At 33.8% G+C, this 144,179-nt stretch overlaps 2 protein-coding genes and 1 long non-coding RNA gene across 6 annotated transcripts; 2 read left to right on the forward strand and 1 right to left on the reverse strand.

Moving 5' to 3' along the window:
* The first annotated feature begins 43,730 nt into the window (after positions 1–43,730).
* On the forward strand, positions 43,731–47,835 carry LOC139845326 (uncharacterized). The gene is made up of 5 exons (XM_071835582.1): positions 43,731–43,833; positions 44,318–44,519; positions 44,598–44,670; positions 46,279–46,441; positions 47,580–47,835. Exons 2-5 carry the CDS (start codon positions 44,366–44,368, stop codon positions 47,682–47,684), a joined length of 495 nt encoding a protein of 164 aa, XP_071691683.1. The 5' UTR covers positions 43,731–43,833; positions 44,318–44,365; the 3' UTR covers positions 47,685–47,835.
* Positions 47,836–49,155: 1,320 nt separating this feature from the next.
* Positions 49,156–87,440, reverse strand: LOC139843037 (uncharacterized). Of its 3 annotated transcripts, none has more exons than XR_011757459.1 (6): positions 87,386–87,440; positions 51,543–51,600; positions 51,247–51,350; positions 50,769–50,918; positions 50,277–50,538; positions 49,156–49,857 (listed from the first exon to the last, which is right to left on the reverse strand). It is a non-coding gene; the product is annotated as an uncharacterized lncRNA (long non-coding RNA). The 3 variants fall into 3 exon arrangements; XR_011757458.1 differs by having other exon boundaries at positions 50,277–50,394; positions 50,769–50,922; XR_011757457.1 differs by having other exon boundaries at positions 50,769–50,922.
* Positions 87,441–92,630: 5,190 nt separating this feature from the next.
* Positions 92,631–95,749, forward strand: LOC139840111 (cold-responsive protein kinase 1). 2 transcript variants are annotated; one of them, XM_071830337.1, is made up of 7 exons: positions 92,631–92,769; positions 92,906–93,071; positions 93,166–93,278; positions 94,077–94,287; positions 94,706–94,943; positions 95,036–95,186; positions 95,302–95,749. In XM_071830337.1, the coding sequence occupies exons 2-7, from the start codon at positions 93,002–93,004 to the stop codon at positions 95,665–95,667; spliced, it is 1,149 nt and encodes a 382-aa protein (XP_071686438.1). In that variant the 5' UTR covers positions 92,631–92,769; positions 92,906–93,001; the 3' UTR covers positions 95,668–95,749. The 2 variants fall into 2 exon arrangements, with proteins under 2 accessions (XP_071686438.1, XP_071686439.1); XM_071830338.1 differs by lacking the exon at positions 93,166–93,278.
* Positions 95,750–144,179: the final 48,430 nt, after the last annotated feature.

A 144,179-nucleotide genomic window follows, 5' to 3' on the forward strand; every position in this document is an offset into this window, starting at 1 on the left:
AGTAATGATAGTAAATTTTAATAATAATAGTATAGATAATGATAATTATAATATCTATAATAATAATACTTTTACTAAGAATGATGTTGCTAATAATAATACTTTTAATAATAATATTAGTAATAATATCTTATTTAGATCATGACTTAATTTTAGTTTTACCCATTTCCATATTTGTATTAATAATTAATATATATCATATAATTATAATCCTTACAATAATTTTATCATAATATTAATAATAATAATACTTAGTAATGATGATAACATAACTTATAATGATCATCATGATATTATTAATAATGAATAACAATACAATAATAATAATAATATTAATAATAATAATAATGATAATAATAATGATAACAGTGATAATAATAGTAATAAATATGATAATAACGCTAATATTAATGATGATAATAATAGATTGTATTATGTTCTTAATATTGATAATAATAATCTTAATCAGAATACAATTAATAATACTTATTGATAATACTTATTAATAACAAAAATGATAATAATATTAATTAAACTACTAATCTTATTACTAATATTGTTAGTAATATTAATTACCTAATAACAATAATAATAAATAATAATAATAATAACAATAATAATAATAAGGAAATAATAATAATAATAATAATAATAAGATTATACCTCACAAAATAGGATAATAAAAATATAGTGCCCTTGCCAAGGCTCGAACCCCCAACCTCTCGCTAACCCGAACAACATCTAACCACTCGACTGTTTTCATTTTTTTCTGGAATAATACCCTTTCCAAATTTATTAAACCCGTACTTGTGTTCTTCATCTTCTTCATTATTTTTAGTCGACCAGAAAAACGTATCCTAATCCAAACACTAGTAACCAGCTTTGATTAAGCTTTGTGAAGAAACAGAAAACGATTCATTGGATTGATTTTCATTAACAGAAGCAAAAAAAAAAAAAAAAAAAATTAAACTGACCAGCTACCGTCGCTATTATTTTTTAAAAACAAAATATTGAACTTGAATTCGAGCACGTTTTAGTTCACGATTCCTAAATGAAATATGTTTTAAAACTTTCCTAGAATCATTCTCAAATCTCAATTTAACTTCATTTGTAACCTATAACTCGAATTCGATCAAAGAATAAAGTTTGACTTTTTTATCTAAGAACTTTGACTCGAAAATTTGGAATCATTACGAGGAATTAGAAGTTTAGATTTTTACATGAAGTTTAAGTGGAGGATTTCTAACAAAACTACATTAAAGGATTTTGAAATTTGATTTGAAATCGAAATATGGCCAAAATTTGTAGAACAGAGAATGAACGGGTTTTTATTTATATTTTATTTTCTGTTTTTAACTCTTGAATTGCAGAAAGAGACTTATATGATTGAAGACTCGGTGTAGCAGTTATAATTGATCATAATTGTTTGTATTTGGTGATTGAAACAGACCCGTAACGGATTTGTCGACAAAAATATTCCATACAATTGGAGAAGACAGAAACGTAATTAAAATAAAAATAAAGAGGAGTCAGATAGCGATTTTCAACTGATACGTACTAATATCCTGTTATTGATTTTCAATCAGATTGTTTCCATCTGAATTTTTAACTAATAATTATAATTATTTAATAAAAATACTAATAATAATAAGGGAATTAATTATAATATAATATACATAATATTAATATCAAAAAAAAATGTTATAGAAAATACTGATATAATAATTATTTTTGTTGTTGTTGTAATGATAATACTGATTCTTAATGATAATACTAGTAATATCAAGTTACATGTTTCAATTTTTATATCTATATATAATATTATTAATAATAAAAATAATAATATTAATATTAGTAATAATAATGAGAGTAATGCTAGTAATATTGATATAACAATTTGTGCTTATCAAATTTCATTTATATACTATATATTAAATTAATAATATTAATAATACTGATGTCACTATTAATAATGGAAGTAACATAATAACTATATTTTATCTTGTATTTAAATTTAATATAATAATGTTGCATATTATTAATTATTTAATACTAATATTATATGATAACATATTTAAATATTTAAATATATTATGTATATTACAACATACATATAACTTTAATTGTGTACAAAATTCATACATATATATATATATATATATTTATATATTTATATTAATAACATCTTAATTATTCTTATTTATTATTTTACATTTTTAATTCCTAATGTTTAAAGTATACTTTATTAATTCAAAATATTATATATATACATATATTTATATTTATATAAATATATTTACATTTATATTTATACACAATTATTCGTGAACCGTCGGGAATAGTCGAAGGTTAAATGAATTCATGTAAACAGTTCCAAAAATTTTGAGACTCAACTCTACAGACTTTGCTTATCGTGTCGAGATCATATATAGATTTAAGTTTAAATTTGGTCGGAAATTTCCGGGTCGTCACAGTACCTACCCGTTAAAGAAATTTCGTCCCCGAAATTTGATCGCGGTCGTCATAGCTAATAATAAGAATGTTTTAATGACAAATATGAGTTGATAGATAGAGTTTTATTACTATAGAGTAATATGGATAAAACAATTCATTTACCCGAAGCGTATGGTTGAAGCTATCACAAAAGAGTGAAATGAGATAATAGGAATTCGTCTTAACCGGTGACGTAGTCATGGTTGATTTCCAGAATTCCAGGGATTTAGAGAAAATCTTCGTAATCTAAAAGATTTGGTTCTTCGGCTAATAAGGAAATTAAGATATCTATGATTAAATACGGTAATCTGCCTCGATTACTCTGTCTGATCTTTCCATTATAAATTAAGCTCTTCTATTCCATTATTCTCACCATTCATATACTTTCTTTCTTAGTTCATACATCCAGAAGATTGTGAAAATGCTTAATCCCGTTCTAATCCTTGATATATTCCTAATTATCATTTCTGTCATTCTTCTTTTCAATCTTCCACCAGAAAAATCTATTTACTTCTACTATTGCCTTGAGGTGCTACTATTCTTAATTATACCGTGTATTTATATTGCTATTTGTATTAATATCCACGGTTTGTAACCTCCGTGTTGTTATTGGGCTTTATATTTTCTCTTATATTTTGGAGCTCTTTGCCTTTTTATTCTCTTCTCGACCTCTAGTAAAGCGAGTAATGATCCAGAATTCGTAAGTATGGAGTTTCGAATGAACTTAATGTTTTAAACAAGAAAGAATGTAATAGCACGATTTGATTTGTCAAATTATCGGAATCACTGAGAATAGAACTATCAAGAATATATTTTCTTGATATGTTTAGAAGTTAATCAGAATGAAAGAGTTATGTAACATGACGCATGATGACGTTATGATCTGTGAATCATCATGTCCCATTAGAAACTCTGCATGACTTACTGTAATATAATCACGTTGATCAAGTGTCATTATATTATACTAATTCATGCATAAATTTCTTTACATTTCTCCAGGATTCATTCATAAATTAAACTTAGATTTTACAGAAGTTTCCAATATAATGAAACACAGGAAGCACAAAGAGGTATATAATTTTGAACGAGAATATTTATGAAAATATCCTCAGAAATATCGAAGATATTTATGATGATATTTTGGAATTTCCAAGTTCGAAGGTTGATGAAGAAAAATCTTCCGCAAGATTTTAATATGACTTCGGAGCAAGATATTCTCTAAAGAATTCAACGGACCCAGAATTACCTGGATTCTTTGAATATAGGATATGGTCCTTGTATTTGTCCTTGATCTCCTACGTGGTTAGCTCAATCCGTTTTCCAGTTCCAACTTTTCTGAGCTTTTCCAACATACTATTCTTTATCATCAAATCTTCTGACGATTAAGGTCGTATACGGTTGTTTACAGTTTCTGCTGCTTCATTTAGCTTTTTCAAAGTTCAATGTGTTGGTTCGTAGGCTGGGTGCTTTTCAAAATTTCAGAATGGAAGGTCATAAATTCTAAGAGATAAAGGTTATACATATATCTGTTGATGTAGATATGCTGTGAGTTTTCAAAGTACTGATTGCTGATTCCCGATAATTGGTATGGCAGTTCTTGTTACAAGATGCGGATGAGTATATGTTAGGGTTTTAATGAATAATTATCATGGTTTTTCGAAGAGATTTAAATCAAAGAGCAATGAAGTTGATGGTAAGTGTACTGCTATTGTGGTGGAATATAAACGGTTCCCCGGTAACGATGACGAAAGGCAACCTTATATATCAAAGTTATAGTAAGGTTTATTCAAACAAAAAGTCGAAGTTGACTTGTTGGAGCTGTGACAAAATTGGCTAATTTGAAAAGGAATTGCAAAGTTATTGTTGAGTCCCCAAAATAATTAAGGATTTAATTATGACAAAACTGTAATTTATTTGCACTAAAGTGTTATGTGCAGTCAGCATAAGTTTGTTCATGTATAGACAGCAGATATTGCTGTGTCGAGTGTTTAGTTTGCTGCTCAGTCTACCACCACAAGGTAGACAGTGTTCTTCAATCAGCACATGATGTGTACTCAGCAAATCAAGAACATGTAGTGGCTCAGCAATGAAGAACCAGCACAGCTGAAATGCAGCTCACTACACAAGACAGCTATGCTCCATTATAAGCATAGTCATTTCCCGAGTGGTCTACATCAATGGTACTATTCAACATAAGTCAAAGACAAAGTTGAACAGAAAAGGACACGCGTCGGCGGCTGACAAGTGACCTTACAAGACCACGTGGGAATGCAGAAGGTTAACGAATGTGCATACATGAGTTATACTTTGTCATCACCTAGGGAACACAACATTCTATTTGTTTAATCAAATAGTGGTGCTGAAAGGACCCGTTCATATACATTATAAACGATTCTCAATAGTTGATTACATCGCGAGGTATTTGACCTCTATATGATACATTTTACAAACATTGCATTCATTTTTAAAAGACAAACTTTCTTTACAACGAAAGTTGACGGCATGCACACCATTTCATAATACATCCAACTATAATTGGCTTAATAATAATCTTGATGAACTCAATGACTCGAATGCAACGTCTTTCAAAATATGCCATGAATGACTCCAAGTAATATCCTTAAAATGAGCTAATGCACAACGGAAGATTTCTTTAATACCTGAGAATAAACATGCTTTAAAGTGTCAACCAAAAGGTTGGTGAGTTCATAGGTTTATCATAACAATCATTTCAATATATTAATAGACCACAAGATTTCCGTTTATAAATATATGTACACTCGCAAGTGTATAAAAGTATTCTATAAGCTGTAGGCACCCGGTAACAAGCCTTAACGTTCATGTTTTACCCTCTGAAGTACACCAGATCAGGTGTGTTTAAAATAACCTCGAAGTACTAAAGCATCCCATAGTCAGGATGGGGTTTGTCAGGCCCAATAGATCTATCTTTAGGATTCACGCCTACTGTACATAGACAAGTAGTTTAATGTTACTAAGCTAAGGGTATATTTCTGGTTTATACCCACATAGAATTAGTTTTAGTACTTGTGCCTATTTCGTAAAACATTTATAAATCAGCGCATGTATTCTCATCCCAAAAAATATATATTGCAAAAGCAATTAAAAAGGGAGCAAATGAAACTCACGATACTGTATTTCGTAGTAAAAATACATATAACGTCATTTAACAAGTGCAAGGTTGGCCTCGGATTCACGAACGTATCAATATTGAGATTCAATATTGTAGGAAAGTACGTAGATGCAACGGAGATGATAAATACTAGATTGACCTCACAAGCATACCCATGAACCATACCCATCACCTCCATAGCTATAACCCATAATTTCCTTAGCTTCGACTCATTCAAAAAAAACTATTTTGAAATCACTCGGACAGCACTCCGTCGTAATATTTTATGTATACTAATAATATCTTGAAATAATACAGAGCAAATATATATATATATAAAAATCGATTGAGAGAGTTTAGAGAAATATATTTTCAAGTTTCTATGAAATAATGAAACCTATTGAATTCTATTTATAATAGATTTTTGAATTATTAAAGTGAATTATTAAAGTATGAATTATTAAAGTGAATTATTAAAGTGAATTATTAAAGTATGAATTATTAAAGTGAATTATTAAAGTATGAATTATTAAAGTGAATTATTAAAGTATGAATTATTAAAGTGAATTATTAAAGTATGAATTATTAAAGTGAATTATTAAAGTGAATTATTAAAGTGAATCATTAAAGTATGAATTATTAAAGTGAATTATTAAAGTATGAATTATTAAAGTGAATTATTAAAGTTAAAGTAAAGTAAAAGTAAAGTAAAGGTAAAGTTAAAGTATAGTAAAAGTATAAAAACTATGTATGTATAATACGCGTATAAATATATATAATATTAATTTAAATCGTTATATATATTTAATGAAATAAAATATAAATATCGTTATATTTATTATACTGGTTAAGTAATGAGTTGTCAAAAGTGATTCTAGATATTTATAAAAGTTATATACGTTTTAATAATAAAGTTCTTTTTAAACTGAAAACGTCTTTGTACGTTTGAAAATAGATTAATAGAATATTATGGAAACCAATTCTCCACTAACTTTTGTCTAACTTTCATAAATGACACTTTTTGTTTTTATTTATAAATAGCTTTACAAATTATTCTGAATATCGTTAAGAGGAATAGATTTTCTCAAATCATAGTGAACCTTTCAACAGAGACTTGTAATCATAATTCAATATTTCTGATAATTCAATCATTTAATATATATATTTTTTTAATTTCGTCGAAAATCATATTGAAACAAATACGTTCGTGTAAAGTATTATACGTTTAATACTTTATTAATATTCTCAAGTTATAATATATATATACATATACATATCTATTTATATATAACGGTTCGTGAATCGTCGGAATTTGGTCGAGGTTATAATGAATGTATGAACACAGTTTAAAATTCTTGAGATTTAACTTAACAAACTTTGCTTATCGTGTCGGAATAATATAAAGATTAAAGTTTAAATTTGGTCGGAAATTTCCGGGTCGTCACAGTACCTACCCGTTAAAGAAATTTCGTCCCTGAAATTTGATAGAGGTCGTCATGACTAACAATGAGAATGTTATTATAACAATTATAGAGTTTTATCATGTTCAAGAAGCATGGATAAAATAATTCGATTACTCGAAGCGTGTGAGTGAAGTTATCTTAAATGAATGAAATAAGATAATAGTGATTCGTCGTATCTTTTGACGTCATCACGATTGATCTCCGAAAAGAAAATCTTTGTAATCTATATTGGATTTGATTATTCGGCGATTAAGGAAATTATGATCCTCTTCGAATTAATGCGATAATCCATTTTGATTTCTCTATCGTATATTTCACTATAAATCCACCTCCTTTGTTTTCTTACAACTCACACCTTCTCAACTCATATTTTAAAGTATTTGTCAATATGCTTCATTCAGTGCTGATTCTTGATATACTCCTCACTTTCATATATGTCGCTCTTCTTTTTCATCTGCCTCCGGAAGAATCTATTTACTTCTACTATACTCTTGGTTTTATAGTGTTTTTAGTTCTCCCGTGTCTTTATATTGCTATATGCATTGATATATACGGTTTGTGATTTCTGGGTTGTTGTTTGGTTTTATATCTTCCCTTATATTTCAAAGTCCTTGCTTCTTCTATAATCATTATCATCCACAGTTAATGCTCTCTTCTATTTGCTATGATTTATACTCCCATTTCTAGTTCGGAGCTTTGTCCTTTTGTTTCTTCTTCTTGCGATTAAGCACCGCTTGTAATGGTCCAGAATTCGCAGATATAAATTTCGGAATGAACATTGTTAATGTTCTAGGAAGGAAATTGTAATGGCACGATCTTGACTTGTTAAATTACCAGAATACCTCGGAAAAGGCCGAATCATCATGAAATATTTTCTTGATATTTAGAGATCAAAGAGAATACAAGAGTCGTGTAACATAGCACATGATGACGTTATGATCTGTGAATCATCATGTTCCATTTAGAAACTCAGCATGAATTACTGTAATATAATCACGTTGATCAAGTGTCATTATATTATACTAACTCATGCTTCAGCTCCCAACACTTTTTCAAGAATATTCCTATTTTAAACTCGAATGTTTCAGAATTTAGAAACTAAAATAGTTTTATTTTATGATATAATACAGATAGCGCGAAGAGGTAAATGATTTCATATAAGAATAATTATAAAAATATCTTCAGAAGTATGGATGATATTTATAATGAAAGATACGATGATATCTTAGAATGTCTAATATCAGAGGATGATGAAGGATATTGTCCGCAGGGGTTTAGAGTCAGGAGCAAGGTATTCGTTAATGACTTCAGCAAGTACTGAATCATTTGGATTCTTTGAAGGCAGGTTCAGCCTTTGTGATTTGTCCACAGCCTCCTTCATACTTTGCTCAATCCGTTTTCCAGTTCCAAAGCTTCTCTTTTTCTGAGCTTTGCCAATATACTATCCTTTATCATCCAACTTTTTACTGTTAAGGTCGTTTACAGTTTTTGCTGCTTCATCAGCATTTTTCAAAATTTCGAGAACTGGTTCGCAGTTTAGGGTGTTTTTCAGAAATTTCTCATTCAAAGAATGTAAGTCTTGGAGGTAGACGTTGTGTGTATATGTAATTGTTGATGTAGACATGCTGCGAGGTTTCAAAATACTGATTGCTGATTCTCAATAATTGATATGACAATTCTTGTTATAAGGTACGAATGAGTATATGATAGGGTTTCGATAATTATAATGATTTTTTTTTTGGAAAGTCAAAGATCAGTGAAGTTGTTGGTAAGTTTATTGCTAATGTGGTGAATATAAACGATTCCCCGGTATCGTTAGCGAAAGGGCAACGTATCTATCGAGGTTATAATAAGACTGTTTTGATTGAGAATTCGGAGTTGACTTGCTGGAGCTGCGACAAAACTGTCTATTTTGAAACGGAATTGAAAAGTTATTTTAGCTAGTAAATGCCAAAGGGTCTAACACGGATACGTGTCAAACTATGACTTGGGTTTTGAGAGTTTTTCAGGTGTATAACTGTGGGTAACATGTGGTTGGATCATCATCTCAATTGTTCCTTAGTTGAAGTGTCTTCAGGAATTTTAAAAAGGGTTTGAGCACATATTGTAATCATTAATACATATGATGTTCTAACACAGTTTTGAAGTCAAAGTATAGCTTTGAAAGATATAGGAATCTAAGAGTGATGATACTGGTTATATTTCGAATTGAATTATGCGATTTCAAAATCAGAATATGTAATTGAATTTGAATGAGTATGATTGTTTTGATTTATATGAAAGAATGGATATTGTTGTGAAAGTAGGGAGTATAGTTGATGATTGCTGAATCAGTTTCGAAAAATGTAATATATTAATTGTGAATTTATATATCTCTCGGGTATTACCTACCCGTTAAAAAAAATTTCACAATTAATATTTTGTACAAAAGAAGTTTATTACAGTCTTTATGAAAATATATGTGTATATTTTCTTTAGATGTAATATAGATTTAATGAGTTAATATTAAATTAAACTCATTTGTTTTATGGTTGGAACTAGAATTGAGTAATCCCTAAAACTTTATAAATTGCATAAGTATTTCTTCAATAATATTGAAATTATGAATCATTACTTTGTTATTTGTTGGTTTTCGTGAAATTCTTGTGAACTTCGCAAGGTACGAATGATGTTATTTGAAAAGTTTCGAGTACATCGATGATGAAAGTGTAAAATCAAACATATATTCGAATAATACACTTGATTTATTATGAATTGGATTTTTATTGAATTGAGACAAAGATTGTAATTAACGATGGTTAAGTTGCGGACGAAGGACGTACATCATTGCATATTTGTAATATGAATTAACTGAGTAGTTAAGATTCACACATAATATCTTAGTACGGGAAGATTTATTATGGTTTAAAAATTTATACATATAAATCTTTCGATTGGAAATGAGTTAATACTTCATAACTCGTTGATACAATATATTTGTTGTTGATTCGTAATGATGTCCACAATGATTCTTGAACTGACAGAGTTTGCGATGTTACAGGTGCTGTTGATTCTGACGATACTGACGGCACTGACTGTGTTGATGATGCTACGGTCCGGTTGATGCTGTTGGTAAAACAATTCTAGCTTGTAAATCGTACACCATTTTCGATCAAAGTTTCTACTCTACCATCTCCGTTCACTCATCCGATTTACGGTCAGAATTAAATAATCTCTAAGATTTTGGAGATTACATAACTGCCGCAGAGATATCTCTTCAATGAAGTTTATGAATTAATACTTCATCTTTTGTTGTTGTTGATATTCCTAGATATTTACAGGGCGTATGACGTTGATGTTTGAGATACAGATTGTGATGTTGCGGTATGGGATGTGGATGTTGTTGTTGGTGGTGGTGATGGTACTGTTGGTGTTGCTGATGGTGGTACTGTTTATGCTGCTGGTGCTGCTGCTGGTGTTTGTAACCTTTGCACCATATTCTCTAAAGCCACTACCCGAGCGCGAAGCTCGTTGACTTCTTCTATTACACCGGGGTGATTGTCGGTTCGGACGAGCGGATAAATAAAATCTAGAATTTGGTGTAGTATGTAAGCATGACGAGATACTCTAGAAATAAGAGAGAAAATGGTGTTTCGGATAGGTTCGCCGGTAAGTGCTTCAGGTTCTTCGCCAAGAGGGCAATGTGGTAGATGGAAGGGATCACCTTCTTCTTGTCTCCAATGATTAAGGAGGCTACGAACCCATCCCCAATTCATCCAGAATAGATGATTACTAATTGGTTGTTCCATTCCAGTCACACTGCTTTCGAAACTTGAGTGGGATTCCATTTCGAAATCCGAGGGACTTGAACTAATGACGAATTCCATTTTGTACGATTGAATAAAGAATTTTTCGATATGAAATGATTTTTCAGCTATCGGTTGGTATTCTAATTATATAGAGCAAAAGGTTTCGTAGATTACGGAGGAATTTACGGAATATGTCAGGCAAAGTTTACAGTAACAGATACGCTAAGATATGAATTAGCAGATACGCTAAGATATGAATTTTGTCTATACACTATTCATGCAATCAATGCAATAAGATGTGTCTAGACTAAGAATGATAAGCAGGTAATTTCCGACAAAAATGATGAGCAAAACTTTTGACATGCAGACACGGTCGAAGTCCAGACTCACTAATGCATCCTAACGACTATCGGTTAGACACACTAATGCAGACCTGGTTGGCTAAGACCACCGCTCTGATACCAACTGAAAGGACCCGTTCATATACATTATAAACGATTCTCAATAGTTGATTACATCGCGAGGTATTTGACCTCTATATGATACATTTTACAAACATTGCATTCATTTTTAAAAGACAAACTTTCTTTACAACGAAAGTTGACGGCATGCACACCATTTCATAATACATCCAACTATAATTGGCTTAATAATAATCTTGATGAACTCAATGACTCGAATGCAACGTCTTTCAAAATATGCCATGAATGACTCCAAGTAATATCCTTAAAATGAGCTAATGCACAGCGGAAGATTTCTTTAATACCTGAGAATAAACATACTTTAAAGTGTCAACCAAAAGGTTGGTGAGTTCATAGGTTTATCATAACAATCATTTCAATATATTAATAGACCACAAGATTTCCGTTTATAAATATATGTACACTCGCAAGTGTATAAAAGTATTCTATAAGCTGTAGGCACCCGGTAACAAGCCTTAACGTTCATGTTTTACCCTCTGAAGTACACCAGATCAGGTGTGTTTAAAATAACCTCGAAGTACTAAAGCATCCCATAGTCAGGATGGGGTTTGTCAGGCCCAATAGATCTATCTTTAGGATTCGCGCCTACTGTACATAGACAAGTAGTTTAATGTTACCAAGCTAAGGGTATATTTCTGGTTTAAACCCACATAGAATTAGTTTTAGTACTTGTGCCTATTTCGTAAAACATTTATAAATCAGCGCATGTATTCTCAGCCCAAAAATATATATTGCAAAAGCAATTAAAAAGGGAGCAAATGAAACTCACAATACTGTATTTCGTAGTAAAAATACATATAACATCATTTAACAAGTGCAAGGTTGGCCTCGGATTCACGAACGTATCAATATTGAGATTCAATATTGCAGGAAAGTACGTAGACGCAACGGAGATGATAAATACTAGATTGACCTCACAAGCATACCCATGAACCATACCCATCACCTCCATAGCTATAACCCATAATTTCCTTAGCTTCGACTCATTCAAAAAAAACTATTTTGAAATCACTCGGACAGCACTCCGTCGTAATATTTTATGTATTCTAATAATATCTTGAAATAATACAGAGCAAATATATATATATATATATATATATATATATATATATATATATATATATATAAATCGATTGAGAGAGTTTAGAGAAATATATTTTCAAGTTTCTATGAAATAATGAAACCTATTGAATTCTATTTATAATAGATTTTTGAATTATTAAAGTGAATTATTAAAGTATGAATTATTAAAGTGAATTATTAAAGTGAATTATTAAAGTATGAATTATTAAAGTGAATTATTAAAGTATGAATTATTAAAGTGAATTATTAAAGTATGAATTATTAAAGTGAATTATTAAAGTATGAATTATTAAAGTGAATTATTAAAGTATGAATTATTAAAGTGAATTATTAAAGTATGAATTATTAAAGTGAATCATTAAAGTATGAATTATTAAAGTGAATTATTAAAGTTAAAGTAAAGTAAAAGTAAAGTAAAGGTAAAGTTAAAGTATAGTAAAAGTATAAAAACTATGTATGTATAATACGCGTATAAATATATATAATATTAATTTAAATCGTTATATATATTTAATGAAATAAAATATAAATATCGTTATATTTATTATACTGGTTAAGTAATGAGTTGTCAAAAGTGATTCTAGATATTTATAAAAGTTATATACGTTTTAATAATAAAGTTCTTTTTAAACTGAAAACGTCTTTGTACGTTTGAAAATAGATTAATAGAATATTATGGAAACCAATTCTCCACTAACTTTTGTCTAACTTTCATAAATGACACTTTTTGTTTTTATTTATAAATAGCTTTACAAATTATTCTGAATATCGTTAAGAGGAATAGATTTTCTCAAATCATAGTGAACCTTTCAACAGAGACTTGTAATCATAATTCAATGTTTCTGATAATTCAATCATTTAATATATATATTTTTTTAATTTCGTCGAAAATCATATTGAAACAAATACGTTCGTGTAAAGTATTATACGTTTAATACTTTATTAATATTCTCAAGTTATAATATATATATACATATACATATCTATTTATATATAACGGTTCGTGAATCGTCGGAATTTGGTCGAGGTTATAATGAATGTATGAACACAGTTTAAAATTCTTGAGATTTAACTTAACAAACTTTGCTTATCGTGTCGGAATAATATAAAGATTAAAGTTTAAATTTGGTCGGAAATTTTCGGGTCGTCACAGGTGCCAAACCGAATTGGGGGTGTTCCTGCAAATAGCTACCAAAGAGGAAAGAAGAGAGCATGCTCTCTGATATAGTTGTCTCCACAAGTACAGACATCCTATGTACCAGTGGACAATAGAACCATTACACGGTTAATAGGACTACTATAAATTGTTGTATCCACTATTGTTACAACTAGTGGTGTGGGTTTATTTTATAGAGTCAAAACGTGTAATAGCTGTTAGTTTACCTCTTAGCTATAATCTAGGTAATCTGTATCAACCAACTATCATTCCGCCAAGGATAGTTGTGATTCTTTGTGATTCAATCAATAAAGAATAACTGTTGAAAATTACCTGTGACTCTATTTATTTGCATGCTTGAATACTAATCGAGTTTAACTGTTTAGTTGATTGAAAAGAAATTGTATTCACCCCCCCCCCCTCTACAATACTCCTGTTGTTATCAAGGGACCAACAACCGGTATCAGAGCTTCAGTCTTGATAATTAATATCTTGTATCTGAATTCTCTCATGGCTGCATATTCTAATACAGCTTACCTTGAAAATGGCTCATCCAATAGACCACCCAAATTTGATGAAGATGAGTATGAAACTTGGAAGGCAAGATTCATGCTTCACCTTGAGTCTATTGACCCACTCATGCCTGGTATCGCCACAGATGGTCCATTTGTGCCTACTGAGACTATTGGTAGTGCACCAGCTACAGCTGACACTCCTGCTGTTCCTGGCAGAGAGGTTATTCTCACTCCTTCTAGATGGGATGCTGAGGATAAACATCGTGTTGGACTTAACCCTAAGATCAGAACCTTGTTAGCTATAACTTTGCCTAACCCACTGTTCAAACTGATTAAGGGAAAAGAAAATGCCAAGCTTATGTTGGACTATCTAGATGTTACCTATGAGGGTATGGGAGAAGTTAGGCAGAACAGAATGATTGCTTTAAAATGAGAATATGAAATGTTCTTTGCCTACAAGAACGAAACCCTTAAGCAAACCTTCATTAGGTTTAACTCCTTGATTGCTGACCTGATCACTCTGAATGTCACCTATACCGAGTTTGAACAAGTTAACAAATTCATAGATTCACTGCCCACTAAATGGAAATCTGTTACTGACCCCTTAAGAACCACTCAGACCCTAAAGAACTTTAACATGTCTTCTCTCTACAGTTCACTTTGGAACCATGAGAAGGCAGAGGCTAAATTTGAAATTAACTTGAAAGAAAACTTTAGGTCTGCCCCCACCACTTCAAAATCTTCTAAGACAGATGATACTGCTCTTATTGCTGCTAAAAAGAAAGCTCAAAAGACTTTACTGGTTCAAAAGTTGCTGGCAGAAGAAGAGTCAGCTGGGAGTGATGTGGATAGTGGTACTGGGTCTGAAGAAAGCAGTGATGATGAAAGTGATGCAGAAGGGTTTGCTGAAGGTATGGCTTTGTTGGCTAGGCAGTTCAAAAGGTTCAATCGTAATAGAACCAGCAAGTCATACAAAGGGAGTAAGAAACCGAGTGCTAGGTATAGCAGCAAGTCAGTCAAGGGTCCTAAATCTGAGTGTTATAATTGTGGAAAGGTTGGACATTTTACTGCTGAATGCATGTCCAGGAAACCTTCAACTTCACATGCTAACTCCTTCTCAAAAGCTGACAAGTACAAAAACAAGTACAAAGCTATGAAAGCTCAGATGAAGGAAAGTGCTAAGACTGATAAGAAGGGTAAAAAGCCAGAAAAGGTTCTAGTTGTTGAGCATCATGATTGGGATGAAACCAGCTCATCGTCTTCCTCTGATAGTGATACTGATGATGATGGTGCTGGTTATGCTCCAGAAAAGAAGCTGTGTTTAATGGCCAAGGAGGTCAAGGAGTCTGATGGGGATGATAGTGGTAGCAAGTTTTTGGCTGATATTGAAATGCCCCGTCCTAATCCATCTCGACGAAGTCCATATCGATTATAAACGATTCACAATAGTTGATTTCATCGCGAGGTACTTGACCTCTAAATGATACATTTTACAAACATTGCATTCGTTTTTAAAAGACAAACTTTCATTTCATCGAAAGTTAACAGGTATGCATACCATTTCATAATATCCAAACTATAAATGACCTAATCTGTCATTTACTTAATAATAATCTCTAATGAACTTCAACGACTCGAATGCAACGTCTTTTGAAATATGTCATGAATGACTCCAAGTAATATCCTTAAAATGAACTAATGCACAGCGGAAGATTTCTTTCAAACCTGAGAATAAACATGCTTTCAAGTGTCAACCAAAAGGTTGGTGAGTTCATTAGTTTATAGTAATCATTTCATTTTCATCATTTTAATAGACCACAAGATTTTAAATATTATAAAACGTGCAGAAGTCCCATTCCAACTGCACAAAAAAATATCTTTCATATGAAGAACACCTGGTGAGGATTCATAATATAATAGTAACCATCTGTGCCGGTCTTTCACCCCACGGCTGAATACATGTGTCTTCAAAATATAGAACCTCTGTGCCGGTCTTTACACCCCACGGCTGAACACATGTTTATAAAATATAGGACAACCGGTGCCAAAATGTCATAAATAATAAACCATCCACCCGGGAGCTCATACGCTCTAACGGAAATCGGGGACTAATGCGTGTCATAATAATCAACCCCAATCCCAGATAATTCTATCATAGAATGCAGTTAAGGTACTTGTGTCTATTTCGTAAAACAGTTAATAAAACATTTGCATGTATTCTCAGCCCAAAAAATATAAAGAGTAAAAGGGAATCAAATGAAACTCACCTAATGTATTTTGTAGTAAAAATACATATGACGACATTAAACAACTGAACAAAGCAGGGTTGGCCCCGGATTCACGAACCTATATTATTCATGTATTTATTAAAACATAATATCGTAATCGAATAAGTTTATATATTTTATTAGTAATAATATACTTGTTATTTTAGTAAACAATTTTATGTTATATTAATTAAATATATTTATTATATGTTTTAATTAAATTAAAAATTTAATAATATCAATTTGTTAAATACTTATTAATATATTATATAGTTCTAGTATATTTATACAAAATATTATATTATGATTATTTGATGATCATAATAGCATAGTTTTATCCAAAAATTTTGTATCTTATATATAAATATGTTTATTCATATTTAAATATATTTATACATGTAAACATTAGTTATATTTATAACTCTCATCTTATAAATATATTTACCATTTTACTACTGTTTCATTAATCTATGTTAAGCTATATATATATTTATACATAATCCTTATTTATAATCGCAATATATTTTGTACCTTAATATATACCTAATTTATATGTAACTAACAGTTACACTTTAAGATTATAATAATCGTTCTATATTAAAAGTAGTTTCATATTAATACTTATATTAAAGTTTAACCTTCTGAGTTTTCTATACATATATATATATATATATATATATATATATATATATATATATATATATATATATATATATATATATATATATATATATATATATATATATATATATATATATATATGCATATGTTACCTATAATTATATATTTTTAATCATCGCAAATCCTAATCTGCAAGTTATCCTATCATATGTACATATATATATTCATCCCAATTCTTTATACTTATCTTTTTATTTACGATCATATTCCTATTATATATTTATTTTCATATTTATCATAAGTTATCATTAATATTTACAATAATAATAATTATTATTATTATAATACAAATGATAAATAAAGATATAAACTACCTTCTAAGCTCCTTTAAAAAGAAATGCACCAAGACGGGCTCGAACCCGCGACCTCTCGAAAAACACCAACACCCTAGACCATTTCTCTGCTCATTGTTTTTCTGTCTTATACCCGCATTAAGATTATATAACCCACGTTTTTCTGTTTCTTATTTCTTGTTCTCCTTTCATTATCATCGTTATCATTATCATACATCATATCATTATCGTGTATTTTTACAGAACCATTATCATACCATCATGATCATAACACCGTTATCATTTTTATTGTATTTTATTATCATCATCATCTTAACTTCTTGCCTTCGATTTAGGTTAAAAGAAACAGAAGGTATCGTGACAGAGGAAAAAAAAAATATAGGACGCCACTTTCTAACAACCCAGTTTGATAGCCCAACAGATCAATAACCGTGGCCCAACATTGAGGAATGAAATCACAGCTCAAAAGATTACGCTGGTATAATCCTGAATTCTAAACACTCTTGGTCCCATAACTTGTCAAGTGAGATAGTTTAGCATGCGAAGAAGAAAAAAAATATATAGTTTTCAATTGATAAAGTCGGCCATCAAATTGAATTTGGTTTTCTTTACATCCACTAGCCGAATAAAGTGGTGAGTGGGGTACTTCCAACTTGATAGTGTCGGCCAAAAATAGAAGAGGAGCAAGCCAAAGCAATTTAAAATCATTATGTCCACTTATCAATTGGTTTATGTAATCAATTCTCTTTGAGCTGTGTTCGGTAATGAAAAGAAAAAAAATAAAAATAAAAACGTTTAAAGGGTTGTGAGTAGTTTATGAAGAAGAAGGAAAGTGAAAGTATTTGTCTGGTTTCGATCAATGAGAAACAGAAATATTAATAGTCGATGGTTGCAAGTTGAACACGATGAGTAGCAGAAAAAAATTAAACATTAGGACAAGAACGAGGTGGTGGGTTATGGTGTTATTCATATAAGAAGAGGAGAGAGAGATGTAGTGAGAGAGAGAAAAAGAGAAGGGTGTTTGTGGTGTTCGTATCTCCAACAGAAACGAGATCAGGTGTAGTAGCAACTCGGTTGCATTGGTCTCAATCATCAAACAGAAAATATAAAGTGGTTTTGGTTCACGGTTGTTTCACAGCTGCATAATCAGAGAATTAATAGTAGTAGCAGCAAGGTTCGAAACAGAAAGAGTGAGTAGCAGACTGTAGCAGCTGTCTTCGTTTTGTCTTGGTAGTTTAGGCTTCGTAAACAGCAATAACAGATCGAACCAGGGACTGCAACAACTAGGCTTGTTCTTGGATTGGGTTTGAGTGATAGCAATTAAGGAAATAACAGAAGTTGAGCAGTAGTAGTAAAAAGAGTGCAGGTGATGGTCTAGACGGTGATGGATAAATGACTGAAGTTCTCCATAATATTGTGTAACTGGTTTGGTTTAAAGCCAATTGAGTAGTCGACAGATTCTTATTCACCAGGACAGAAAAAATTAATAAAAATTAAAAAGTGAAAACGATTTCAAACAGATTTTGTTGTATCTGTGATAGAATTTCTTGATTGGTACGATCTTGAAGCCAGAAGAATCAATTTATCACAGGTGACAACGATGTGTAACAGACTACAATATTTTCTATATTTCTTTTATATGAATTCTACCGTATTTACATGTATCTATATGTATATCTTGTATGAATATTAGTATATATTTATTTATAACTGTAATTGATATGTATTTGTATATATAAATACGTATTCGTACAGCTGTGTAACTTCAATACCTATATCTGTATATTTTCAATATCTATGTCTGTATATTAAGTAGGTATCATAATGTTAGTTATACATCATTAATATTTAATATTAATTTTAATATATCTGTAGTTATATTTAAATTAAATCCAATTAATAATTATTAATGTATTAATGATAATAATATTATTAACATTTATATTAATAAGAATACTAATACTAATATTAATAATAATAAATGATAATAATAATAATAATAATATCAATACTAAATATACTAGATTATGTAAAAATAAAACTAAAATCTATAATTCTAATAGTAATCATATATACGTATGTAAATAATAATATCATAAATTATTTACATACTTATTTTCAAACTATTATATATGCAATTATGTTATATATAACAATTTCATTACTGAGCTATATATATATATATATTAATTATATATATTTATACAAATAAACTCAAAATATAACGTTATACATTTAATGCTTTGCTAACGTTGATAAATTATATTCTAAATCATTTACCTTCGATATACTCTATATATTTAAAGTAACAAATTTTAGTTATATTAAGTCATAATAATTAAATCACATAATAGTTCCTTATTATATTTAATTTATTATATATAAAATTATTTACATAGATAATCAGCTATATATATATATATATATATATATATATATATATATATATATATATATATATATATATATATATATATATATATATTTATGTTTACAATTAAAAGTTCGTGAATCGTCGGGATTAGTCAAAGGTCAAATGTATACATGAACACAGTTCAAAGTTTTCGAGACTCAACATTATAGATTCTGCTTATCGAGTTGAAATTCATATAAAGATTAAGTTTAAATTTGGTCGGAAATTCCCGGGTCATCACAGATATGAGGGAAGCTGATCAGAAAAGAGATTCTCCTCAATGGAAAACTGAATTGATGTATAAGGTTGATAATTTTTGAACTTATACTGATGATGAAAAGGCCGAAATGTTTGACTACCTAAGAGTTGACTTATGTAGAGGCAGCAAACGTGAAGAAGTTTTGATATGAGACAACAAATCTTTAAATGAGAAACTTAAATGCAAAAATGATGAAGTTAAAATCTTAAAAGATGATATTTCAAAACTCGAAAAACAAAATTTTGCTTTAAGGTCTCTTCACGTTGAGGCAGGAGAAGTCAAGAACCAGCTGGATAATCTTAAAAAGGTTGTCGCTTCATGGTGTACATCTGCTCAACGCACAACAAAGTGTGTTAACGAGCAGGTGCCTGCCCAAGTTGAAGCATTCTTTACTGGTGAATATGCTGTTGCTGTTGCTATTGCAGAGGTTACTTTCATGGACCCAATTCTTGAAACAGATCCTGAAGCTGTCTTGCCAAATACTTTTGCCAAGATAGTTAAAGGTAAAAAGGTCTTGACAAATAAATTTGTTAGACCTGCTACTGTGTCCCCACCACCTGCCATGAAAGAAATTTTAGAGGATGAGGTTAGAGCAAGAGAATCCAGTACCTCAATTGATGAGACTACTGACCTCTCAAGCATCTACTACATGACTCCAAAAGAAAGACGTATCAAAAGGGAAATTACTGAAAATAATCTTAGAAAAGTTAAATCTGTAGTGACCCGAACTTTTCCATGTTTATATATATATTAATTGAGATTGATATTTACATGATTAAATGTTTCCAACATGTTAAGCAATCAAACTTGTTAAGACTTGATTAATTGAAATATGTTTCATATAAACAATTGACCACCCAAGTTGACCGGTGATTCACGAACGTTAAAACTTGTAAAAACTATATGATGACATATATATGGATATATATATATATATATAGTTAACATGATATTATGATAAGTAAACATATCATTAAGTATATTAACAATGAACTACATATGTAAAAACAAGACTACTAACTTAATGATTTTTAAACGAGACATGTATGTAACGATTATCGTTGTAAAGACATTTAATGTATATATATCATATTAAGAGATATTCATACATGATAATATCATGATAATATAATAATTTAAAATCTCATTTGATATTATAAACATTGGGTTAACAACATTTAACAAGATCGTTAACCTAAAGGTTTCAAAACAACACTTACATGTAACGACTAAACGATGACTTAACGACTCAGTTAAAATGTATATACATGTAGTGTTTTAATATGTATTTATACACTTTTGAAAGACTTCAATACACTTATCAAAATACTTCTACTTAACAAAAATGCTTACAATTACATCCTCGTTCAGTTTCATCAACAATTCTACTCGTATGCACCCGTATTCGTACTCGTACAATACACAGCTTTTAGATGTATGTACTATTGGTATATACACTCCAATGATCAGCTCTTAGTAGCCCATGTGAGTCACCTAACACATGTGGGAACCATCATTTGGCAACTAGCATGAAATATCTCATAAAATTACAAAAATATGAGTAATCATCCATGACTTATTTACATGAAAACAAAATTACATATCCTTTATATCTAATCCATACACCAACGACCAAAAATACCTACAAACACTTTCATTCTTCAATTTTCTTCATCTAATTGATCTCTCTCAAGTTCTATCTTCAAGTTCTAAGTGTTCTTCATAAATTCTACAAGTTCTAGTTACATAAAATCAAGAATACTTTCAAGTTTGCTAGCTCACTTCTAATCTTGTAAGGTGATCATCCAACCTCAAGAAATCTTTGTTTCTTACAGTAGGTTATCATTCTAATACAAGGTAATAATCATATTCAAACTTTGGTTCAATTTCTATAACTATAACAATCTTATTTCAAGTGATGATCTTACTTGAACTTGTTTTCGTGTCATGATTCTGCTTCAAGAACTTCGAGCCATCCAAGGATCCGTTGAAGCTAGATCCATTTTTCTCTTTTCCAGTAGGTTTATCCAAGGAACTTAAGTTAGTAATGATGTTCATAACATCATTCGATTCATACATATAAAGCTATCTTATTCTAAGGTTTAAACTTGTAATCACTAGAACATAGTTTAGTTAATTCTAAACTTGTTCGCAAACAAAAGTTAATCCTTCTAACTTGACTTTTAAAATAAACTAAACACATGTTCTATATCTATATGATATGCTAACTTAATGATTTAAAACCTGGAAACACGAAAAACACTGTAAAACCAGATTTACGCCGTCGTAGTAACACCGCGGGCTGTTTTGGGTTAGTTAATTAAAAACTATGATAAACTTTGATTTAAAAGTTGTTATTCTGGGAAAATGATTTTTATTATGAACATGAAACTATATCCAAAAATTATGGTTAAACTCAAAGTGGAAGTATGTTTTCTAAAATGGTCATCTAAACGTCGTTCTTTCGACTGAAATGACTACCTTTACAAAAACGACTTGTAACTTATTTTTCAGACTATAAACCTATAATTTTTCTTTTTGATTCATAAAATAGAGTTCAATATGAAACCATAGCAATTTGATTCACTCAAAACGGATTTAAAATGAAGAAGTTATGGGTAAAACAAGATTGGATAATTTTTCTCATTTTAGCTACGTGAAAATTGGTAACAAATCTATTCTAACCATAACTTAATCAACTTATATTGTATATTATGTAATCTTGAGATACCATAGACACGTATACAATGTTTCGACCTATCATGTCGACACATCTATATATATTTCGGAACAACCATAGACACTCTATATGTGAATGTTGGAGTTAGCTATACAGGGTTGAGGTTGATTCCAAAATATATATAGTTTGAGTTGAGATCAATATTGAGATACGTATACACTGGGTCGTGGATTGATTCAAGATAATATTTATCGATTTATTTCTGTACATCTAACTGTGGACAACTAGTTGTAGGTTACTAACGAGGACAGCTGACTTAATAAACTTAAAACATCAAAATATATTAAAAGTGTTGTAAATATATTTTGAACATACTTTGATATATATGTATATATTGTTATAGGTTCGTAAATCAACCAGTGGCCAAGTCTTACTTCCCGACGAAGTAAAAATCTGTGAAAGTGAGTTATAGTCCCACTTTTAAAATCTAATATTTTTGGGATGAGAATACATGCAGGTTTTATAAATGATTTACAAAATAGACACAAGTACGTGAAACTACATTCTATGGTTGAATTATCGAAATCGAATATGCCCCTTTTTATTAAGTCTGGTAATCTAAGAATTAGGGAACAGACACCCTAATTGACGCGAATCCTAAAGATAGATCTATCGGGCCCAACAAGCCCCATCTAAAGTACCGGATGCTTTAGTACTTCGAAATTTATATCATGTCCGAAGGAGGATCCCGGAATGATGGGGATATTCATATATGCTTCTTGTTAATGTCGGTTACCAGGTGTTCACCATATGAATGATTTTTATCTCTATGTATGGGATGTGTATTGAAATATGAAATCTTGTGGTCTTTGTTACAATTTGATATATATAGGTTAAACCTATAACTCACCAACATTTTTGTTGACGTTTAAAGCATGTTTATTCTCAGGTGAATACTAAGAGCTTCCGCTGTTGCATACTAAAATAAGGACAAGATTTGGAGTCCATGTTTGTATGATATTGTGTAAAAACTGCATTCAAGAAACTGATTTCGATGTAACATATTTGTATTGTAAACCATTATGTAATGGTCGTGTGTAAACAGGATATTTTAGATTATCATTATTTGATAATCTACGTAAAGCTTTTTAAACATTTATTTATGAAATAAAGGTTATGGTTTGTTTTAAAAATGAATGCAGTCTTTGAAAAACGTCTCATATAGAGGTCAAAACCTCGCAACGAAATCAATTAATATGGAACGTTTTTAATCAATAAGAACGGGACATTTCAAAATCTACTGATTCCCCTTCGTGTTCGAGTTCCAATTGTGCTGAGCCAGCTGATGACAAACTTACTGGTCAACCAGTAGGTGCAGACAAGCCAGTCAAACGTAATACTGGCAAGTCCAAGGCAGCAGGAAAAACTTCTTCTAGTTCATCAGCTTCAGTAGACAAGCCAGTAACTTCCCACGCTGGCTCTTCAAATGATAAAGGCAAAGCAATACGTCATGACTATGGTACTGGTTCCAAGAAGAGCTGTCTATCACTGAGATTATGACAGTCAAGCTTGACCAGCTTATTGAGGCAGTAACCAAACATCGCCCCGATCCCCTTTACAATGTGTATGACCCATCACCGATACCAAATGTGAGAAAATGCTACAAATGTGGCAGAAAGTTTCACTTAGCCAACCGGTGTCCTTTTACCCCAACCCCGTCTGCTGCTGCTTCTTCAAGCAAACCAGCAGACAGGAAGAGATCATCAAAGATGACCCTTCCAGAACCCATCCTTGGATGGGTTCCCAAAAAGAACTAATCTCTTAGCTACTGTGCAGGGCATTCAAAACAAGCAAATCTGGTATTTCGATAGTGGATGTTCGAGACATATGACCGGATGTAAGTCCCTGCTAATGGACTATCAAGAAAAAGATGGTCCAGTTATTTCGTTTGGAGATAATTCGTTGGGTTACACAAAGGGTTTTGGTACTTTGACTAATGGGAATGTCACATTCTCAAATGTTGCATATGTAGTTAGGCTTAAACATAATTTACTCAGCATAAGCCAACTAACAAGCAAGAACAAGATAGTCCAATTTAGAAAGAAAATTGGCACTATTTTTTATAAGACAGGGAAGCCACTGCTGACTGTAAAACGTCATGAAAACATGTATCAAATTGACATGAACACAGCAGTCACAACAACTGATACTTGCTTCTATTCGAAGGCAGCAGACAACCTGAAATGGTTATGGCACAAGAGACTCTCACATCTCAACTTCAAAGATATTCACAAATTATCCAGTAGAAGTTTGGTGTCTGGGCTACCCACCATGTCTTATGTAAAGGACAGACTGTGTCCTGGTTGTGAAAAAGGAAAACATCACCATGCCTCATTCAAATCAAATCAAATCTCATCTGTTGAGAAACCATTTCATTTACTTCATATGGATCTTTTTGGTCCTGTTAATGTGGCCAGCTGTAGTGGGAAGAAGTATACACTGGTTATTGTTGATGAATATTCCAGATACACCTGGGTATTCTTTTTGAAGCAAAAGAGTGAAGCTGCTGATGAAATTATCAATTTTATCAAAAGGATGGAGCTTTTAAATGGGCAACTGGTGAAACAGCTAAGAAGTGATCATGGTACAGAATTCAGAAATGCTACATTAGAAGAATTTTGTGCTGATAAAGGTATTTCACAGAACTTCTCTACTGTGAGAACACCTCAACAAAATGGTGTTGCAGAAAGAAGAAACAGAACTCTCATTGAAGCAGCAAGATCTATGTTAGCTGAGTCTGGGCTGAAAAATTCATATTGGGCAGAAGCTGTGAACACGGCATGTTTTACCCAGAATAGATCTCTAATTGTGAAAAGACATCAGAAAACTGCTTATGAAGTTCTCAAAGGAAGAAAACCCTCAATCTCATTTCTTCATGTATTTGGCACTCCCTGTTTCATTCTAAACAATAGGGATCAGTTGGGAAAGTTTGATGCTAAGGTTGATGAAGGTATATTATTGGGATATTCCAACATGTCAAAGGCATATAGGGTTTTCAATAAAAGAAGGGGTTGTTTTGAAGAATCATTTAATGTTACATTTGATGAAACTGCCCCAGCTTCATCTTCCAGTCAAGAAGATGAAGAGTTATTGTTTGAAGAGCCTACTCAGCAAGGTCTCGATGATGAAGAGGAACCAGCTGCAAATCCCTCACCAATCCATGTTGCTGGGTTCTCTGATGATGAGATGGAACACTCTGTTCTATCTGTGTGTAAACCAAGTGGACCTACTGGCTCTACTGAAGTCCTACAACTTGAGCATAGGTCTACAGGTTCTGAAGGATCACAAGCTGGTACTGGTTACACTAATACTGAACAGCTGTCTCCAATTGCTGCTCATACCTTTGAACCAGCTGATGATCAAGATGCTGTGTGTTCCACGACAAGCTCAACTGTTCATAACACTAGATGGACAAAAGAGCATCCAATTGAGCAAGTCATTGGTAATCTGGCTAGTGGTGTTAAAACAAGAAGGCATGCAACCAGCAATTTCTGTATGCATGTAAATTTTGTGTCTACCATTGAACCTAAATGTCCTGATGAAGCAATCAAAGATCCAAGCTGGGCAGGAGCTATGCAAGAAGAGATCTCCCAGTTTGATAGGAATAAGGTTTGGACATTGGTACCTAAACCTGATGATGAAACTAAGAAAATCATTGGTACCAAGTGGGTTTTCAAGAACAAGATGGATGAAGATGGGATTGCGATCAGAAACAAAGCTAGATTGGTAGCTCAAGGTTTCAAACAGGAAGAAGGATTGGATTATGGAGAGACTTATGCTTCAGTGGCTAGGATAGAAGCTATCAGACTGTTCTTGGTGTATGCTGCTAAGATGAACTTTAGGGTATTCCAGATGGATGTTAAATATGTATTTCTAAATGGGAAGCTGCAAGAAGAAGTTTATCTCAAACAGCCTCATGGTTTTGTAAGCAGTAAATATCCAGACCATGTCTACAAGCTAAACAAAGCTCTTTATGGCCTTAAACAGGCTCCAAGAGCATGGTATGAGACACTTCATGTGTATCTCACTGGTATAGGTTTTAAAGTTGGAACAATTGACACCACTCTGTTCTCAAAAGAGACAGATGGTGATCTCTTGCTGGTACAGATATATGTGGATGGTATTATTTATGGATCTAAAAATGAGAAACATTGTCAAGATTTTTCAAAACTTATGTCAAAGACATATGAAATGAGCTTACAAAGAGACTTGCAATACTTTTTGGGATTGCAAATTATACAACTTGATGATGGAATTTTTATAAGTCAGGATAAATATATCAAAGATATGCTAAAGAAATTTGGTCTGACCTGTTTAAAAGATATAGGGACTCCAATGGCAGCAACTATTAAAATAGATGTTGATCCCAATGGTGAACCAGTCAATATCACTGAATATAGAGGTATGATTGGATCCCTACTTTATCTCACAGCCTGCAGACCAGATATTATGTTTGCCACATGTCTCTGTGCCAGATATCAAGCTGATCCTAAAGAGTCACACTTACTAGCAGTAAAAAGGATATTTAGGTATCTGAAAGCTACTACTAAACATGGTCTTTGGTATCCCAAAGACCAGGATTTTGAGCTAATTGGGTATTCAGATGCTGATTTTGCAGGGTGTAAAATAGACAGGAAAAGTACTACTGGTGGTTGCCAGTTACTAGGTGGTAGGCTAGTCAGCTAGATGAGCAAAAAGCAAAATACTGTGTCCACATCTACTGCTGAGGCAGAATACGTTTCTGCTGGTAGTTGTAATGCTTAAGTACTGTGAATGCAAAGCCAGCTGAAAGACTATGGTGTTCATGTTACAAAGACTCCAATCTACTGTGACAACACAAATGCAATAGCTATCACCAACAATCCTGTGATGCATTCAAGAACAAAGCACATTGACGTTCGATATCACTTCATAAGGGATCATGTTCAAAAAGGAGATGTGGAGCTACATTTTATTTCAACAGACCAGAAGTTAGCAGATCTATTCACAAAGCCCTTAGATGAGAAACGTTTTAACTATCTCATCTCTGAGTTGGGTATGCTTGAACTTTAAATAAAAGACAATTTTTGTTGGTGTGCTGGCTCAACAACATGTAGGGCAAACCAGTAAGCCATTTTTGTTAACTTACTGCCTACATGTAAAACACTCAGCACAACAAGGTCTTTTATATTTTAGTTACTCAAAATGTTTTTAATTGAAATAATAAATAGCTCACAAAATTAAATGATTCCTTAAATCTGAAACTCATTTACTTCCAATGATTTAAATTAAATTCATGACATATTAAATGTAACTAAGTATTTTGTATTTAATACAAAACTTATCTTGTGGTTTTTAAATTTTTTTTGAAAATTAAAACCTGCTGCATTTAATGTTGAATGGGAGGTATGAGTGTTCAAGCAGTATATACGTCAAATCATCAGTCTGTGTCCCCTCGAGTGTGCCATTCTGTCACATCTGCCCACGCGCCTGCTAATGGCAGTTGTCATTTTCTCTCTCCTGCCTTTTTCACCCAATCACAACGGTTAAAAGAGTGTTTTATCTTCCATAATAACCTTCGATTATTCAGTTTTCAAATTCACACTCTTCTCTCTAAAAATCCCCAAATTTTCAAATCAATTCATACATCCATCTTCTACAAAATCATCAATGGCAGAACAACAACAACATCAATCACCACCTGCTGCAAACCAGCCAGAGGAACAACAACCACAGCAACAACAACCGGTAGCACCACAACAACCGGAACAACAACCACCACCGGTCATCGAAGAATAAGTGGTGCAGGTCCCTCTATTCAACCTGCTCCCAAGCCTTGTTAGGGCTGCAAATGCACCAGAACACTCTTCCATTCGCCTATCAAGAGGCAATGCTGCTCATGCCCTTTCAATTCCCAAATCCAAAGCCAACATGGGTTATGATGCGCTTATCGATTACATAATACAATCACCACTGGCTCGAGCTATTGCCAGCGTACCTTCTCGTCTTTATTCGACTTGTTTGGCCAGATTCTGGTATACTGCCACCACGGCCACCACTCAACAGAACGTTCCATGTATTCGTGGCATAGTGACTGAAACCCTAGCCTGCTCTATCACTGTTGATGCCATCCGACGTGCTCTCTAATTACCCATTGGTCCGTTCGTTAATTCACCAACCAGTGATGAGTTTAGAAGAGAGGTACTGGAGATTATAGGGTTTGATGGACCATTGGCTCATACGCCCTTAAGGAGGCAGATGCCACCTCTGTGGAACTATTTCTTTGGCTTTCTGACTCATTGCATCAGTCAGAAGTCCGGGAGCTTTGATCAGTGCTCAGATTTTGAGCTGAAGATTGGTCATGGGATGTTGTTCAATTGAAATATTGATTATGCCGGTGAAATTTACTTTAGGCTAAGGGAAATGGTGCTTGCACCTAAACGAACACACTTAATCCCCTTTCCAAGGTTTTTGAGCCTTGTTTTTGAAAATGAGCTGGGTGAAGCTTACCAGCAGATTGCTGATGAATCATTCGACCTGCCTCTAAAACAAGGGGGAATGCCAAAAGATACTCCTGCTGCTCCATATAATGTCCTGACACCAGGCATGCTTGAGTATCTTGCTGCTCGAGGTGGAGTGAACCAACCGGCTGCCTCTGGTGCTGCACCAGCTGAGGGGGAGGGACCTCAGCGAAAGCCAGCTGTAAAAAGGAAGAAGCCAGCTACCTCAACTAGTACAGCCACCGTCTCACATACTGGTATAGCAGTAGTTGTATTAGAATCTAGTGCTCTCTGATCATAAAGAACAGCCCTAGTCTTATATACTGACTATCCACTTCTAGTATTGGAATCCGTTACTTAACTATTTCTTGGTAACAGGCAAATCCAAACGAGCAAAAGCTGGCTCCAGGCTCACCACAGGGGAGATTGCACCAGTCTCAACTGCTGCTCCTGCAAAGGATGTGGCTATGGAACCTGGTGCGTTTCTAGACCAAACAGCAGAAAATTCTAACATCATTAAAAATCTTTTATCTGCTGACTTGAAAAATGAATGTGGAGTTCAAGGTATAACCCTGCTCCCAAGCTGACTGGTTTTAAAACTAGTGTTAAGAAGAGTAGCAACCCATACTTTTCTAGCCAGACACTTCCACATTTTTCAAAATTGAACTTAATGCTATATCCTCTGCTGCCAGTACAATCAGCAGAGCACATACCTGACCCTCAAAGCAAACTTAAGTTGGACCCTCATTGTGTTGAACCAGCTCAGGATTCTGCACAGCCATTATGTTACTCGGATCATGATAAGAGTCTCACTCCTACATCATTACCAGCCAGAACTCTTACACTATCTGGGTCAACATGTGTCGCCAATGAGTCAGCAGAGTCATAGCTGTACTTACAGACACCTTATTCTGTCTCATTCGAAGGGCTGACCAAATCATCAGTCTGTCCTCAGAGACTAACAACAGATGCAATTGTTGAGTCAAATTTATTTGGTTCTACGGTTGTTAACATAAAATGTTCTATTGTTTCAGTTCTTAGCAGGGTAGATAAACAGGCAGAGGGGGAGCAAGTTAAAGATGATATTATTCCTACTGAGCAGATTGCTGCCTCTGCTACTGGTATTGGTGCTACTGTTTCTCCTACTGGTGGTGCTGATGTTAGTACTGTTGCTTCTACAGCTGCTGGTGATACTGCTCTCAGTATTGCTGCTTCCACTACTACACCTGAAGTGGAAGATGAAATCATAGTGGATCCTCCCGTTCTTAAAAAGGTAATTGATAATATTGTCAAGGATGTTCTACTTGATGAACCTGTCACTGAACCAAAGGATGACATTGCGTCTGCTGCTGCTGCTATTTTACCGATGCACAAAATGTTATTATGGATGCTAGTACTTGTGCTACTTTTCCATCTGATGTTATCATGGAAGCTGGTACAAGTGCTACTTTTCCATCTGATGTTATCATGGATGCTGATAAAAGTGCTACTTTTCCATCAGATTCTGGTTCACAGGGTAATACTGTTCTGGAGGGTCTTGATTTTGTTAATGCTGGCTATGTTGGCTATGTTCCTACAGAGCTAACGGTGGATACTGATGCTACTACTGGAGATGCTGCTTCTTCACCTACTGCACAGTTACCTACCGCTGCTACTGGTTCTACGGAACCCGTTATGGATTCTGGTATCTCTGTTTCTGCCACTACTGACTCTTCTCAGGCTAGTGTTTCTGCTGAGAAGAAACCTTATGTGTGCCAGGTGCCAGATTCTGATGAAGTTTTCCCTAACTTCATCTATCGGGGAGCGTCTATTACTCCCAGAGTTGCTCTGCTGGTGGATCAGCTAACTATTGATCCTCAAACTGCCATAGTCTCAGCCAGCAAATTGCCTCGCGAAGAGCTGACTGAACTATTGTCTCAGCTTGATCGACCAGCTAGAGAAGAAGTTTATGAGAGGTTGGCTACTTTAGAACAGATCAACGAGCAGCCATATTATCATTTTTTTGGCATGGCTCCAGCTGCTTCTCCATGGCTTGGTACATGGAGCCCTCTCAGGTTCATCAGAGATCCCTCTACTGGTAAATATGTTATGCAGAATATTCCTGATTCACCAGTACCTTCTGATTCATCAGCTTCTTCCTCATCATCTTCTTCTTCTGATGGTGATGCTGATAAAGGTACTAGTAAGGATGAACCAGTCACTCATGATAATGTGACTGGTATCAAAGATAAACTAGTGGATCTCACTGATGATGCTGTTCATGATGCTGCCAAGAATACCAGTGGTTCTAAACCTTCGGGTGAAGGTAAAAATGATGGTGATCATGGTGACGAGTCAGATTCTGACCTTCCACCTCCACCACCCCACGGAGGTAGTGCTGTATTAGCTGCTTCTGACCACCCCTCAACCAGCTATGTTAAATTTAATGCTGATGAGGTGGCTGACATCTCCACCCTGGCTGTCTATAAGACACTCGCCGAGGTTACACCTGATCTACAGGCCACCATTCGCACTGCTATTATTGATAGTGTGACTGAAGCCATCCGTAATGCTGGGCAGGTTACCACTTCCAATATTAAAGCCCAGCTCAAACAAGTATGTGCCTTTGCAGATCTTGCGGTGGCTGCCATTGTCAAACAACATGAAGAGGAGGAGGATTTAAAGAAACGAATCATCTCTCACAATGAGTATACTGAGGATATTGCCCGTCTTCAAGCTGATTTAGATGCTGCTAATCGCAGAATTCTTTTTCTTAATGAAGAAAATACGGTGCTACATGAGAGATTGGATTCACAGGAACAGCAAATGGCTAACATGATTCCTGCTTCTGCCTATGTTCAAATGGTTGAAAATATGCATCTACTGGCTACCCTACAGGGTGATGTTAGGGTCATGGTTGAGCAGATGGCGATGGGTGTTGCAAGGAATGAAGTTAGGTCTTCCAACCTCCTTCTTCGACAATTTGGCATGGATCCTGGTGCCCATCTTACTCCTGAAGTTGCTGACTGGAACAATTTTGCATTCTCTGTTCCAGATTCAGATAGTGACCTTGATGCACAGATCTCCCCTGTTCACCTTTCTGCCCCTGCTGATGACAAAAAGGGGGAGAAGAAATCTAAAAAGAAACTCAAAAAGAGAAAACAATCAGAGGGGGAGCATGAGCATGAGCATGAAAAGGCTCCAAAACAACCAAGGAGAGATGGTGATGGTGGTGATGGTTCTACTGGTCAAGACTCTGGCACTAAGCCCAGCAACGCTCATACTGAAGCTGGTGTACAGGCAGCTGGTGAATCTCAACCCAGTGTGTCTGCCACATCAGTGGATGATATTGATTCTGGCAGTAAGCCCAGTGATGTTTCTGCACTGGCTGTTGCTGAAGCTTTTGTTGTCTCTCAAACTATTGAAAGAAGAATGAAAAGAAAATTGGAGAGACATAAGAAGAGACAGCAAGAATTAAATGATGCCTTCAATGTCAAATGGGATGCCTATATTGCTCTTAAATGCCACAGAATTGAGCATAGGAGATGGCTGACCCTGAAAAAGAGGGACATTGATGATGACCTGATTGGCATTGATAAATTCAAAAAGGATGCACGAAAAAGAAATGCCAAATTCATGGTCAAATACGACAAAAAGAGGGCAAAACTGTATGCTGAGTGAGCAGATAGGATCAAACGGATGACTCCAGAAGAAATGAAAGATTATCTTGCATCTACTGAGTCAGGGGGAGGAGTTAGAGCTGACATTTTTATGAAGCGGTTAAATGCTATGTTAGAAACCAGCTCATCTTCCCGCCCAACATCTTCTGCACAGCCAGCTACACAACATAAGCCAGCAGAAACAATCAATCTTGATGATGATGATATTCAGGGGGAGCATCTTGCTATCGTTCCCTACCTGCCTCCACTTGAGCCAGTATCAACACAAGAACCATCAGCTGAACCCATGCCCATAGATAAACAAAGGGTGAAATCTGCTCCTAGGGACAATCAGCCCCTAAGGAAAGGACCCTTATTTGAGGCAGCTCATGAAGATACTGAGGTGGTTGTACCAGCTGATACTAATCAGTCAGCTGGTATTGAAGACACAGCAAGGAGTGCTGTGAATGAAGACCCAGCCAGAAGTGTGCTGCTGGGTGTTACAAGTGTTGAAGACCCAGCCAAGGTGGTTGAGCTGGGTGTTATTCAAGATGATGATACGGTTATTCCTGCTGACTTTACAGTCTGGGGTAGTGGAGATCATTTATTTGTTCAATCACCTATCTCTCCCCAGACCCTCACCTATTTTAACAGAACAAAGGATAATCGTGTCAATCAGTTTCCAGTGAGTTCATCTGGCATAGGTGAATCAATCATGTATCCTCCATCTTCCCCAAAACGTCATGGTAAACACAGAACTTGGGAAGATGATTCAGTTACCCGTGGTGAGCCAGACTTATTTAAAATGAATCCAGATGAGAGAGATGCTTACCGGCTGGAGATCACTGTACAGGAATTGCTTGAGCAAAGACAAGCTGCTATCAATGAAAGGATACGCCAAGTTAGATTGCTGCATCATCCCCTTGATCAGCCACTCTACATCACTGCCTTGACTTATGGCATTGAAATTGGTGTATACTTAAACAACAGTGGTCAAAGGCTCTCTACTGATGAGGAGAAAGCTTAATTTCAAGAGGCTCACCAGCTGGGTATGGATCTAAGGAAGTATCGTGCTGCCCTTAGAACTGAAGAGGGTAGAAAGATGATTGAAACAGTAAAATCCCTGAAAATCACTGCCGACGAGTATTTGTTGGGTCTACAAGCTGAAATTCAAAGAAGGGAGGCTGCTGATGCTGAACTCGTTGAGAGGGTAAGGCTCCATGATATAGAAGACAAATTAGCTGCTGATAGAAAGAAAGAGGTTGAGTCTCTAGAATTAGCCAAAGCCATTGTCAAAGAACAGGATAAGGCATTTGATAAGATTGAAGCTGCTGAGAAAGCACCTGCTACTGCTCCTATAGAATCTGTTCGTACCAGTGAATTTCCTGATCATTATTATAGGAGTAGGTATGGTGATGTGATGAATAGAAGATCCAATCCCAGCAGGATCATCAAAGTAAACAGAGGGTCAAAAAGAGCGTTCAATATTGTAAGGGAGAATAAAGTTCAAGAAAGAATAAACTATGATGAGTTAAGATCCCTTGGATTTAGTGAATGGATGGAGATCTTGGAGCATTTCATTGGTAAAGGTGAAAGTGCTATCAAAAATGCACTTAAATCTGAACTCCAACAGCTCTTCAAGAAAGCAACAAGGTTTGGGAATGCACCAGTGGTAAATGTAGATGAAGTCCTCTCTCAAAAATCTAAAGGAAAGCAATCCACTGGTGAAGGACCAACCAGAAAAGGCCCCATCATTCTACCTCCTCATATCCCTGTGTTTGACCCTGCTGATGTACCTTATCTATTCCCTGAAGCCTGCAGAATCAAACAAGAGGAGCTATCTGAAGAAGAACGAGAAAAAGATAAAGATAGATAGTCTCCTATGTGCTCAAATTGTAGCTTTTGTTTAATTCACTTTTCATTCTGCTGTTGTTGTAATTACTGTACATATTGTGCTGCAATGAAAGTGAAATGATTTTATCTTCAAAATCATATCAAATTATAAGATATGGATAACTCAGCAAAAGATCCCAAAACAAACTTAAAAAGGGACAAATTTACTGCCTATTTTTTTTAGGTCCCTCCGTGCTGACTTTAGTGTTTTCTCTACATGTCATAGGTTTTGTCATCATCAAATAGGGGGAGATTGTTGAGTCCCCCAAATAATTAAGGATTTAATTATGACAAAACTGCAATTTATTTGCGCTAAAGTGTTATGTGCAGTCAGCACAAGTTTGTTCATGTATAGACAGCATATATTGCTGTGTCGAGTGTTTAGTTTGCTGCTCAGTCTACCAGCACAAGGTAGACAGTGTTCTTTAATCAGCACAGGATGTGTACTCAGCAAATCAAGAACATGAAGTGGCTCAGCAATGAAGAACCAGCACAGCTGGAATGCAGCTCACTACACAAGACAGCTATGCTCCATTATAAGCATAGTCATTTCCCGAGTAGTCTACATCAATGGTACTATTTAACAGAAGTCAAAGACGAAGTTGAACAGAAAAGGACACGTGTCGGCGGATGACAAGTGACCTTACAAGACCACGTGGAAATGCAGAAGGTTAACGCATGTGCAGACATGGGTTATACTTTTTCATCACCTAGGGAACACAACATTCTATTTGTTTAATCAAATAGGGGTGCCAAACCAAATTGGGGTGTTCCTGCAAATAGCTACCAAAGAGGAAAGAAGAGAGCATGCTCTCTGATATAGTTGTCTCCACAAGTACAGACATCCTATGTACCAGTGGACAATAGAACCATTAAACGGTTAATAGGACTACTATAAATTGTTGTATCCACTATTGTTACAACTAGTGGTGTGGGTTTATTTTATAGAGTCAAAATGTGTAATAGCTGTTAGTTTACCTCTTAGCTATAATCTAGGTAATCTGTATCAACCAACTATCATTCCGCCAAGGATAGTTGTGATTCTTTGTGATTCAATCAATAAAGAATAACTGTTAAAAATTACCTGTGACTCTATTTATTTGCATGCTTGAATACTAATAGAGTTTAACTGTTTAGTTAATTGAAAAGAAATTGTATTCACCCCCCTCTACAATACTCCTGTTGTTATCAAGGGACCAACAGTTATTTTTTGGTAATAACAACGCCAAAGGAGCTAGCACAGATACGTGTTAAACGTTTACTCAGGTTCTGAGTGTTTTCAGGTACATAACTATATGCATCAATTTTTTCTCCCGTAGATGAAGCGCGGTTGGTTCATCCTCTCGATTGAGGTGTTTTCAAGAATTATGAAAGGTTTGAACTCAGATTGTAATCGTCAAGATACAGATGAGGTTTAAGATGAAATCAAGTGGCAAACTTCAAGAATTGTTTAGTTTCATATGTTATAATCAATATTTTAATTCATTTTAATTGTCCAATATTGATGGTCCACAGTTAGCAATTCAATAATTCATATATAGTTTAATATATAATATTCGAATTAAATACGTATCGTGACCCGTGTACATGTCTCAGACTCGATCACAACTCAAACTATATATATTATTGTAGAATCAACCTCAACCCTGTATAGCGAACTCTAGCATTACAGCATATAGAGTGTCTATGGTGATTCCAAATAATATATATAGATGAGTCGATATGATATGTCAAAACCTTATATACGTGTCCCGATATTTAAAGTGTGTAAATAAATAACAGAAATTAAATGACGATAAATAAAATTGCGAGAATATAAATTGCGATAAAATAAATTACGATAATTAAATTGCGATAAATAAATTGCGATAAATAAAATGTAATCAGTTAGCTAGGAACAGTTAGCGTGGATTCTTAACAAAATTTTTCTCATAGTTAATTTGTTTGTTTCTAACAAATTTTATTTTGTCCAATTTTTTCTTCATTATGCCACTTGTTGGATTCTGATAGGTAAAAATTCAAATATGAAATTGAATGAAAATAGTTATTCTGCGATGAACGGATACGTATATCTGTGGATGTAAGTAGGATAATAAATAACTGTTGAATCAGATTGGAAGAATGTACCGTGTAACTGATTAATGTGAAATCTAAATATTCCTCGGGTATTACCTACCCGTTAAAATATTTTCACCATTAACAGTTTGTACAAAAGAATTCTTAATTACAATCTTGATAAAAATATACTTGCATATATATTTTCTTCAGATGTAATCATGGATTTAATGAGTTAATATGATATTAATATCATTTGCATTTCGGTTTGAGCTAGAATAAATAATCTCTAAGACTTTAGAGATTACATAATCGCCATGAAGAACGAAGGTAATTGATGTAGATCGATACGTAGAACGGTGATTATACTCGAGGTACAGAATGAGATGTTGAGGCATGGATTGTTGATGGTACTGGTGCTGTTATTGATGGTACTGTTGGTGCCGGTGATGTTGCTGAAGCTGGTAAATTTTGCACCATATTCTCCAAATTGATTACTCGAGTGCGAAGATCGTTGACTTCTTCTATTATTCCGGGATGATTGTCGGTCGGAACGAGCGGATGAATGAGGTTTAGAATTTTAGATAGAATATAATTGTGGCGAGATATTCGGGCTATGAGGGTGAAAATGGTGTTTCGGACTGGTTCGCCGGTAAGTGCTTCAGGTTCATTGCCAAGAGGTAAAATTCGGTTGGTGGGTGGAAAGGATCACCTTCCTCTCGTCTCCATCGGTTAAGTTGACTACGAACCCATCAGATGAATTGGGGATGGTTGATTGGTTGATTCATTCTGGTGACGCTGCCTCCGGAGCTTAGGTGAACATCCATGTCGGAATAGTTGTCAGAATAACTATCGGAATAGCTATCGAAATCTGAGAGACTCGAACTGGTTGAGGGATTCATCTCGTACGACCAGATGAAGAATTTTTGATAAGAAACAGATTATAGGATGTAGATTAGTACCCTGCAATACATAATTTACATATGTATATATAATACTAAAATCCCATAAGTTACGAAGGAATCTACGGAAGTTGTCAAGCAAAGTCTACAGTAACAGATACGCTAAGGTATGAAATTTGTCTATATACTATTCATGCAATCAATGCAGTAAGATGTGTCTAGACTAAGAATGATAAGCAGGTAATTTCCTAAGGATGATAAGCAGATGATTTCCGACAAAAATGATAAGCAAAACTTTTGACATGCAGACACGGTCGAAGTCCAGACTCACTAATGCATCTAAACAACTATCAGTTTGACATACTAATGCAAGACCTGGTTCACTAAGACCACCACTCTGATACCAACTGTGATGCCCCGTCCTAATCCATCTGGACGAATACATTACAATTGATTACATCGCGAGGTACTTGACCTCTATATGATACTTTTTACAAACATTGCATTCGTTTTTAAAAGATAAACTTTCTTTACATCGAAAGTTGACAGCATGCATACCATTTCATAATATATTCAACTATAATTGACTTAATAATAATCTTGATGAACTCAACGACTCGAATGCAACGTCTTTTGAAATATGTCATGAATGACTCCAAGTAATATCTCTAACATGAGCAAATGCACAGCGGAAGATTTCTTTAATACCTGAGAATAAACATGCTTTAAAGTGTCAACCAAAAGGTTGGTGAGTTCATTATTTATCATAATCAATCATTTCCATCATTTTAATAGACCACAAGATTTCATTTATTCAATAATCATACACTCGCAAGTGTTTAAAAATCATTCATATGGATTGAATACCTGGTAACCGACATTAACAAGATGCATATAGAATATCCCCATCATTCCGGGACACTCATCGGACATGATAAAATCGAAGTACTAAAGCATTCCAAATTCCAGAATGGGGCTTGTTGGGCCAGATAGATCTATCTTTAGGATTCGCGTCAATTAGTAAACTGGTTTACTAATTCTTAGGTTACCAAGTAAAAGGGGCATATTCGGCTTCGATCATTCAACCATATAATGTAGCTTCGATTACTTGTGTCTATTGCGTAAAACATTTATAAAAATAGCGCATGTATTCTCAGTCCCAAAAATATATATTGCAAAAGTATTTAAAAAGGGAGTAATGAAACTCACAATATTGTATTTTGTAGTAAAAATACATATGACGACATTGAACAAGTGTAGGGTTGGCCTCGGATTCACGAACCTATATCATTTGTGTGTGTGTATATATATATATATATATATATATATATATATATATATATATATATATATATATATATATATATATATATATATATATATATATATATTTTATAATCCTTACAATAATTTTATCATAATATTAATAATAATAATAATACTTAGTAATGATGATAACATAACTTATAATGATCATCATGATATTATTAATAATGAATAACAATACAATAATAATATTAATAATAATGATAATAATAATGATAACAGTGATAATAATAGTAATAAATATGATAATAACACTAATATTAATGATGATAATAATAGATTGTATTATGTTCTTAATATTGATAATAATAATCTTAATCATAATACAATTAATAATACTTATTGATAATACTTATTAATAACAAAAATGATAATAATATTAATTAAACTACTAATCTTATTACTAATATTGTTAGTAATATTAATTACCTAACAACAATAATAATAAATAATAATAATAATAACAATAATAATAATAATAATAAGGAAATAATAATAATAATAAGATTATACCTCACAAAATAGGATAATAAAAATATAGTGCCCTTGCCAAGGCTCGAACCCCGAACCTCTCGCTAACCCGAACAACATCTAACCACTCGACTGTTTTCATTTTTTCTGGAATATTACCCTTTCCAAATTTATTAAACCCGTACTTGTGTTCTTCATCTTCTTCATTATTTTTAGTCGACCAGAAAAACGTATCCTAATCCAAACACTAGTAACCAGCTTTTATTAAGCTTTGTGAAGAAACAAAAAACGATTCATTGGATTGATTTTCATTAACAGAAGCAAAAAATAAAAATAAAAAAAAAATAAACTGACCTGCTGCCGTCGCTATTATTTTTTAAAAACAAAATATTGAACTTGAATTCGAGCACGTTTTAGTTCACGATTCCTAAATGAAATATGTTTTAAAACTTTCCTAGAATCGTTCTCAAATCTCAATTTAACTTCATTTGTAACCTATAACTCGAATTCGATCAAAGAATAAAGTTTGACTTTTTTATCTAAGAACTTTGACTCGAAAATTTGGAATCGTTACGAGGAATTAGAAATTTAGATTTTTACAGGAAGTTTAAATGGAGGATTTCTAACAAAACTACATTAAAGGGTTTTGAAATTTGGTTGGAAATCGAAATATGGCCAAAATTTGTAGAACAGAGAATGAACGGGTTTTTATTTATATTTTATTTTCCGTTTTTAACTCTTGAATTGCAGAAAGAGACTTATATGATTGAAGACTCGGTGTAGCAGTTATAATTGATCACAATTGTTTGTATTTGGTGATTGAAACAGACCCGTAACAGATTTGTCGACAAAAATATTCCATACAATTGGAGAAGACAGAAAGGTAATTAAAATAAAAATAAAGAGGAGTCAGATAGCGATTTTCAACTTATACGTACTAATATCATGTTATTGATTTTCAATTAGATTGTTTCCATCTGAATTTTTAACTAATAATTATAATTATTTAATAAAAATACTAATAATAATAAGGGAATTAATTATAATTATAATATACATAATATTAATATCAAAAAAATAAAATGTTATAGAAAATACTGATATAATAATTATTTTTGTTGTTGCTGTAATGATAATACTGATTCTTAATGATAATACTAGTAATATCAAGTTACATGTTTCAATTTTTATATCTATATATAATATTATTAATAATAAAAATAATAATATTAATATTAGTAATAATAATGAGAGTAATGCTAGTAATATTGATATAACAATTTGTGCTTATCAAATTTCATTTATATACTATATATTAAATTAATAATATTAATAATACTGATGTCACTATTAATAATGGAAGTAACATAATAACTATATTTTATCTTGTATTTAAATTTAATATAATAATGTTGCATATTATTAATTATTTAATTTAATACTAATATTATATGATAACATATTTAAATATTTAAATATATTATGTATATTACAACATACATATAACTTTAATTGTGTACAAAATTCATATATATATATATATATATATATATATATATATATATATATATATATATATATATATATATATATATATATATATATATATATATTTATATTAATAACATCTTAATTATTCTTATTTATTATTTTACATTTTTAATTCCTAATGTTTAAAGTATACTTTATTAATTCAAAATATTTTATATATATATATATATATATATATATATATATATATATATATTTTTACATTTATATTTATACACAATTGTTCGTGAACCGTCGGGAATAGTCGAAGGTTAAATGAATTCATGTAAACAGTTCCAAAAATTCTGAGACTCAACTCTACAGACTTTGCTTATCGTGTCGAGATCATATATAGATTTAAGTTTAAATTTGGTCAGAAATTTCCGGGTCGTCACAGTTTTTGTGAATATGTTTGAGCACTCGTGTTGTGAAAATTTTAGGGATATATTATAGAGTAATTTTTAGAATACAATCAGGTTTCGTATGTGTAGTTTTGTCAATAAATGGTTAATGAAAAAGTTGCAGTTATGGTAATGTCTTCGTGAAAAGTAACAATGGTGGTTGTTAAAATTAGGGTTCTATTTTTTTTAGTTATGAAGATGAAGATGTGAATGGAGAAGATTGAAGAAGAATGTTAGGACTAACCGCGTCAAAAATAAACATTGGTGACAAACATGCAATATTGGGTAAACATGAAGGACCAATCGCGTAATTGTTTCTACACATTAACATGTTACCTGATGAACAAGTTACTTAATGCGTACAATAGTACAACTTAGAAAGTTGAACGCGTACAATAGGATATCTGAAAGTTGAATGCATACAATAGGAATTTGGTGAAAGTTCGATGCAGTTTCAAACAATTTTCCCATTATTTTATGGTGGGAATCGATATAAAAGAGGTGATGTAATAGAATTAGAAATTAAAGCTAGTGCGTGTCGTTGATAACGGTTAATGGTGGTTTGTAGTGTCAACCAATTAGCGATCAATGGTCTAGTGGCTTGTGGGTGAAATTTGAAAGCCTTTAATACACTGTCACTAATGTACTAAAGACATTGCAAAGATAAATTTTTATGGAACTCATTTGTATGTTGTGATTGTATTGTGTAACTTTAGCGGTGCTATGGTGCCATAGTGGTACGTTGTTTGAGAATCTTCAAAGGAGATTCAGATTCGATTCTCACTAGCTAAACTTTGAAGCTTTGCTTTTAAAAAATATACAATTAAATATAAAATAAAAATGTTGCGATTGTGTTGTGAGTCCAGAATAAAAATTGAGATTTTATACAAAGGTCTGAGACATGTATTGATTGTAAGTTGTTTATGAATTTTTTTATAAACATCTTATTATTATTTATACAATAATAAAATTGTTTATTTTAGAAAAAAAAAACATGATATTAAATTAAAAAGATCGGAAGAATCTAAAAGTTACACCAAATACATACCACACAATATGACTGACTAGACCTTACCGTCTATTTTACATCATATATGAACTAGATGTACAACACCACATTCCTAATGTAACAGATAATGACACATATTAAGCTAACCGACTAGAAAATTCTCCACATGAAACTAAACAAACAAAGAGAATGACACCTCATACTTAAAACCCATAACCACCACCACCACCACCACCACCATATGAGATTAGCAACCACGAGAAGAAATCTAGGAGGAGAGTAGTGTTCAGCCGGAAAGGCAATAGCACCAGAGCAAACCGCCAAAATAAGAAGACGATGTGGAAAAGTAACGAACGAAAGGGAGAACAACGGGGACCAAAATAACACTATGGATAGCATAGAGACAAGGGCGGACCTAGTTAGTAATGAGTGGTAGCAACGGCTACCATCGAAATACGCGATGCACTGAATTTTTTTGGACTTATTATAACTAGTAATACCATTAGATATTGTAAATTTTTTTGAATGACACCCCATTAGATAATGTAAATTTTTTTTTTTTTTTTTTTGAAATTTAATTAGTAACACCAATAACTACAATTTACCTACCGCCTAGAGAGGACACCGGTAACCATCAACACTCACAGTGTGAAGTGTCTAGAGATGACAAAGAAACAAACTTTAACTTATAGTCTTCAGCTCATCTTTCTTATGAAAAGAAAACAAACCAAGTTCTGCCTTATATATGTTAATGGACCGGGCTAACTCTATTCTTTTATCCTATATTGGGCCATACTGAAAAGGGCCCTTTTTTTTTTTTTTTTTACTTTTATACATTTTCTTTTCCCCTACCCAAAGTAAAGCCGATTTTCTTTGCCTTATGTAAGTTTGTAGAAGTCTTCATTCTTTAGAGACTTAATTTCATTCCTCGTCTTTGAATTTTACATCAAATTTGACTCCTCATTTTTTTTCTTTTTTTTGTGCATCCTTCGTCCCTAATGTATCACAATTCTACATCCTTCGTTCTTTTTAGGGACAATGGATGTAGAATTGATAGAAAGAAAAAGGACGAGGAGTCAAGAAAAAGGACGAGGGATGTTGAATTGTGATACATTAGGGACGAGGGATGCAAAAAAAAAAAGGACGAAGAGTCAAATTTGATGTAAAGTTTAGGAACTAGGAATGAAATTTTGTATGAATGGCTTCTTATTTATATTAATATTGTTTTTCGCCTGGAAAAAAAAAAAAAAAAAAAAAAAAGTAAAGCTACTCATTTAAAACTGGATCTTTCTCGACCGGCGACAATCTCCGGGATCTCATCTCACGGTTTTCAGTTGAATACAAATACAAATTACAGCAGCAGAAGGTGAGCATATACCGTTTCCCAAACTACTATACGACGTTTGATTAATTCACTCTATCCAAATTTATATTTCGTAGTTTACTTCTTCTTCATGATTAATTGCTTATTTGTTTTTTTTTTTTCTGTGATTATTCATCCGAGATATATTCCCCTTATCTGGATGTCACGGAGTTTAAACTTGTTTGTTGATGGCCAATATCACTGGACTATTAAAAAAATATACTAATAAACATCTTTCGGTTGATTTTTTAAATTGTTGATTCTTATTTAGGTTTAAAATTGTTTTATGTTAGACGAATAAAATGTGAACTTTTGATTGAGATTGAGCGTGCAGTAACCATTTTGATCATATCTACAAACAGTGGCGGAACTTGAACCCAGATACGGATACAGATGGGACGGGTGTAAAAATTTAATAATTTTTTCACTGTTAGTAGGGGTAAACAACAAAATATAGTGCTTGAAGTTATTGTTTTCTCTTGTGCAGATATCATTTAACTGAAAAATTTTGTTTATTTTAGACGGTATAACTGATATGGGAACACGTACTATCATTTGGAATTTTTTTAAGAAGGCTGTACCAGCTGCCCTTGTTGGAATAACTGTAACTGACCGTTACGGCGGAGTTTGCCGTATTCGAGGATCATCTATGTCTCCAACATTGAATCCTTCTTTGGGATCATTTACTGGTAGTTTTTGTAAGATCTAGATAGTGTTCTTGATACTGCCTGCATGTTGCTTCTTAATCACTAATTTAGCTGCTGCAGATGATTTTGCTTTCTTGGAGAAATTTTGCCTTGACAAATACAAATTCGCACACGGTGATGTAGTTGTTTTCAGGTATGTGTGTATTAGCGTTTTCTGCTTACAATATCTTCATATGTATGTGAACTATCTTATTATTCGTGCGATGCACGGATGTACTAAAAAGTTATCTACTTCGTATATATTTGTGAAGTATAAGTTAGTAACAGGTCTAAGTAATAACATAAATCGATATGGAATAGCACATGTACATAAATTTAAATTTTAAAAATATATATTTTGAAGTTGCAAGGAAGAACATACTTTGAACCTTGTCCAAAGCAACTTTACAAATAGGGTATAAATTAAACCACATACATTCAGCATTGAAAGATAGTATTGGTCCTTATGAAGTCGTTGTTAATCCGCATATTAGTTTCTTTTAGTGAAACAAAAATTTAATCGTCACTTTTGGTTTCTTACATGACTATCAGTGGACCTATGAATTGAAACACATTATTTGTCACACAGCGCCACAAGAATTTAATGGTCCTAAAATTTGTTATTGAATAAAGATATGCTATATAAGTAATGTATCTGCTATTCAATAAACGTAAATAAGATATTGGATAATAATACGTTAAAAAGATTGATGAAAAATATGACACACGCATGAAATGGTGGGTAAACCAGGGCTTTTTTGTGTGAATATCAGTCTTACCTTTATACGTATCTACAAATTAAAGAACATAGTTGCGTAGGGTAAAAATTACTTACATTTTGTGTTATACGTGTTTTAATTGAATCGTATTGTAATTTGAAATAAACAAATAAGCCTTCCAAGGATGATTTCTGTTAGTCATTTCTTCAAACGCGCAAATCTACATGTTATGTTTATCTGGATAAACAATATGTTGAAATTAAAGTAAACTTAATTTTTGATGATAAACATGTTTAATATACTTATTAATCTATTTATCAATTGTTAATAGAATCTGTTGAACTTTTTTGGATTCCGAAAAATTGATTTCTATCCAGCCAGTCTAAGGCGCAACATTGTGTATCCTTAAAGAAGTTTATCAATGTAAACCTTACTGGAATTATCAGAATTGGAATATGAATATTCTGAGTTAAATGGGTAATGAAATGAAATGAAATGGATAATAAAGAAACAGTTAAAAGGGAACTGTTTTAGTTGCTCAATGAAGAGAGGAGTTAAACGAACTTCAGTATTAGAAATTTAAAATAAGGATTATTCCAAAGGTAGTCTTTAGGGTCTGTCGTTAACACACATAAAAATACTGTAAAGTTAAAAAACCGTCACTCTGTTATTAATAAGTAAGTGAAGTGATATGCTGTTCAAAAAAAAGTAACCTCTATGTACAACACTTAGATTTAGAAGAATCCTAGAAATAATTTTTTTTATTGTTATATGAAATATTAGATCTCTATAGGTTTTTTTAGCGGGAAAAGGTGTATGTCGCAGACTAAATTTTTTGACAGGTGTTGGTCTAATATCTATTTACTGTTGTTGGGATAGATTTGGTACAAACAAATGCCTTTAGCATCATCTTGAACTTTAATAAGAAACAAGGATCAATGATCAAATTGTAAAATTATTCTTTTAAACAATGGATGGAATTAAAATGTAAGAGTTGGTCAATAGAAACCTCAATGCATTGGGTTCACTCTTGGTTTTTGCAGTGATCCAACTGATTTCAAAAAGAGAGGTGTAAAAAGAATAGTGGCCATGGAAGGCGAGTACATCAGCAACATGAATGGTAGTGCTATAAAGGTCCCCGATGGACATTGTTGGGTCGAGGGGGACAATTCAGCTTTTAGCGTTGATTCAAGATCATATGGACCGGTATGATACCTTTATACTAAAATTCTGATATTAACGTCATATTAAATCCTATTGCTACATTTGCGGTGGAAAAAAAACATATTTAACAACAAATACAATCTTTTTCAAAAGATAAATTTGAGGTAAATGGTGTACCCTTTTGTTTAACAAAGATAAGTACTCATTTTCACAGATTCATGAAGCCTATCATTTGTTATGAGCCATTTTAAATTGATGGGAGAGGTTTATATGGTCAATCATGTCAACTAACTTATTTTCCTGTGTGTCCTTTTGGCAAATAAGTTATATACATTAGAGCTGTATTTCTTGTTATGATATTTGAGCATTATAATTTAATATAAATTCTTAATGAGACTTGAAGATATGCATAAATGGGTGGGTCAACTCCAACTGGTTTTGTCCTGTTACCTACCCTTCCCATTTTACACTTCCTCAACATTCGGACTGCTAATCAGTTATTTAAAGGAGTAACAGTTTAAATTTTAAATCATTATATAAAAAAGATAATAAAGAAATAATGACACCCTCAGCTTGCAGAAAATAATGAATATATCACTCCTTTTGTCACATGAATTATCCTTAGAATATTACTCATTATTGCTTTTAAAGGTTGAACCAGAGGTAGTAGCCTATATTATAAGAGGAAAACGAAAGTTCATAACTAAGAAAACGAAAGCACAAAGGAGCGTAAAGGCTCAAAATTCTAACTTTGTGTGCACTATTAAAGTGGTGTTGAGTTGTAACAACCCGTCCCACATCGGATTGAGAAAGGAGCTGTGGGTTCCTTATAAGCTTAAAGTGGTGGCTAATCAATATCTGCCACTATGGTTTTTAGTTGAAACATGAAGATTTCCATTTAGTCCATTTGTTTAGTTTTAGGGGGCGTTACATATGATATCAGAGATTAGGGGATTGATGAATTCTCGAAATGGTCTATGCGAGATATTACCTGCTTGCTATCTGCATCTTTTTTGCCATGTCTTCTTCTTTATCTTTGCAGATGATAGATGGTTTCTCATAAAGTATATGTTGAACATTTGAGTAGTTGTCAACCAAATGTTTGGCAGAGGATTTTATATAAATTATTTTTTTTTATAGTAATTAAGAAGGATAATGATTTAAATATATTTTGTTTCAGATTCCATTGGGTTTGATTCTGGGAAGGGCCACTCATATCGTGTGGCCGCCACATAGAATGAGTAAAATTGATAGAAGAATCCCTCATGAAGGACTTGCGTTATAATCATTATTCATGCATGCATAATACTGCATTATTATGGTATTTCTGTGTGCAACATTTGTATCATTGTTTCTTGTTCTAAATAGTGATGAATTAATTAAAAGTGAATTCAAAGAGTTGTCTGCTTCTTCGATCGGTTTAATTGTTGTGTTTTAAATGGTTAAACATGTGAATAATGGTAATTGTAGTTATTAAATGAAGACTAGTTGTAGCAAATTTTGTTTTGATTGCAATTCAAGTTGTTTTGATCAAGTAGACAAGATTAAGTGGAAAAGGTAGGTGATGAAATAAAGGTCAATGGTTTTTGCGTTCTAGAAATGTGGTGTCGTAATCGATCTCAAGTCAATCATCATTTATTTATTTATTGGCCCGGTTATTTAGACCATGGTTGTCTTTCAAATACAGTAATAAAATATTTACGAGTAATAAGCATAGTTATTGTTATCGTATTTTTATTTAACGATTCCAAATGTACTTGCTATAATTAATTAACTTGAAAAACTTGTTAAGTTTGATTGTGTTTGATGAAATATAATGATTATAAGTGATGAATAATTCGAACTTTAAATGATTTATAAGTTCTAACTTAAATTAATTATAAATAATAATAACTTGTTTGATAAATTTTTTTAATGAACTTTATTAATAATGTAAGATTAATGTATGTATTAAATATTTAAATGAATAAATAAAAGATTAAGGATGTTAGATAAATATTTTATATATAATCTTAGAAGGATAATTTTATTTATTTTTTTTTTTTTTGAAAGGCAACTTGCATTAAACAACACTAGAGTTACAAACTAAGGGTTCAATACCCACCCAAAACATACAGGAACGAAAATAAAAACAACACTCGGTTGCGAAGAGAGCAACCAGCTAAAACATCATAGGAACACGAAAAAAACACGAGCTATCCTAGTACAATATCCACTAGCCGTTCAAATAAATATATGGAGTTGAGATCCACGATAACTACTCGAACTTTTGCTTTCTTAATGTGTTGAATGGTTAATCGGGTATTTTAACTCTGAAATGTTTATCACTTAAGTTTAAAATTATTAAATTAGAAAAAATTAAACACACCATTTCTTTGAAATAAGAAGAATGAAGGAAAGAAAGGTAGGCCACTTGGTGCACTTTTGGTGAATTAGCGAGCAGTTAATGATATCGTTGAAAATAAACTTGATGTATTCTCGTGTGAAAATTTGATGATAATAATAAAGGCCATCACAAGTCAAAAGGAAGACATGATGAAGGGAAAGTAAGAGGTCCCTTTCATCCTACTATATAACTTCTTGTTGCTCGTCCGCCAATTTAATTCTAACTAGTTTATAACCCGCGCATTCGCGGGTATTTTATCATACAAAATTCTTAAAATATATTGTTAATAAGTTATTTATGTTAATGAGATAAGTAATAGTAGTGCAATATATTTGCATAATAAATCAACAAATATCAAATGGACGTTAAAAATGAGTTGATATAAATCAAGTTTTTTGAATTTGAAAAAATATACAAATTTACCTAACATATTTAGATACTTACTAATCTTCAACGTGTTTACATAACTTAGAAAAACCTTACAAACATGAGGTGTTTGAGGTAATTGAGTTGTTTAGTACCTTTTTGGCATCCGTCTCTTGACAGTATCTCTCCAAAATAGAGATAAAAGAAAGTATGACATTACGATCAATTCTGAGGCGAGAGCTAAGCCATGGAAATAAAGTCTTGGGGCAAGGATCAACACGAATGGCAGCATGGACCTTTTTGTAAACCTCTTCAAGGCTATCTGGTTCAAACCGAGACTTGATTTAGTTAGAAGACTGTTTCTGGTATTTCTCTGGTTCATTTTCGATCAACATATGTTCATTCAAGAAAAGATAAATTAAGGACAAACTGATACACGAGAACATATATAAGTGAACGAACGTGACTAACAATAAATAGGTATTTTATAAAACAAACATGACTAACAGTTAAAAAGGTTATGTATATACATAAAAAAAAATGATGTACACATATATAAGTGAAAGGAACAAAAAACCATGAGAAGTGCTCACGTTCAAGTAGGCGGCAATGTGGCCACCATAGATGTACTTGCGGTGACCTTCAGAATCAAGGCTTTTACCATCCTTGCTTTAACCATCTAACCTCTTCTCACCGTAAGGCATTTCTAGTCCACCATCCAAAACATACCAAAACATGTTATTAATGAGCCTAATATATGACTAAGACCCAAAACATTAAACGACATAACCGGTTTTTCCTTTGTTAGTAATACTTTTCTCATAATTGTCACGTGATAAGATCTTCTTAATATAATTATCATGTCCGATTCTTAGCCAATATAATTCTAATTTTTACATCTATTTATGGGTAACAACTTTAATGCCCTCAGCGAAGAACGGGTAATTGATACGTTTTAACTAAATTTGTCCCATACAGCCCGACCCGACCATTTTGTTACCACTAAAAACCAAAGATTAAAATAGTTTTGCGGGAAAAAATGTTTTGTCAAAAAGATATTATATGGGATAAGAATTTCACCAGCTACAATTGTAAAACGATTTCTACCATCTTAAGAATACTTACCAGCTTTATTAATGAAAGCAAAGACGATAGGTCACGCGTGCTGGCTGCAATTCCTACAACCGCTATCATGATGAGTCTAATGAAGCTCAATGACAGTTCCCCACAAACTTAAGGCAGCCTGTACAGTTAGTGATGAAACATTGTTAATGGTACATCAATAAACTTTCAAAGTCACAACTTCATAAAATACGCCCTCATCTTCATTGCTTTCTGATTAATATCTTACAGGAACAAATTCATTATCTACATCTATCCTGATTCCCTATCAAAAAAATAAAATAAAATAAATAAATAAACTAAAACCTACTTCAATGAAAATTATACACAAAATTGATATAAAAAAAACCCAATTAGTTCATCTGTATAAGGACATATAAAAGACAAAATGAAAACAACATCTCATGCATACATATATGTTTATAATGACATGTGGATCTTAAGCTTAATTACCAAACAACTTTAAGCATACACAATTATTATCATAGTTGGTACCTGGATAAGAGCGTTATAATATCATTAGAAATAGCTTTTGTATCTTGGAATATAACAAAGAAACCCTTTGAAGTCCTCATCAACATTTAAAAAATTACTTTATAAAAGTCATCCACCAGCTGTTAAATGGTTGAAGCATCAGTAGGCCATCTACCTTGCAGCCAGAAACATGAAGAATATAAAGAATGACATCACATTTAGCCACAAAAATATATATAAAGCTTTCAAAAATATATATAAAGTTTTCAAAAAAATTAAGTTTATCAACGTATCACATCGCAATAAAGTCATATAATTAGCATAACTAAATTATTAATAAAAATCAACAATAGAACCATCACTAAGAGCCTAGTGGTTCAGGCCCATAGTTAACAAAATATTGTAAAATGGAATCTTATACAATCAAATGTAACAAAAAATTATTGTGACTTAAAGTAAATGAACAATATCTTATTTAAGAAAAAGCAGTTTTTATCACCTGAAAGAGCAAGCTCGTCCATAACTAAGGTGTTCGTCCATAGGGTGAGTACCATATCCTTCTTCTTATGCTATATAATATAGAGTATGACTATTTCCATTCAACTGCAATATAAAATAAAGCAATTACAAACATATGTTGATGGAATCATAAAACAAAATGTTTCCAAGTGGTAACCCAGGTACTGAAAATAGATTCAACTTGCATTAATCGATTTCAAGTCATGGGTTTGAATATTTCAGCTACGGTTATTGGTGGCGCGCTCACAATAAAAGAAATCAAATCTTGAAATTTACCAGCAAAAGTTGCAACATATTGTATGTCGATTCGTAATCCTTCTAAACGACATATCAGCTGCACAAAAGAGATTTTTATGTAAGCATGTAGAATGTCTTACATCAGATGATTTATAACAGTTAAATAACAGAAACCAACCACTAACAAAACTTAATAAGCTCAACTTTATAGAAACCCTAACCCTATTTGAAACCATAAATTGATACAAAAGATGATTACGTTGAAATGTCCCGTTCATATTGATTATAAACGTTCCATATTAATTGATTTCGTCGCGAGGTTTTGACCTCTAGATGAGACGTTTTTCAAAGACTGCATTCATTTTTAAAACAACCATAACCTTTATTTTATCGATAAAGGTTTAAAAAAAGCATTACGTAGATTATCAAATAATGATAATCTAAAATATACCGTTTCAACGATCATCACATAATGGTTTACAATAAGAATATATTACATCAAAAATAAGTTTCTTGAATGCAGTTTTTACATAATATCATACAAGCATGGACTCCAAATCTTGTCCTTATTGTAGTATGCAACAGCGGAAGCTCTTAATAATCACCTGAGAATAAACATGCTTAAAACGTCAACAAAAATATTGGTGAATTATAGGTTTAACCTATATATTATCAAATCATAATAATAGACCACACGATTTCATATTTCAATATACATCCCATACATAGAGATAAAATTCATTCATATGGTGAACACCTGGTAACCGACATTAACAAGATGCATATAAGAATATTCCCTATCATTCCGGGAAATCCTTCGGACATGATAAAAACGAATTCGAAGTACTAAAGCATCCGGTACTTTGGATGGGGTTCGTTAGGCCCAATAGATCTATCTTTAGGATTCGCGTTAATTAGTAGATCGGTTTACTAATTCTTAGGCTACCAAGCAAAAGGGGCATATTCGGCTTCGATCATTCACCCATATAATGTAGTTTCATTTACTTGTGTCTATTTCGTAAAACATTTATAAAACTGCATGTATTCTCATCCCAAAATATTAGATTTTAAAAGTGGGACTATAACTCACTTTCACAGATTTTTACTTCGTCGGGAAGTAAGACTTGGCCACTGGTCGATTCACGAACCTATAACAAATATGTACATATATATCAAAGTATGTTCAAAATATAATTACAACATTTTTAATACGTTTTACTGTTTTAAATTTATTAAGTCAGCTGTCCTCGTTAGTAACCTATAACTAGTTGTCCACAATTAGATGTACAGAAATAAATCGATATATATTATCTTGAATCAATCCACGACCCAGTGTATACACGTCTCAGGCTAGATCACAACTCAAAGTATATATATTTTTGAAATCAACCTCAACCCTGTATAGCTAACTCCCACATTACTGCATATAGAGTGTCTATGGTTGTTCCAAATAATATATATACATGGGTCGATATGATATGTCAAAACATTTGCATACGTGTCTATGGTATCCCAAGATTACATAATATATTAGAATACATGTATAATACAATATAAGTTAGCTAGGATATGATTAATATAGATTTGTTACCAATTTTCACGTAGCTACAACAAGAAAAATTATCCAATCTTGTTTTACCCATAACTTCTTCCTTTTAAATCCGTTTTGAGTGAATCAAATTGCTATGGTTTCATATTGAAATCTATTTTATGAATCTAAATAGAAAAGTATAGGTTTATAGTCAGAAATATAAGTTACAAGTCGTTTTTGTAAAGGTAGTCATTTCAGTCGAAAGAACGACGTCTAGATGACCATTTTAAAAAACATACTTTCACTTTGAGTTTAACCATGATTTTTGGATATAGTTTCATGTTCATAAGAAAGATCATTTTCCCAGAAGAACAACTTTTAAATCAAAGTTTAACATAGTTTTTAATTAACTAACCCAAAACAGCCCGCGGTGTTACTACGACGGCGTATATCCGGTTTACGGTGTTTTTCGTGTTTTACGGTTTTAAATCATTAAGTTAGCATATCATATAGATATAGAACATGTGTTTAGTTGATTTTAAAAGTCAAGTTAGAAGGATTAACTTTTGTTTGCGAACAAGTTTAGAATTAACTAAACTATGTTCTAGTGATTACAAGTTTAAACCTTCGAATAAGATAGCTTTATATGTATGAATCGAATGATGTTATGAACATCATTACTACCTCAAGTTTTCTGGATAAAGCTACTGGAAATGAGAAAAATGGATCTAGCTTCAAAGGATCCTTGGATGGCTTGAAAGTTCTTGAAGCAGAATCATGACACGAAAACAGTTCAAGTAAGATTTTCACTCGAAATAAGATTGTTATAGTTGTAGAAATTGAATCAAAGTTTGAATATGAATATTACCTTGAATTAGAAAGATAAACTACTGTAAATAATAAAGGTTCCTTGATCTTAGATGATTACTTGGAATGGATTAGAAAGCTTGGAAGTAGACTTGCAAACTTGGAAGTATTCTTGATTTTTATGAAACTATACTTATGGAATTTATGAAGAACACTTAGAACTTGAAGATGGAACTTGAGAGAGATCAATTAGATGAAGAAAATTGAAGAATGAAAGTGTTTGTAGGTGTTTTTGGTCGTTGGTATATGGACTAGATATAAAGGATATGTAATTTTGTTTTCATGTAAATAAGTCATGAATGATTACTCATATTTTTGTAATTTTATGAGATATTTCATGCTAGTTGCCAAATTATGGTTCCCACATGTGTTAGGTGACTCACATGGGCTGCTAAGAGCTGATAATTGGAGTGTATATACTAATAGTACATACATCTAAAAGCTGTGTATTGTACGAGTACGAATACGGGTGCATACGAGTAAAATTGTTGATGAAACTGAACGAGGATGTAATTGTAAGCATTTTTGTTAAGTAGAAGTATTTTGATAAGTGTCTTGAAGTCTTTCAAAAGTGTATGAATACATATTAAAATACTACATATATATACATTTTAACTGAGTCGTTAAGTCATCGTTAGTCGTTACATGTAAATGTTGTTTTGAAACCTTTAGGTTAACGATCTTGTTAAATGTTGTTAACTCATTGTTTATTATATCAAATGAGATGTTAAATTGTTACATTATCATGATATTATGATATATAATATATCTTAGTATGATATATATACAGTTAAATGTCGTTACAATGATAATCGTTACATATATATCTCGTTTCGAAATCATTAAGTTAGTAGTCTTATTTTTACATATGTAGTTCATTGTTAATACACTTAATGATATATTTACTTATCATTTAATATAATTAACCAAGTGTATCAATATCTTAATATGATTCATATGTACCTAGTAAGACGTTGTTATAACGATAATCGTTATATATATCGTTTTTGAGTTTTTTAATTTAATAAACTCAATTTTATGTATTTTTCTCATTGTTAAAATACCTAATGAGATACTTACTTATCATTATATCATGTTAACTATATATATAATCATATATATGTCATCATATAGTTTTTACAAGTTTTAACGTTCGTGAATCACCGGTTAACTTGGGTGGTCAATTGTCTATATGAAACCTATTTCAATTAATCAAGTCTTAACAAGTTTGATTGCTTAACATGTTAGAAACACTTAATCATGTAAATATCAATTTTATTTAATATATATAAACATGGAAAAGTTCGGGTCACTATAGTACCTACCTGTTAAATAAATTTCGTCCCGAAATTTTAAGCAGTTGGAGGTGTTGACGTATCTTCTGGAAATAAGTGCGGGTATTTCTTCTTCATCTGATCTTCTCGTTCCCAGGTGAACTCAGGTCCTCTACGAGCATTCCATCGAACCTTAACAATTGGTATCTTGTTTTGTTTAAGTCTATTAACCTCACGATCCATTATTTCGAAGGGTTCTTCGATGAATTGAAGTTTTTCGTTGATTTGGATTTCGTCTAACGGAATAGTGAGATCTTCTTTAGCAAAACATTTCTTCAAATTCGAGACGTGGAAAGTGTTATGTACAGCCGCGAGTTATTGAGGTAACTCAAGTCGGTAAGCTACTGGTCCGACACGATCAATAATCTTGAATGGTCCAATATACCTTGGATTTAATTTCCCTCGTTTACCAAATCGAACAACGCCTTTCCAAGGTGCAACCTTAAGCATGACCATCTCTCCAATTTCAAATTCTATATCTTTTCTTTTAATGTCTGCGTAGCTCTTTTGTCGACTTTGGGCGGTTTTCAACCGTTGTTGAATTTGGATGATCTTCTCGGTAGTTTCTTGTATTATCTCCGGACCCGTAATCTGTCTATCTCCCACTTCACTCCAACAAATCGGAGACCTGCACTTTCTACCATAAAGTGCTTCAAACGGCACCATCTCAATGCTTGAATGGTAGCTGTTGTTGTAGGAAAATTCTGTTAACGGTAGATGTCGATCCCAACTGTTTCCGAAACCAATAACACATGCTCGTAGCATGTCTTCAAGCGTTTGTATCATCCTTTCGCTCTGCCCATCAGTTTGTGGATGATAGGCAGTACTCATGTCTAGACGAGTTCCTAATGCTTGCTGTAATGTCTGCCAGAATCTTGAAATAAATCTGCCATCCCTATCCGAGATAATAGAGATTGGTATTCCATGTCTGGAGACGACTTCCTTCAAATACAGTCGTGCTAACTTCTCCATCTTGTCATCTTCTCTTATTGGCAGGAAGTGTGCTGATTTGGTGAGACGTTCAACTATTACCCAAATAGTATCAAAACCACTTGCAGTCCTTGGCAATTTAGTGATGAAATCCATGGTAATGTTTTCCCATTTCCATTCCGGGATTTCGGGTTGTTGAAGTTGACCTAATGGTTTCTGATGCTCCGCTTTGACCTTAGAACATGTCAAACATTCTCCTACGTATTTAGCAACATCGGCTTTCATACCTGGCCACCAAAAATGTTTCTTGAGATCCTTGTACATCTTCCCCGTTCCAGGATGTATTGAGTATCTGGTTTTATGAGCTTCTCTAAGTACCATTTCTCTCATATCTCCAAATTTTGGTACCCAAATTCTTTCAGCCCTATACCGGGTTCCGTCTTTCCGAATATTAAGATGCTTCTCCGATCCTTTGGGTATTTCATTCTTTAAATTTCCCTCTTTTAAAACTCCTTGTTGCGCCTCCTTTATTTGAGTAGTAAGGTTATTGGGAATCATTATATTCATAGATTTTACACGAATGGGTTCTCTGTCCTTTCTGCTCAAGGCGTCGGCTACCACATTTGCCTTCCCTGGGTGGTAACGAATCTCAAAGTCGTAATCATTCAACAATTCAATCCATCTGCGCTGCCTCATGTTCAGTTGTTTCTGATTAAATATGTGTTGAAGACTTTTGTGGTCTGTATATATAATACTTTTGACCCCATATAAGTAGTGCCTCCAAGTCTTTAATGCAAAAACAACCGCGCCTAATTCCAAATAATGCGTCGTATAATTTTGCTCGTGAATCTTCAATTGTCTAGACGCATAAGCAATTACCTTCATTCGTTGCATTAATACACAACCGAGACCTTGCTTTGAGGCGTCACAATATATCACAAAATCATCATTCCCTTCAGGTAATGACAATATAGGTGCCGTAGTTAACTTTTTCTTCAACAATTGAAATGCTTTCTCTTGTTCATCCTTCCATTCAAATTTCTTCCCTTTATGCGTTAATGCAGTCAAGGGTTTTGCTATTTTGGAAAAATCTTGGATGAATCTCCTGTAATAACCAGCCAGCCCTAAAAATTGGCGTATGTGTTTCGGAGTTTTCGGGGTTTCCCACTTTTCAATGGTTTCGATCTTTGCTGAATCCACCTGAATACCTTCTTTGTTCACTATGTGACCGAGAAATTGAACTTCTTCCAGCCAAAATGCACACTTTGAAAACTTAGCGTACAGTTTTTCTTTTCTCAGCAACTCTAGCACTTTTCTCAAATGTTCCTCATGCTCTTGATCATTCTTCGAGTAAATAAGTATGTCATCGATGAAAACAATGACAAACTTGTCAAGATATAGCCCACACACTCGGTTCATGAGGTCCATGAACACAGTTGATGCGTTAGTCAATCTAAACGGCATAACCATAAACTCGTAATGACCGTAACGCATCCTAAAAGCAGTCTTTGGAATATCATCCTCCTTCACCCGCATTTGATGATATCCAGAACGTAAATCGATCTTCGAATAAACAGACGAGCCTTGTAGTTGATCAAATAAGTCGTCGATTCTCGGTAGTGGGTAGCGGTTCTTGATGGTAAGTTTGTTCAACTCTCGGTAGTCGATACACAACCTAAATCTACCATCCTTCTTCTTGACAAACAAAACAGGAGCTCCCCACGGTGATGTGCTTGGTCGAATGAAACCACGCTCTAAAAGTTCTTGTAATTGGCTCTGAAGTTCCTTCATTTCGCTAGGTGCGAGTCTGTATGGAGCACGAGCTATTGGTGCAGCTCCCGGTACAAGGTCTATTTGAAATTCAACGGATCGGTGTGGAGGTAGTCCCGGTAATTCTTTAGGAAATACATCGGGAAATTCTTTTGCGACGGGAATATCATTGATGTTCTTTTCTTCGGAATTGACTTTCTCGATGTGTGCTAGCACAACATAGCAACCTTTTTTTATTAGTTTTTGTGCCTTCAGGTTACTAATAAGATTTAACTTCGCGTTGTTCTTTTCTCCGTACACCATTAAGGGTTTTCCTTTTTCTCGTATAATGCGAATTGCATTTTTGTAACAAACGATCTCTGCTTTCACTTCTTTCAACCAGTCCATACCGATTATCACATCAAAACTCCCTAACTCTACTGGTATCAAGTCAATCATAAATGTTTCGCTAACCAGTTTAATTTCTCGATTCCGACATATATTATCTGCTGAAATTAATTTACCATTTGCTAATTCGAGTAAAAATTTACTATCCAAAGGCATCAATGGGCAACTTAATTTAGCACAAAATTCTCTACTCATATAGCTTCTATCCGCACCCGAATCAAATAAAACATAAGCAGATTTATCGTCAATAAGAAATGTACCCGTAACAAGCTCCGGGTCTTCCTGTGCTTCTGCCGCATTAATATTGAAAACTCTTCCACGGCCCTGCCCATTAGTATTCCCCTGATTCGGGCAATTTCTAATAATGTGGCCCGGTTTTCCACATTTATAACAAACAGCGTTGGTATTACTTGCTCCGACACTATTCGTTTCAGCATTACTTGTTCCGACATTATTTGTTCCGACATTATTTGTTCCTTTAGTTCTGTTAAACTTTGGTCCGTAGACCTCACACTTTGTCGCGCTATGACCATTTCTTTTACACCTGTTGCAAAATGTCGTGCAAAACCCCTGATGATTTTTTTCACACCTATGACATGGCTGTTTTTGGTTTTTGTTGCGGTTGTTGTTATTGAGGTTATTGTTGGGATTGTTATTGTTATTGAAACGGTTGTTGTAGTTGTTGTTGTTGTTGGGATGTTTGTTGTAGTTATTGTTAAGATTGCGGTTATTGTTGCGATTGTTGTTGCGGTTGTTGCGATTGTGATTGTAATTGTTGTTGTTGTTGTACTGGTGACTCTTGTCACCGTTTTCCTCTCACTTCCTCTTGAGTTGTTTTGTGTTGGCTTCTTCGGCCGCCTGCTCTTTAATTCTTCCCTCAATCTGATTTATGAGTTTATGAGCCATTCGACTTGCCTTCTGTATAGAAGCGGGCTCATGTGAACTCACATCTTCTTGAATCCTTACTGGTAACCCTTTTACAAACGCGTCGATCTTCTCTTCTTCATCTTCGAATGCTCCCGGACACAATAGGCACAACTCTGTGAATCGTTGTTCATATGTGGTAACGTCGAACCCTTGTGTTCGTAACTCTCTAAGTTCTGCCTTGAGTTTATTGACTTCGTTTCTAGGACGGTACTGCTCGTTCATTAATTGCTTGAATGCCGACCATGGTAGTGCGTAAGCAGCATTTTGTCCTACCTGTTCAAGATAGGTGTTCCACCATGTTAACGCATTACCTGTGAAGGTATGCGTAGCATACTTAACTTTGTCCTCTTCAGTACACTTACTTATGGTAAACACCGATTCGACTTTCTCGGTCCACCGTTTCAATCTAATTGGTCCTTCGGTTCCATCAAATTCCAAAGGTTTGCAGGCAGTGAATTCTTTGTAGGAGCATCCTACACGATTTCTTGCGCCGTTAGCTGCATTGCTAGATTCAGAGTTATTGTTGGTATGTAACGCAGCCTGTACTGCGGCTATGTTTGCAGAAAGAAAGGTACGAAATTCCTCTTCGCTCATATTCATGGTTTGTCGAGTAGTCGATGCCATTTCCTTCAAAATAGCCAACTGAATCGAGTTAATCATACATAATATTAAGAGTAGTCAATAGTATTTCGTAGCATAATATGAACTCATTTATAAAAGCTTTTTCTTCATATTTGCGTTTTATAAGTTTAAATTTGGGTACTACCTACCCGTTAAGTTCATACTTAGCAGCTAATATACAATTCAACTACTACAATTCCATATGAAAAACTGATTATAATAATATATCACATATAAATATTCTTCAAACTTACAACATCGCTATATTACATATAACATGAAATATAGTACACTTTGATACAGGACAGTTTTGATGATAAACCTAGTTAATACGCAAGTTGTTCAGCAAAGAAAATAAAGACACGTAATTCATAATTCCAGAAACAAGTCATGCATTTTGGTTTTACTAAGACGACTTCCCATCCTTGGTCTTGTGGAAAATAACCGTTATGACCATTGGCTAGGCAGCATGTTGTAATGTCGTCAAAAGGACGAGGGTTTCGTAATGTCCAACAGCCCCGTAATAATCTAAAAACCTTGTTTCTCACCCCAACTACTGAATCCGTCACTTGTGGGAAGGTTTTATTTAAAAGTTGCAATCCGATGTTCTTTTTCTCACTTTGGTAAGAATCGAACATCACTAACCCGTAAGCATAACATGCTTCTTTATGTTGTATGTCAGAAGCTCTTTCTAATTCACGAAATCCTATGTTTGGATATGTTGAGTCAAAATAGGTTCTTAACCCATAGCATAAAATTGCATTTGGGTTCCTCGCATTTAATGCTTTAAAGAAAATACGGCGTAACTTACGGTCTCCCCAATGTGATATACCCCACCTATCAAAGGAAAGCCTTTTATAAACTAAGGCATTTCTGGAAAGTCTTTCAAACATTTGACAAGTTAATTTCGCCATAACTAAATGTGCTGATGAATTCTGACCGACTCTAGACAAGATTTTCTCAATCATATCCTCTGGTAGGTCTTCTAAAATATTCGGTTGTCTACCCTTAACGTCCATTTTGTTTTTATACTGTAAAATAGACAAGGATTAGATTCGTAAAAGATAATTAACAAACAATACAAGCAATTTTTACATAGAACATAAAAGTACAAGCACACTACAATACATATAATACACAACATGATTACAACCCTCTAATCTGAATCACTGGTTTCTTCTTCTTCGGACTTGGTTCGTTTTCCTAATTTTCTAGGAATATATGGTGTTCCTCTAATACGAGCCATCGTTTTCCATAATGGTTTAGAAAAACCTGGTGGTTTAGAGGTTCCCGGGTCATTGTTACATTTTAGGAAATACGAATGTTGCCGATACATATAAAGTTCATCGGGGTTGGAATCGGGTTTCTCTAATTTTATACCTTTTCCCTTATTATTTTCTTTCGCTTTATTAAATTGGGTCGAGTTAATTTCTATAACATCATCGGAATCCTCATCGGGATCCGATTCATCAGAAAATTGGTAATCTTCCCAATATTTTGCTTCCTCGGCGGAAACACCATTGACCATTATTAACTTTGGTCCGTTGGTTGAGGATTTTCTTTTATTTAATAGATTTACTATAGGTATCAATATTTCTTCCTCTGGAACCTCTTCTTCTTCTGGTTCCTCCTCTTCCGATTCATCCTCTTCTGGTTCCTCTTCTTCCGGTTCCTCCTCTTCTGGTTCCTCCTCTTCCGGTTCCTCTTCGGGAATTTGTGAATCTTCCCAAAATATATTCGACTCTTCATTATTATTAGGTGAATCAATGAGATTTGTACTAGAGGTAAACATCTATCACACAATATCAAACACGTTAAGATATTAATATATCACATAATATTTACATGTTAATAATATATAGTTTCCAACAAAAAAAAATGTTAAGCAATCGTTTTTGAAGAAAAACACAGTCGAAGTCCAGACTCACTAATGCATCCTAACAAACTCGGTAAGACACACTAATCCAATTTTCTGGTTCTCTAAGACCAACGCTCAGATACCAACTGAAAGGTCCCGTTCATATTGATTATAAACGTTCCATATTAATTGATTTCGTCGCGAGGTTTTGACCTCTAGATGAGACGTTTTTCAAAGACTGCATTCATTTTTAAAACAACCATAACCTTTATTTTTTCGATAAAGGTTTAAAAAAGCATTACGTAGATTATCAAATAATGATAATCTAAAATATACCGTTTACACATGACCATTACATAATGGTTTACAATAAGAATATATTACATCAAAAATAAGTTTCTTGAATACAGTTTTTACATAATATCATATAAGCATGGACTCCAAATCTTGTCCTTATTTTAGTATGCAACAGCGGAAGCTCTTAATAATCACCTGAGAATAAACATGCTTAAAACGTCAACAAAAATATTGGTGAATTATAGGTTTAACCTATATATTATCAAATCATAATAATAGACCACACGATTTCATATTTCAATATACATCCCATACATAGAGATAAAATTCATTCATATGGTGAACACCTGGTAACCGACATTAACAAGATGCATATAAGAATGTCCCCTATCATTTTGGGAAATCCTTCGGACATGATAAAAACGAATTCGAAGTACTAAAGCATCCTACTTTGGATGGGGTTCGTTAGGCCCAATAGATCTATCTTTAGGATTCGCGTCAATTAGTAGATCGGTTTACTAATTCTTAGGCTACCAAGCAAAAGGGGCATATTCGGCTTCGATCATTCACCCATATAATGTAGTTTCATTTACTTGTGTCTATTTCGTAAAACATTTATAAAACTGCATGTATTCTCATCCCAAAATATTAGATTTTAAAAGTGGGACTATAACTCACTTTCACAGATTTTTACTTCGTCGGGAAGTAAGACTTGGCCACTGGTCGATTCACGAACCTATAACAAATATGTATATATATATCAAAATATGTTCAAAATATAATTACAACATTTTTAATACGTTTTACTGTTTTAAATTTATTAAGTCAGCTGTCCTCGTTAGTAACCTATAACTAGTTGTCCACAATTAGATGTACAGAAATAAATCGATATATATTATCTTGAATCAATCCACGAACCAGTGTATACACGTCTCATGCTAGATCACAACTCAAAGTATATATATTTTTGGAATCAACCTCAACCCTGTATAGTTAACTCCCACATTACTGCATATAGAGTGTCTATGGTTGTTCCAAATAATATATATACATGGGTCGATATGATATGTCAAAACATTTGCATACGTGTCTATGGTATCCCAAGATTACATAATATATTAGAATACATGTATAATACAATATAAGTTAGCTAGGATATGATTAATATAGATTTGTTACCAATTTTCACGTAGCTACAACAAGAAAAATTATCCAATCTTGTTTTACCCATAACTTCTTCCTTTTAAATCCGTTTTGAGTGAATCAAATTGCTATGGTTTCATATTAAACTCTATTTTATGAATATAAATAGAAAAGTATAGGTTTATAGTCAGAAATATAAGTTACAAGTCATTTTTTAAAGGTAGTCATTTCAGTCGAAAGAACGACGTCTAGATGACCATTTTAGAAAACATACTTCCACTTTGAGTTTAACCATGATTTTTGGATATAGTTTCATGTTCATAAGAAAGATCATTTTCCCAGAAGAACAACTTTTAAATCAAAGTTTAACATAGTTTTTAATTAACTAACCCAAAACAGCCCGCGGTGTTACTACGACGGCGTATATCCGGTTTTACGGTGTTTTTCGTGTTTTCCGGTTTTAAATCATTAAGTTAGCATATCATATAGATATATAACATGTATTTAGTTGATTTTAAAAGTCAAGTTAGAAGGATTAACTTTTATTTGCGAACAAGTTTAGAATTAACTAAACTATGTTCTAGTGATTACAAGTTTAAACCTTCGAATAAGATAGCTTTATATGTATGAATCGAATGATGTTATGAACATCATTACTACCTCAAGTTTTCTGGATAAAGCTACTGGAAATGAGAAAAATGGATCTAGCTTCAAAGGATCCTTGGATTGTGATGACCCGGAAATTTCCGATCAAATTTAAACTTTAATCTTTATCTGTTTCTGACACGATAAGCAAAATCTGTAATGTTGAGTCTCAAGAATTGTTGAACTATTTACATGGATTCATTTGACCTTCGACTGTTCTCGATAATTCACGAACCATTAATCTTAAATAGGATAATAAAGATATTATGAATATATCTAAATATATATGTTACTATAAAATATATATAAATATATAAATATCAACTATTAGGTAAAAGTCGTCACATAAAATAATATTACATAATTTATACATAATATTATTATATTAAATTACAAAATTTGAATATAATTAAAATATTAATATTATTACCATTAAAATTCATTTTTATTTGATAATCGTAATATTAATATTTGTATTAGTACTTCTAAAATAAAATATATGTAAGATTTAAGTTGTATTATTATCAATAATAATATTGATATTATTATAACTAGTATTAGTATTTGTATCATTAATAAGATTGTTATTATCATTATTATTAATTAAATTCATTAAAAATTTGCATTAATGTTGATATTAACATTTTGTTTATTATCTAATATTACTAGACTATTTACTAATAATTTAGTTATCACATAATTAATAACAATAACATATTTATACTTGTAATTACCGAATTAGGAATTATATATATATATATACATATGTATATATATATATATATATGTATATATATATATATATATATATATATATATATATATATATATATATATATATATATAAACAGATTTAGACATACAGGTTTATATAAATACATATATATACCAAATACAACCATATATATCTATGTAAATACATAAACAAGTATTTGGATATATAAACAACTGATATAAATAAATTTAAATACAAGAAGGTACGTATTTCTGTTTCCCATCGTAATCAAACTGTTATAAAGTTTGTTTGATGTCTTTCAACTGGTTGCATATCGGATATAATCTGTGGAACACAACAAAATTTGTTAACCATCTTAATCAACCTTTTAATTTTTTTTATTGTTTGTATCTGCTCCTAAAACGATTCTGTCGACTCCCATTGTGCTAGAAAACAATCAACTCCAGCTGTAAATGATATGAAATGACTTCACAATATCAATTTCTAATTTACAAGACCAACCATAACCACCTTAGGTATTTTCTCTTTTCTTCTTCTTTTTTTTTCTTCGCTTCAGGCTTGTGCGACTAATAAAAACCATCAACCAAACTACCACTTGAAATATGAACGTTTTTCTGAATCAGCTGCCCTTTTGCTCAACTGAACAATAAGAATCAAATATCATCCACCACCATAGCTATCTCTCTCTCTAATATGTTTTTGTTTTATTAACGGGACCAACAATCAAAACCCACAACCACCATCGCCCCCAAACTCATAATTGTTTACGTCTCAATCTTCATACACCATCGATCACTTTTATAAACAACCATATGCGAACTTTAACCATCTCCATCTCTCTCTCTTGCAAATTCAAGAAGGATATTCGAAGTTAAGAAATGTGCGTATTCCTTCTTACATTTTTTTTGTTGTTACCGACACCCTTTAGCAACATAATTTCATTTTGCAACTTGGTGATTAAAATATGGCACTACACTTTTATCCTGGTGGCCGATATTCATTAAAAGCAACAACCCACTTGCCTTTTATTTTTTTATTTTTTTGTTTGTCCCTTCATGACTCAGCACCAACCGAAAACAGATTTAAATACATGGTCAATGTTTTCCTTTTTTGCTAAAGCATTTTTTTTTCTATCGTGGCATTGATATAGGCGACAATTAAGTATTAAAAGGAGAGGGTCCAACCATAAAGGAGTAAAAATTGATGCTTTGTTATTCTTTTTAAAGGTAATTAGGATAGAATTTGTATTATATATTACTAATAAGAAGGATAATGAGGATTATTATGATAATTATGATTAAGGTTATGATCATGACAATCACGAAAAGAGGAACATGATGATGATGGGTTGATATGATTATGATGGGAATAATTAGTGGAGTAATTTAAATTAAAGAAGAGAGCTTTAGGTGCCCACTCACTCACCTTCATTTGAAAATAGGAACTAATAAACAACCTATTATTTTTTTTGTTACTTCGTTACTAGTCTCCCGAAAAATCAGGATCAAAACAAAAGAACCGCCACCACCTTTGTTTTCGATTACTATTATCGTGATACAGCCACATATATTTTTTTTGATACCGCACGTGTAATGATGATTATCATTTGAAGAATGTGAATTTTCGTTAACAATGGTTGCAAGTGGAATTAACTTCCAAATTAATGGCCGACACTCTCCAATTTGACAAACCCCACTTAATATTTTGTGCTATTTCTTTTCTTTCTTAATTGATATTTCGTTGGTGATTGATAAAGCACCGAAAACTCATCTGTTTCCTTAGTTGGGCCGAAGTAATTCACTGTTGGGCCAGGTTGTTATGTTGGGCCGTGATCCAAAATATTATGTTGGGCCGCTTACGTTGTGCAAACGGGTTATAGAAATAAAAGGTAGTAGTAGGGCAGATAAGGTGTGACAGAGAAATGGTTAGAGTAGGTGTTAGGTTAGCGTGAGGTCTCAGGTTCGAGCCCAGGCGTGGGCAGCTATTTCTCTGGAACTCTTTTTGAGGTAGTTTCCTATTTGTTGTTATTATTATTACTATTATTATTATTATTATTATTATTATTATTATTATTATTATTATTATTATCATAAATATAAATTATTATTAACATTGTCATTACTAATATTATTATTATTTATGTATTGTTCCTAAGTATTAGTATTATTATTATAATTATAACTATGATTGTTATTATTATTATTTTTATGAAGATAATGAAGTTAAGTATTAGATCATTAAAAATTAAGACTTGTATCATTTTAAAATTTATAGTATTATTGTTATTATTATCAGCATTATCTATATAAATATTACTAAAAATAATTACGTTTATGAAAATAGAAGTTTTAAAGATATTATTAAGATTGTAAGTATTCTTGTAGTCAAATTAACAAAGTTTATATAAATATTCATATATAACATGTTAGGTATTTTCATTAAAATACTAACTATATATATATATATATCAATATAACTATATAAATATGTAAACATTTTGAATATATACACAAATTAAATAAGTATAATATATAATTTAAGATATAATATAAGTAAACGTTTTTAAATGGAACCTAGTATAAATTCTATATAACTACAAATATATATAAATAATATATATATATATATATATATATATATATATATATATATATATATATATATATATATATATATATATATATATATATATATATATATTAATAAATGGATGAATGTGATTTCCATTATATTTATTAATAGATATACAAATGATATAGGTTCGTGAATCCGAGGCCAACCCTATACTTGTTCAATGTCGTTCTATGTATTTTTACTACAAAATACATTAGGTGAGTTTCATTTGATCCCTTTTACTCTTTACATTTTTGGGGCTGAGAATACATGCAAATGTTTTATTAACTGTTTTACAATAATTATATGCTTGAGTTTCATTTGCCTTTTTACCCTTTATATTTTTGGGCTGAGAATACATGCGCAATTTTTATAAATGTTTTACGAAATAGACACAAGTAATCGAAATTACATTATATGGTTGAATTATCCAAATCGAATATGCCCCTTTTTATTAAGTCTGGTAATCTAAGAATTAGGGAACAGACACCCTAATTGACGCGAATCCTAAAGATAGATCTATGGGCCCGACGAACCCCATCCAACGTACCGGATGCTTTAGTACTTCGATGTTGTTTTATATCATGTCCGATGGGTTTCCCGGAATGATAGGGGATATTCTTATATGCATCTAGTTAATGTCGGTTACCAGGTGTTCAATCCATATGAATGATATTTTTGTCTCTATGCATGGGACGTATGTTTATGAGAAATGGAAATATGAAATCTTGTGGTCTATTAAAATTATGAAATGATTATTTATGTTAAACTAATGAACTCACCAACCTTTTGGTTGACACTTTAAAGCATGTTTATTCTCAGGTACGAAAGAAATCTTCCGCTGTGTAATTGCTCATTTTAAAGATATTACTTGGAGTCATTCATGACATATTTCAAAAGACGTTGCATTTGAGTCGTTGAGTTCATCAAGATTAGTTAAAGTCAATTATAGTTACATATATTATGAAATAGTATGCCTGCCGTCAACTTTCGATGTAATGAAAGATTGTCTTTTCAAAAACGAATGCAATGTTTGTAAAATGTATCATATAGAGGTCAAGTACCTCGCGATGTAATCAACTGTTGTGAATCGTTTATAATCAATATGGACTTCGTCCGAATGGATTAGGACGAGTCCTTTCAGTTGGTATCAGAGCGGTGGTCTTAGCGAACCGGGTGTAACATCCCACCTTTTTCCGTTTTCTTTTCCGTTATACTAATTTAAACTCCGTTATATGTTTATAACATCTCCCGTTAATACGCGTTTTAAAATATTCCGTTTAGGTATTTTCCGCACCCGACTACAAACTCGAGGGACTAAAATTGACACGGGGCAAACTAGTTGACTAGGTCACCTAGTCTACCCCAATCACCACCATTCAACCATCTCTCACTCTCTCTCTCTTTCTCTCTAGCAAGAACACACCCAATTTCCAAATTCATTCAATCATCATCTAAATTCGATCTAGGAGGCTTACAACAAAATAAACTACATATTTGGAATCCTCTCTTCATCCTCTTCAATTTGATACCAACTTCATCTCATTTGGGTAACTTTCTAAAATCACTAATTTTATGTGTTCTTGAGATTTTTGAGTTATAAAGTTGTTAATTAGTGTCTATGGCTCATTGTGATGTCGTGTATGTAATTTGTATGCTCGATTCGTTGTTTTTGGCGTAACTAGTTCAATATGAAAATTACTTGCTAAATCCTTGATTTTGGATGATCAAATGTTGTCAGATTGTTAAAGTGCATGTTTTAAAAGTGTTACTAGTATCATTAGCTTCGTTTTGATGTATAGGTTGATTAAGGAAACTCCAAGAACATGATTAGTGATTTTGTGAACTTGGATTAGGGTTTGATAAGCTTTAGATGAACTTTTGATGCACCAAATGCTATGAAATATTGTAGATAAGAATTTTGTTACAATGAGTGTTTGATCACCTTCAAAACGGCATATCACATGTGCGAATTGGATTCCCGAAACTTAAAATGCATTTGATGAACTTGAAACTTTGAAAATGGATTCTTAATGATCACTTGACGGAAAATCGGTTATTGAAATTGATGTTTTTGTTTGATGAAACGTGTTTAGTTGTTTTCCTTGTCAAATTACCTTTCCAACGACATATAGTATGCATTTTGGATGTTTTCGGTTCATAAAATATGTTAATTTGAGTTTTGGTTCGTGACTTGGACCATTTTTCTGCAAACTGCATGTTTCCCAGGTATTGCGCGCCGCGCATATACCCGCGCGCCGCGCAGAATTAGAAATCCCAGATGTTTGCCTTCGTGGTTAAGTTCTGACCAGGAGTTACACTTGGGTGCGCGCCGCGCAACCCATTGCGCGCCGCGCATATGCCCAGCTCATTTTTGTTTTTATTTTTCCTTTCACAAAATGTTTCCCGCTTAACCGTAACTCCGATTAACATGAAACTTGGCCATTCTGCTCATAAATGATTTCTCATCATGGGAAAATTGTCGGATACCCGACCCGACCCCGTTGACCTTGACTTTGACCAAGTTTGACTTTTAGTCAAACTTAACCAAACAATTATACGATCGTTCTAACATGCTTAGTTACTTGTATCGTGCATGAAACTTGACTAATTGATTCACATGCTATATTAATCGAGTAGTAACGAGCCATAGGACTAATTGAACATCTTTGACCGTTTGTGTTTACCGTTATTGATACAACCTATATGATTAGGTCAAGACTAGCTTTGTCTTTGCACGCGTCTACTTGTTGAAGTACTTTATTAACTCTTGCACTCAAGGTGAGATCATAGTCCCACTTTTACTCTTTTTGAACTTATATTTGGGATGAGAAAACATAAACGATTCTTTTGAACTAAGTGAACACAAGAACGGGAAAACAAACATTCTACATACGAGTTTAGAACAAAAATCCTCAATTCGATTATCATTAGTTACACTTGCCGGGTGTAAGCGAGAACTTATGTTATATGGCCATATGGGTTGACAACCCTCATCTTTGACGGTTCGCTACTGTCTACGGATGAAATATATTTTCGAGAATCAGTGTTTGTTCTAGCACTATGGATGGGGTATACAATGGATGGAATGTTAAGCTTTGATAATTGGGTGCTCGTGAAACAAACTTTTGGAATGTATTACTATTATTTCTTTGATGCAAATCTTGTGGTTCACTTGTACTTACTTACTTAAACCTATGATTTCACCAACGTTTTCGTTGACAGACTTCTATGTTTTTCTCAGGTCCTTGAACGATACATGATACATGCTTCCGCTCATTATTTTGATACTTGCATTGGATGTCGAGTATATATGCATACACAGAGCGTCTTTTGGCTACTTTTAAATTGTGTCGCATAAGTTTCATTTGTACTTATAACTTTGTAACGTAACTTTTGGATGAACAATTCTTGTAAACTTGGAACAATCTTTACATTTGAAATGAATGCGACATATCTTTTGGTCAAACGTTGTTTTAAAGACTTATGACCACGTAACGGGACCTAAGTAGACGGCGCCGTCAAACATGATTTGGTCGGGTCGCTACAGATGGTATCAGAGCGTTGGTTGTAGGGATTTAGAGTTCATTAGTGTCAACCCCGAGTCATAGGGTACATTGGTGAGTCTAGACTACAACCGGCATATAGACTTGAAGTAGGAATTACTTGACTACTTGTGCATTTATACTCGAACGCTTCTACTCATATCTACTCTTAGTTCATCTTAATCTCACGTTGTTTAATTTGATTGACGCGCCACCTTGACTATATGAAATGATGTCGAATGCACATATGAATCAGGGTAATATAATTTCCGGGATTATATTACGGTGACTCATATGAACGTTCCGACATTATGACATAAAGAATTTAAGGCGAGTCGAGGAAAAACTTCTCTTTATCTTTATTCTATATCACGGTTAGTATTATTGAGAATACTAATCAATGATATTCTTGTGTCTTGAAGGAACAATGGCTCCTCGTCGTGTACGCCGCAATGAAACTCCCGAACAAGCTCTCGAACGGATGATAGCCACCGCCGTAGATGCGGCCATGGCCGGTCACTCATCCAACAACAATAATAATAACAACCACAACAACAACAAAAACAACCAAGGAGCCGGTAACTTTAGCGAAGGGTGCTCCTACAAAGCTTTCATGGGGTGCAAACCCCACACTTATGATGGAACCGGGGGACCGGTTGTGCTTACTCGTTGGTTTGAACAAACCGAGGCCGTCTTTAGCATAAGCGGTTGCCGGGATCAAGACAAGGTCAAATACTCCACTCACACTTTCTCCGGAATTGCTCTAACATGGTGGAACACCTATGTTCAATCGGTGGGTACCGATGAAGCTCATGCCCTCTCTTGGGCCGATCTAAAGGAAAAGATGATTGTTGAATATTTTCCGCGCGAAGAAACCCGAAAGCTTGAGGAAGAACTAAGAGCTTTGAAAGCGGTCGGAAACGATCTTAAAGCTTATAATCAACGCTTTGCCGAACTATCCTTGATGTGTCCTAATCTTGTTAACCCCGAATCTCAAAAGATTGAGCTCTACATGCTCGGTCTTCCAAAAAGCATCAAACAAGGGGTGATGTCATCCAAACCCACTACTCATCAAGCCGCTATGAACATGGCTCGCCAACTAATTGAAACGGTTGACGAAATCGTAGTGCCGGCTCCTAAGGCCGAGGACAAGTCGGGTGGCAACAAAAGGAAATGGGAAGCCACTCCATCAACCAACTACAACAACAACACCTTCACCAAAAATCCCTTCAACAACGACGGCAAGAGGGGTTATGCCGGGAACCTACCTCTTTGCAACAAATGCAACAAACATCACTTTGGTGAATGTGGCAAGTTAATTTGCCACCGGTGCCAAGGAGTTGGTCATAAGGCCAACGATTGTAAAAGTGCCACTCCCGTTGCTCGAAAGTGGCCCAATGCACCAAAGACGGGCACTTGTTACGAATGTGGTCAAACGGGTCATTATAGAAATGCATGCCCAAAGAAGAAAGCCAACCCCAACAACCGAGGCCGAGCCTTTAACATCAACACCGAGGAAGCCCGAGATGACAATGAACTAGTCACGGGTACGTTTCTTCTCAACAACTCTTATGTTACTTGCTTATTCGATTCGGGTGCCGATAAATGTTTTGTGTCCAAGACTTTAGCTCCTACCCTTTGCACTCCACCACACCCTTTAGATACTACTTATTCCATCGAAGTGGCCGACGGAAAACTCTTAAGTGCCGACACATATTACCGGGGGTTTACTTTGAACATTTTGGGTAAGGAATTTGAAATTGACTTGATACCCATGGAACTAGGAAGCTTTGATGTAATAATCGGTATGAATTGGTTAGTCAAAACGAAATCTCACATTCTTTGTGATCTTAACGCAATCCGAATTCCTATCGAGAATGGTGAACCTTTGATCGTCTATGGCGATAAGAGTTGCACCGGACTCAACCTCGTTTCGTGTATTAAAGTTAGAAAACTACTCTGTAAGGGTTGTTTTGCGATCCTTGCTCACGTTAAGAAAGTCGAGTCCGATGAGAAGCACATCGATGATGTGCCAATTGTTAGTGACTATTCCGATGTATTTCCCGACGAATTGCCGGGTCTTCCGCCTCATCGACCGGTTGAGTTCCAAATCGATCTTATTCCGGGAGCCGCACCCGTAGCGCGTGCACCATATAGACTCGCTCCATCTGAAATGCAAGAATTGCAAAGTCAAATCCAAGAACTACTTGATCGTGGTTTTATCCAACCTAGCCATTCACCTTGGGGCGCTCCGATTTTGTTTGTTAAAAAGAAAGACGGATCCCTACGAATGTGCATTGATTATCGTGAACTAAATAAATTGACGGTTAAGAACCGATATCCTCTTCCTCGCATCGATGACCTCTTTGATCAACTACAAGGGTCTTGTGTATATTCGAAAATCGATCTCCGCTCGGGTTATCATCAATTGAGGGTTAAGGGGGAAGATGTCTCCAAAACCGCTTTCCGAACTCGTTATGGTAGTTATGAATTCCTTGTCATGCCATTTGGTCTCACTAACGCACCGGCGGTGTTCATGGATCTTATGAACCGCGTGTGCAAACCGTATCTCGATAAATTCGTTATTGTGTTCATCGATGACATATTGATCTATTCTAAAAATGAAGAAGAGCACGAACAACATCTCCGACTTGTGCTTGAACTTTTAAGACAAGAACAACTCTATGCCAAATTCTCCAAGTGTGAATTTTGGTTAAAGGAAGTTCAATTTCTTGGTCATGTTGTAAGTGACCAAGGTATTAAAGTCGATCCAACGAAAATCGAAGCCATTAGCAAATGGGAGACTCCTACTACTCCTACTCACATTCGTCAATTTTTGGGTCTCGCCGGGTACTATCGTAGATTCATCGAAAACTTCTCTTTGGTTGCACGTCCTCTAACCGCATTGACTCACAAGGGAAAGAAATTCATCTGGGCGACCGAACATGAATCCGCATTCCAAATCTTGAAAACGAAGCTAACCACCGCTCCTATCTTGTCACTTCCCGAAGGCAATGATGACTTTGTTGTATATTGTGATGCCTCGAAACATGGTTTTGGGTGTGTATTGATGCAACGAACGAAAGTCATTGCTTATGCTTCTCGACAACTCAAAATTCATGAACGAAACTATACGACACATGATCTCGAACTCGGAGCCGTTGTCTTTGCACTTAAAATGTGGAGACACTATCTTTACGGGACCAAGAGTACTATCTTTACCGACCACAAAAGCCTCCAACACATTTTCGATCAAAAGCAACTAAACATGAGACAACGAAGGTGGATTGAAACCTTAAACGATTACGATTGCGAGCTTCGTTACCATCCCGGGAAGGCAAATGTAGTAGCCGATGCCTTAAGTCGAAAAGAAAGAGCGGTGCCTCTTCGTGTCCGAGCCTTAAACATCACCATCCACACAAACCTTAATAGCCAAATTCGGGTAGCCCAAGATGAGGCTCTCAAGGATGAAAACCTTTCACACGAGCTCTTGAACATTCTCGTCTCTCGATTCGAAATTAGGGAGACCGGACTCCGATATTATGCCGGAAGGATTTGGGTGCCTAGTTATGGGGACCTACGAAGCCTTATTTTAGATGAAGCCCATAAGTCACGATACTCGATTCACCCCGGTGCCAATAAGATGTACCACGACCTTAAACAACTATATTGGTGGCCGAACATCAAAAGGGACGTAGCTACTTATGTTTCCAAGTGTTTGACATGTTCCAAAGTCAAAGCCGAACACCAAAGACCGTCCGGACTACTTCAACAACCCGAGATCCCGCAATGGAAGTGGGAAAGGATAACGATGGATTTTATCACCAAGCTACCAAAAACGACGGGCGGTTATGATACCATTTGGGTTATTGTTGACCGTCTCACCAAATCCGCACACTTCCTTGCCATGAAAGAAACGGACAAAATGGAGAAACTTGCACAACTTTACATTAAGGAGATCGTAGCCCGACACGGTGTACCTTTATCGATTATCTCCGACCGAGATGGCCATTTCGTTTCTAGATTTTGGCGTACATTGCAAGAAGCGTTGGGAACGCGTTTAGACATGAGCACCGCATATCATCCTCAAACCGATGGACAAAGCGAACGTACAATTCAAACCTTAGAGGACATGTTACGAGCTTGCGTGGTTGATTTCGGAAAAGCTTGGGACAAGCACTTACCTCTCGCCGAGTTCTCTTACAACAATAGTTATCATGCGAGTATTAAAGCCGCACCTTTTGAAGCGCTATATGGCCGCAAATGTCGTTCACCTCTTTGTTGGGCCGAGGTAGGCGACGTGCAGATCACCGGACCCGAACTCATTCACGAAACCACCGAGAAAATCGTTCAAATCCGAGATAGGCTTAGGACGGCCCGAAGTCGTCAAAAGAGCTATACCGACAAACGACGCAACGATCTTGAATTTCAAGTCGGTGACCGAGTAATGTTAAAAGTCGCACCTTGGAAGGGTGTAATCCGTTTTGGGAAACGCGGGAAGCTAAATCCGCGGTATATTGGTCCTTTCGAAATCTTGGAGCGTATTGGAACCGTTGCTTATCGTTTAGATTTTCCGCCTCAATTGAACTCCGTTCATCCTACCTTCCATGTATCTAACTTGAAAAAGTGTCTTGCCGAACCCGATATCGTCATCCCTCTCGAAGAACTTACTATGGATGACAAACTTCATTTTGTGGAGGAACCGGTTGAAATTGTGGACACCTCCGTCAAGACATTGAAACAAAGCCGAATCCCGATTGTCAAGGTTCGTTGGGATGCCAAAAGAGGACCCGAGTTTACTTGGGAAAGACAAGATCAAATGCAAAGGAAGTATCCTCATCTATTTGTGAATTCAGAAACGCAAGATCTCGAGGAAGAAACAACGACTACTACGCCTACTTAATTTTCGGGACGAAATTTCTTTTAAGGAGTAGGTAATGTAACATCCCACCTTTTTCCGTTTTCTTTTCCGTTATACTAATTTAAACTCCGTTATATGTTTATAACATCTCCCGTTAATACGCGTTTTAAAATATTCCGTTTAGGTATTTTCCGCACCCGACTACAAACTCGAGGGACTAAAATTGACACGGGGCAAACTAGTTGACTAGGTCACCTAGTCTACCCCAATCACCACCATTCAACCATCTCTCACTCTCTCTCTCTTTCTCTCTAGCAAGAACACACCCAATTTCTAAATTCATTCAATCATCATCTAAATTCGATCTAGGAGGCTTACAACAAAATAAACTACATATTTGGAATCCTCTCTTCATCCTCTTCAATTTGATACCAACTTCATCTCATTTGGGTAACTTTCTAAAATCACTAATTTTATGTGTTCTTGAGATTTTTGAGTTATAAAGTTGTTAATTAGTGTCTATGGCTCATTGTGATGTCGTGTATGTAATTTGTATGCTCGATTCGTTGTTTTTGGCGTAACTAGTTCAATATGAAAATTACTTGCTAAATCCTTGATTTTGGATGATCAAATGTTGTTAGATTGTTAAAGTGCATGTTTTAAAAGTGTTACTAGTATCATTAGCTTCGTTTTGATGTATAGGTTGATTAAGGAAACTTCAAGAACATGATTAGTGATTTTGTGAACTTGGATTAGGGTTTGATAAGCTTTAGATGAACTTTTGATGCACCAAATGCTATGAAATATTGTAGATAAGAATTTTGTTACAATGAGTGTTTGATCACCTTCAAAACGGCATATCACATGTGCGAATTGGATTCCCGAAACTTAAAATGCATTTGATGAACTTGAAACTTTGAAAATGGATTCTTAATGATCACTTGACGGAAAATCGGTTATTGAAATTGATGTTTTTGTTTGATGAAACATGTTTAGTTGTTTTCCTTGTCAAATTACCTTTCCAACGACATATAGTATGCATTTTGGATGTTTTCGGTTCATAAAATATGTTAATTTGAGTTTTGGTTCGTGACTTGGACCATTTTTCTGCAAACTGCATGTTTCCCAGGTATTGCGCGCCGCGCATATACCCGCGCGCCGCGCAGAATTAGAAATCCCAGATGTTTGCCTTCGTGGTTAAGTTCTGACCAGGAGTTACACTTGGGTGCGCGCCGCGCAACCCATTGCGCGCCGCGCATATGCCCAGCTCATTTTTGTTTTTATTTTTCCTTTCACAAAATGTTTCCCGCTTAACCGTAACTCCGATTAACATGAAACTTGGCCATTCTGCTCAAAAATGATTTCTCATCATGGGAAAATTGTCGAATACCCGACCCGACCCCGTTGACCTTGACTTTGACCAAGTTTGACTTTTAGTCAAACTTAACCAAACAATTATACGATCGTTCTAACATGCTTAGTTACTTGTATCGTGCATGAAACTTGACTAATTGATTCACATGCTATATTAATCGAGTAGTAACGAGCCATAGGACTAATTGAACATCTTTGACCGTTTGTGTTTACCGTTATTGATACAACCTATATGATTAGGTCAAGACTAGCTTTGTCTTTGCACGCGTCTACTTGTTGAAGTACTTTATTAACTCTTGCACTCAAGGTGAGATCATAGTCCCACTTTTACTCTTTTTGAACTTATATTTGGGATGAGAAAACATAAACGATTCTTTTGAACTAAGTGAACACAAGAACGGGAAAACAAACATTCTACATACGAGTTTAGAACAAAAATCCTCAATTCGATTATCATTAGTTACACTTGCCGGGTGTAAGCGAGAACTTATGTTATATGGCCATATGGGTTGACAACCCTCATCTTTGACGGTTCGCTACCGTCTACGGATGAAATATATTTTCGAGAATCAGTGTTTGTTCTAGCACTATGGATGGGGTATACAATGGTTGGAATGTTAAGCTTTGATAATTGGGTGCTCGTGAAACAAACTTTTGGAATGTATTACTATTATATCTTTGATGCAAATCTTGTGGTTCACTTGTACTTACTTACTTAAACCTATGATTTCACCAACGTTTTCGTTGACAGACTTCTATGTTTTTCTCAGGTCCTTGAACGATACATGATACATGCTTCCGCTCATTATTTTGATACTTGCATTGGATGTCGAGTATATATGCATACACAGAGCGTCTTTTGGCTACTTTTAAATTGTGTCGCATAAGTTTCATTTGTACTTATAACTTTGTAACGTAACTTTTGGATGAACAATTCTTGTAAACTTGGAACAATCTTTACATTTGAAATGAATGCGACATATCTTTTGGTCAAACGTTGTTTTAAAGACTTATGACCACGTAACGGGACCTAAGTAGACGGCGCCGTCAAACATGATTTGGTCGGGTCGCTACACCGGGTCTTGCATTAGTGTGTCTAACTGATAGTCGTTAGGATGCATTAGTGAGTCTGGACTTCGACCGTGTCTGCATGTCAAAAGTTTTGCTTATCATTTCGTGTCAAAAATTACCTGCTTATCATTCTTAGAGAATCACTTGCTTATCATCCTTAGTCTAGACACATCCTACTGCATTGATTGCATGAATAGTATATAGACAAAATTCATATCTTAGCGTATCTGCTAATTCATATCTTAGCGTATCTGTTACTGTAAACTTTGCCTGACGTATTCCGTAAATTCCTCCGTAATCTACGGGATCTTCTGTATTATGTATAGGTATTCCATGTAATTATAATATCATCCGATATCCGAAAATCATTTCATAAAATTCTTTATTCAATCGTACGCAATGGAACTCACAACTAGATCAAGTCCCTCAGATTCCGATATGGAGTCCCACTCCAGCTCCGAAAGCAGCGTCACCAGAATGACTCAATCAATCAGCCATCCCCAATTCATCTGATGGGTTCGTAGTCTACTTAATTATTGGAGATAAGAAGAAGGCGATCCCTTCCATCCACCACATTGCCCTCTCGGCGATGAACCTGAAGCACCTATCGGCGAACCAATTCGAAACACCATTTTCACTCTCACTTCCTGAAATATCTCACCACGAACATATCATAACTCATATTCTAAACTTTATTCATTCGCTCGTTCCTACCGACAATCACCCCGGAGTAATAAGTCAACGAGCTTCGCGCCTGAGTTGTAGTCTTGAAATATATGGTGCAAAATGTACCAGCTTCAGCAACATCATTAACATCAACGGTACCACCAACAACAACATCCGCATCCCAAGCCTCAATTCACAATCTGTCCCACGAACATCAACATCATACGCACCATGGATACCAAGTAGTACCAACAACAATTAACAATGAAGTATTGGACCATAACTTCATTAATATTCTGCGAAGAATATGTGGATCCTAATAATTTTAGAGATTACTTATTCTCGCTCAAATCGAAAATCAAGTGAGTCTAATATTATATTGATTCATTAAATCCATAATTACATCTGAAGAAAATATATATGTATATATATTTTCATAAAGATTGTGATTAAAAATTCTTTCGTACAAACTGTTAATGATGAAAATATTTTAACGGGTAGGTAATACCCGAGGAATATTTAGATTTCACATTAATAAGTTACATGGTACATTCTTCAATTCAGATTCAGCAGTCATTAACAACACTGCTCAAATTCACACATATACGTATCTGTTCACCAAAGAGCAACTATTTTCATCCAAGTCAAATTTCATATTTGGATTTTGACCTATCAGAATACAACAAGTGGCATAATGAAGAAAACATTTGACGGAATAAAATTTGTTAGAAACAAACAAATTAACTATGAGAAATTTTGTTAAGAATCCACGCTAACAAAATCCTAGCTAACTGTGAACTAATCAACTGAGGACCACCAACAGTGGACAATTAAAATGAATTAAAATATTGATTATAACATATGAAAAAAAAAAAAAAAAATTCTTCAAGTTTGCCACTTGATTTCATCTTAAACCTCATTTGTATCTTGACGATTACAATCTGCGTTCAAACCTTTCAAAATCCTTGAAAACACCTCAATCAGGGGGATGAATCAACCGCACTTCATCTACGGAAGAAAAGATTTACGCATATAAATATGCACCTGAAAACTCTCGGAAACTGAGAAAATGTTTAACGCGTAGCTGTGCTAATTCCTTTAGCGTTATTATTACCGAAAATAACTTTTCAATCTCTTTCCAAATTAGCCAATTTTGTCACAGCTCCAGCAAGTCAACTTCGACCTTCCGTTCGAAACAGCCTTATTATAACTTTGATATATATATGTGTGCCCTTTTATTGCTACCAGGGAACCTTTTATATGTCACCATATTACCATCAACGTTTAATCATCTAAAAACACAATTCTCCTGAAACCACCTCGGACTGATAACCGATGATTCAGATATCGTAGCTTTAAATGCAGAGGAAACAAAAAAATTGTAGATGGTCTAAACGGCCAAAAGTTTGAAGATAAAGAAAGGAGTGTTAGGAACGCTCGAAAAAAAAAATTGGTATTAAAAAACAGATTGAGCAAACCATGAAGGAGACCAAGGCCAAATACAATGATCATACCATATATTCAAAGAAACCAGGAAATTCTGGATCAAATGAAACCTTCAACGAATATCTAGCTCCGTACTCACGTTAAAATCTTGCGGAAAATCTTTCTCCATCAATCATCGAACTTAGAAATTCCAAAATATCATCAGGAATATCTTCGATATTCCTCAGGATATTTTTATAAATATTCTCGTTCGAAATTATTTATCTCTTCGTGCTATCTATATTACATCATAAAGGAAACTACTTTAGTTTCTAAATTTCTTTAAAATTCGAGTTTGAATTATGAATGATTTTGAAGTAGTGTTGGGAACTGATGCATGAGTTAATAGAATATAATGACACTTGATCAACGTGATTATATTACAGTAATTCATGCTGAGTTTCTAATGGAACGTGATGATTCACAGAACATACCGTCATCATGTGCAATTTACACGACTCTTACATTCTATTTAATCTCTAAACATATCAATAACATATCTTATTGATAGTTCTATCTTTTCGGATATTTTGGTAATTTACCAAATCAACATCGTGCCATTATGATTCCCTTCTTAGAACATTAATTATGTTCATTCCGAAACTCATATCTACGAATTCTGGACCATTATTCGCTTGACCCGAGGATGGGAAGAGGAAATGAAAGAATGAAGCTCCGAAATAGAAATTGGAGTATAAATCGCAGCAAATAGGAGAGAGCATTAACTGTGAATGACAATGATTATAGAAGACAGAAACAGGGACTTTGAAATGTAAGGGAAGATATAAAGTTCAACAACACCCAGAAATTATAAACCGTATGTGTCGATGCATATAGCAATATAAAGACACTGGAGGACTAGAAACACTATAAACTCAAGAGTATAATAAAAGTAAATAGATTCTTCTGGCGGTAAATGAAAGAGAAGATGAAAGATATGAAAGTTAAGAGAATATCAAGGATCAGAATGGGATGGAGCATATTGACGAATGTTTTAGAATATGAATTGAGGGAGGAAGAATAGAAGGTGTGAGTTGTAAGAAACGACGGGGGTGGATTTATAGAAAGATATCCGACAGAGCAATCAAAACAGATGATCGCATTCAAAGAGGATTCTAAATTCCTTAATTGCCGAAGAACCAAATCTTATTACGAAGATTTTCTTTAAATCCCATGAATTCTGGAAATCAATCATAACTACATCATCGGTTAAAACGATTCTACATTTACTCATTTCACTCTCTTGTGATAGCTTCACTTATACTCCTTGCGTAATCAAATTGTTTTATCTATATTACTCAATGATGATAAAACTCTATTTATCAACTCATATTCGTCACGAAAACATTTTTATAGTTAGCCATGACAACCTCGATCAAATTTCGGGACGAAATTTCTTTAACGGGTAGGTACTGTGATGACCCGGAAATTTCTGATCAAATTTAAACTTTAATCTTTATCTGTTTCTGACACGATAAGCAAAATCTGTAATGTTGAGTCTCAAGAATTGTTGAACTATTTACATGGATTCATTTGACCTTCGACTGTTCTCGATGATTCACGAACCATTAATCTTAAATAGGATAATAAAGATATTATGAATATATCTAAATATATATGTTACTATAAAATATATATAAATATATAAATATCAACTATTAGGTAAAAGTCGTCACATAAAATAATATTACATAATTTATACATAATATTATTATATTAAATTACAAAATTTGAATATAATTAAAATATTAATATTATTACCATTAAAATTCATTTTTATTTGATAATCGTAATATTAATATTTGTATTAGTACTTCTAAAATAAAATATATGTAAGATTTAAGTTGTATTATTATCAATAATAATATTGATATTATTATAACTAGTATTAGTATTTGTATCATTAATAAGATTGTTATTATCATTATTATTAATTAAATTCATTAAAAATTTGCATTAATGTTGATATTAACATTTTGTTTATTATCTAATATTACTAGACTATTTACTAATAATTTAGTTATCACATAATTAATAACAATAACATATTTATACTTGTAATTACCAAATTAGGAATTATATATGTATATATATATATATGTATATATATATATATGTATATATATATATATATATATATATATATATATATATATATATATATATATATATATAATAGATTTAGACATACAGGTTTATATAAATACATATATATACCAAATACAACCATATATATCTATGTAAATACATAAACAAGTATTTGGATATATAAACAACTGATATAAATAAATTTAAATACAAGAAGGTACGTATTTCTGTTTCCCATCGTAATCAAACTGTTATAAAGTTTGTTTGATGTCTTTCAACTGGTTGCATATCGGATATAATCTGTGGAACACAACAAAATTTGTTAACCATCTTAATCAACCTTTTAATTTTTTTTATTGTTTGTATCTGCTCCTAAAACGATTCTGTCGACTCCCATTGTGCTAGAAAACAATCAACTCCAGCTGTAAATGATATGAAATGACTTCACAATATCAATTTCTAATTTACAAGACCAACCATAACCACCTTAGGTATTTTCTCTTTTCTTCTTCTTTTTTTTTTCTTCGCTTCAGGCTTGTGCGACTAATAAAAACCATCAACCAAACTACCACTTGAAATATGAACGTTTTTCTGAATCAGCTGCCCTTTTGCTCAACTGAACGATAAGAATCAAATATCATCCACCACCATAGCTATCTCTCTCTAATATGTTTCCGTTTTATTAACGGGACCAACAATCAAAACCCACAACCACCATCGCCCCCAAACTCATCATTGTTTACGTCTCAATCTTCATACACCATCGATCACTTTTATAAACAACCATATTTGGACTTTAACCATCTCCATCTCTCTCTCTTGCAAATTCAAGAAGGATATTCGAAGTTAAGAAATGTGCGTATTCCTTCTTACATTTTTTTTGTTGTTACCGACACCCTTTAGCAACATAATTTCATTTTGCAACTTGGTGATTAAAATATGGCACTACACTTTTATCCTGGTGGCCGATATTCATTAAAAGCAACAACCCACTTGCCTTTTATTTTTTTATTTTTTTGTTTGTCCCTTCATGACTCAGCACCAACCGAAAACAGATTTAAATACATGGTCAATGTTTTCCTTTTTTGCTAAAGCATTTTCTTTTCTATCGTGGCATTGATATAGGCGACAATTAAGTATTAAAAGGAAAGGGTCCAACCATAAAGGAGTAAAAATTGATGCTTTGTTATTCTTTTTAAAGGTAATTAGGATAGAATTTGTATTATATATTACTAATAAGAAGGATAATGAGGATTATTATGATAATTATGATTAAGGTTATGATCATGACAATCACGAAAAGAGGAACATGATGATGATGGGTTGATATGATTATGATGGGAATAATTAGTGGAGTAATTTAAATTAAAGAAGAGAGCTTTAGGTGCCCACTCACTCACCTTCATTTGAAAATAGGAACTAATAAACAACCTATTATTTTTTTTGTTACTTCGTTACTAGTCTCCCGAAAAATCAGGATCAAAACAAAAGAACCTCCACCACCTTTGTTTTCGATTACTATTATCGTGATACAGCCACATATATTTTTTTTGATACCGCACGTGTAATGATGATTATCATTTGAAGAATGTGAATTTTCGTTAACAATGGTTGCAAGTGGAATTAACTTCCAAATTAATGGCCGACACTCTCCAATTTGACAAACCCCACTTAATATTTTGTGCTATTTCTTTTCTTTCTTAATTGATATTTCGTTAGTGATTGATAAAGCACCGAAAACTCATCTGTTTCCTTAGTTGGGCCGAAGTAATTCACTGTTGGGCCAGGTTGTTATGTTGGGCCGTGATCCAAAATATTATGTTGGGCCGCTTACGTTGTGCAAACGGGTTATAGAAATAAAAGGTAGTAGTAGGGCAGATAAGGTGTGACAGAGAAATGGTTAGAGTAGGTGTTAGGTTAGCGTGAGGTCTCAGGTTCGAGCCCAGGCGTGGGCAGCTATTTCTCTGGAACTCTTTTTGAGGTAGTTTCCTATTTGTTGTTATTATTATTACTATTATTATTATTATTATTATTATCATAAATATAAATTATTATTAACATTGTCATTACTAATATTATTATTATTTATGTATTGTTCCTAAGTATTAGTATTATTATTATAATTATAACTATGATTGTTATTATTATTATTTTTATGAAGATAATGAAGTTAAGTATTAGATCATTAAAAATTAAGACTTGTATCATTTTAAAATTTATAGTATTATTGTTATTATTATCAGCATTATCTATATCAATATTACTAAAAATAATTACGTTTATGAAAATAGAAGTTTTAAAGATATTATTAAGATTGTAAGTATTCTTGTAGTCAAATTAACAAAGTTTATATAAATATTCATATATAACATGTTAGGTATTTTTATTAAAATACTAACTATATATATATATATATATATATATATATATATATATCAATATAACTATATAAATATGTAAACATTTTGAATATATACACAAATTAAATAAGTATAATATATAATTTAAGATATAATATAAGTAAACGTTTTTAAATGGAACCTAGTATAAATTCTATATAACTACAAATATATATAAATAATATATATATATATATATATATATATATATATATATATATATATATATATATTAATAAATGGATGAATGTGATTTCCATTATATTTATTAATAGATATACAAATGATATAGGTTCGTGAATCCGAGGCCAACCCTATACTTGTTCAATGTCGTTCTATGTATTTTTACTACAAAATACATTAGGTGAGTTTCATTTGATCCCTTTTACTCTTTACATTTTTGGGGCTGAGAATACATGCAAATGTTTTATTAACTGTTTTACAATAATTATATGCTTGAGTTTCATTTGCCTTTTTACCCTTTATATTTTTGGGCTGAGAATACATGCGCAATTTTTATAAATGTTTTACGAAATAGACACAAGTAATCGAAATTACATTATATGGTTGAATTATCCAAATCGAATATGCCCCTTTTTATTAAGTCTGGTAATCTAAGAATTAGGGAACAGACACCCTAATTGACGCGAATCCTAAAGATAGATCTATGGGCCCGACGAACCCCATCCAACGTACCGGATGCTTTAGTACTTCGATGTTGTTTTATATCATGTCTGATGGGTTTCCCGGAATGATAGGGGATATTCTTATATGCATCTAGTTAATGTCGGTTACCAGGTGTTCAATCCATATGAATGATATTTTTGTCTCTATGCATGGGACGTATGTTTATGAGAAATGGAAATATGAAATCTTGTGGTCTATTAAAATTATGAAATGATTATTTATGTTAAACTAATGAACTCACCAACCTTTTGGTTGACACTTTAAAGCATGTTTATTCTCAGGTACGAAAGAAATCTTCCGCTGTGTAATTGCTCATTTTAAAGATATTACTTGGAGTCATTCATGACATATTTCAAAAGAAGTTGCATTCGAGTCGTTGAGTTCATCGAGATTAGTTAAAGTCAATTATAGTTACATATATTATGAAATAGTATGCCTGCCGTCAACTTTCGATGTAATGAAAGATTGTCTTTTCAAAAACGAATGCAATGTTTGTAAAATGTATCATATAGAGGTCAAGTACCTCGTGATGTAATCAACTGTTGTGAATCATTTATAATCAATATGGACTTCGTCCGGATGGATTAGGACGAGTCCTTTCATGGATGGCTTGAAAGTTCTTGAAGCAGAATCATGACACGAAAACAGTTCAAGTAAGATTTTAACTCGAAATAAGATTGTTATAGTTGTAGAAATTGATTCAAAGTTTGAATATGAATATTACCTTGAATTAGAAAGATAACCTACTGTAAATAACAAAGGTTCCTTGATCTTAGATGATTACTTGGAATGGATTAGAAAGCTTGGAAGTAGACTTGCAAACTTGGAAGTATTCTTGATTTTTATGAAACTATACTTATGGAATTTATGAAGAACACTTAGAACTTGAAGATGGAACTTGAGAGAGATCAATTAGATGAAGAAAATTGAAGAATTAAAGTGTTTGTAGGTGTTTTTGGTCGTTGGTATATGGATTAGATATAAAGGATATGTAATTTTGTTTTCATGTAAATAAGTCATGAATGATTACTCATATTTTTGTAATTTTATGAGATATTTCATGCTAGTTGCCAAATGATGGTTCCCACATGTGTTAGGTGACTCACATGGGCTGCTAAGAGCTAATCATTGGAGTGTATATACTAATAGTACATACATCTAAAAGCTGTGTATTGTACGAGTACGAATACGGGTGCATACGAGTAGAATTGTTGATGAAACTGAACGAGGATGTAATTGTAAGCATTTTTGTTAAGTAGAAGTATTTTGATAAGTGTCTTGAAGTCTTTCAAAAGTGTATGAATACATATTAAAACACTACATGTATATACATTTTAACTGAGTCGTTAAGTCATCGTTAGTCGTTACATGTAAATGTTGTTTTGAAACCTTTAGGTTAACGATCTTGTTAAATGTTGTTAACTCATTGTTTATTATATCAAATGAGATGTTAAATTATTACATTATCATGATATCATGATATATAATATATCTTAGTATGATATATATACAGTTAAATGTCGTTACAATGATAATCGTTACATATATGTCTCGTTTCGAAATCATTAAGTTAGTAGTCTTATTTTTACATATGTAGTTCATTGTTAATACACTTAATGATATATTTACTTATCATTTAACATAATTAACCAAGTGTATCAATATCTTAATATGATTCATATGTACCTAGTAAGACGTTGTTATAACGATAATCGTTATATATATCGTTTTCGAGTTTTTTAATTTAATAAACTCAATTTTATGTATTTTTCTCATTGTTAAAATACCTAATGAGATACTTACTTATCATAATATCATGTTAACTATATATATAATCATATATATGTCATCATATAGTTTTCACAAGTTTTAACGTTCGTGAATCACCGGTCAACTTGGGTGGTCAATTGTCTATATGAAACCTATTTCAATTAATCAAGTCTTAACAAGTTTGATTGCTTAACATGTTGGAAACACTTAATCATGTAAATATCAATTTCATTTAATATATATAAACATGGAAAAGTTAGGGTCACTACATACATACCGTCTTGAAATAGAACCATGGGTTATTTGAATCGATTGTTCATAAAACGATTTGATCGTATGTGTGACGATCGCTCCAAATCCGTATGGAAGAACACGTCATTCATCGATTTTATTGCGAGGTATTTGACCTCTATATGATACGTTTTGTAAACATTGCATTCTTTTGAAAAGGCATACCATAAATGAATATTTAAATCAAAGGTTTTCGACATCTGATGATTTCTACATATAGACAATCACCGTAAATAATAGTTTACAATAGTACTTCCATTGACAGTGCAGTCAAAATAAGATACATGGTGATGATTTGGTGAATGCAACGTTTCCTTGATAAATATGCATGTAAGACTCCATGCACATAGCTTGTCTAACATATTAGCAAACAGCAGAACACTTCTAGGGAACCTGAGAATAAACATGCTAACAAGTGTCAACACAAAGGTTGGTGAGTTCATAGTTTTAGTGTTTTACATAATCTGTATATAAAAGTAGATCACAAGATTTCAGTTGTTTCATCCAGAAACGTTTATCAAAAGTTTGTCAATAGATTCTACGTAACAGAGCACCCTGGTAACTAAGCTTTAACGTTATAATGATAAATACCCCATTCGTTTTAATACACGCAAACCAACGTGTCCTAAACTCAAATAACACACGTCCGTTAAAAGGCTAGCGCTCTAGCTCAGACGAGGATGTCAAGCCCTATGGATCCATATACTGTTATTCGCGCCCACCAGTCCATATCCTATGTACTGGCAGCTACTAGTTACCAAAGCTAAGGGATTTTCTGTTCAAACTCAGTGTAGAATTAAGTGTGTACTTGTATCCATTGCGTTTAAAATAAATTGCATGTATTCTCAGCCCAAAAATATATATTGCAAAAGCAATTAAAAAGGGAGCAATAAAACTCACCTTAGCAGTACATAAAGTCGTTCACCGAAATGTGACCGAAACTTGGAATACCAAATAACCGTAGATCTCAACCTAGAGAACATATGTTGGTCAATAATTGTCTATCAAGCTAGGTCAGGTCATAGTGTATCACAATCATAATGCTCGAGATCGACATACAATAGTTATCAAAAGTTGTTTCAAAAAGTCAATCTGATTCAATACAATAGTTGAATGATCATAGCAATCGAACCATTTTAACATTTCCTATAGTTTTCCAATTCTTGTAAAATTAAACTATAGTTTTTATGAAGCTTTTAAAAACATGATAGAATAGTCAATTTTGACGATTGTTCAACAAACGAGACATGCCTTATTTAAGAATTCATTTACTCGGCTAGTAATATTTAAAAATCCATTTTATCAATCCCGTAAACCATTTATTTAAATCTTAATTGCAGATTCAAAAGCAATTTCAATTAACGTCAATCATAATTCAGTTGATCATATCTTTTAATCCGTTCATCGAAACTATTCGATATCTAAATGAAAAGTTATTGATTTTTTGCCAGCTTTTCGAAAACATGTATATCATATACCTTTTACCAGTAATATATATATTTAATTCGTGATTCATTATAAACTGTTTAACGATGAAATTTAGCATACAAACATGTATAAATATATATACTCGAGCACTAGACATGTATACACTATTAATTTATAAAAGATTAAAATATAAATGCTTACTTATCAATATTGTGATTCAACATTTCAGAAAAGTACGTAGACATAACGGAGATGATAAACACTAGGTTTGATTCACAAATATACCCCCGGACATTACCCATAACCTCTTGGCAATAACCCATAATTTTCTTAGCTCTATCCCGCTCGAAAACCCATTTTTGAAGGTGACACGCTTATAACCTCGTCGTAGTATTTTATGTATAATACTAATTAATAATTAATAACACTAATAATTAATAAGAATAATAATAATAATAATAATAATAATAATAATAATAATAATAATAATAATAATAATAATAATAATAATAATAATAATAATTAAATAAATAATACGGAGTAATTGAAATGAAATCAGAAGCAAAAAACATCGGGCTTTTATAGATGTGGCCTGGACCAGACTGCCATGCGATCGCATGGCTGTTGTGAGGGGACTCCATGCGATCACATGGACCCCTTTTCCAGCTCACATATGATTTGTAATCTAGTTTCATCGACATATTAATTTATTAATATAATATATAATATATATTTAATTTATATAATTAATTATATATTATATTTAATTCACGTGCATAGTTGACTTGAACTTTTCGTTCCGATGACTCGTACATTTACGCTCGACTTATGTCCTGCTTTCGGTTTCTCGAACATATTTTCGTACGCTTAGAAAACTAATACTTTTCGTTTCGCGAATCGTACCTTTGCCAAAATATAGCCTTAAGTTATCCATAAACTATACCACTCAAAGTATATCTTAAACTTTCGAGTGTTTTGGTCATTTACTTCTATAAATCATCGTCTCGCTATTTGTTAATATATATATATATATATATATATATATATATATACATTTTCATTTTGAAATAGTGTTTTACTGTAGCAAAGTTTTTTACTGTAGCAAATAGTGATTTTTGAAAACACTGTATCTTTTCGGGTACTGTAGCAATTCTTAAATACTGTAGCAAATTAGTGTTTTACTGGTTCATCTTAAACGTTTTAGTTAACTTATCTAAATATTAATCGAATCAATAATCGAATGTTAATATCGTTTATTAAATAACTTGAAATCATATATATATATATATATGCAAATTAAGTTATATATATATTGTTCGTGGATCTTCGAGAACAGTCAAAGAATAATTGATTACATGAATATAGTTCCAAAACTTTGAGACTCAACATTACAGACTTTGCTTATCGTGTCGAAAACATTAAATCCTTTAAAGATAAAGTTTAAATTTGGTCAGAAATTTTCGGGTCATCACAGTATGAATTGAAGATCCCCAACAATGGTATTTGCTTGTGTCTGAAACATGAAAAAGTTGAATCTGTACCATAAGTTGAAAAATGGATTATGTGTATGTAGCGTGACCGAATGCACAGATTATCGATTTGCATCTGCTAAGCCTTTGAACCCTAATTTCATTTTTTTGGCGACTTGATAATTAGGTGAAGTAAATCTGGATTTTGTGTATTGTGATTAACGCTGCAGACTGTGATTCTTCATTGATAGCAAGAATACAGAGGAGGAAGTATGGATGTGGGTTAATTATAAATTATAAAGTAAAATAAAATTAAAATTAAAATAGAAGTTAAAAAACCGTAATAATCCCAATTTTTAAGGTAACTGCGGGTTTTCTCTATTATTAAGGGCACCTTTGTAATTAAAATCCTTAACTGCCTCTTACAAATTGAAATGATGCCATCACAAATTTAAAGGGTTGAGATTTAATTTTGGATTTTCATCCAAAGGTTAGTATTTTGACAAGTGGAGTTTTTGAAAAAAATATAGTATCATAATAGTTTTCTAATTAAGTATAAGAGAGATATTAATATTAATAATTAAGCCTAAAATACTCGGGAAATCACTTTGTTAATAACTACAGTATATTTTACTTACTCGATCTATATGAAAAATAGTATTCTAGGCTATTCATATAATTTCATAGATATTTAATTAGGCTTTGAGTTTTGCATCATAAATTAGTTTACTGTGTCTCTGTGTCTGTTTCATTATATTATATATATGCTACACAATTCATATGTTAGAAAGGGAGTAAATTAGTGTAGCATTTGATATTCAACGATATATATATATATATATATATATATATACACAAACATGCATAAAATTACTGTATTATTATTAGAATTTTTTATTGTATACTATTATTATTATTATTATTATTATTATTATTATTATTATTATTATTATTATTATTATTATTATTATTATTATTATTATTATTATTATTATTATTATTATTATTATTATTATTATTATTATTATTATTACTATTATTATTATTATTATTATTACTATTATTATTACTATTATTATTACTATTATTATTATTATTATTACTATTATTATTACTATTATTATTATTATTATTATTATTATTATTATTATTATTATTATTATTATTATTATTATTATTATTATTATTATTATTATTATTATTATTATTATTATTATTATTATTATTATTATTATTATTATTATTATTACTATTATTATTACTATTATTATTATTATTATTATTACTATTATTATTATTATTATTATTATTATTACTATTACTATTATTATTATTATTATTATTATTATTATTATTATTATTATTATTATTATTATTATTATTATTATTATTATTATTATTATTATTATTATTATTATTATTATTATTATTATTATTATTATTATTATTATTATTATTATTATTATTATTATTATTATTATTATTATTATTATTATTATTATTATTATTATTATTATTATTATTATTATTATTATTATTATTATTATTATTATTATTATTATTATTATTATTATTATTATTATTATTATTATTATTATTATTATTATTATTATTATTATTATTATTATTATTATTATTATTATTATTATTATTATTATTATTATTATTATTATTATTATTATTATTATTATTATTATTATTATTATTATTATTATTATTATTATTATTATTATTATTATTATTATTATTATTATTATTATTATTATTATTATTATTATTATTATTATTATTATTATTATTATTATTATTATTATTATTATTATTATTATTATTATTATTATTATTATTATTATTATTATTATTATTATTATTATTATTATTATTATTATTATTATTATTATTATTATTATTATTATTATTATTATTATTATTATTATTATTATTATTATTATTATTATTATTATTATTATTATTATTATTATTATTATTATTATTATTATTATTATTATTATTATTATTATTATTATTATTATTATTATTATTAGATCCCCATCCCCTTTACAAGATTATAGTATTTGCAACCCATATGACACTTGCCTAACCTGCTCTGTCATGTAATTCAATTATATTTAACAATATCAGTCACTCCGTGTTTTTTATATTAACCTACATTCGTTATTAATTATTAATTCATAATTGTTAACTACAGTATTACTATTAGTGGAATAGAATAATTTTGGTGTTGGAACAAATTATCGTGTCCTTCCTTTTCAACTTCCCCTTCCCATTTGTTTACATCAATTATTTCCACATTTAATTTAATATCTCATATCTAAATCTAATACTCCACTTGATATTTAAATATTTTTCTAATAATTTTTGTCTCCTTGATTTAACTATTCATATTCATATCATACATATACATTTAATGTTTCTATCTATGCTCTTCTTCCAACTTGAGTAGCCTCTTCAGGTATTCTTCGAAGTACTTGTCTCACAAGTTTATGTAATCTAGTTTAAACAGTCACTAATATGGTTATTAATATTATATAACCAATTATTAATATTGACATACATACCCATGTCTTCTTGATTGTGATTTCATTTAGTGATATGTTGATATGATGCTGCAAACTAAAGATTTGGGACAAAAAATGAGATGTGTGTGATTTAAGTCAAGTTATTCATCATAGGAAGCAGAAAAAATGGGTATGGGTTGTTGTTATGGTGCTTTTGATTCATGTAAACCAACAACTACAAATCTTCCTTCAGATGGTAAGTATATATTTCACATGAGGTTTTTACTTTTCTTCATTTTAATTATTACTGAGATATGTAACTTATGTAAGTTGAAATTATGGTTGATTAGCTATTGCTACAAACAACGTTAAACAATTCTCGTACAATTCTTTAAGATCGGCTACAAGGAACTTTCATCCCTCAAATAGGATCGGCGGAGGTGGTTTTGGAGTTGTTTATAAAGTACGTACGTACATATATTAGGTATAAATTTAGATCGAGTCTCTTATTGTCTACAAACCGTCTCAAAATAGCCTATGGGCCGGTTAGAGTCCTGATATCCTCACAAGAGGTATGAGGTTCAAACCTATATCTTGTGGCTGTCAGGGAAAATGGTTGAAAACGGTTACGGGATCAGGGGCGAACCTATATTGAATTGAGTGGTAGCACAGGACACCACTGAAATAGGCGATATAGTGGGAATTTTTTGGGGTTTTTAACTATTGACACCCGTGGATAGTGTAAATATTTTTGTGTGACACCACTAAAATAAGTCATGTAGTAGAAAAAATTTTAGTCTTTAACCAGTGACACCACTGACTACCAATTCTAGATCCGCCACTGTACGGGATAACCCGGTTAAGCCGCGTACATTTGAGTAAAAATACTTCCTTTTTTTGGGTAGTCTGAACAGGTTAAACATTATACGTTTATTCGTTAACCACCGAGCTTATGGCTGAGTGGTACAATTCCTTAGTAGAGATCCGCCTGGTCACAGGTTCGATTCTCGAATGGGGCTGGTTTTCCCACATATTGTGCATAAACTCATTAGTCGTCAGGTTGGTGGGGTCCTGTGTCCTTGTCCTATGGCGGGAGCAGTACATAATAAAATCGAGCGGGTTCACGTAAGTGCGATGTTTCGAGAGTGGGTTTCCAGTGGGGGGTAATGGGAGGGGGACCAACCAAGTCGTTCTAAATAATAAAATAAAAATTATACGTTTATTCGTTTACTATCTTATTGTGAACAAAATAACATTACAGGGTGTTCTGAGAGATGAGACTCATGTTGCGATTAAGCGTCTTTCGGCTGAATCCAAACAAGGGACGGTTGAATTTTTGACAGAGATAAATATGATATCCAGGATTAAACATCCCAACCTGGTCCAACTCATTGGTTGTTGCGTTGAAGATGGTAACCGAATTTTGATATATGAGTTCCTTCAAAACAATAGCCTTGCTACTGCTTTACTTGGTATCTTTTCTTTTATATTCTGTTTCCATCTACTAACTGTATTGTATATTATTTCTTACAACCTTTTGCCCAATTGTTTTTAGGAGTTGTAACTACTTAGTTTTCTAACTGTTAACGAACAAACTAACTACATTTCCATAAAAATATTTCACACGTTTTTGGATTTTTCTAACGATAGCCTTAGAAGAGGATTGTCGTTAAGGTGTATAAAAGTTTTGTACGTGGCGGTTATTTGTTTAATTTGAAGTGACGGTTACGGATTCGTACAAGAATATTTATGCATCTTAACGACAGCGCTAAGGGCTGTCGTAAAATTATATAAGTTTTTTTAAGGAAACAATGTAGACCTATCTCTATGATATATTAAGCTCTAGCAAATAAGAGTCAAGTTTTCTCAATGGACGCTATAAAACTGTAGGTTCGAGAGGTAAACACGTAGACTTAAATTGGGCTACCCGAGCTAGTATATGCAAAGGAACAGCGTCGGGTCTAGCATTTCTTCATGAGGAAGCTGAACCCCATATTGTCCATCGAGATATAAAAGCAAGTAATGTACTTCTTGATGGAGACTTTAATCCCAAAATAGGAGATTTTGGACTTGCAAAATTATTTCCTGATAATGTCACTCATGTTAGTACTCGAGTAGCAGGAACAGTGTAAGATTATTTTCCTTGTCTTGTTTATGCATTGATATAAGTCGGCCTGTATATATTTTATTACTCAAGTGCTCGAATCTGATGTATGACAGGGGATACTTGGCTCCTGAGTATGCATTGTTAGGACAACTTACAAAGAAAGTAGACGTGTATAGTTTTGGGGTACTTATGCTCGAAATTATAAGTGGTAGAAGTAGCAGTCATGCGGCTTTCGGGGAGGATCTCTTTGGTTTGGTTGAATGGGTATGTATGATCTTTTACAACTACTCCGTATAAATAAATAATAATGTATGATACTCCTACATGTTTCAGTATGACCCATTTTAACCCAACTCACCCATTTTGCCATCTTCAATAGGCATGGAAGCTCAAAGATGAAGAAAGACTCCTAGAAATCGTTGACTCGGACCTAACAGATTGCCCGGATGACGAGGTTACACGCTTCATTACAATTGCATTGTTTTGTACACAAGCACTTTCAAATCAAAGACCAACAATGAAGCAAGTGGTGGAGATGCTCACAAAAAAAGTTAACCTAAATGTAAAGTTGTTAACAGAGCCTGGAATATACAAGCCACATTCGCGCTCAAGTCGTTCCAATAGTGACAAGTCAGAAGAAACAACGAGATCCCGAGGATTAAATGCCAAAAATCCTTTTGTAACTAGCTCCTCACAACAAGTAAGCAGTAATTCTTACAGTATAACACAAATGTTTCCTAGATGACCCAACAGTAATTCTTGCTTTGCTTACTCCAGTATCTTGGAAGACATTAATTGATTGGTGTATATATATATATATATATATATATATATATATATATATATATATATATATATATAGGTTCATTGAGATGTTTTCTCCTTTGTATGAGATATATACTATTTCACACTTGCAGCAATGTTTGCGATTATTACTTATTACCTGTTGTAAAGTTTTCACTGTTCGGGTTACCTGGAAAGGGCAAGTAATCCGACCCCATACTCTAGCGTACGCAGCCAATCGGAAATACTCCCTGGCTGGCAGTTTCCAACCCTTCCCTAGCCACCACAAGATTTGAACCTGAGACCTCTTGTAAAGACCTCAGGACCCCTAACCACTTGGGCTACCTTGGAAATCAGCATTTGGTTGCTGGAAGTAAAAACCTTCACTACAGGCGTTTGGAAAGGCACTATAACAGAACATATAAACATCACTTTATTCTTTTGGTTTAGCTAGTTGTTTCAAACATATTGAATATGTATAAGCATACTTAGATCTCATAATTAAAAAGCCGTAGAGGGCATGGGTCCAGAGGTATGGGCCGGGCTAGATGCCTAGATCTCATAATCCAAAATAAATATTAGTATTAATTTAGGCCCAAAAGAATGGGGTGCTATTTGGTGTTAGCCAATAGGGTTTTATGTGATAATCTGATTGGTTCATGAATCGTGTAATCACTTTCTGAAGGTGTAATTGCGCCCGAGATTGTGTCGTTTTAAGTATTTCTTGTTACTACCATTAAGACTGGTTTTAATGCAACTTGATGGGGGTGTAATTGAGCCCATCCCGCCACACCATGCATGTAGTGCGGTGTGATGTACCAACATTTTTTTACCCTTCTCAACCTTTTTCGCCACTTTTTACTTCCAGCTTCCAATCCTAATTTCATACATCACCATCACCCTTACATCACCCTATTTCTACTATTTCCTTTTTCTTATCACATGTCATGTCACCGCTATCACCTCGAAATACTCTCATCAGATTGTCACGTCAATGACACTACTAAAAACTAAAAATAGTCTAATTACTAAGGGCCTGTTTACCTTTTTTTTTCATTAAGTCCTGTAATGAATATAGATGGCAGAATGGATATTGATAGCTATATACATTAATCGTTGAATGAATATTGTTGTTTACTTTTTGTGCTGAATAAAATGTCTGAATAATCAAATTGACCATTGTACCCTTTAATTTAAATAATTATTTTCTATTTATATAAATATAAGTTCGCTGTTATTTATATTTATAATGTTTATTTATATTTATATCTACACTTACAATCTATAATTATTACTCCGCATACAGCTGTTTAGTCCACTACTATGGTTTAATAAATTTAAATTATACGTAGTAATTATAATTCTATAATTTTTATCTATACTCGAATTTCATCTAATTTCTAGAACTTTCTCGTTTCACCATCTAACAACAAACAAGAAATCAAAAAAGCTACCCTATGTCTTCAATTTTACGGTCTTTCAATTCCTTCAACCTACCATTCGATGAATAAGATTTAAAACCGATTGACATTCGATTTTGAGCCAAGAATTAAACCAATCGACATTTGGTTTCAAGCGTTCGACTAATAGATCTAAACCGATATTGATACTCGGTTTCGAGCGTGCCATCTGAGAAGAAAAGGATTCATTAGGTAAATGGAATGTATTTTATTAATAAATTACCTAAAAGTGGTTATTGTAGTTTTATTAACAGCTTCCAATTATTGATTTAATTTTCATGAAAGTGAGCTTTTAATCATCGGCGTAATTTTTCCTAGTGATACAGGATGTCACTAGAGATTGAAGGTTGGTGGTGAACGTGTAAATGCATAAGGGTAATATTGGAAGATGTTTGGGTGAATGGGGAGTACACTGGTTTTTCTGGTGACCGATACAGCCGTTGACTCAATCCAGTACAAAAATTAAGTCGTAAGTAAACACTCCATGGTGATGACCGAATAATCTATCCAGGACATTAATCCCAATTAAGTCTCAAGTAAACAGCCCTAAGTGTTACTAACTTCATAAATTCAAGTAGCGGTGCTCTTTGTATTGAACATACTATATAGTACAGTTTAAGTAGTTGAATTTCGTTGCATGGTTTAATCAATTTTTTGTAATAATTAAATAGGCACAAAGTATAATGATTATTAAAAAAATTATAGTACTTGTCTTGTCTTGATACCAATTATAAGATAATGACAAGGGATGAAAAGATTATCTTAATCATATAAGCCTTTTTTAATTTTTCTTCTAGTCATAAAACTTAACTTAAATTATTGTAATGAAGTCTACACACATAATTTTAAGAGTAAGAAAAGAAAAATATCACCACATAAATCTACACATGAATTTTTATTGGTTGGAAATATGTTAATAAATCGGCCTTAATTCACTCATAAATTCACAAATTGAGAGACTATCTTCAATAATAATTTCAAAACCAGTAGAGAGCCAATTGCACCAAGTAATATCCATAACAATGAAGCCTTCACACTTAAAAGATTTTAACACAATCTTGACCTACAAGATTAATCACTAATTGTTACCACAAGAACATGTAGCAACCTACTCTCAACACACTTGTTGAAGTTGTCCACAAAGTTTGTAATGAATATGAAATTTACAATAAGTTCTAAATATTTAGAATCCCATTCTTATTATATGATCACTCAAAGAAATATGTAAATGTAAGCTTTGATGATCACTTGATTAATAGTTTAGAATATGAGTGTAAGAGTTGAGTCTTCAATTAGCCAAGTGTTTTTTTTTTTAACTAACCAACAAAAGTTTGAAAGACCCGTCTGCTACTCACCTGTGAGACGGCTTGTAGTGGTGTCCAGCAACGGCGTTGGGGGGTGACATGGCACCCGGCGCCGCCCCCTTGTTGCCGTGTCGAGGCGTGGCGAACAGCAAAAACCGGAGCGTTCCTGGGAATCCAATGGGGTTGGGAACGGTGTGGGTGTATACGTGTAACGATTTTAGTGGGAGGCGGTTTTCAATACTTTTCAAACGGATATATATATATATATATATATATATATATATATATATATATATATATATATATATATATATATATATATATCCATTGTAAAATTAATATATATATATATATATATATATATATATATATATATATATATATATATATATATATATATATATATCCATTGTAAAATTAATTTAATTAATAAAAATAATAATAATTAATATTTACTATTGTATATGTATTCCAAACACCTCACTAACTACACCTCACATACATACTTCTACATTTCGTATTTATAAAAAAATGTCTAATCCAAATACTCTGTAACGACCCGGCTTTTTCGACTTGCTTTTGTGCTTTCACGAAACTGCGTATTTGTGCGTACTGAGCTATATTATACTCTGGGATCTTACTACATGTGGATTACTTTCATTTATGTGTTAAAACGTGCCTTTAAGTACGTAGGATACTTAACTTGATCTCCAGAAGCCTTTATGACCGTTAGTGTCACTTGAAGTTACGAACGAACTGCGTACTGTGTACACGTTTAACTTTTGTCGTAATCGGAATATTATGACTACGAAATCTTAATTATTATTTTATAATAATAATTACTTGGGTTTTTGGATGCTTAATTACGCTTAGTAATTTACTTACGCTTACTAGTTAGTCTTGTTGGACTTTCTACCTTGTTGGGCCTTAGCCCACCCTACACTAGTTAGTGGACTATTTAATTAGCCCAATTATTAATAGCTAGTGACCCATTAATAAGTAAGACAAATGCCCATTTATTAGAGGGAACATGCTAGCATTTATGTCAAGTATTATCCTTAATGTTGCATGGGATCCTAACATAAGCACCAACTTTAGACAACCATTAACCAAAAAGCAAAAGTTGGTCTCCCTTGTCACCCCTCCAAAATCACGGCATCCACCTATAAATACAAACCTTATTCCATCCATTTTACACTTGCTTTCATTTGTAATTCACACACTCACTCTCTAATTCTTTCTCTAGTCTTTCTCTCTCTAAAAAGTGTAAGTATTTTGAATTTCTCTTCTTCTTCTCCTTCTCATCATCACGAATTCATCATCATCATCATTATGGGTCTAGCTCTTTAGCTTTTGATCTTGATTACATCTTGTAGATTCAAACATGGATTTGAATCCTTCAAGAACATGGAAGATTCAAGCTTTCTAGCTTTGAATCTTCACCTACTTTGTAGATCTATATCTTTTAACTTTAAATCTTGTTATTTTGTTATAAAGATTCAAACTTGTGTTTGTAATCTTCATGTAACTTAAAGATCCAAGCTTTATGCTTCAAGATCTTCAAGAACAACCAAGATGCAAGCTTTCTAGCTTGAATGTTCATATCTTTTGTTGGATCTAAGTTTCCTAACTTATGATCTCATTATTTTGTTATAAAGATCAAAACTTGTGTTTATGGCCTTCATATAACTTAAAGATCTAAGCTTTATGCTTCAAGTTCTTCAAGAACACTAAAGGTTCAAGCTTTCTAGCTTTGTGACCTTATAACTTGTGTGAAAAGGATCCAAGCTCTCTAGCTTAGGGTTCCATCACTTCATTTGACTTAGATTATGTTCATACTTGTTTGATTGAGGTAAATTTTGTAGCTTTAGTTGCAAATGTAACTTGTAATTGTGTTAAGACTAAGGATATGATGTAACCTTGGTTCATCATCCATCTAAGACTCTTAAATGAGCTGTGTTCTTACTTGGTCTTAACATATTGTGTGTTGATGGTAGAATCTTGGTCAAGGTGATGCTAACCCATCAACGAGTTGTACACTTGAAGCTACAAGCATCAAGGATGAGAACCGTGATGAGCATCAAGCACTAAGAACCCCATCGGAGCACCATTCTTACTGTTTTCAGGATCTGATCAGACCACCTGTGTAACGACCAGACTTTTTCGACTTGCTTTTATGCCTTGCATTTTAGCGAAACTGCGTATTTGTTCGTACTGTGTTACTTTATTACTCCGGAACCTTGGCACACGTGTTTTATATTCATATATACTTAAAAATGTGCCCTGGGGTATGTAGAATGCTTAACTTGTCCATTGGATGCTTTATAACCGTTTGTGTTACTTGCCGTTACGAATAAACCGCGGACTGCGCGCACGTTTGACTTTTGTCGGAACTGAAACTTTTGGACTGCGAAATATTAATTATTATTTTCTAATAATAATTACCTGGGCTTTTGGATGCTTAATTTTATTTATTTAATTGCTAAAGCCCAATAGTTAGTCTTGTTGGACTTTCTACCTTGTTGGGCTCAAGCCCACCCTACTCTAACTAGTGACCCAATTAATTAGCCCAAGTATTATTACTAGTGGCCCATAATAATAAATAAATAATAAATAAATTAATTAATGAGTCATACTAGCATAATGGATAAGGTTTATCTAAATGTTACATAAGATTCTAGCAAAAGGACACACTTTAGACACCATTAGCCAAAAAGCAAGTTTTTGTCTCCCCCTCCCCCCTCTAATGCCGTCCACCACCACCACCACCATGGTCTTGGCCACCTCATCAATCCATGTGATCTTCATTTGCCTATAAATACTAGCCTTTAGTCCCTCATTCCAACACTTGATCATTTTGGCTTTTCACACACTTATTCTTTCTTTCTTTCCTAGCTTGTAAGTTTTTCTTTTCCTTCCTCTTTTCTTCTTAAATTCATGTACATCATCATCATTATGTGGAAGATCAAGTTCCTTCTAGCTTTGATCTTACTTATATCTTGTTGATTCAAACATGAATCTTTTAAGAACATGGAAGATTCAAACTTTTTAGCTTGAATCTTCATATCTTTTGTAGATCTACTTCTTTTATACTTTAATCTTTCTATTTTATGATAAAGATTCAAACTTTTGTTTGTAATCTTCATGCATCTTCAAGATCCAAGCTTTATGCTTCAAGATCTTCAAGAACAAACAAGATGCAAGCTTTCTAGCTTGGATCTTCATATCTTTTTGTTAGATCTAAGTTCTTTTTGCTTTGATCATGTTGTTTTGTGAAAAAGATTCAAACTTGTGTTTGTTATCTTCATATATCTTAAAGATCCAAGCTTTATGCTTCAAGATCTTCAAGAACACTTAAAGGTTCAAGCTTTCTAGCTTTGCAACCTTGTAACTTGTGTGAAAGGGATCCAAGCTCTCTAGCTTAGGGTTCCATCACCTCATTTGACTTAGATTGTGCTATTACTTGTTGAATTAATGTAAAGTGTGTAACTTTAGTTGTTATTGTGAATTGAAATTGTGTTAAGACTAAGGATATGATGTAACCTTGGTTCATCATCCATCTAAGACTCACGAATGAGTTGTGTTTTTACTTGGTCTTAACATATTGTGTATTGATGGTGAATCTTGGTCAAAAGTGATACTAAACCATCAACGAGTTGTACACTTGAAGCTTCAAGCATCAAGGATGAGAACCGTGATGAGCATCAAGCACCAAGAACCCCACCGGAGCACTTGTCCACTGATTTTCGTATATGATCAGACCACCTGGGCTACTGGAAAGCTGATTTTCAGTTAGTTCGGTTCGAGTATATGATTTTCCGTTTAGGCTTCGTCTTAATCCGAGTTACAGTTTAGGATTTATGGCCCTCCGATAGTCACTACACCCTATTAACGTTGTGCTGAAATTTCTGACCTACTCGCACTTAAACCGTCGCCACGGTCAAACGAAGATGAGTTAGGTTCTGAAAATTGGTCAGCTGTTAGGGGACTCATATATGGATCCATAGCCACTGACCATGCGTCTTTTCGATTTATGTAGAGGTCGTAGCAGCTGACCGAAGTCAGCCTATTGTTTCGATCTCTATTCTCGTCAAACTTACTTAGCTTTTATGATGATGAATGATGATGATGATGACACTTAAACTTATTTTATGCACTATTAGAATTTATAAAGACAACCTACTGACCTAGTAACATTTTATTTAGGTTGACGACCTTTCGGACCGACTTACTACTTGCGTACTTTCATTACCGACTTTACCGCTTTTATCACTGTGAGTTATAGTATCTCTTTTTATCACTTTTACTATTTTTGGGACTGAGAATACATGCACTTTTTACGTTTTACATGTTAGGCACGAGTACTTAAACTTTATATGTGTGTGGGTTATATAACGGCATAAACATTCCCTTTAGCACGGTAACGTTTTGTCATTGGTCTTTGAACCGGTGAACGCGAATCTTAGATATGGATCCATAGGGTTTGACATCCCCACTTGGGCTAGTCGTGCTAGCATTTAACGGGTGTTTAATACTTCGTGAAAATACGCACTCGCCAAGTGTACTTTCAGGGGGTTATAAACGTTAAGTCTAGTTACCGGGTGCCCACGGTTATGCATATACTTTTCATACTGTTTTGATACGCTGTTGCAGCACTGAAATCTCGTGGCCTATCTTACGTTACTATTACAACTTAAACTATAGCTCACCAACATTCGTGTTGACTTTTTAAGCGTGTATTTCTCAGGTGCCTAGAGGTTTATTGCTTCCGCTGTTAGACTTGATGTCATGCTGTTTCACTTGCTGTCATGCTGTTATTGAATTGCTGTTATGGACCTACTGTACTAGTTATCCGCTGCATTGCTAGAGATATCTCAAATTATGAAACTTATGTTTTGCATTCGTAAACTTATGTTATTTTGGAACAATAGTTTGTAATAAGTCTTACGACATGTTATCTTTGTAAAACGTTATCATTTTAATGAATGCGAATCGGTTTTCTAACAGCATGTAGTATTCAACCATGTAAAGATCCTGTTGTTGACGAATCGTACACGATGGTTTTGTACGGGGCGTCATAGTTGGTATCAGAGCATTGGTTGTAGGGAATTAGGTTGCATTAGTGAGTCTAGACCGGACCTAAGTAGGATTCACTAATAGGACTAATCTACAACTAGCTTGTTTACTTGTTTCTGCGAGACTTACTGCATGCTACTGATTACTTTTACTGCTATGATCTTACTGCATGCTATTGCTTATCTTTACTGCCATGCGAACTTGCTGTATGCCTATTTCTGCCTTTGCATGATTACTATCTGTTTTCACATGTTATCTCTGATTAGTGCTGATTGCCATGCTAGGTTGCTATAGTGCCTAATACTTGCTTGCTTATGACTTACTGATATGGAAAATTTATTTTCCTTGTTCAGATGTCGGATATTCCACCTGTCATCATTTTGGACAGCGATTCAGACTCGTCAGCCACCTCACCTACTGCTTCTACTGACACACAGATCCCGTTAACCAGTGACCCCGGCGCTTCATCCTCCAGAACCAGCAGCCATACACCTGTACCAGTGGTTACCGCAGTCGGAGCCCAGGACCCTCCGGAGATTCCAGCTCCAGTTGCCCCGGTACCTCAGGAGCCACAGCCCCGCCCCGGTGGAGTTGTGATTCCCGGGGAGTACGGGGATGTTCCGTTCCGTAATGAGCATAACCATTGGTGCCGACGCTTTCCTGATGGACGTGTCATACCGATCCCACCTTTCAGATACCGGATCATGACTACCGGTCGCCGATCGCCGCCACCCCCAGCTGATTCATCATCCGACGACTCATTCACAAACGACACTAGTGACGACGACTCCGACGAGGAGAACCTTGATGATACACCTGTGCAGCCACCCTCCACCCCGCCGAAGAAGCGGTACCGTTTCGATGGCACCGTTATTCTGGGGATCAACGGAGGTCGACCGTTCACTAACGCACATGGTCAGCGTCGTAGGGTTACCGCCCGTAAGCGGGTCGTGCCTTACCCGGCTGATCCGTTCGTGCGTAAGCCTTACCGCCATGCAGCATCTACCTCTGGAGCCGGACCATCTGCACCACCAGCACCTCCTGCACCATCAGCACCGCCTGCTCTGCCAGCCCCTCCCTCTGTCGAGGAACTGGCGAGGGAGGTGGAGATCCTCCGTGCTCGGGTGACTGAGCTCGAGGAGCAGATGTCCCATGTGCTGGACATCCTTTACCCACCGTCACCATAGAGCTTTGTAGTAGGTTTCATTTTGTAATCTCGTTGTAGTTCCATGTTTTCCTTATGTAATGTACGAACTTATGTATGCAACTCTTTATTAATGGAACTTTGTATTGTTAAATTCTTGCACAGTGTTCTATTTACATTACTGTATGTTGGTTTTGCGGTATTTGTGCCTGGTTGCGTTACTTAATTGGCATGCGATATGTTGTTTCCCTGTTTACTATATACTATATTATTATATATTAAATGCTGGATTTTGACTTAAGTCAAAATTTCTGTTTCGAAGGGCAATGGCAAACACACGAACAACACCCACAGCAGCTCAAATCGAAGAGATGATTAATGAACGAGTCGTCGTAGCCTTGGCGGAAATGAACCCTCAAGCTGAACCACCGCCGGTTATCCAACTCGTTCGAAAAGAGTACACCTACAAGGAATTCTAGAGCTGTAAGCCACATAACTTCAGCGGAACTGAGGGGCCTGTTGGTCTCACAAGATGGTTTGAAAAGCTTGAATCAGTATTCCAAGTCAGCAACTGTTCCGAGTCTAACAAAATCAAATTTGCTTCCTGCACGCTATCTGATGGCGCCCTCACGTGGTGGAACACCATGGCTCAGGCACAAGGTATTGATGAGGCGTATGCTACGCCATGGGAGGAGTTCAAAGCGGCTATGATTGATGAGTATTGTCCGAGAACCGAGATATAAAAGATGGAAATAGAGTTTACGCAATTGAAAGCTGTTGGCAATGATCTCGATGGTTACAATCGGAGGTTTCTTGAGTTAGCTCTTATGTGTCCTACCATGGTCACCCCGGAATTCAAGCGTATAGAGAGATAATTTTGGGGACTCCCTAAGTCCATCAAGGGTAATGTCACCTCGTCCAAGCCACCGAATGTTCCCGAAGCAATGTGCATGGCGCATACACTCATGAATCAGATTCTCATCGATGAACCGGAGAAGTCCAAGTCTGAAGCGGGTAGTAGTGACAAGCGAAAGTGGGACAACAGTAAGGGGATGACCTATGATCAAACCCCCGTTAAGAGAAACAACAACGGTGGAAACCCCAACCCCAGCTGATAATGCTAAAAATGAACATATATTTCATAGCATTATTCCTCAAGAAAGACAAGCTTTTAGTTGCAATTGTTCTATTTACAAGTGATATTCGTTTAAATAATAAAAGGTGAAGACAAAAGACAGATTCGATGAATTGAAGACGCAAACGACCAAAAAGCTCAAAAGTACAAAAGACAATCAAAGAGGTTCCAATTATTGATAAGAAACGTCTCGAAATTACAAGAGTACAAGATTCAAAACGCAAAGTACAAGATATTAAATTGTACGCAAGGACGTTCGAAAATCCGGAACCGGGACCAGAGTCAACTCTCAACGCTCGACGCAACGGACTAAAAATTACAAGTCAACTATGCACATAAATATAATATAATATTTAAATAATTCTTATAATTATTTAATATATTATATTTATATTTAAAACCGTCGGCAAGAAAGACTCCAAAAGGGACTGAGCTGTAATTTCAATCTCCGCGACTCGCGGAATTTGAAGGCCAAAAATGTCGCGAGTCGTGGAGCCCCAAGTTTTGAAAGTCCCTATAAAAGCAACCGAATTCTGAGCATTTTATCATCATCTTTTTCTTCTCCTCATTCATACGTAAAATATATATATATATATATATATATATTTATAATTTATATTTTAATTTTAATTATAATTCTAATAATAAGGGTATGTTAGCGAATGTTGTAAGGGTGTAAGTCGAAATTCTGTCCGTGTAACGCTACGCTATTTTTAATCATTGTAAGTTATGTTCAACCTTTTTACATTAATGTCTCGTAGCTAAGTTATTATTATGCTTATTTAAAACGAAGTAATCATGATGTTGGGCTAATTACTAAAATTGGGTAATTGGGCTTTGTACCATAATTGGAGTTTGGACAAAAGAACGACACTTGTGGAAATTAGACTATGAGTTATTAATGGGCTTTATATTTGTTTAACTAAATGATAGTTTGTTAATGTTAATATAAAGATTTAAAATTGGGCGTCCCTATAAATTACCATATACACTCAATCGGACACGATGGGCCGGGTATTTATATGTACGAATAATCGTTCATTTAACCGGACACGGGAATGGATTAGTAGCCACTAGAATAATTAAAACAGGGGTGAAATTATATACAAGGACACTTGGTATAATTGATAACAAAATATTAAAACCTTGGATTACACTCAGTCGACATCCTGATGTAATTATTAAACAAAGTATTAAAATCTTGTTACAGTTTAAGTCCCCAATTAGTTGGAATATTTAACTTCGGGTATAAGGATAATTTGACGAGGACACTCGCACTTTATATTTATGACTGATGGACTGTTATGGACAAAAACCATACGGACATATTAAATAATCCAGGACAAAGGACAATTAACCCATGGGCATAAAACTAAAATCAACACGTCAAACATCATGATTACGGAAGTTTAAATAAGCATAATTCTTTTATTTCATATTTAATTTCCTTTATTTTATATTTAATTGCACTTCTAATTATCGCATTTTTATTGTTATTTTATTTAATTGCACTTTTAATTATCGTACTTTTTAATTATCGCAAGTTTATTTTATCGCACTTTTATTATTCGCAATTTCATTACCGTTATTTACTTTACGCTTTAATTTAAGTCTTGTATTTATATTTATTATTTTACATTTGGTTTTAACTGCGACTAAAGTTTTAAAATCGACAAACCGGTCATTAAACGGTAAAAACCCCCCCTTTATAATAATAATAGTACTTATATATATATTTGTATTTTTAAAAGTAAACTAATATAGCGTTAAGCTTTGTTTAAAGATTTCCCTGTGGAACGAACCGGACTTACTAAAAACTACACTACTTTACGATTAGGTACACTGCCTATAAGTGTTGTAGCAAGGTTTAAGTATATTCATTCTATAAATAAATAAATATCTTGTGTAAAATTGTATCGTATTTAATAGTATTTCCTTGTAAACTTCAATAGTATTTCGTACACACCTCGCGAAACATCAAGTATTTTTGACGCCGCTGCCTGGGAACTTCTTAAATGCCGGAAGCGCAACGCTAATATAAAAAAAAAAGATTTTTATTTTACTTTATTAAAATTCGTTTTTATAAAAGTACGTTTTAAATATTCGAAAATATAAAAAGAAAAACAAAAATTTATATATTTTTAAGAGTTTGTTAAAAGTTTTATAAGTTTCTTTATTTTTATTTTAGTTTATAAAAATATAAGTTTTATTTAAATATCTTTTATTTATATAAAAATAGAAAATTAGAAAACATAAAAAAAAAAGCGTCGATTTAAAACTGTTCCAGGGTTGAAATTTGGAACCCCGCGACTCGCGGGGTTTGCTGTTTGAAATACCGCGACTCGCGGAGGTATTCTGACACGCGACAGAACCCTAATCAGGCATTAATTACGAATAATTATTATAATTATTAATATAAAACCCTAATTAGGTTTTAATTAAATAATTATTTTAGTTTTTATTAATATTTTGTTTAATTAGTTTAATTAATTTGTAAAATTAGTAGTTTTAATAAATAAATAATATAAAAATAATATTTTTATAAAAATTGTACTTTTTACAACTTTTTGTATATTTTTATATTTTGTCCCTTTTCAATCGTTTTAACGTAATATTTGTATTTTTAGCTCATATTTAGTTTTAAACTTAGTTTTTGCCATAGTTATTTTTACTTCTAGATTTTTAGGCTTTGCCGTAAAATCCCTTAAGTGCTTTTTATTTAGACTAAGATTTAGGTGCTTTAGAATTTTGCGACGCCTTTTTAAGTTTTAGTTTCTTTTTAAGTTATTTCCATTTGGGATATAGTTTTTCCTGTAAGCTTTAATATTTTTAGACACTTTTTACTATGTACCAATTATCATTCCAATTAGTTATCTCAATTTGCGATTATAATTTTAAGTTAGTTGTAGTAATAAGGTTAGGTTAGTCAAGTGTTTTAAGTTTTATAAGTTTCTTTTATTTTTCCGTCACCTTTTATTTTTCAACCATTTTTCTTTTTCGACCTTTTTCGACCTTTTTCGACGAACTCTTTTTCTTTCTTATTTCTCGCTATTCTAGTTTTAGGACATAGATTTTTATTCTACTTCTTATCTAAATTTCTTAAAATTACGAAAATTTATTTTAAGTGGTTAAATTGATAGACATCAAAATTTTCTGGTTCGTAGTAATAGTTGGATTTGTACGTGGACCGGGTTATTGGAGCCAAACAGTCCTCAATTATATTGAGACCAAACGAATCCTGCCCCTCTGCTACATCTTTTGGCTATTCGAAACGTGGGCAAAATCAGAAAAGTCTATTGATTGGATAACTTATTATAATTTTTCTTTCCTTTTAAAAACTAATAGGATATTCAGTGAATGCACCGAGCAAGACGTTCACCACCTTTTGTACGTTCACCACCTGTAACTAGATCAAGACATTTAGCAAATATTACTGCCGTTGATTTTTCTTTAAAATCGTCATCCAGTCGACCAAGTACTCCAGTTCAAATTTCCAATAATCCATTTTTTGAACCCGACCTCACAATTGAGAATCCGGAGAATATTCAGGAATGGTTCGTAGATCCTGAACCACTAAACTTTCCCCCGGAACCACCAATCATTCAAACAGAGATTGTTGAGGAATGAACCATTAAATCAGAATCCTCTAGTGATTCCGATTCAACAAATTCAATTATGGAGAATCTGGAACCTTTAAGTATGGAAGACCGAATGAGAGCTAAACGCACTGGCCAAGGTCACGCAATTACTCATCCAGACATTAATGCGCCAGATTATGAAATCAAAGGACAAATTCTACACATGGTGACTAATCAATGCCAATTTAGTGGTGCGCCGAAGGAAGATCCAAATGAACATTTACGTACCTTTAATAGGATCTGCACACTATTTAAAATCCGAGAAGTGGAGGATGAACAGATATATCTCATGTTATTTCCCTGGACTTTAAAGGGAGAAGCCAAAGATTGGTTGGAATCGTTACCTGAAGGGGCGATTGATACATGAGATGTTTTAGTTGACAAATTTTTTAAACAATTCTTTCCGGCATCTAAAGCCGTAAGACTTCAAGCAGAAATTGTTACGTTTACACAGAAGCCAAATGAAACTCTATATGAGGCGTGGACAAGATATGGAAAGTTATTAAGAGGATGTCCGCAACATGGTTTAGACACCTGTCAAATAGTACAAATATTCTACCAAAGATGCGACATCACTACAAGGAAAGACATAGATATAGCAGCTGGTGGTTCTATTATGAAGAAAACCGAAACTGATGCTTACAAAATTATTGATAACACTGCTTCCCACTCACATGAGTGGCACCAAGAAAAAGATATCGTTAGATCATCTAAAGCAGCTAGAGCCGATTCTAGCCATGACTTAGATTCCATTTTCGCAAAGATAGATGCTGTCGAGAGACGAATGGAAAAGATGACTAAGGATATTCACTCAATACGAATTAGTTGTGAGCAGTGTGGAGGACCACATTTGACAAAAGATTGTCTCAGTATTGAATTAACAATGGAACAAAGAGAGAATATTTCATACATAAACCAAAGGCCTGGAAATAATTATCAGAATAATTATCAACCGCCAAGACCGATTTACAATCAAAACCAGAGTTATAACAGAAATATTCCATACAACAACCAACAAGGTCCTAGCAATCAACAAGTATCCAATAATACTTACAACCAGCAAAGACCTAATTTTCAAAACAAACCACCACAACAAACCGATGATAAAAAGCTGAATTTAGAAGATATGATGACGAAGCTAGTTGAAACTCAAACGCAGTTTTTCACATCTCAAAAACAAATTAATGAACAAAATGCTCAAGCATTTAGAAATCAACAAGCTTCTATTCAAAATCTGGAACAAGAAGTAAGTAACCTAGCAAGGTTAATAGGTGAAAGAAAACCGGGAAGTCAACCTAGTGATACAAATGCTAACCCCCGAAATGAAACAGCTAAAGCCATTACCACAAGAAGTGGTACAACACTTAAACCACCTGAAATACCTGTAATTTCTGATGAAGCTATTCCTACTCCACAAGAACCACAACCTGATCAAGATAAGGAAAAAGAACCGGTAGTTAAAAAGGTTAATGAAGATAACACAGCTAAGGATAAACCTTATGTTAAACCATACCAACCACCACTTCCTTACTCGAGTAAAATGAAGAAAGAGAAACTTGAAGTCGAGCAATCCAAATTCTTGGATATGTTTAAACAGATAAATGTAAATCTTTCTTTCATTGATGTGATTTCAGGAATGCCTAGATATGCTAAATTCTTGAAAGATCTAATCTCAAATAGAAAGAAAATGGAAGAACTCTCGGCTGTTACCATGAATGCTAATTGTTCAGCAGTGCTGTTGAATAAGATACCAGAAAAACTATCTGATCCAGGAAGTTTCACAATTCCATGTTTTCTGGGTAGTCTTAGTTCAATAGAAGTATTGGCAGACTTAGGTGCTAGTATAAATCTAATGCCGTATTCACTATACGCTAAACTAGACCTTGGAGAATTGAAACCAACCAGAATAAGCATACAACTAGCTGATAGATCAATAAAATATCCTAGAGGGATAATGGAGAACATGCTAGTTAAAGTTGGTACTTTAGTATTTCCAGTAGATTTTGTTGTTTTGGACATGGAAGAAGATTCTCAAGTTCCTCTCATATTAGGAAGACCATTCTTAAACACGGCTAAAGCAATGATAGACGTGTTCGGTAAGAAACTGACCCTAAGTATAGAGGATGAGAGTGTTACCTTTTCAGTTGATAGAGCAATGCAACAACCACAATCTGCAGATGATACATGTTATTATATTCAAACTATATATGCACATGCAGAATTATTAGAAGAATTTTCAGAATTACAAGGAACAGGAGAATGTTCTTTAGGAGAAGGTAATGAACCAATTGATGAAGCTGAAATATTAGCTACACTTATAGCTAATGGATATGAACCAACAACAGAAGAAATTCAAATGCTAAAAGAAGAAGACAGATATCGATATAAATCATCGATAGAAGAACCACCGAAATTAGAGTTAAAGCCACTTCCAAACCATTTGGAATACGCTTATTTACATGGTGAATCTGAATTACCTGTAATAATATCGTCTTCTCTTACTGAAAATGAGAAATCACAACTCATTTCTGTGTTGAAATCTCATAAATCAGCCATTGCATGGAAGATTCATGATATTAAAGGAATAAGTCCTTCGTATTGCACACATAAAATCCTTATGGAAGAAGGTCATAAAACGTATGTGCAACGCCAACGAAGACTAAATCCTAATATGCAAGATGTAGTTAAGAAAGAGATTATTAAACTGCTAGATGCAGGTTTAATTTATCCAATTTCTGATAGTCCATGGGTAAGCCCAGTTCAATGCGTGCCTAAGAAGGGTGGCATGACTGTCATTACAAATGAGAAAAATGAGCTTATTCCTACTAGGACTGTAACAGGATGGCGTGTATGTATTGATTATAGAAAATTAAATGACGCCACCAGAAAAGATCACTTTCCCTTACCTTTCATAGATCAAATGTTGGAAAGATTAGCCGGAAATAGTTATTATTGTTTTCTAGATGGATTTTCCGGATATTTTCAAATTCCAATAGCACCCGAAGATCAAGAGAAAACCACATTCACGTGCCCTTATGGTACTTTTGCTTACAAACGCATGCCATTTGGACTTTGCAACGCCCCAGCAACCTTTCAAAGGTGTATGATGGCGATTTTTCACGACATGATAGAAGAATGCATGGAAGTATTCATGGATGACTTTTCAGTCTTCGGTGATACATTTGAATCGTGTCTAGTTAATCTTGAACGAATGCTTATTAGATGCGAACAATCAAATCTAGTACTTAATTGGGAGAAATGCCATTTCATGGTTAAAGAAGGCATCGTTCTTGGACATAAAATTTCAAAAGAAGGAATTGAAGTGGATAGAGCTAAAGTAGATGTAATTGCTAAACTTCCACATCCCACCAATGTTAGAGGAGTTAGGAGTTTTCTAGGGCATGCCGGTTTTTACCGACGTTTCATAAAAGATTTTTCTAAAATTGCCACTCCTATGAATAAACTCCTAGAAAAGGATGCTCCATTCATCTTTTCAGATGAGTGTATCAAATCTTTTAATATTCTTAAAGAAAAACTCACTAATGCATCGATCATGATAACACCAAATTGGAATCTACCATTTGAACTAATGTGCGATGCAAGTGATTTTGCAATGGGAGCCGTTTTAGGACAAAGGATTGAAAAACGATTTCAACCTATATATTATGCTAGTAAGACGTTACAAGGAGCACAAACGAACTATACAACTACTGAAAAAGAACTCCTTGCTATTGTCTTTGCTTTTGACAAATTTCGATCATATCTCGTTCTAGCAAAAACGGTGGTCTATACCGACCATTCTGCTCTTAGATACCTATTTTCAAAACAAGATGCTAAACCAAGATTAATCCGTTGGATCTTACTCATACAAGAGTTTGACATTGAAATCCGAGATAAAAGAGGAGCAGAAAATCTCGCCGCTGATCATCTTTCTCGTCTTGAAAATCCCGAATTAGAAGTTCTAAATGAATCGGCCATACAAGACAACTTTCCTGATGAATATCTATTGAAGATAGATTATAATGAAATTCCATGGTTTGCAGACTATGCAAACTATTTAGTATGTGGATTCCTTGAAAAAGGATTATCGTACTAAAGACGAAAGAAATTCTTCAGTGATATAAAACACTATTTTTGGGAAGATCCACATCTGTTTAAAAGTTGTCCCGATGGAATAATACGCCGATGTGTATTTGGAGATGAAGCTAGTAAAATATTAAACCAATGTCACACAGGACCAACAGGAGGGCATTATGGGCCTCAACTAACAGCAAGAAAAGTTTATGATGCTGGATTCTATTGGCCTACAATTTACAAAGACGCACACCTTCTTTGCAAATCCTGTGATGCTTGTCAAAGGGCCGGAAAAATAAGTCAACGTGATGAAATGCCACAAAATGTCATCCAAGTATGTGAAGTATTTGACATTTGGGGTATTGACTTTATGGGTCCATTTCCAAAATCTCATAATAATCTATATATACTCGTAGCCATTGATTATGTATCTAAATGGGCGGAAGCACAAGCTCTCCCAACTAACGATGCACGAGTTGTAGTCAACTTTTTAAAACGTCTTTTTGCAAGGTTTGGAACACCGAAAGCTTTAATAAGTGATCGGGGTACTCATTTCTGTAATAATCAACTTGAGAAAGTTCTTAAAAGATATGGAGTAACTCATAAAATCTCCACCGCATATCATCCACAAACAAGTGGACAAGTTGAAAATACCAACCGAGCTTTAAAACGTATTCTAGAGAAAACTGTAGGATCAAATCCGAAGGAATGGTCCATTAAATTGGAGGATGCACTCTGGGCTTTTAGAACAGCCTACAAAACTCCAATTGGAACCACACCTTTTAGACTTGTTTATGGAAAATCATGTCATCTTCCAGTAGAAATTGAACACAAAGCATTTTGGGCTTTGAAGACCTGTAATCTTGATTTACATGAAGCTGGACGTCTACGATTAAGTCAACTAAACGAATTAGAAGAATTAAGACATGAAGCATACGAAAATTCGTTAATCTATAAGGAAAGAACGAAGAAATGGCATGATAAAAGAATCAAAAGTTCAAAAGAATTTAAAGAAGGAGACAGAGTTCTTCTTTTCAATTCACGATTCAAGCTATTTTCTGGAAAATTGAAATCAAGATGGTCTGGACCATTCATAGTCAAAAGAGTTTTTCCATACGGAACGATAGAATTAATAAATTCAAATGGGATTGAATTTAAAGTTAATGGTCACAGAGTTTAACATTACATACATGGTCCGATGGAAGTTGACAACGAAGTTAATCACAATTTCGACATCACAGCTAACTAAGTGTGGGGAGAATCAAGTCTTTAAAGGATAATATGTATTTCTGTTAGAGTTAGATTGTCTATTTTCGTGTAGTTCTCGAAAATGGAACCCGAATGGTCTTCCCTAGCAGACCCTAAAGAACTAGTCTTCTCCCCCCATTCTGAATTTTTATTTTTTTTAGGTTTTTACAAAATGAAGACTTCCTGTGAACTAAACCATGGTCTAATGCTACACGCTTTGATCACTAAACGAAATAATGACATACTACCGAGTGAATTAGTATCAGTAATCAGAGAAAGAATGGACGGAGTTAGAAAAGAATCCAGATGCGAAGATAATAAGTTACAATTTGGTAAAGGAAAATCAAAATCCGCAGCGAAAAGAAGAGCACGACACCTAGAAAGATGTCACAAATGCGGAAAATGATCACATGGAGGTAAATGTTCAAATAATCAAACCTATTCAAATACCGAATTTGTTACTTTATGCAGAGACGGACCATTCATATGTTTAGAAAAAAAAGACACTGAATGCTCAAGGTTACGCCTATGTAGCTATGGAAAACCAATTAAACCGACTATCTTATGAATGGGATAGATCATATAACTAAGAAATCTATTTCACAGGTAAGTCTGTACAGTTTTTATTTATTTTTTTATTATTTTATTTTTAACCTTTTGATAATAAACGCTAATTTGTTCGCTAAAAAGTATTAAATTGGTATTGAATAAAATTAGGTTTGGCGACCGAAATTATTGATATCATTCAAAAATTTATTACATCACTGTGAAATTTAACGTTTATTCTTAAGGTATAAATATCTTTAATCAATCAACCCAAAATATTTCAAAAATTTGTCATGAGTTAAATTAGGTATTGGAACCGAAATTACTTTACCGAAAAGAGGGACGCATATTTTTGATAATATTTGATTGATTAAAGTGGGATAAAAAGCCAAAAAGATTTTTAATTTTATTTTTACCATGTTTTTAAAATTAATATATAAATCTTAAATTAATATTGTAAACTTTGTAAAAACAATATATTTAAAATTGTAAATATTTGAAAAATTAATATAAGTTTGGTGTGAATTTATAATATGAATTTTTAAATTAAGATTGGTGTGAATTTTTTTTATTTTTAAAATATGAATTTTTAATTTTATGCATTTTAAATTTTAAGTTTGGTGTGAATTTTTAATATTAATTTTGAATTTCATATTTAAGTTGTGTGAATTTAAAAACAAAAATTTACTTTATCTCATTAAGTTAAAAATATGATTTTTAAAATTCGTCGTAAGTTGAAGACTAGGTCTTTGAACCGAAATTACTTTACCCGAGGGAGGGACGAGAACTTTTATTATCATTATTTTTAATCTTATTGAATTAAAGTATGCCAAAAACATTAAAAAACCCCAAAAATCTTAGCTTTTAAAACAATCGCTACAAAAAGACAAATTTTAAAATTTTGTCGAAGGACGGACTAGGACATCGATCCGAAACGATCTCGTCCTAAATAACAAGGGAAACAAAATTTTAAAATTAAGTATTTAATTGTTTTATAAGTTAATGATTATAAAAAAAAAAAAAAATTAGCAAACTCCGCGACTCGCGGAGTTTGAAGGGTCCAAACACCGCGAGTCGCGGGAGGACCAAAATACAGAAAAAAAATATAAACGCACAAACTGATCAGTCCACACCCCCAAAACAGAAAACACTGCGAAATACTACGAAAAAACACCCAAAAACACCCCCAAAATCACAATTTTTAACTGTTAATCACCAAATCTTTTACTAAAATCATGTTGAGAAGGATGCTATCTAGGAATTACTCAAGAAAAACGGTAAATTTCTACACCTAAACACCATTTAATCCGAAATTAGTGTTCTTGAGCAATTTTTTCCCCAATTTGATTTTGATGCTTTTTAGTGTAATTAGGCTTAAATTGTTTATGTATTATGCTTGTATAACCTAGATTGATGCTGTTTAACATGATTAGAAGCCTTAAACTTCAAATTTTGAGTAATCTAGGGTTTGTGTTCTTGAGCAAATTTGGGGCTTTTTGATATAAACAGGTTATGGCCGATTTTTGTCATGAATTGTTGCTAAATTAAGTAGTGTAACATGTTTAGGTAGTTAAATGATCCAAACTTTGAGTATAAACATGATTTTGAGAATTAAAGTGGACTTTTTCAAGTCTAAAATTCATGAACTTGATTTTTGAGAGATAATGCCATTTGAAACTTGTTTAATTGCTAGTAATGATTATTTTGACATGTTATTTGAATTGAATGCTTATGAACCTGACGAACATTTTCGTATATGCTTGTTTGAAAAAGTGTAGATTTGATGAAAATATGAAAATGAGCTAAAGTTTGATATAAATTGATCATGTCATTATAATTATTTTGATTGATGATTTTGCTGACACTAATGCATATTTGGATGCACAAAAATTGTGTTTGATGTGTTTTGCAGACTGAAAGGGGTGAATCTTCATCCCAAGCCCGCAATGCTCCTGCTGAGAATGCGGAACAACAGGAGGTGGATAACTACTACAAGCAGGATATACCTCATCCAGTCATGACCTTTTCTGATATGCACTTGGAAGATTTGCACCCGAACTTGAGATTTGACAGACTTTGGATAGATTATCCAAAGTACCAAAGGGGTTTGCATACTCTTCATTCTAAGGTTGTTGAGGTACCGAGGGTCATAGAATGGGGACCCTTAGAAGCTGTAGAATTGGCCGGGCCAATTAGGGAATTACTTGTACAGAGGTATGGTAATTCTACTTTTAATGACTGGGTACATTTATTCACCATACGTAGAACTGTATATAAAGTATGGTGTGAAGAATTGTTGTGTAGTATAGAGTTGAATGATCGGGTAGCTAGTTTAACCGATCGTTCTTTTATTAGATTTTTGTTAGGCGGTTCGATGCGCCACATGTCTTTACTAGACATGGCTCAGGCTTTACGTATATATACGCCTGAGGAGTTAGCATCTGCCGATTCTAGAGGGTTGATACTAAATGGTAGAAAGATAGATGAAAATTTTGATACACATGGTGTGTGGAGTCAAATGACAAGCCATCACCGTTTCAAAGGGGGAAATTACTCTTATTTGGATATAGATAGAGCTGAATTAAGAGTAATTCATAGGTTTTTAGCTAATTCGATTACACAAAGGGGTAAGAACAAGGAAAAGGTAAATGAACAGGATTTGTTTTACCATATGTGTATTCGAGACCCACAAAGCGCTGTAAGTATACCATATTGTGTGGGTTATTATTTATCAGCTATGGTTAGGGGGATGAGTCAACACATAGCATAATAGGAGGTGGTATTTTTATTACTTTGATTGGTGAATATCTCGGTGTGGATATAAGTCGGGGGGATTATTAGTAGAAGAACCAGAACCCCGCGATACTATAGGTTTAAATTTATACCATGGTGCGAAAGTTTTGAAGAGGCGAAATAACGCCGCAGTACAATACCATGGTATACATCCACAGGTTGAAAGAAACCAACAGCAAGGTAATGTAGGAGGGGGAAATGAGATGCAAGAAATGCAAAGGTTTATAGCTTCTCAGGAGTACGAAAATGCTAGACAGAGAGCATTTGAAGATTGGCAAGTTCATCAGAACCAAATCATAGCTCATTGCCAACATATAGGTAGAAACTATATTCCTACACCGAAACCCATCTTCCCTCCCTGGTCTATAGAGATGCAGCCACCGTATCCTACGTATAACCCTGCCGAAGCATTTTATAGCACCTATGGTTATGCCTGGAACCCCTATTGGTATCAATATCATCCCTAGTCTACTTATTTTTTTTTTATTTTGTAATTTGTAATGATTGATACGTTTAATACTTTTGTTAATATTGTAATAGTTTTTATAATTGTCTAACTTTTATTCTTAGATTTTAATAATTTTTGAATGTGGGGTAATATACCAAACTTCAAAAATATGTATATATGTTTGCAGTTTATCTTATGTACACAATAGGGTAAAACAACGCATTTTCAAAGACTGGCATTAAGTTCAGCAAAAGCAACTAATTTTGACGACAAGATGCAAAATATATGTGAAATAACAACAAGACGGAATGATCAAATGATGTGCACCATTTATCATTCAGCAAACAAACGCCAATATGTTTGGAAACTTTGGTAAAATTTAATCAATTTCACACAAATCACCCTCAATAATTTAAATTGTTACTGATTTCTTGCAAATGAGGGCATTGCAAGATCTTAAGTGTGGGAAGGGGTTAAATTCTTTCGGATTTAAAATTTTTACTTTATACACTTGGATACCATTAAAAATACTAGTAAAGCAGTAGTTGTATTAGAATCTAGTGCTCTCTGATAATAAAGAACAGCCCTAGTCTTATATACTGACTACCCAATTCTAGTAAAATTTTTCAAAATTTTCAATTAAATGAACTCAAAATCATGTTTATACATATTTATGAACGATAAAATTAGGTTTTAACACCGAAATTATTGTAACCTCGGAAAGGACATAAATTGAGAAACAAACCAAAATGTTAAAATTCATTTAAAATGGAATAGAGGACGATAAAAAGGAAAATAAAAGCCAAGTGTGGGAAAATTTACCAAGTTATCTTAAACATATGTCACATATATCTGTAACAAATAACTGAAAATAATTTTGCTTTGGACTAAAATAAACTGTTTTACCCGATGAAAGAAAAGAAGAGATGGATCTACACGATGAATCAATTCCATCATTAAAAGGAAGTAAAGTCTTCCGAAAAAGACACGCGCTTCTTGATTTAGGTCATGAAGTTGTCGTCCAGACCAGCTGTAGGTTGACGAAAAATCTAGAAAAGTCATCACTAAAATTAGCAGGAAATCCACGGACCTCAGCATTAAACAGGGTCGCCAAGTGGTCAGATTTATCCTAACCATGAGAAGGATTTATCTCGTACAATGGGGGGGCACCATGCAAATTAGCTGGATAAGACTAATAAATCAGATCCTCAGAAAGGATAATCTCCTTAAAAGATCAAAAATCAGCTTTTAAGCCTGATATTACTCAATCCTAGAGATTGACCTTAAAGATTGAGAATTACAAACTCATGGAATTCAATGATATCTAAACTCGAGCTTGAACGAGAAAATATTTTGATAAAAAATTACAAACCGATTTGTTTTCTGAAAACCCTATTTTCAATGCGTTCATTACCATTGAACGTAAAATCCTAGGAATTCACCTGGAATTCATTAGGTCACCTGAACCAAATCGGGTGTCAACCGTAAGAACGGTGGTTGCATAGTGGTCAAAGACAGGACCCTGTGCCAGACCGAAAAATCATAAGGGGGAGCTTTACTATTGCTCCTACAAAGGATAGTAATTGCGTCCGACACGTTATAGACCATAATTAAAAGCATGTCAGGGGACATTGCCTTAACAGTTGCTTGTTCAACGCTTTCCTTTACAACCGGACGGTAGTTTACCGAAAGGTAATATACGGAGCAAGTAAACTGGACGTGTTGCTTCCCAAATACAAGGTTAGCAAGTGGGTGACACAAAACCGCAAGTTTTGAGCTAAAATTTTCAAATCTGAAACCCACCAAACCCACAAAAATATTTTGCAAACACCGGTAAAGGGTTATTCCGAAAAACTTATCTAGGGTAAAAACTAGATTTAATTTTCAAAAGATCAAATGTTTTCATAAAGATCCAATTTCCTTAATGGATCTAAATTTTTATAGTCATGTGGGACTGTAAACCATATCGTTACTACCATTGTTTATACCACCGTATAGAAATCACTGATGTACAAAGTGTGAAGAATAAAGAAGTGATTCTAGTATTTCAAGACGATATTGCTTGAGGACAAGCAACGCTCAAGTGTGGGAATATTTGATAATGCTAAAAACGAACATATATTTCATAGCATTATTCCTCAAGAAAGACAAGCTTTTAGTTGCAATTGTTCTATTTACAAGTGATATTCGTTTAAATAATAAAAGGTGAAGACAAAAGACAGATTTGACGAATTGAAGACGCAAACGACCAAAAAGCTCAAAAGTACAAAAGACAATCAAAGAGGTTCCAATTATTGATAAGAAACGTCTCGAAATTACAAGAGTACAAGATTCAAAACGCAAAGTACAAGATATTAAATTGTACGCAAGGACGCTCGAAAATCTGGAACCGGGACCAGAGTCAACTCTCAACGCTCGACGCAACGGACTAAAAATTACAAGTCAACTATGCACATAAATATAATATAATATTTAAATAATTCTTATAATTATTTAATATATTATATTTATATTTAAAACCGTCGGCAAGAAAGACTCCAAAAGGGACTGAGCTGTAATTTCAATCTCCGCGACTCGCGGAATTTGAAGGCCAAAAATGCCGCGAGTCGCGGAGCCCCAAGTTTTGAAAGTCCCTATAAAAGCAACCGAATTCTGAGCATTTTATCATCATCTTTTTCTTCTCCTCATTCATACGTAATATATATATATATATATATATATATATATATTTATAATTTATATTTTAATTTTAACTTATAATTCTAATAATAAGGGTATGTTAGCGAATGTTGTAAGGGTGTAAGTCGAAATTCTGTCCGTGTAACGCTACGCTATTTTTAATCATTGTAAGTTATGTTCAACCTTTTTACATTAATGTCTCGTAGCTAAGTTATTATTATGCTTATTTAAAACGAAGTAATCATAATGTTGGGCTAATTACTAAAATTGGATAATTGGGCTTTGTACCATAATTGGAGTTTGGACAAAAGAACGAAACTTGTGGAAATTAGACTATGAGTTATTAATGGGCTTTATATTTGTTTAACTAAATGATAGTTTGTTAATGTTAATATAAAGATTTACAATTGGGCGTCCCTATAAATTACCATATACACTCAATCGGACACGATGGGGGGGGGGGTATTTATATGTACGAATAATCGTTCATTTAACCGGACACGGGAATGGATTAGTAGCCACTAGAATAATTAAAACAGGGGTGAAATTATATACAAGGACACTTGGTATAATTGATAACAAAATATTAAAACCTTGGATTACACTCAGTCGACATCCTGATGTAATTATTAAACAAAGTATTAAAATCTTGTTACAGTTTAAGTCCCCAATTAGTTGGAATATTTAACTTCGGGTATAAGGATAATTTGACGAGGACACTCGCACTTTATATTTATGACTGATGGACTGTTATGGACAAAAACCAGACGGACATATTAAATAATCCAGGACAAAGGACAATTAACCCATGGGCATAAAACTAAAATCAACACGTCAAACATCATGATTACGGAAGTTTAAATAAGCATAATTCTTTTATTTCATATTTAATTTCCTTTATTTTATATTTAATTGCACTTCTAATTATCGCATTTTTATTATTATTTTATTTAATTGCACTTTTAATTATCGTACTTTTTAATTATCGCAAGTTTATTTTATCGCACTTTTATTATTCGCAATTTCATTACCGTTATTTACTTTACGCTTTAATTTAAGTCTTGTATTTATATTTATTATTTTACATTTGGTTTTTACTGCGACTAAAGTTTTAAAATCGACAAACCGGTCATTAAACGGTAAAAACCCCCCCTTTATAATAATAATAGTACTTATATATATATTTGTATTTTTAAAAGTAAACTAATATAGCGTTAAGCTTTGTTTAAAGATTTTCCTGTGGAACGAACCGGACTTACTAAAAACTACACTACTTTACGATTAGGTACACTGCCTACAAGTGTTGTAGCAAGGTTTAAGTATATTCATTCTATAAATAAATAAATATCTTGTGTAAAATTGTATCGTATTTAATAGTATTTCCTTGTAAACTTCAATAGTATTTCGTACACACCTCGCGAAACATCACCAGCACAAGCTCTAACCCGAACTACAAAGGTACCCTACCGCAATGCAAGAGGTGTTACAAACACCACACTGGGTATTGTAATGCGGTATGTGAAAAGTGCAACAGGATCGGACATGTTGGTAAGAACTGCAAGATTCCCATTCCAGCTATAAGGACAAACCAAAATGGGCCAAGGAAATGCTATGAGTATGGACATCAGGGCCACTTTAGGAATGATTGCCCCAATAAAAAGAAGGACGGCGGACCACCGCGAGGTAGAGCTTTTAATGTTAATGCAATGGATGCACGCGAGAACCCCGACTTGGTGACATGTATATTCACTATCAACAATCTTTTAGCTTCTGTCCTATTTGATACTGGTGCCGATAGAAGCTATGTATGTAGACACTTTTGTGATAAGATAAATTGGTCATTAGTTCCTTTAAAAGAAAGTATGCTTGTCGAGGTAGCCAACGGTAAACTTGAAAAGGTTGACCAAATTGGCCGAGGAGCTATTATTAACATAGCTGGCATGGATTTCGAAATTGACTTGATACCCATCAAATTGGGAAGCTTTGACGTGATTGTCGGCATGGACTGGTTGACTAAAGTAAGGGCCGATGTTATCTGTGGAGATAAAGCTCTTCGTATACCACAAGGAGATGGTGAGCCACTTGTTATATACGGAGAGAGATGTAGTACGAAACTGAACCTCATTAGTTGTGTGAAAGCGCAGAAGATCATGAACAAAGGACAACTTGCCGTTTTAGCACACATGAAGGCTTTAGAATTAGAGGAGAAGAGTGTGAATGACGTGTGAATCGTGAATGAATTCCCCGACGTCTTTTCGGAATATTTGCCTGGATTATCGCCACCCAGAGCAGTGGAGTTCCAAATCGATCTAGTGCCGGGAGCTGCACCCGTACCTCGTGCGCTGTATCGTCTGGCACCTTCAGAACTGCAAGAGTTGCAGAGTCAACTGTAGGAATTGCTCGACTGAGGGTTTATCCAACCGAGCTCGTCGCCTTGGGGCGCACCTGTTTTATTCGTGAAGAAGAAGGATGGATCCTTCCGCATGTGTATCAATTATCGTGAGCTGAACAAGATGACGATCAAGAATCGATATCCTCTTCCCCGAATTGACGATCTTTTTGATCAGCTGCAAGGATCAAGCATTTATTCTAAGATCGATTTGCGATCAGGTTATCACCAGTTGAGGGTGAAAGAGAGTGATGTGATGAAGAATGCGTTTAGAACCCGCTATGGTCATTATGAGTTTCTCGTGATGCCGTTCGGATTAACCAATGCACCAGCCATGTTCATGGACCTCATGAATCGTGTCTGCAAGCCATACCTGGATAAATTCATTATCGTCTTCATAGATGATATCCTCATCTACTCCAAGAGCGAAGAAGAACATGAGCAACATCTTTGGTTAGTGCTCAAACTCTTGAGACAAGAGCAGCTTTATGCCAAATTCTCCAAGTGTGAATTTTGGCTGAAGGAAGTCCAATTTCTGGGTCATATTGTGAGTGATCAAGGTATCAAAGTTGATCCCGCCAAGATCAAGGCTATCAGCATGTGGGAAACCCCCACTACTCCGACTCACATCCGCCAATTTCTAGGTCTTGCCGGTTATTACCGAAGGTTCATTGAAGGTTTCTCTTTGATTTCGCGTCCTTTGACTGCGTTAACTCATAAAGGGAAGAAGTTTGTTTGGGAAAAAGAACAAGAAGTAGCATTTCAAACCCTGAAGCAGAAGTTAACCACCGCACCTATCTTATCTCTTCCTAAAGACAGTGACGACTTTGTTGTGTACTGCGATGCTTCGAAGAATGGTTTTGGTTGTGTATTGATGCAAAGAACGAAGGTCATTTCCTATGCATCTCGTCAACTGAAGGTCCACGAGCGAAACTACACTACTCATGATCTCGAACTTGGAGCTGTTGTCTTCGCTTTGAAGTTGTGGAGACACTATCTTTATGGGACAAAGAGTACCATATTCACTGATCACAAAAGCCTCCAACACATCTTCGATCAAAAGCAACTGAACATGAGATAGCGTCGATGGATTGAAACGCTAAACGACTACGATTGTGAATTTCGCTACCATCCGGGCAAGGCCAATGTTGTAGCTGACGCCTTAAGTCGAAAGGAGAGGACGGTACCTCTTCGCGTTCGGGCTCTGAACATCACCATCCATTCGAACCTCCACAGTCAAATTCGAGTAGCCTAAGAAGAGGCTCTCAAGGAGGAGAACATATCTCGCGAATACCTGAACATTCTCGTCTCTAAATTCGAGGTTAAGGAGTTGGACTCCGATGTTATGCCAGAAGAATTTGGGTACCTCGTTATGGAGATCTACGGAACCTTATACTTGATGAAGCCCACAAGTCGAGATATTCGATTCATCCAGGAGCTGGCAAAATGTACCACGATCTTAAGGAACAGTATTGGTGGCCAAATCTTAAGAAGGATGTTGCAACTTATGTTGGAAGGTGTTTAACTTGTTCAAAGGTTAAGGCTGAACATCAGAGGCCATCTGGATTACTTCAGAAACCAGAAATCCCACAATGGAAATGGGAAGCAATTACAATGGATTTCATCACGATGCTACCAAAGACGGTGGGCGGATACGATACAATCTGGGTTATCGTTGACCGTCTTACCAAATCTGCTCATTTTCTAGCGATGAAAGAAACAGACACAATGGAGAAACTTGCTCAACTGTGCATCAAAGAAGTTGTATCTCATCATGGTGTGCCTCTATCAATTATCTCAGATCACTATCCCCGTTTTGCTTCCAGATTCTGGCATTCATTGCAAGAAGCCTTGGGAACTCGTCTCGACCTGAACACCACGTATCACCCCCAGACCGACGGTCAGAGCGAACGAACGATTCAGACTCTAGAGGATATGTTACGTGCCTATGTTATTGACTTCGGAAAGTCTTGGGAAAGGCATCTGCCGCTAGCCGAATTCTCTTACAACAACAATTATCATTCGAGTATTAAAGCCGCGCCTTTTGAAGCGTTGTATGGTTGCAAGTGCCGTTCTCCCATTTGTTGGGCTGAGTTAGGCGAAGTGCAAATCACCGGACCCGAGATAGTCTATGAAACGATGGAGAAGATTTCTCAGATTCAAGCGAGACTTAAGACGGCCCGCGATCGCCAAAAGAGTTATGCTAATCTTAAACGTAAAGACTTCGAATTCAACGTGGGTGACCGAGTAATGTTGAAGGTCGCACCTTGGAAGGGTGTAATCCGTTTTGGAAAGCGCAGAAAGTTAAACCCGCGATATATTGGTCCTTTTGAAATTTTGGAACGTGTTGGACCCGTTGCTTACCGTTTGGATCTTCCGACTCAGTTGAGTGCCGTTCATCCTACCTTTCATGTATCAAATTTGAAGAAATGTCTTGCTCCACCGGAACTTATCATACCATTGTAAGAACTTACCATTGATGACCAACTCCACTTCATGGAAGAATCTGTCGAAATTATGGACCGTGAGGTCAAAACCTTGAAACGCAATAAGATTCCAATTGTCCGAGTTCGATGGAATGCCAAGCGTGGACCTGAGTTTACCTGGGAGCGAGAGGATCAAATGAAGCAGAAGTATCCTCACCTTTTTCCGACTCCATCACCATCAGCTTAAATTTCAGGATGAAATTTCCAATAACAGGTGGGTAATGTAACGACCCGACTTTTTCGACTTGCTTTTATGCCTTGCATTTTAGCGAAACTGCGTATTTGTGCGTACTGTGTTACTTTATTACTTCGAAAACTTGGCACACATGTTTTATATTCATATATACTTAAAAACGTGCCCTGGGGTATGTAGAATGCTTAACTTGTCCATTGGATGCTTTATAACCGTTTGTGTTACTTGCCGTTACGAATAAACCGCGGACTGCGCGCACGTTTGACTTTTGTCTGAACCGGAACTTTTGGACTGCGAAATATTAATTATTATTTTCTAATAATAATTACCTGGGCTTTTGGATGCTTAATTTTATTTATTTAATTGCTAAAGCCCAATAGTTAGTCTTGTTGGACTTTCTACCTTGTTGGGCTCAAGCCCACCCTACTCTAGCTAGTGACCCAATTAATTAGCCCAAGTATTATTACTAGTAGCCCATAATAATAAATAAATAATAAACTAATTAATTAATGAGTCATACTAGCATAATGGATAAGGTTTATCTAAATGTTACATAAGATTCTAGCAAAAGGACACACTTTAGACACCATTAGCCAAAAAGCAAGTTTTTGTCTCCCCCTCCCCCCTCTAATGCCATCCACCACCACCACCACCATGGTCTTGGCCACCTCATCAATCCATGTGATCTTCATTTGCCTATAAATACTAGCCTTTAGTCCCTCATTCCAACACTTGATCATTTTGGCTTTTCACACACTTATTCTTTCTTTCTTTCCTAGCTTGTAAGTTTTTCTTTTCCTTCCTCTTTTCTTCTTAAATTCGTGTACATCATCATCATTATGTGGAAGATCAAGTTCCTTCTAGCTTTGATCTTACTTATATCTTGTTGATTCAAGCATGAATCTTTCAAGAACATGGAAGATTCAAGCTTTTTAGCTTGAATCTTCATATCTTTTGTAGATCTACTTCTTTTATACTTTAATCTTTCTATTTTATGATAAAGATTCAAACTTTTGTTTGTAATCTTCATGCATCTTCAAGATCCAAGCTTTATGCTTCAAGATCTTCAAGAACAAACAAGATGCAAGCTTTCTAGCTTGGATCTTCATATCTTTTTGTTAGATCTAAGTTCTTTTTGCTTTGATCATGTTGTTTTGTGAAAAAGATTCAAACTTGTATTTGTTATCTTCATATATCTTAAAGATCCAAGCTTTATGCTTCAAGATCTTCAAGAATACTTAAAGGTTCAAGCTTTCTAGCTTTGCAACCTTGTAACTTGTGTGAAGGGATCCAAGCTCTCTAGCTTAGGGTTCCATCACCTCATTTAACTTAGATTGTGCTATTACTTGTTGAATTAATGTAAAGTTTGTAACTTTAGTTGTTATTGTGAATTGAAATTGTGTTAAGACTAAGGATATGATGTAACCTTGGTTCATCATCCATCTAAGACTCATGAATGAGTTGTGTTCTTACTTGGTCTTAACATATTGTGTATTGATGGTGAATCTTTTTCAAAAGTGATGCTAAACCATCAACGAGTTGTACACTTGAAGCTACAAGCATCAAGGATGAGAACCGTGATGAGAATCAAGCACCAAGAACCCCACCGGAGCACTTGTCCACTGATTTTCGTATCTGATCAGACCACCTGGGCTACTGGAAAGCTGATTTTCAGTTATTTTGGTTCGAGTAGATGATTTTCCGTTTAGGCTTCGTCTTAATCCGAGTTACGGTTTAGGATTTATGGCCCTCCGATAGTCACTACACCCTATTAACGTTGTGCTAAAATTTCTGACCTACTCGCACTTAAACCGTCGCCACGGTCAAAAGAAGACGAGTTAGGTTCTGAAAATTGGTCAGCTGTTAGGGGACTCATATACGGATCTATAGCCACTGACCATGAATCTTTTCAATTTACGTAAAGGTCGTAGCAGCTGACCGAAGTCATCCTATTGTTTCGATCTCTATTCTCGTCAAACTTACTTAGCTTTTATGATGATGAATGATGATGATCATGACACTTAAACTTATTTTATGCACTATTAGAATTTATAAAGACAACCTACTGACCTAGTAACATTTGATTTAGGTTGACGACCTTTCGGACCGACTTACTACTTGCGTACTTTCATTACCGACTTTACCGCTTTTATCACTGTGAGTTATAGTATCTCTTTTTATCACTTTTACTATTTTTGGGACTGAGAATACATGCGCTTTTTATATGTGTGTGGGTTATATAACGGCATAAACATTCCCTTTAGTACGGTAACGTTTAGTCATTGGTCTTTGAACCGGTGAACGCAAATCTTAGATATGGATCCATAGGGTTTGACATCCCCACTCGGGCTAGTCGCGCTAGCATTTAACGAGTGTTTAATACTTCGTGAACATACGCACTCGCCAAGTGTACTTTCAGGGGGTTATAAACGTTAAGTCTAGTTACCGGGTGCCCACGGTTATGCATATACTTTTCATACTGTTTTGATACGCTGTTGCAGCACTGAAATCTCATGGCCTATCTTACGTTACTATTACAACTTAAACTATAGCTCACCAACATTCGTGTTGACTTTTTAAGCGTGTATTTCTCAGGTGCCTAGAGGTTTATTGCTTCCGCTGTTAGACTTGATGTCATGCTGTTTCACTTGCTGTCATGCTGTTACTGAATTGATGTTATGGACCTACTGTACTAGTTATCCGCTGCATTGCTAGAGATGTCTCAAATTATGAAACTTATGTTTTGCATTCGTAAACTTATGTTATTTTGGAACAATGGTTTGTAATAAGTCTTACGACATGTTATCTTTGTAAAACGTTATCTTTTTAATGAATGCGAATCGGTTTTCTAACAGCATGTAGTATTCAACCATGTAAAGATCCTGTTGTTGACGAATCGTACACGATGGTTTTGTACGGGGCGTCACAGTTGGTATCAGAGCATTGGTTGTAGGGAATTAGGTTGCATTAGTGAGTCTAGACCGGACCTAAGTAGGATTCACTAATAGGACTAATCTACAACTAGCTTGTTTACTTGTTTCTGCGAGACTTACTGCATGCTACTGATTACTTTTACTGCTATGATCTTACTGCATGCTATTGCTTATCTTTACTGCCATGCGAACTTGCTGTATGCCTATTTCTGCCTTTGCATGATTACTATCTGTTTTCACATGTTATATCTGATTAGTGCTGATTGCCATGCTAGGTTGCTATAGTGCCTAATACTTGCTTGATATGGAAAATTTATTTTCCTTGTTCAGATGTCGGATATTCCACCTGTCATCATTTTGGACAGCGATTCAGACTCATCAGCCACCTCACCTACTGCTTCTACTGACACACAGATCCCGTTAACCAATGACCCCGTCGCTTCATCCTCCAGAACCAGCAGCCATACACCTGTACCAGTGGTTACCGCAGTCGGAGCCCAGGACCCTCCGGAGATTCCAGCTCCAGTTGCCCCGGTACCTCAGGAGCCACAGCCCCGCCCTGGTGGAGTTGTGATTCCCGGGAGTACGGGGATGTTCCGTTCCGTAATGAGCATAACCATTGGTGCCGACGCTTTCCTGATGGACGTGTCATACCGATCCCACCTTTCAGATACCGGATCATGACTACCGGTCGCCGATCGCCGCCACCCCCAGCTGATTCATCATCCGACGACTCATTCACAAACGACACTAGTGACGACGACTCCGACGAGGAGAACCTTGATGATACACCTGTGCAGCCACCCTCCACCCTGCCGAAGAAGCGGTACCGTTTCGATGGCACCGTTATTCCGGGGATCAACGGAGGTCGAGCGTTCACTAACGCACATGGTCAGCGTCGTAGGGTTACCGCCCGTAAGCGGGTCGTGCCTTACCCGGCTGATCCGTTAGTGCGTAAGCCTTACCGCCATGCAGCATCTACCTCTGGAGCCGGACCATCTGCACCACCAGCACCTCCTGCACCATCAGCACCGCCTGCTCTGCCAGCCCCTCCCTCTGTCGAGGAACTGGCGAGGGAGGTGGAGATCCTCCATACTCGGGTGACTGAGCTCGAGGAGCAGATGTCCCATGTGCTGGACATCCTTTACCCACCGTCACCATAGAGCTTTGTAGTAGGTTTCATTTTGTAATCTCGTTGTAGTTCCATGTTTTCCTTATGTAATGTACGAACTTATGCATGAAACTCTTTATTAATGGAACTTTGTATTGTTAAATTCTTGCACAGTGTTCTATTTACATTACTGTATGTTGGTTTTGCGGTATTTGTGCCTGGTTACGTTACTTAATTGGCATGCGATATGTTGTTTCCCTGTTTACTATATACTATATTATTATATATTAAATGCTGAATTTTGACTTAAGTCAAAATTTCTGTTTCGAAGGGCAATGGCAAACACACGAACAACACCCACAGCAGCTCAAATCGAAGAGATGATTAATGAACGAGTCGCCGTAGCCTTGGCGGAAATGAACCCTCAAGCTGAACCACCGCCGGTTATCCAACTCGTTCGAAAAGAGTACACCTACAAGGAATTCTAGAGCTGTAAGCCACATAACTTCAGCGGAACTGAGGGGCCTGTTGGTCTCACAAGATGGTTTAAAAAGCTTGAATCAGTATTCCAAGTTAGCAACTGTTCCGAGTCTAACAAAATCAAATTTGCTTCCTGCACGCTATCTGATGGCGCCCTCACGTGGTGGAACACCATGGCTCAGGCACAAGGTATTGATGAGGCGTATGCTACGCCATGGGAGGAGTTCAAAGCGGCTATGATTGATGAGTATTGTCCGAGAACCGAGATATAAAAGATGGAAATAGAGTTTATGCAATTGAAAGCTGTTGGCAACGATCTCGATGGTTACAATCGGAGGTTTCTTGAGTTAGCTCTTATGTGTCCTACCATGGTCACCCCGGAATTCAAGCGTATAGAGAGATACTTTTGGGGACTCCCTAAGTCCATCAAGGGTAATGTCACCTCGTCCAAGCCACCGAATGTTCCCGAAGCAATGTGCATGGCGCATACACTCATGAATCAGATTCTCATCGATGAACCGGAGAAGTCCAAGTCTGAAGCGGGTAGTAGTGACAAGCGAAAGTGGGACAACAGTAAGGGGATGACCTATGATCAAACCCCCGTTAAGAGAAACAACAACGGTGGAAACCCCAACCCCAGCTGATAATGCTAAAAACGAACATATATTTCATAGCATTATTCCTCAAGAAAGACAAGCTTTTAGTTGCAATTGTTCTATTTACAAGTGATATTCGTTTAAATAATAAAAGGTGAAGACAAAAGACAGATTCGACGAATTGAAGACGCAAACGACCAAAAAGCTCAAAAGTACAAAAGACAATCAAAGAGGTTCCAATTATTGATAAGAAACGTCTCGAAATTACAAGAGTACAAGATTCAAAACGCAAAGTACAAGATATTAAATTGTACGCAAGGACGTTCGAAAATCCGGAACCGGGACCAGAGTCAACTCTCAACGCTGGACGCAACGGACTAAAAATTACAAGTCAACTATGCACATAAATATAATATAATATTTAAATAATTCTTATAATTATTTAATATATTATATTTATATTTAAAACCGTCGGCAAGAAAGACTCCAAAAGGGACTGAGCTGTAATTTCAATCTCCGTGACTCGCGGAATTTGAAGGCCAAAAATGCCGCGAGTCGCGGAGCCCCAAGTTTTGAAAGTCCCTATAAAAGCAACCGAATTCTGAGCATTTTATCATCATCTTTTTCTTCTCCTCATTCATACGTAAAATATATATATATATATATATTTATAATTTATATTTTAATTTTAATTATAATTCTAATAATAAGGGTATGTTAGCGAATGTTGTAAGGGTGTAAGTCGAAATTCTGTCCGTGTAACGCTACGCTATTTTTAATCATTGTAAGTTATGTTCAACCTTTTTACATTAATGTCTCGTAGCTAAGTTATTATTATGCTTATTTAAAACGAAGTAATCATGATGTTGGGCTAATTACTAAAATTGAGTAATTGGGCTTTGTACCATAATTGGAGTTTGGACAAAAGAACGACACTTGTGGAAATTAGACTATGAGTTATTAATGGGCTTTATATTTGTTTAACTAAATGATAGTTTGTTAATGTTAATATAAAGATTTACAATTGGGCGTCCCTATAAATTACCATATACACTCAATCGGACACGATGGGCGGGGTATTTATATGTACGAATAATCGTTCATTTAACCGGATACGGGAATGGATTAGTAGCCACTAGAATAATTAAAACAGGGGTGAAATTATATACAAGGACACTTGGTATAATTGATAACAAAATATTAAAACCTTGGATTACACTCAGTCGACATCCTGATGTAATTATTAAACAAAGTATTAAAATCTTGTTACAGTTTAAGTCCCCAATTAGTTGGAATATTTAACTTCGGGTATAAGGATAATTTGACGAGGACACTCGCACTTTATATTTATGACTGATGGACTGTTATGGACAAAAACCAGACGGACATATTAAATAATCCAGGACAAAGGACAATTAACCCATGGGCATAAAACTAAAATCAACACGTCAAACATCATGATTACGGAAGTTTAAATAAGCATAATTCTTTTATTTCATATTTAATTTCCTTTATTTTATATTTAATTGCACTTCTAATTATCGCATTTTTATTGTTATTTTATTTAATTGCACTTTTAATTATCGTACTTTTTAATTATCGCAAGTTTATTTTATCGCACTTTTATTATTCGCAATTTCATTACCGTTATTTACTTTACGCTTTAATTTAAGTCTTGTATTTATATTTATTATTTTACATTTGGTTTTAACTGCGACTAAAGTTTTAAAATCGACAAACCGGTCATTAAACGGTAAAAACCCCCCTTTATAATAATAATAGTACTTATATATATATTTGTATTTTTAAAAGTAAACTAATATAGCGTTAAGCTTTGTTTAAAGATTTTCCTGTAGAACGAACCGGACTTACTAAAAACTACACTACTTTAAGATTAGGTACACTGCCTATAAGTGTTGTAGCAAGGTTTAAGTATATTCATTCTATAAATAAATAAATATCTTGTGTAAAATTGTATCGTATTTAATAGTATTTCCTTGTAAACTTCAATAGTATTTCGTACACACCTCGCGAAACATCAAGTATTTTTGGCACCGCTGCCGGGAAACTTCTTAAACGCCGGAAGCGCAACGCTAATATAAAAAAAAAAAGATTTTTATTTTACTTTTATTAAAATTCGTTTTTATAAAAGTACGTTTTAAATATTCGAAAATATAAAAAGAAAAACAAAAATTTATATATTTTTAAGAGTTTGTTAAAAGTTTTATAAGTTTCTTTATTTTTATTTTAGTTTATAAAAATATAAGTTTTATTTAAATATCTTTTATTTATATAAAAACAGAAAATTAGAAAACATAAAAAAAAAAAACGCGTCGATTTAAAACTGTTCCAGGGTTGAAATTTGGAACCCCGCGACTCGCGGGGTTTGCTGTTTGAAATACCGCGACTCGCGGAGGTATTCTGACACGCGACAGAACCCTAATCAGGCATTAATTACGAATAATTATTATAATTATTAATATAAAACCCTAATTAGGTTTTAATTAAATAATTATTTTAGTTTTTATTAATATTTTGTTTAATTAGTTTAATTAATTTGTAAAATTAGTAGTTTTAATAAATAAATAATATAAAAATAATATTTTTATAAAAATTGTACTTTTTACAACTTTTTGTATATTTTTATATTTTGTCCTTTTTCAATCGTTTTAACGTAATATTTGTATTTTTAGCTCATATTTAGTTTTAAACTTAGTTTTTGCCATAGTTATTTTTACTTCTAGATTTTTAGGCTTTGCCGTAAAATCCCTTAAGTGCTTTTTATTTAGACTAAGATTTAGGTGCTTTAGAATTTTGCGACGCCTTTTTAAGTTTTAGTTTCTTTTTAAGTTATTTCCATTTGGGATATAGTTTTTCCTGTAAGCTTTAATATTTTTAGACACTTTTTACTATGTACCAATTATCATTCCAATTAGTTATCTCAATTTGCGATTATAATTTTAAGTTAGTTGTAGTAATAAGGTTAGGTTAGTCAAGTGTTTTAAGTTTTATAAGTTTCTTTTATTTTTCCGTCACCTTTTATTTTTCAACCATTTTTCTTTTTCGACCTTTTTCGACGAACTCTTTTTCTTTCTTATTTCTCGCTATTCTAGTTTTAGGACATAGATTTTTATTCTACTTCTTATCTAAATTTCTTAAAATTACGAAAATTTATTTTAAGTGGTTAAATTGATAGACATCAAAATTTTCTGGTTCGTAGTAATAGTTGGATTTGTACGTGGACCGGGTTATTGGAGCCAAACAGTCCTCAATTATATTGAGACCAAACGAATCCTGCCCCTCTGCTGCATCTTTTGGCTATTCGAAACGTGGGCAAAATCAGAAAAGTCTATTGATTGGATAACTTATTATAATTTTTCTTTCCTTTTAAAAACTAATAGGATATTCAGTGAATGCACCGAGCAAGACGTTCACCACCTTTTGTACGTTCACCACCTGTAACTAGATCAAGACATTTAGCAAATATTACTGCCGTTGATTTTTCTTTAGAATCGTCATCCAGTCGACCAAGTACTCCAGTTCAAATTTCCAATAATCCATTTTTTGAACCCGACCTCACAATTGAGAATCCGGAGAATATTCAGGAACGGTTCATAGATCCTGAACCACTAAACTTTCCCCCGGAACCACCAATCATTCAAACAGAGATTGTTGAGGAACGAACCATTAAATTAGAATCCTCTAGTGATTCCGATTCAACAAATTCAATTATGGAGAATCTGGAACCTTTAAGTATGGAAGACCGAATGAGAGCTAAACGTACTGGCCAAGGTCACGCAATTACTCATCCAGACATTAATGCGCCAGATTATGAAATCAAAGGACAAATTCTACACATGGTGACTAATCAATGCCAATTTAGTGGTGCACCGAAGGAAGATCCAAATGAACATTTACGTACCTTTAATAGGATCTGCACACTATTTAAAATCCGAGAAGTGGAGGATGAACAGATATATCTCATGTTATTTCCCTGGACTTTAAAGGGAGAAGCCAAAGATTGGTTGGAATCGTTACCTGAAGGGGCGATTGATACATGGGATGTTTTAGTTGACAAATTTTTTAAACAATTCTTTCCGGCATCTAAAGCAGTAAGACTTCAAGCAGAAATTGTTACGTTTACACAGAAGCCAAATGAAACTCTATATGAGGCGTGGACAAGATATGGAAAGTTATTAAGAGGATGTCCGCAACATGGTTTAGACACCTGTCAAATAGTACAAATATTCTACCAAGGATGCGACATCACTACAAGGAAAGACATAGATATAGCAGCTGGTGGTTCTATTATGAAGAAAACCGAAACTGATGCTTATAAAATTATTGATAACACTGCTTCCCACTCACATGAGTGGCACCAAGAAAAAGATATCGTTAGATCATCTAAAGCAGCTAGAGCCGATTCTAGCCATGACTTAGATTCCATTTCCGCAAAGATAGATGCTGTCGAGAGACGAATGTAAAAGGTGACTAAGGATATACACTCAATACGAATTAGTTGTCATTTGACAAAAGATTGTCTCAGTATTGAATTAACAATGGAACAAAGAGAGAATATTTCATACATAAACCAAAGGCCTGGAAATAATTATCAGAATAATTATCAACCGCCAAGACTGATTTACAATCAAAACCAGAGTTATAACAGAAATATTCCATACAACAACCAACAAGGTCCTAGCAATCAACAAGTTTCCAATAATACTTACAACCAGCAAAGACCTAATTTTCAAAACAAACCACCACAACAAACCGATGATAAAAAGCCGAATTTAGAAGATATGATGACGAAGCTAGTTGAAACTCAAACGCAGTTTTTCACATCTCAAAAACAAACTAATGAACAAAATGCTTAAGCATTTAGAAATCAACAAGCTTCTATTCAAAATCTGGAACAAGAAGTAAGTAACCTAGCAAGGTTAATAGGTGAAAGAAAACCGGGAAGTCTACCTAGTGATACAAATGCTAACCCCCGAAATGAAACAGCTAAAGCCATTACCACAAGAAGTGGTACAACACTTAAACCACCTGAAATACCTGTAATTTCTGATGAAGCTATTCCTACTCCACAAGAACCACAACCTGATCAAGATAAGTAAAAAGAACCGGTAGTTGAAAAGGTTAATGAAGATAACACAGCTAAGGATAAACCTTATGTTAAACCATACCAACCACCACTTCCTTACCCGAGTAAAATGAAGAAAGAGAAACTTGAAGCCGAGCAATCCAAATTCTTGGATATGTTTAAACAGATAAATGTAAATCTTCCTTTCATTGATGTGATTTCAGGAATGCCTAAATATGCTAAATTCTTGAAAGATCTAATCTCAAATAGAAAGAAAATGGAAGAACTCTCGGCTGTTACCATGAATGCTAATTGTTCAGCAGTGCTGTTGAATAAGATACCAGAAAAACTATCTGATCCAGGAAGTTTCACATTTCCATGTTTTCTGGGTAGTCTTAGTTCAATAGAAGCATTAACAGACTTAGGTGCTAGTATAAATCTAATGCCGTATTCACTATACGCTAAACTAGACCTTGGAGAATTGAAACCAACCAGAATAAGCATATAACTAGCTGATAGATCAATAAAATATCCTAGAGGGATAATGGAGAACATGCTAGTTAAAGTTGGTACTTTAGTATTTCCAGTAGATTTTGTTGTTTTGGACATGGAAGAAGATTCTCAAGTTCCTCTCATATTAGGAAGACCATTCTTAAACACGGCTAAAGCAATGATAGACGTGTTCGGTAAGAAACTGACCCTAAGTATAGAGGATGAGAGTGTTACCTTTTCAGTTGATAGAGCAATGCAACAATCACAATCTGCAGATGATACATGTTATTATATTCAAACTATAGATGCACATGCAGAATTATTAGAAGAATTTCCAGAATTACAAGGAACAGGAGAATGTTCTTTAGGAGAAGGTAATGAACCAATTGATGAAGCTGAAATATTAGCTACACTTATAGCTAATGGATATGAACCAACAACAGAAGAAATTCAAATGCTAAAAGAAGAAGACAGATATCGATATAAATCATCGATAGAAGAACCACCGAAATTAGAGTTAAAGCCACTTCCAAACCATTTGGAATACGCTTATTTACATGGTGAATCTGAATTACCTGTAATAATATCGTCTTCTCTTACTGAAAATGAGAAATCACAACTCATTTCTGTGTTGAAATCTCATAAACCAGCCATTGCATGGAAGATTCATGATATTAAAGGAATAAGTCCTTCGTATTGCACACATAAAATCCTTATGGAAGAAGGTCATAAAACGTATGTGCAACGCCAACGAAGACTAAATCCTAATATGCAAGATGTAGTTAAGAAAGAGATTATTAAACTGCTAGATGCAGGTTTAATTTATCCAATTTCTGATAGTCCATGGGTAAGCCCAGTTCAATGCGTGCCTAAGAAGGGTGGCATGACTGTCATTACAAATGAGAAAAATGAGCTTATTCCTACTAGGACTGTAACAGGATGGCGTGTATGTATTGATTATAGAAAATTAAATGACGCCACCAGAAAAGATCACTTTCCCTTACCTTTCATAGATCAAATGTTGGAAAGATTAGCCGAAAATAGTTATTATTGTTTTCTAGATGGATTTTCCGGATATTTTCAAATTCTAATAGCACTCGAAGATCAAGAGAAAACCACATTCACGTGCCCTTATGGTACTTTTGCTTACAAACGCTTGCCATTTGGACTTTGCAACGCCCCAGCAACCTTTCAAAGGTGTATGATGGCGATTTTTCACGACATGATAGAAGAATGCATGGAAGTATTCATGGATGACTTTTCAGTCTTCGGTGATACATTTGAATCGTGTCTAGTTAATCTTGAACGAATGCTTATTAGATGCGAACAATCAAATCTAGTACTTAATTGGGAGAAATGCCATTTCATGGTTAAAGAAGGCATCGTTCTTGGACATAAAATTTCAAAAGAAGGAATTGAAGTGGATAGAGCTAAAGTAGATGTAATTGCTAAACTTCCACATCCCACCAATGTTAGAGGAGTTAGGAGTTTTCTAGGGCATGCCGGTTTTTACCGACGTTTCATAAAAGATTTTTCTAAAATTGCCACTCCTATGAATAAACTCCTAGAAAAGGATGCTCCATTCATCTTTTCAGATGAGTGTATCAAATCTTTTAATATTCTTAAAGAAAAACTCACTAATGCACCGATCATGATAACACCAAATTGGAATCTACCATTTGAACTAATGTGCGATGCAAGTGATTTTGCAATGGGAGCCGTTTTAGGACAAAGGATTGAAAAACGATTTCAACCTATATATTATGCTAGTAAGACGTTACAAGGAGCACAAACGAACTATACAACTACTGAAAAAGAACTCCTTACTATTGTATTTGCTTTTGACAAATTTCAATCATATCTCGTTCTAGCAAAAACGGTGGTCTATACCGACCATTCTGCTCTTAGATACCTATTTTCAAAACAAGATGCTAAACCAAGATTAATCCGTTGGATCTTACTCTTACAAGAGTTTGACATTGAAATCCGAGATAAAAGAGGAGCAGAAAATCTCGCCGCTGATCATCTTTCTCGTCTTGAAAATCCCGAATTAGAAGTTCTAAATGAATCGGCCATACAAGACAACTTTCCTGATGAATATCTATTGAAGATAGATTATAATGAAATTCCATGGTTTGCAGACTATGCAAACTATTTAGTATGTGGATTCCTTGAAAAAGGATTATCGTACCAAAGACGAAAGAAATTCTTCAGTGATATAAAACACTATTTTTGGGAAGATCCACATCTGTTTAAAAGTTGTCCCGATGGAATAATACGCCGATGTGTATTTGGAGATGAAGCTAGTAAAATATTAAACCATTGTCACACAGGACCAACAGGAGGGCATTATGGGTCTCAACTAACAGCAAGAAAAGTTTATGATGCTGGATTCTATTGGCCTACAATTTACAAAGACGCACACCTTCTTTGCAAATCATGTGATGCTTGTCAAAGGGCCGGAAAAATAAGTCAACGTGATGAAATGCCACAAAATGTCATCCAAGTATGTGAAGTATTTGACATTTGGGGTATTGACTTTATGGGTCCATTTCCAAAATCTCATAATAATCTATATATACTCGTAGCCATTGATTATGTATCTAAATGGGCGGAAGCACAAGCTCTCCCAACTAACGATGCACGAGTTGTAGTCAACTTTTTAAAACGTCTTTTTGCAAGGTTTGGAACACCGAAAGCTTTAATAAGTGATCGGGGTACTCATTTCTGTAATAATCAACTTGAGAAAGTTCTTAAAAGATATGGAGTAACTCATAAAATCTCCACCGCATATCATCCACAAACAAGTGGACAAGTTGAAAATACCAACCGAGCTTTAAAACGTATTCTAGAGAAAACTGTAGGATCAAATCCGAAGGAATGGTCCATTAAATTGGAGGATGCACTCTGGGCTTTTAGAACAGCCTACAAAACTCCAATTGGAACCACACCTTTTAGACTTGTTTATGGAAAATCATGTCATCTTCCAGTAGAAATTGAACACAAAGCATTTTGGGCTTTGAAGACATGTAATCTTGATTTACATGAAGCTGGACGTCTACGATTAAGTCAACTAAACGAATTAGAAGAATTAAGACACGAAGCATACGAAAATTCGTTAATCTATAAGGAAAGAATGAAGAAATGGCATGATAAAAGAATCAAAAGTTCAAAAGAATTTAAAGAAGGAGACAGAGTTCTTCTTTTCAATTCACGATTCAAGCTATTTCCTGGAAAATTGAAATCAAGATGGTCTGGACCATTCATAGTCAAAAGAGTTTTTCCATACGGAACGATAGAATTAATAAATTCAAATGGGATTGAATTTAAAGTTAATGGTCACAGAGTTAAACATTACATACATGGTCCGATGGAAGTTGACAACGAAGTTAATCACAATTTCGACATCACAGCTAACTAAGTGTGGGGAGAATCAAGCCTTTAAAGGATAATATGTATTTCTGTTAGAGTTAGATTGTCTATTTTCGTGTAGTTCTCGAAAATAGAACCCGAATGGTCTTTCCCTAGCAGACCCTAAATAACTAGTCTTCTCCCCCCATTCGGAATTTTTATTTTTTTTAGGTTTTTACAAAATGAAGATTGCCTGTGAACTAAACCATGGTCTAATGCTACACGCTTTGATCACTAAACGAAATAATGACATACTACCGAGTGAATTAGTATCAGTAATCAGAGAAAGAATGGACGGAGTTAGAAAAGAATCCAGATGCGAAGATAATAAGTTACAATTTGGTAAAGGAAAATCAAAATCCGCAGCGAAAAGAAGAGCACGACACCTAGAAAGATGTCACAAATGCGGAAAATGGTCACATGGAGGTAAATGTTCAAATAATCAAACCTATTCAAATACCGAATTTGTTACTTTATGCAGAGACGGACCATTCATATGTTTAGAAGAAAAGACACTGAATGCTCGAGGTTACGCCTATGTAGCTATGGAAAACCAATTAAACCAACTATCTTATGAATGGGATAGATCATATAACTAAGAAATCTATTTCACAGGTAAGTCTGTACAGTTTTTATTTATTTTTTTTAATTTTATTTTTAACCTTTTGATAATAAACGCTAATTTGTTCGCTAAAAAGTATTAAATTGGTATTGAATAAAATTAGGTTTGGCGACCGAAATTATTGATATCATTCAAAAATTTATTACATCACTGCGAAATTTAACGTTTATTCTTAAGGTATAAATATCTTTAATCAATCAACCCAAAATATTTCAAAAATTCGTCATGAGTTAAATTAGGTATTGGAACCGAAATTACTTTACCGAAAAGAGGGACGCATATTTTTGATAATATTTGATTGATTAAAGTGGGATAAAAAGCCAAAAAGATTTTTAATTTTATTTTTTACCATGTTTTTAAAATTAATATATAAATCTTAAATTAATATTGTAAACTTTGTAAAAACAATATATTTAAAATTGTAAATATTTGAAAAATTAATATAAGTTTGGTGTGAATTTATAATATGAATTTTTAAATTAAGATTGGTGTGAATTTTTTTTATTTTTAAAATATGAATTTTTAATTTTATGCATTTTAAATTTTAAGTTTGGTGTGAATTTTTAATATTAATTTTGAATTTCATATTTAAGTTGTGTGAATTTAAAAACAAAAATTTACTTTATCTCATTAAGTTAAAAATATGATTTTTAAAATTCGTCGTAAGTTGAAGACTAGGTCTTTGAACCGAAATTACTTTACCCGAGGGAGGGACGAGAACTTTTATTATCATTATTTTTAATCTTATTGAATTAAAGTATGCCAAAAACATTAAAAAAACCCCAAAAATCTTAGCTTTTAAAACAATCGCTACAAAAAGACAAATTTTAAAATTTTGTCGAAGGACGGACTAGGACATCGATCCGAAACGACCTCGTCCTAAATAACAAGGGAAACAAAATTTTAAAATTAACTATTTAATTGTTTTATAAGTTAATGATTATAAAAAAAAAAAAAAATAGCAAACTCCGCGACTCGCGGAGTTTGAAGGGTCCAAACACCGCGAGTCGCGGGAGGACCAAAATACAGAAAAAAAATATAAACGCACAAACTGATCAGTCAACACCCCCAAAACAGAAAACACTGCGAAATACTACGAAAAAACACCCAAAAACACCCCCAAAATCACAATTTTTAACCGTTAATCACCAAATCTTTTACTAAAATCATGTTGAGAAGGATGCTATCTAGGAATTACTCAAGAAAAACAGTAAATTTCTACACCTAAACACCATTTAATCCGAAATTAGTGTTCTTGAGCAATTTTTTCCCCAATTTGATTTTGATGCTTTTTAGTGTAATTAGGCTTAAATTGTTTATGTATTATACTTGTATAACCTAGATTGATGCTATTTAACATGATTAGAAGCCTTAAACTTCAAATTTTGAGTAATCTAGGGTTTGTGTTCTTGAGCAAATTTGGGGCTTTTTGATATAAACAGGTTATGGCCGATTTTTGTCATGAATTGTTGCTAAATTAAGTAGTGTAACATGTTTAGGTAGTTAAATGATCCAAACTTTGAGTATAAACATGATTTTGAGAATTAAAGTGGACTTTTTCAAGTCTAAAATTCATGAACTTGATTTTTGAGAGATAATGCCATTTGAAACTTGTTTAATTGCTAGTAATGATTATTTTGACATGTTATTTGAATTGAATGCTTATGAACCTGACGAACATTTTCGTATATGCTTGTTTGAAAAAGTGTAGATTTGATAAAAATATGAAAATGAGCTAAAGTTTGATATAAATTGATCATGTCATTATAATTATTTTGATTGATGATTTTGCTGACACTAATGCATATTTGGATGCACAAAAATTGTGTTTGATGTGTTTTGCAGACTGAAAGGGGTGAATCTTCATCCCAAGCCCGCAATGCTCCTGCTGAGAATGCGGAATAACAGGAGGTGGATAACTACTACAAGCAGGATATACCTCATCCAGTCATGACCTTTTCTGATATGCACTTGGAAGATTTGCACCCGAACCTGAGATTTGACAGACTTTGGATAGATTATCCAAAGTACCAAAGGGGTTTGCATACTCTTCATTCTAAGGTTGTTGAGGTACCGAGGGTCATAGAATGGGGACCCTTAGAAGCTGTAGAATTGGCCGGGCCAATTAGGGAATTACTTGTACAGAGGTATGGTAATTCTACTTTTAATGACTGGGTACGTTTATTCACCATGCGTAGACCTGTATATAAAGTATGGTGTGAAGAATTATTGTGTAGTATAGAGTTGAATGATCGGGTAGCTAGTTTAACCGATCGTTCTTTTATTAGATTTTTGTTAGGCGGTTCGATGCGCCACATGTCTTTACTAGACATGGCTCAGGCTTTACGTATATATACGCCTGAGGAGTTAGCATCTGCCGATTGTAGAGGGTTGATACTAAATGGTAGAAAGATAGATGAAAATTTTGATACACACGGTGTGTGGAGTCAAATGACAAGCCATCACCGTTTCAAAGGGGGAAATTACTCTTATTTGGATATAGATAGAGCTGAATTAAGAGTAATTCATAGGTTTTTAGCTAATTCGATTACACAAAGGGGTAAGAACAAGGAAAAGGTAAATGAACAGGATTTATTTTACCATATGTGTATTCGAGACCCACAAAGCGCTGTAAGTATACCATATTGTGTGGGTTATTATTTATCAGCTATGGTTAGGGGGATGAGACCACATAGCATAATAGGAGGTGGTATTTTTGTTACTTTGATTGGTGAATATCTCGGTGTGGATATAAGTCGGGGGGGATTATTAGTAGAAGAACCAGAACCCCGCGATACTATAGGTTTAAATGTATACCATGGTGCGAAAGTTTTGAAGAGGAGAAATAACGCCGCAGTACAATACCATGGTAGACATCCACAGGTTGAGAGAAACCAACAGCAAGGTAATGTAGGAGGGGGAAATGAGATGCAAGAAATGCAAAGGTTTATAGCTTCTCAGGAGTACGAAAATGCTAGACAGAGAGCATTTGAAGATTGGCAAGTTCATCAGAACCAAATCATAGCTCATTGCCAACATATAGGTAGAAACTATATTCCTACACCGAAACCCATCTTCCCTCCCTGGTCTATAGAGATGCAGCCACCGTATCCTACGTATAACCCTGCCG

The sequence above is a fragment of the Rutidosis leptorrhynchoides genome, chromosome 4, assembly GCF_046630445.1.
Source record: "Rutidosis leptorrhynchoides isolate AG116_Rl617_1_P2 chromosome 4, CSIRO_AGI_Rlap_v1, whole genome shotgun sequence".
NCBI classification, from domain to species: Eukaryota; Viridiplantae; Streptophyta; class Magnoliopsida; order Asterales; family Asteraceae; genus Rutidosis; species Rutidosis leptorrhynchoides.

What these genes read in the sequence shown, in the direction of transcription:
- LOC139845326 (XM_071835582.1), top strand. Translation starts at nt 44,366, where the DNA reads ATGGGAACACGTACTATCATTTGGAATTTTTTTAAGAAGGCTGTACCA. An exon ending in TTCTTTGGGATCATTTACTG is followed by an intron (nt 44,520 to 44,597) that starts GTAGTTTTTGTA and finishes TAGCTGCTGCAG; the next exon opens with ATGATTTTGCTTTCTTGGAG. An exon ending in GGTGATGTAGTTGTTTTCAG is followed by an intron (nt 44,671 to 46,278) that starts GTATGTGTGTAT and finishes TGGTTTTTGCAG; the next exon opens with TGATCCAACTGATTTCAAAA.
- LOC139840111 (XM_071830337.1), top strand. Translation starts at nt 93,002, where the DNA reads ATGGGTATGGGTTGTTGTTATGGTGCTTTTGATTCATGTAAACCAACA. An exon ending in TACAAATCTTCCTTCAGATG is followed by an intron (nt 93,072 to 93,165) that starts GTAAGTATATAT and finishes ATGGTTGATTAG; the next exon opens with CTATTGCTACAAACAACGTT. An exon ending in CCTTGCTACTGCTTTACTTG is followed by an intron (nt 94,288 to 94,705) that starts GTATCTTTTCTT and finishes ATAAAACTGTAG; the next exon opens with GTTCGAGAGGTAAACACGTA.